Source organism: Argiope bruennichi, chromosome X2, assembly GCF_947563725.1.
Source record: "Argiope bruennichi chromosome X2, qqArgBrue1.1, whole genome shotgun sequence".
Lineage (NCBI taxonomy): Eukaryota > Metazoa > Arthropoda > Arachnida > Araneae > Araneidae > Argiope > Argiope bruennichi.
The window spans coordinates 127,596,747-127,740,925 of NC_079163.1; the positions used below are offsets into that span (position 1 = coordinate 127,596,747).

General features: G+C 28.4%; 1 protein-coding gene across 2 annotated transcripts; it reads right to left on the bottom strand.

Moving 5' to 3' along the window:
• Window positions 1–200: 200 nt before the first annotated feature.
• On the bottom strand, window positions 201–61,411 carry LOC129960551 (uncharacterized). 2 transcript variants are annotated; one of them, XM_056074038.1, is made up of 8 exons: window positions 61,204–61,411; window positions 30,680–30,718; window positions 16,899–16,933; window positions 13,548–13,826; window positions 11,353–11,760; window positions 6,991–7,032; window positions 2,013–2,091; window positions 201–1,164 (listed from the first exon to the last, which is right to left on the bottom strand). In XM_056074038.1, the coding sequence occupies exons 1-8, from the start codon at window positions 61,307–61,309 to the stop codon at window positions 419–421; spliced, it is 1,734 nt and encodes a 577-aa protein (XP_055930013.1). In that variant the 5' UTR covers window positions 61,310–61,411; the 3' UTR covers window positions 201–418. The 2 variants fall into 2 exon arrangements, with proteins under 2 accessions (XP_055930013.1, XP_055930014.1); XM_056074039.1 differs by lacking the exon at window positions 30,680–30,718.
• Window positions 61,412–144,179: the final 82,768 nt, after the last annotated feature.

A 144,179-nucleotide genomic window follows, 5' to 3' on the forward strand; every position in this document is an offset into this window, starting at 1 on the left:
TTAATATAAGATTTGTGTTGGGGAAAGTTCGTAAAATAATACATTACTAAAAGTTTTCTTTGGGAATGTTTAAATCCCGTATGATGTATATTTAAATTTGAGAAAATAGTAGTTTCATATTTCTATAAACGTATTTTGACATTACAGATAAAATATTTTTTTAAACTTTTTATTTTTATTTATTACATGAATGACAGAAATGCTTAATCCTCCATAAATATTCAAAATCTAAAATCAAATTTTGAAAATTAGGATTCACATACACGATAATAATTAAATAGTTCCAAGTATATTGGCATATTTTATGGCACGTACATGTCCGGTAGTTATCATATCTAATATCATTCGTTTTTTATATTCCTTATTCCATAAAATGTTTAAAAAAAATGGAGGATGTGCTCAGTTCCAGTGCATAAAATTATTTTGGTGCTTGAGCTTCATTCTTGCTCTCTTTTTTCGCTTCTTGGACCTTAGGTTCCGTAGCATTTTTTGCCTCGTTCTTTTCAGTATCGGGCCCAAAATTGGAACGCACGACACTATCTGAAAGTAGTATAACTTTCCCATCTCTTAACTGCCTTTTCATCTCGTCACTGAGCTCGCTGCTGATCTTGTGGCTTGCAATTACTTGGGGTTCGAAAGGATTATCCATGGTTTGAGGCTCAGGAGCTGTTAAGTTTTGAGGATTGTAGAAGTAAGGGTATGGCTTATAAATATGCTTCGCATCTGGATGATAAAGACCCAAAGAGAGATTTTGCTCCGGATTTGGTAAATTCTGAGGTGCCTGTTTCTGCATTTGTGAGATCTGATTCTTCATAAGAAAATCCTGATGTTGTTTCTGAAGCTTCTGTATAGTGTTCTTGATGCCATCTTGATAAATTTGTTGGTTAGTGCGGAGAGGGTTATTTGCCATATGAGTTTGGTATTTCCGAGCAAGTACTTGTTGGTTGACTGGACTTCTCTGGAAAGAGTTATTCATGTGGACATGTTTATATGGATTATAAGGAAGATGAACGACTCGTGGTCTCCAAATTCTAGGTTTGATATGCGAAATCATTGCATCATTAGTGCTTACATCTTGGACGTTTTGGAAGTATTTTCCATTATCTGCGTGATCCAAATTTTCAGCGTTTAATTTTTGACCAAACATCATAGGATGCATTGAGCCTGAAATGCCAATAGAAAAAAGAAGCGAATAAATGTAAAACTTTGAAGACTGTACAAAATACATAAATAATTAGTAGTTTTTATTTATATTTTCACTTTTCTCTTAAAAAGAAAAATATATATATAGTTTAATACATTCCATTATTTTGTTTGTGCTTTTTTTAATATTTCGAAGCTAAAAAATTGAAATGCTGTTAGTTATTTTGCTCCGATAAGAAGTTCTGGATTCTTTTCTCGACATACGTACTTATAATTGTTTTTTTTAAATTAATATATCATTTCCCTTTAAAACTTCTAAAAATCTAAAGAATTAATTATAATTTTTACATAATATAACGCCATCCTGTGCTCCGGTACCTATAACACTAAGTTATCTAACCAGATGGATGAGCACAAAATGGAAGGGAAAAAATGTTAAAAGAAAGAAAGAGACGACAAACCATCCAGGGATCTCCAGAGAGAATCCCATCGGTGTCAAATCCTACACGACTGTATTCAATTTTTGGTGAAGTAATAACTAAATGGAGGGGGCAAGAATATTTAAACAAATGGTGAGTACGGGAAATGAGATTACTAACTGAAAAGGAAAAAATTGCTTTTATTTGAAACGCAGATATACCACAATGATAATTATCAGAATTATCTGTATTAATAGACATTATATATTTCTGGATTATAGAAATAATAACTCGGCTATGTTTTGAAAATATTTTTATACGAAAATGTTCCTAAGCTAAAACGATTTCTGGTTCATTTCGAAATATTTTTTATTCAGAAATATTCTCGTTTTGTTTTCACAACCACAAAAAATGCATGGCGATACTTCTTGTATATATATTAACACTTACCATGAAATCGATGATTATTCAAGTGCAATGAACTCAAGATTTCCTCTTCGGGTTCTCCTAAACGCTGTAATTCAGCCACCTACAATTGAAATGATTTTTATATAAAAATAATTTAATATAGATATCAAATGGTATATGTAAAAATCATTTGATATCTCTTTTAAGAAAAAATGATTTTATTAGTTATATAATTGGAAAGTATTCACGAAAAACCTGATGTACATATTTAGAAATCAAATGATGAAAATCAATTTAAATCGTGAGCTACAATTGATTAAGAAGAATCTTTTTCATTCTTATATTTATCACTCATCACTGTCAAATGTGAATTGCGTGTTATCATCTGAGACAGAATTTTTTGTGAGCATCAGAAATTTTGTGTAATAACCAGTAAAAGTGTTTCAAAATATGCTAATTTAGAATGTGAAAGGGCATCCTGCAGGTGGATATAGGATGTGATATAAAGCATAGTAAGTTAAGATACTGTGCATTTGCATGTCAAATGGCATGCTCAATGACGTTTATCATGGTGCTGAAATATCATAGAAGTTTCTTCCAATAAACAATACTTCTATGTAATGCGTGTTTGCTACCAGAGATGTAACTATTTTTCTTTATTTTCCTTTCTTGTTCCATTCTTAACACTTATCACACTTCTGAATAAGTCTTTTAGTAATTGGCAATTGTTAAATTTAAATCTGTAATTATTACTATAAATATAAAAAATATATATAACGAAAGAATTTTGTGAAGTTATATAAAAATTATCCTAAGAACAAACAAGTTTCTTTTTCCTGTTTTCAGTAATAAAATTAATACGAAGTTATACAATATTACCATAAGTAGTAATAAACTGTGTGATACCTCGACCTAGCCAGAGTCCTTAAGGGAAACTTGATGGGGCCGCCGAAGAACAACCCCACCAAGCATGAAGCAACAAATGACACTTCATGACAGTGGACCCTTACAAACAATAAAAACCCTTCTAGATAAAACGCATATTGGTACAGAAAAGAATAGGGGGGAAAAATTCATTTTGACGTTACATATTAAGTCTTTACTGATTCGGTGAAGCGGGGAGTGGGCTCTCAACAAGCCCTCACTTCTGGACTTGAAGCGCCCGCCTTCAGCCTCCGAGTGCGATCCGCTCTGAAGATAGCGTCAGGTTGGAAGTTTGACTGGAGCGGTACATCTGTCAAAAGGTAAAGCCCTGTTCCGACGAACTGTGCCTTGATCTGAATCATTTTGCCCTCTTTCTCCTCTCTTGTGGTTTTCTGGGGTTCTTTGATGTCTGTTCATTTTACCGACGATTTGCGGGAAGCTCCCGATCGCCGTCCACAAGCGGGAATGGTCCAACAATGGATCAGTTAGTAGATTTATGACCAAATCTGTAAGGCTACAGGTCGCCGAAACGGGGCTTAACGCATGTGTCCTAAGGCGAGCTCAGCGAAGACAGATGGCTATTTACAACTCTGTAAATGAGTAGCATGTGTTGTCAATCTTTGTATTATTTGAAAATGTGCGAATTGAACGATTGCTTTTATATAATATATAGAATGTTTGCGTGTTTTTTAACCAAATTATTGATTTCATCAAATTCATAGGAGCATCTATGTCTTTTTATGTATATAAATAAAAACTAGATTGAATTAGATTTAATAAAGTGTTAGTTTTTAACATTCATGTTTGTATAATCATAGTTGAAACAGGATTACCTATTATCTAAAGCAAAAATTTTTAAAATTATCTTTCCTGGAGAAATAGTTTTGAACATGTTTGAAATTTCACTTGAGTTTTTAAAAAGTTATGTGCTGATGTCCATCAAGTTCGTCTTTGTCTAGGTTATTTCAGAAATTAAAAAGATATATCCATTTTTTTATCCATTCCATTTTTTATATAAATATCATTTTTAATTAAAAAAGATTTGCCTTTAATAGAGATATCTATAAAGCAGGGTGCTGAAAAGCCGCAATCTTCTTCTCCTTAAATAATTTGTTCCTATTTTTTGACGCTGTATGATCTTTATTTTTATCTTGTTCATATACAATTATTCTGTTTTCTGTAGCCAAACATTTTTTTTATTTCTTCCATTTTACACATTACCTATCTGCAAAAATTTTTCTTCTTAAGGAGTTAATAGTTGAGGAAGTTAACATTTATTTATTATTGTTATCTACCTTTTTACAGCTGAAAAAATATTCATTGTCAGACTGAGTGATTTTATGCGTAGAAAGTTTTAAATCAAAACCTTTTCGAGGAATATCGTGCTGCCATCTAACGTTGAATTCTGCTACAATGAATGTCGCCAATATTATCGTGTAGTCAATCAAGTATTTTCTATAAAAGTAAAACTGACTTCCAGCTGAAGGAATAAAAAATCACATCGTCCATTTTGAACTTTCAACAACGAAAATTATCTCTAGGCTTTGTTGAAAAAGTATCTCTTGAAGATTTATGAAGATGTGAAGGGCACAAATTTTATAGTTAAAATTATTGAAAAAGGGAAGGGGGCAATGGATCGAAATATTGTAGCGTCGCTTCAGACAGAAAAAGAACAATTTCTATTTTCTCTCATAATTGCAACTCATTTTATCAAACGAGTATTACTAATAAATATTTTAATAAAATTTTTTTTTGTAGCGCATTCAAAAGCAGATTTAATTTTTTTAAAAACTAATTCCTACCTTTTAGTTTTTAATTTATAATTCATTATTAAAAATATTATAGTGTCTTGAAATCAATTTTCAAAGCCACCTGGTGCCACTTTTGGTAAATTTTATTAAAATTAAATGGCTAACTATTTATTAAGTTCCGAAGATAACAAAGCAGTGTGGTGCCATCGAGAAAGCATATGTGAACAAAATTTCCATACTCGTGCCGCTGGAGAAGTGAATGAAAAATGGGTTACGTAATTTGATTGTTATAAGCACGAAATAAGTCAAGTTAAATAAAAATGGGCAAAAAAGGGGGAGAGATCTGATGACTTCACTTAACACTGAAGCATGTCTTCAAGATTTTTTAGCGTTACATGTCTACATTCTTAGAAGAATCATTCAATTAAAAAAATGTTTGAACTATTTTCATTGAGTTGAGATCGAACTATTTACTTGTGATTAACACCATTCACGATTCTTAACGAGCCACATTCATCCTAAGATTTTTGATCAAGTTCAGACTTATTGATTGCAATTAGCATGCAATAACTTTAGCCCTTAAACTGCTAACTGCTCTTAAGCGCTTCACGTGAGCGTGCGGCCGATAGTAGCGGTCGCTTGATAGTTCATGTCGGACGTGTATGCACTTATATTAAGCAAAGGGTTATTTAATATTTGTCCTCCTTCGATTAACATGAAGAATTTTGGTGCTTCATTGTAGCTGAAAATGAAGATTTGAAATATCATTTCCAAAAGTGCCATTACCAGAATGAAGTATGAAAGATCTTGACAAGATGCTGCCTGAATTTCCGTTTCTTGAAATATTTATTTCCTTCTAAAATCTGAAATCATTTAAAATTTACACAAGGCATAGTTTGTAAGGGGGGATTGTTTGGAAGAGCAGATTGAAATCATAATAGAAAATACCGAAAATGAAGTAATTTTGTACAGAATTTTTTTACTATGCCAACATTAAAGCTTATTTTTAAAATTTCTTCGTTTTTAATTGTTATTATAACATTTATTTTCACATTTCTAAAATTATTTTTGACGATTCTTCAAACATCATTTTTTTAATTGAAAATTGAGAGAAAAAATTTCCTGTCGTCCACCTGAAAGGTAATGGTAGATTCTGTTTGTCCAGAAAATATAAAGAATCCCTTCTCCCCATTCCTTCTCTGATTTCTCTAGCTGCCATTTCCATTTTTAGAAAATCACTTTTTCTCTTCTAAAGACAACCATTTCCTTCTCTAATTTCACTAAAAAGCAGTTGAAACAAGAGGATGGATGAAAATTACTTTGCAATCCCTACGCCGCTGCAATTATCGGAAAACTTTCAATACAAAAGCTGTTCGCGTCATATGAATCATCTTTCACCTGCAACCGTAAGAGAATTGTGAGGAAATTGAAAGTTCCTCCCCCACAATCCCCTCCCTTTGATCTGTATGGCTATTTGTGATTTTCACACTCGTTTAAATAAATTTATTTCCTTTTCAAATACATTCAAACACATTTGAATTATCTTATTTACAAGTTAATATGGACGAAGCATTATATATATATATATATTGCTTCAGTCATTTTAGTATTAACTTAAGTAACTACATTTTTTATATTTTGAAATAGTAGCAAACTCACTTCATACAAAATTTTGGAGGAAGAAAATTAAATAATTATTTATGAAATGTAAAAGGAAAGATGCCTTACCGGAGGCCTGCCTGGGATAATCAATAGAAATACCACTCTTCAATAAGCGCCAGCTGGAACATGAAAGGCTGGCTGCCGTGCAAAACAAATAAGGCTGTGGGACTCTTACAAAATTATAGCATTACTACCTCATAACAGCCAGATTGCCCATCAATGATTATAGATTGGTAGGCTGTCCAACTTCATCGTCAGGCAATTGAGAACATAGGCTCATCTAGAATTTTATCTGTTTTCTTTTCATATTCGTACTATCGGCACCCTTTTCATGAGATTACTAGCAACCGCCACAATTCACTAGGATTTCCTTGGTTTTGACGCTGCCTTATTCAAAAGATGCCAAATTAGATAAGAAGGAAGCCTGAAGATTCATCGTATATGTGGGCCTCGTGCATGTAAAATCTGAAGTCGTGGGCCAGACGCCCTTCCATTTGAGTGATATGGAAATATGGATGGAGGAGCGTGTCATTTCAAGTATCGTCTTCGTCATCTGACAAGGGATCAAAATTACAAGGTCCATTTCCAAATAGTCTTAGTATTGCTTCCAAATGGGACTTTAATACAACTAAACTGAATTAAAACTTAAACAAAAAGTTGTAAATAAATAAAATAAAACTTACCTCTTCGGCAAGGTTTTGTTTAATCCGGGACTTCTCACGCTCCTGTAACAAATGTACATTATTATTGCAAAGCAGTTTCATAATTCTTTAAGAGCAAAAATAAGTCGATCAACAGTTCAATTAATATTTATTAGAAACATGAATTTAAAAGTTTAAATAAAGAAATTAAGACTCCTCGTGTAAGATTCATGTTGCTATGAAAGAGGCGTTTATATATATAAAAAATAAAGTTAAGATAAAAGTGGCAATCGTTTCCCTATGTGCTGTAATGCATACCTGCAATTTTGATGTCCTTATAGTCAGAATTTTTTCTTTTTTAAATTGGTCTAAATTAGCATAATTTATCTCTAATTACCTCACGCCTATCCCCAACCAAACTATACCCTTTTTCAAATTGAAATGCCGTATTTATACATTTCAATAATTTCTAAATATTTACCAGGAGAGAAGTTAAGAGATTTAATTATCAGATAATATCCATTGCAACTAGGAAGAAAAGGCGAAACAATTGATTGCTTCAGAGATGAAATAAAAATAATTTCCGCTCTTATTAAAAAGTAGCAATCAATTAAAAACTTTATTAGAGAGCTTCTCTAGAATTGTTTGTAATATTTGAATGAACTTGCATGTAAATAAATAAGAAAATACAAAGAATGCATTAGCTAAACACTACCGAACTAACTATGTTCACTTTTGAAAGCCTCAGTGTAATGCAGACTGAACTAAATATTTTGGAAGAAATAGAATAAAGGTTAGGAAGAGATGTTTTCTAAGAATGATATGAAAAAAAAGTTTGACATAAAAAGTTATGCTGTTAAGGGTAAAATAATACGAAGGAAATTGTGAAAAAATGTTTTTGTCATTTTTAACTCGCAGTACTTAGAAGTCACTTTAATCATTTTTTTTATATTCATAATACGGTCGTTTTTACCTGATGGTATTCACTAGTACGAGAAAAATATAATTTCGAAAGCAAGTTGACAGTTGAAGGTAGAAATAAAGTGATTTAATTAATATTTTAATAAATTGTTATTTTTTAAAGTTTCAATACTTGATTCCCTACTGCATTTCAAATAGCAAATAATTTGAAATGCGCATATGGTGTGAATAAAATATTTTTAGCACGACTTTTCCTCGAAATGCCAACATTTGAAATATTCTGTTTCCAAAATTTCTTCCTTGAAATTGCCCAGAAAGTATAATGAGAAAACCAAAATACTTTGTATATTAAAATTATTTAGCTTTCATTAACTTGAGGCAAATGGAGCATTTTGAAATAATTGTGATGTATAGTCAACTTGGTTCTTACACCATAAAATCGAAAAACAAACTACCTTAAATCAAAATGTGTCTAAATTTTTATATTTTTTATGGCATATACTGATCGCAACAATTTGTATTAAAGATTAAATTTGTCATTAAATTTATCGAAGATGCTTTCCTACTTTCTTTTAAGATACTCATTGCACCCACCATTCTATCTACAAATAATATACCATGTTTTCTGTCACATAATCATGAGAAATATCATTCTTATTGACAAAAAATATATTAACTAGTTTTGGGACAATAATATTAAAAATTTAAAGAAAGGAAATTACATTAAAGATATACAACGACGATTGATAAAAATGTTTCGCAAATAATTTTTTCAAAAAATTATTCCTTTTGAAGCTGGAATATTCATCAACGCAAATTGTTTTTCCTGTTATTTTATGCCACTAAAACTGTATATCCTTAGACAATAGGTTTTTCCCCTTGTAAGACCACTATTCAATCAATACCAAACTTTACAAGAACGTGAATAAATTACCATAAATACTCAAACTCCAAACAATTCTTGGCCTCTAATGAAGTATGGAGAGCTTAACGCTCTGCAGCAATTAACTTTCTATTTGAGAATCGAGATTTAGAAATGGTAGATTTTAATTTCCTCGCTTTAAATGCATTTCCGCCGGATTCTACAAATGCCAGATCCATCGCGTCCTTATTGGAATCCTTCTCAAGTGGAGAATCCGTATAAATTCTTGACTCCCGTTAGTTACGTGTTTCTGTCTTTCATTTATTTCTGTCTCTGAAGTAATTGAAACAGCATTCATCAGAACTTTTAAGTATTCTTCTCCGAATGAATGGGGAAATATGTTTGGGGAAAATCGAATTGTGTAATAGGAGAAATTCCCTATACTCGATATGTTTTTTGAAAAGGAAAACGAATTGGGTATTATAATAAGATTCATTTCGAGGTAAAAGTGTCTCCAGAGGAAAGTATGTTTTGATTTTTCATTGTGTTTATATTATTTATGACAAATAATACAAACAAGACACAACAATAATAATAATTTCGGAATTAATAAGTTAGACATTGTTTCAGCTTCCAGAATTAATTAAAAATTAAAATTTTAACTTTCTTTGCTAGAATTTTGAAATAATCAAAAGGATTTTTTTGAGGACCTTGTAGGAAACACTAGCATTTCATTCAACGAATCTATAATTCACAAATTATCAAAATATTATTCCTTTGTGAAGCCCTTTCAATGAGATTAACTATGGAAACAATGAACTTTGCCAGTTTGGAAGATTGTTGTATTTACAATGGTTGATGTTAAATGAAATTCTAAAAGGTAGGAGATAATTAAAAAAATTTTTAAAAATATTAATATGAATGCCTTTTTAAAACTTTTTATTACATTTATTTATAAATAAAAATAAGACAATAAAGTAAGTTAATTACCAAAATCACTTAAAGTTTCTACGGATGGTCAAGTGATCGGTTGCATTTTTTTTTCTGGGACTCCGGATAAAAAGATATAAAAAGTAAACTTAAATCAGGACGTGAAATGAACGAATGGTGTGCAATGTGATCGGCTTACAAGGATTGGGTGGAGTAGATCGAAAGGAAAAACAAACGCAGTAAATGAGTATTTGAAAAGAAAATTTTCGAAAGAAGGAAAGAGCACCCATTGGTCTGCCCCAAAGAGTGAAAGGCAATAAATTTCTTCTTTTCTAGCTCCTCTTGTCCTATTTTGGTTTGTTTACAATTGCGTTTCAGACTATTTGGATTTATTCAAAAATGGCACTTAAACATCAAATATCAACCCCTGTTTAGCCTCAGAAATTCGACAAAAAATAAGAAATGTAAAATGAAAATTTGACAACTTAATATATATTTATATATTTAGTTAAAAAATGACAGAAATCTACTACCAAGTTTTGATATGCTGTAAACAGCTCCCTTGTCTATATTTTCCATTTTCATAGGATAAATTTATGCAAATGGAAATAAAAAAAAATAAACATTTTTTTTTTTTATTGAAGTTGAATGCTTAACTTCGTAAAATGAGTCCAAAAATTTCAGAAAGTTAAAAATTACTTGGTCTATAATTTCCATTTTTACATGATATATAATGAAATAAATATTTGTTTTTATTGTGAACGAGTATATAACTTCCTAAAATGAGTCCCAACAATTTATGAATGAAAAAAATTGCTTGTGACAAATTCATACCATTAGTTTTGATTTTTTTTTTGTGTCTAGATACATGAAATTGAAATGCACTTCTATAGTTTCTCAAAGAAATTCTGGAATGATTTCAACCATTTAAGGGCATAAAAAAATCCTTGACACATTTTAAAATTAAGTATAACAATAATTAATTGGTGTAAAAGAGTTTTGCATTAAGATTCTTCGTTTTGTGTGCGCTTGTGTGTATACGTGTGTAAAGACTACAAATTACTATTTGTATGTAGTTGGGCTGCAAATGCATACATTCGGAATTACCGTTTCTTTTTATAATGAAAACACTTACGCAGAGACAACATTTTAATCAAAACTGCATTTTCCATTGTCAAATAATTAATTTCTTATTTAATTTAAAAATGTGTTCAAGGACTTTTGGTATATCTTATATTTTTAGTTTTTTAAAGAACTTTTATTTTAATTTTTCCGTAAGAAATTCGAAATATTATCTTCTCGGGCTTTTAGTTCATAACTTGATACCACTTTCATACCATAAATACTCTATCGGACTCGAACTAAATGATTATGATGCTGATTTAAGTAATTGTGATCTTAATAATATTTGAAAATATTTATTGCAAATACTTGAAATTCGTAACGTATATTTAATGTGATTGTTAAATTGAAAGATAAAAGAAGAGTTTTCGAAGAGAATTTGTGCGTACTACAATAAACATTTGTTGTTTAATACCCTAGTATGTACGTTTGCCCATACTATCAATAATGAATTTTTTGTTACTTTAAGCTGGGAAGTTTTTCTACTTAATTCTTATCACAAAAATCAAAACCTGTTTCTAATGTTAAGATTTAAGAAATTTTAAATTTTAAGATAAATTTGTACTTACCAGGGCCAGTTTATTTGATGCCATTATGCTCATTCTCTTAGGAGGAGCTTCTGAAGTAACTTCCTCTGATGTTGTCGACGGTTCAACTGATGCTAGCTCAGCTTCCTGAGGTGTTATATTTTTTTGCAAGATGTCCGAAGCAATAATTTTATGTAAATTTCTCAATTCTTTTACCAATTCGTCTTCTTCATATTCCTCTGATTTCTTATCAAGCATTGGCTGCATTTCTAGCTTGGTAACAGAAGTTTCCGAGGCAGGATAATCTGTATTTGGCAAGAATTTAGATGTCTTGGACGTCATTTTATCACCCTGTTGCTTTTGGTCGGTTTCGCGGACGGCCGATTCTTGCAATTCTGAAGGCGTAGGTGAAACAACAGCATTATCAAGCGGGGTTGTGCTGACTGGTTCCTGGAGACAGAAAACCCCCCGCTTTATTATAATAAATGAATAAAGAATTTGTTCAGCTGAGTAAATATTTGTAAAGTTATTTTAAGGTTTTGAAGGAAATAAAAGTTCTATGATTATATTTAAAATTCATGCCTTTCAATGCTTGAACCATCTGCATTAATTATAAAAAAAAAAAAAGAGTCAAAAATTCGACATGTTCTCTTATTTCCTGATCCAATTCCACCTTTTTTATTTAATTAATGCAACAAAAGCTCTGTAAAATTGCTGACATTGACAAGTTCCCACATTCCAAGTGAAGGGATAAAAACTTGCCGATCTAACACATTCTTTTAAAAAAATCTTTGTAATTCCCTTACCTAAATCGACACGTGTAATGAAATCCCTAAAATCTCACAGTATATAATCATGGGGATAAATATTTCATTAGCTTTTCCTCTGTTCGCTCTTGTGTCGTTCTGTGTTGCTGTGTTGATGTGCCTCTTCGCTTCTGCTTATACATAAATTATGCCTCCCGTGATGGAAGAAAAGCGAAGTTTAAAATTCGAAAATGTTTTCTCCCTCTTCGGCCTCTGCTTAAAAAATTATGTTTACACGCACGCATGCACACACAAACACACACACACACACACACACACACACACACACACACACACACACACACACACACACACACACACACACACACACACACACACACACACACACACACACACACACACACACACACACACACACACACACACACACACACACACACACACACACACACACAATATAATATAATATGTATGTGTGTCATTTTCAATGCATTTTCCTTGGATATACCGTAATATTTCATCATACATTTGCTAATAAGGTAAAATAATAAAAATCTGGATATTTTTCTAGATTCAATAAATAAATAATAATGTTCAGGTAGAATTAAAATATTGAAAAGCCCAGACGGTATTTTTTAACATTAAACGGCGACTTTGATTTACACTTGATCAACATACACTGAAAATCTTTATCATCCTGTTCTAGAATTGTCACCTCTGCAACTGCAAATCCAAGACTTTGCCACCTTGCTTTTGCAGCTTTTTAATTCGCAAATATATAGCATTCGTTATGAAAATATAATTGCAAAGTTCGAAAGAATTGTTGATGAAATTGGCAGCATTTTGGTAATATTTTGTTAGGCTGGAAAGTTTTCAGGCATCACTCATATGATTAAAATTTTAACACATCAGTTGAATTGAATTTAAGGCTTATCAGTTGTTTGAGTGAGATTCATTTTGAATTTGGTTGATCAAAACTTCATTTCTTAATAAAGTTAGCAAATATTCACAAGAAAAAAGATACAGAATTTTGTTTATTAATATAATATCTACAAAACATTTTTATTTGTCTAATTTTAGTTTGATTTTAGCTTATCATGAACTTTTTTTTTAATTCTGGTTATTGTTTTTGCAAAATGCACAGCAGCAAAGTAATTCCTCATTTTCTTCAGAAAATATGTAATATGAACTATATACAGAGATTTATGTTTAAATTTATTTGACAGTTAGAGACATAAGTAGTACCTCTATAAGATAGAAAATGCATTGAAATGAATATTTTTTTGCACCTTTCCGACCTAAGGCTTTCGTTGACTAAAGGCTTTAAAAAGCTAAATAATGAATCGAAGCATATTGCTTTTCCTCCTCGGTGCCCAGAGCTTTCACAACCCCTTGTTTTCATTTCGCCATATAATTGTTGATAATTTAAATATTACTTAAAAAATACTTAACAATTCATCGTCAACTTACCAAAATTCGTTCAAATGTGGAATTCTGTTCCAGGATTTCAGGGTTATTATCAGAAACGCTCTGATCCAAGATATTCGCCAAAAACTTTATGCGTTGAATAAATGCTCCTACAAAACGGCGTTCCTTCAGGTTTTTAACACTTTGCAACATTTTTTCTGCTTCAGCCAAAAGATGAGAGGTTTTATACGTTAGCAAAGCTGGGTATCCTTCGAGTGCATCATTAGGGAAATTAAGGTCTTTCTTCACAAACTCCTCATGAGCGAAGAGGTTATCCATCTCCTAAGAAATGAATAAAAAATGTTAATAAAAAGTAATCAGGTGCCTTATGTTTCATCCTTATACAGCATGATTCTTTATCTTGCATTATATGTAGTCTAAATCTATATAAAAGCCATTTTGTACGCCTTTAATTGTCCCATTGTCTTATCCTGTGCATTCACATCTTTTCTTCTCCTCCAAGATGTACCATTGTCTCAAAAATTAGACTGGCATCATGCAAATGATGTATATTGCATCGTGAATTGATAACATGTTTCATTTCATTTTTTCTATTAAATAATGCTCTTAATTCAAGTCAATAATATTATCCTTTTTAATAATTTAATTAATAAATTATTAAAAATGTTTTTAAAAAAGCAATATTGCACAATGTAGGGTTAGATGATCAAGTACACATACCTAATTCCGTACAAGATTGAATTCCTAATTCCAAATAAAAATTGTTTAGTATCAATTGTCTTAAAAATATCAACTTCTATTTTAGGTAGAAAGTCTTCCAATGTGTTATTTTTCATTTGCTGAGACGATTTTATTGTTGGGTTTTTAAACGTTTGATGAGGCCTTTCTTTCATTTCACGATATCAATACTAATTAATTCTGAAGAAATAAAAGAAGCAAAGAGGGTCATCCCTGTTCCCTGGGTAAACGGGTCATCATTTGACTTATTTTTGTTAAATACGAGAGAATAAGAGCAATAAGGTATTTTATTACTAGTCAATGAGTCATTTGTAGTTTCATTGCGGCAGGTTGATGCCAAATTTACGCATAGACTCTCTAAGAAATAATTTTATATAAGATATATGGTTTAATCTTAAAATCTTTGAATTACTTCGATAGAATTATTAAATGTAAAGCTTTTTTGCTAAAATAGTTTCAAAAATTAAATTGGCATCGAGAAAAGTTTCCATTACCACAATGGCGTAACTTTATTGTATGGACTCGTCAGCAAATGTTTAAGGTGGGATCCTTAGAAAATAAAATTCACTGCTAATACTAATTATAAGAGTATTTGATTGTTTGAGATGATAATCATTCTTTATTAAACTACTGGTTAATTTTAAAGGATCTTATATTTTTGTAGGAGTGAGGAAATAATTCCCTATTTATTTACATTTTTATTTGTCTTAATTTTTTTTTGTAAATTAATAATATTTTGCATTTTAAGATCTTTTATTTTGAGCAATAGCACTATTTGCAGTGACAGGAATGGTCAAAATAGTATCATTAAAGTACATTGGTAAAAAAAAAACTCGGAAAGAAATTTTCGTGTTAGTATAAGTAAGATATCTGCAAGTTACCAAGTAGAAGAATAGTTTCTATTCTGTGTCTAAAATTAAGAATCTGTTTTCTTAAATTGAAAATTGAGAAAAAATTGGAAAGTTAGGGATCTCTTATAATGCGAGACGTTGGAAATTTTCCAGCTCTACAATTCTATATGTATCTTGCTATTTTAACATTATATTTGACTCTCGAATATTTCACTTTCAATTCAAATATCATCACGTATCGAATTAAAAAATTAACAAAAAAATTATAATTCCTATAAAAAAAGATTGTATACAATGCATCTAGAAGACACGCAAAGGATTTGAAGTATTAGAACACAATTTTGTCGATTAGTCAACCTCAATCTGTGACAATTCAAGATGTACATCTTTATGCCTAATTAAATAATTCTGAATGTGATTCTAATGCACATGTTTGAACAGAATTTAATTATAGCCCCATTAATCAACATTCTTTTAATTTCATTTTATAACGCACATCAACCCAGTCTCTCTACATAAGGCTATAAGGCCTAGTTAATCAATGTCCTGTGAAATGAAACTTAACACCGAAAGTGAAAATTATTTAAATTCATAGAATTCTTAGGCTGGAGACACGGAGAAACGTTTATTATGCCATTTAACGGTGAAACAACGACACGCAGCTTTCTACATGCTATCAGTTCTTGTAATTGAATAAAATAATTAAAAGAATTCATGCCTATGGGAGATTTATTTACCAAAGAAATGTCAAATGAAAATGCGACTGAAATAACCAAATAAAGAGAAGTCATATTGCATGGGTTTTCAGAATAAATGATAATTAACATTAGAAAAATTCCACCGTTTTTTACTTTATGATTAAAAATAAAAAGGGACAACGACTACATTATTGATTTGAATGAAAACTGACGAGGTAAAGAAAGATTTTTGATAGCATGTATATTCTATTAATATTGCTTCTTTTCATATTTTAGCAAGACTAAATTGTTGCTTAAAATAAAAATAATTCAAGTTGCTTGTAGGTTAATTCATTCTGTAAGATTCAAATTTGTCAATGATATGCCAAACATATGAGGAAAAGGAAAGAAAATATCTACTTAAAGTTTGATTTCTTATGTTAGTAATTTCGTAAATTTCTGTGTTTTACTTTTTTTTATTTACTTTATCTTTCACCTAATTATTTACTCTTCCCAAGAAATAGCATTTCGCAATAATGTATCAATATACTGTATTAAGAATAAAACACAAAACACTAGTTTTCAACATTAGAAAAGTATTTTATGCTTTTATTCATTCTAGACTATCAAGAAATTTTTATTTTAAAAACACACTTTTAATAACCACAACATAAAGTATAAATTTATTTTGCAAATATATTAACACAATTTTTAAAAAACAATTTTTACTGAAAATAACAATTTTTACGTGAAAAATTCCTGGGCCAATAAAGAAAATTGAATTTTGAGGCAATTAAATAAAGAGTGTGAATTCGATTATTTTCAGATAGCGATGGTAATAATGATGATATATTTTTTTCTAACTTGTTCTAATATAAATCTTCCGATACTTTGTACGAATATCTAAACAAAGATTAATAAGGACAGTATTAACTATAATTTATAAGATAATTATTTACACCTTTAATGTAAAAGATTATTATCAGCGTGAATTAAAAGCCTCTAATTTATGCAATATTTTAACTGAGAAAGTTCAGTTAACGCTCGCACTCGCTCGCACACGTGCACGTACTAAATAACAAAAGCCACTCTCAAAAATGAAATTAACAACATAAAAACCAACTTACCTGCATAGCTTCAGGCTGACCCCTAGGAAACCCACCTAGAAGAAAGTATGCAGATATAATAATATGAATAGTTATTAAACTTTTATCGAAATTTTAATTAAATATGTATTAATACACAATTTTATTTTTATTATCTGTTAATGCACAAACATTTAAGATTAAAAAATTGTTTAACAGTTCATTCATTATTCATTAAATTAAGGATATTTTAAAACAGGGTTTTGGACTTTATCGAAAAGGCACTAAGCCTTGAAGAAGTTTTGTCGATATATCATTTAGGCATTTTGTACGGCAATAAATATGTAATATCTGCAAATTTTGTTTGAATTATAATTGATTCTGTATAATTTTTAACAATTTAATTAATTTGAGTTTGATGAATTTAAAGTATAATAATTCATATTTAATAATCAATATATTGAATGCCTTGGCAAATATTTATGAAATTGAAACCTAGATTTCACTAAATTTCATTTATAAATCGAAATCTCATTCGATTTTCTCTATTAGCATATGATTATATACAGATATAAATGTCGGTCCGAAAGACAACGATTAAAAAAAAAAAAAAAAAAAAAAAAAAAGGCAAGCAACTATTGTATAGTTTAGAAGCGGAATATTCGTTTAACATTCCGCTTCTTAGATCTTTTCACTTGCAAATGTAATAAAAAAAAATCGGGACTCAGTCTCTACTAGAAAATTTTTTACTTACTCCGAAATTGAGAAGAAATTAAGAAAATAAAGTATTCATTATTAAGTAAAGAAAAATTTCAATTAAAATGGCCAGTTAAAAATATTTCCATAAAATTTTTGTTTTTGCCAACATAAGTTAACAAAATTCAGAAGGAAGAAGGTCTTATGAGACTTTTCGCTCACCCAATAATTTTTTTCGAACAGCTCTCTTTGGGTTCACAGCGGCCAAATTAAAAAAAAGTCTTGATTTAACAAATCAAATCAAATTTGGAATCTCACACTACTTAAAAATGCAAGTTTGTTATTTTATATTCACTATCAGAAGATGTTGAGAATAATACACAATCTTTAATAGACCCCTTTAAAAGAACAAATAATTATTAAATTATCCAACAAAAATTTGAGCAAGTATTAAGTGTAGGGAATTAAAGAATATTTAATTAGTTTTCGCTTGAGAAACTTTTTTTTAGTTTCAAAGTTTTTTGCATTACTTTCCGCGTGACATGATATTCAATTATTTTGTAGAATCATTTTTGAGAAAGTACTTTTAATTAAAAGGAAAATTGGTTACAAAGTAGTGAGGAATTAAAAGTTTTAGATTATATTGAAGTATTGATTAAAATAATCTAACTTATCTGATAATAGTTATATTAAAATTATGGCTATAATTTCTGTCTTATAGAACTAAAATGTAATCGAGTGGAATGATTTTTTGTTTGATTTGAATGATTTTTGTATCTCCGTTGATTTACTTAAAACATGTGTTGATTTTTTAAAAGAAAACTTGACGTCAAGAACATACTTTAGGTGTCAAGAACATATTTTCTCGGACAATATATTTTAAATACGATTTAAAAATATTTCATTTTGAATATTTGTAGCACAGAAACTTCAGAGACACGCAATACCGACTTTATTATAAGAAATCGGAGGACAATCTAGATGGAATGGATTATTTATAAGGGAGGATTTTGTTTGCAATTGAGGCTCACTATTCATTACAGTTTCATTCCGAGTTCACGTCCAGTGAGCCATTTCTTTTCAAATTTCGTATGCCTAGAGCATTTTGTAGAGGATCTGACGTAACAGTACGTAAGAAAATGTGGAGTTAAGATGTTCGATGACATGCGCAGTTCATGTTATTGCGATATCGTATGAATTGACACTATATGAATAACGTGATCGTTTTACAATTTAGGAAACATATCATTTGATATGAACTAAGCTTTATTCCTAAGATTAGAGTAATATTATACGAATAATGAAAAGAAAAGCAATACATTTCCATCTGTTTTCATTTCAAAAGATTGTAACACATATTTTATAATGCGATTGGTTTACTGTGTTTATTTATTACCGTTTAAGAAACGGTATTAATTGACTGCGCTTTTTTATTGCATAAATTACTAAATTTTAAATGTATAAAGTGAATAAATTTTTATCATTTCAATTAATTTTAAGAGAATAATATTGGTAATTTCATCAGCCATTTATTTAAGTTAATGCCAGCTATTAGTATTTAACAAAATATAAAATAATTAATAGATTCAAGAAGCACCATAAGATAAAATTTTGTTCTATAGAACTGAATAAATTTAGATATTATTAAAAAAGTTATATTTAAAGAATACGGCCGTTATGAAGAATCGATCTTCATATTAAAAACATAACTCTTGCTATTTATTATAACAAATCTAAAAATTATATTTAAATTCAATTCATTGGTGGGAAATTCTGACTGATTTAGTGGAATAACGTAGACCGTTACTATACTTTAATAACATTCGATTTAAAAAAGTCATTGAATAATTCTGAAGACCTCAGTTTCTACTTAAAAATCTTAATATATAACTCGACGAAAAACGATGCAAAGAATACCATTAATAATGCATAAAATACAAAAACGAAAAGCTGCAACAAACAACGATTTCTTTAGCAAATTACATTCAAAAAGCGACAGGGATGTTATGTCATTGAAATTTTGCCAAGTAATATTTTCGAAAGGTAAACAAAAGTTACGACTTTATCCGTCTGCGGAAATTCAACAAAGACTTAGAGGCCCAAAGTTCCGGAAGCGGTGCTTGAGTCCAGTCCAGCAAATGGGAAAGTTGGAGTTTTGCCAAAGTCTTCTTAGACGAGAAAATCATTCTAGTAGAGCTGTGTTGAAAAGGAAGATATAAGTTGGTCAAAAGCTTCGAGCTATCCGATTTTATCGATCAGAAAACTGACGATTTTAATGTGTTTCGTAATAAGAACGTGAATTGCACGAACTGATAAAATAATGGCTAGGATTAAAGTATCTATTTTTCGTGTATTAAAAAGTACTTTTATCCGTAAGGATACCAAATATCGGCGTTGTGTATTTCAGATCGCAGAGAAATGAATGACACGACAAAAATTGAAAGATTGAACGTTAGGAGAAGATAACTAAACGACACTTAATTTTTTTTCTGCTATAGTGTTTTGAACAAGATGCTTTAATGCCACCTACCAAGAATATGCATTGCATTAGGGTATAAATTTCTCAAAAAATTTCACCATTTTACTATATATATTTTTCGATCAAAAATAGAAATGCGTGGTCCATCTTTATATGCAAATATGCATAAAATGATATCTACGAAGAAATCAAAGAATTAAAAAAAACCTAGTAAGGAGCAAAGGTCGATTGAAATGATTTTCACATAGATTTGATGTAATTATTAGAAAGACGATTCAGAGATCGAGTATTATTTATGCAATAAAACCATTTTTTAAGTCACGAAGAAAGAGTGCTTTGAGATTTTTTTGAAGTAAAATAAGCAAAAGCTCCACAAAGTGTATTTTGAATCAAGAACATATCAGGCATTAAAAGAATCATCCAAATTTTTACCTAGCTTGTGCATTGCGTTTTGTTGAAGTGACGAATATGCCTTTAGTGAAGATTTGGCTTAGGAATGTTACATTTCCGAGAAGTGTGACTGCAGATAGGGGAAAATGTCAAACAAATCTTTCATTGAGGAATTGTTCGAATTATTAGAGAGATGATCCAGAGGTAGAGTGCAAAGTTTTATTGCAATCGAAGCGTCTTAGTCTCAATGAGACATAAAATGGAATCTTCATGTAACATATTCTGAGAGAAAGAATATTTTGAATCCTCCATGAATCGTACTGTGAACCAAGAACAGAACTGGTATTAAAAAAAGAAACTATTTAATTTTTTTTATTGGCATCTAGCTAAAGTGATGAACAGACGTGTTTTTTTTTTTTTTAATTTGGAATTGCATTCACACAGTTTTGTGAAGTTTGATTGTAGATAGAGAAAGCTGTTTGACAAAACTTTCATTCAGAAATTATTTCCAAATTGGAATTTTCACTGTGAAATTACAACGTTTGACACGAATAATATGGATGAGAGTGCAATGTGTAACATTAATCATTAATGATATATAACATCAAGAGAGGGTAGACTGCGATGTCACATGACAAAGGTAACCTTTGGTGTTAATAGTTGATTTTATTTGCTTTTTACGTATATACTATAGAGCATAATTCTTTTTCTGATTAAACATTGTGCAGAGGATTCTAAAATTAAAATGAAGCGGTATAACCTATTGTGTGATGTAAATATGAATTGACTATATTACATATATATATATAATGCTTCAGTATCAAGCCTTTTAAAAGTTAAGATCAATTCTAACATTTTTTACATGGGAATATTTTCGAGCGTTGTTTATGAATTGTGGGTAGCAACACTGTAAACGGCTAAAAAAATTTCGTCAACTGCGATATCCTTTATTATTTATTTGTAAGTATAAATGACTAAGAAAACCGCTTGAAATTGAAGTCTTTCATTGCAATTTAAAAAATAACTCCATTAAATTATTGTGTAATAAATTAACCTTCTATTAGATTTTTTTTCCTAGTATGTATACTTGGATATACTGTACGAAAATGGAATCTTTAAAAAGCAGTCATGAAAAGAGTAAGAGTAAGGTATCCAGATTGTAAATCAATCCGTTTAAAAGAAGAAGAATAAATTACCTCAACCTTGAGATTGATTGAATTTTCAAAATAGGTTTTAAATGAAACTTGCTTTTTCGCCAGATCTATCGAATTTATTTTTAAATCCAAACTGGATTGGGAAAATGATGTTAGCAGAGCGCTAAAATCTTACTTTGTTGACGAACAAAATTGTTTTTATTTAAATCGGATCGGTTTTTTGAAGCTCTAAAGTCACAATTGCTTTTCAACTAACGTATTCATTTCAAATTTCATTCTATTTGAAATTTAATTCGGCAGGCTTGATTTCAATCATGCCTGTTAAACATGAATTATATATGTATATCATGGTTACATTAACATGACATCAAATATTTAACTATACATTGTCGTGCGTTGAACTATAATGTTTTTTCGTACTTTCTGATGCGAGATTAGAAATAGATATTAGAGTGAAGTCCATATGGTTCACCTTCCCCGTATTACGTAAACATGAGTCGATTCCCTTATAAATATTTTAGTAAAACTCAACAAGTCAATTAAAAAAAATTCTTTTTAAAACATATGAAATATTTCTTTTAACTTTATAAATTAACAATATTGATACTAAAAGTATAATCACTAATGATTTTTTAATCAAAAATATGGAAATCAAAACAAAATCTTAAAAGCTGTAGCACTGTTTTCGATAAAAGTATGTATGAGCTTTCTCGCGCTCTCACTACACTTTATCTTCTGTCATTCCTGAAATCCCTTCGTAATCGTTAAAAATAAGACCATTTACTCTAAGCTAATTATAATTTTAATCACATTAATGACATATTAATGTGATATATTTTAAGCTTTCTCATGATATTCATTGTGGTCTTTAGTTTTCTAACAGTATTGTTTAAAAGTTTTCCACTTTTACGAATTCGTTTTGATTTCTATAGTTTTGATTCAAAATTGTTAAAAAGGGATTATATTTTTGGATACAATACCAGATTAGAATTGATTTATAAAAATATTTTTCTAAATTTTCATTTATCTTTTATTTATTTCTTGCTAATCAATAATTCAATTCATAATTCGTTATCATAAATAATATGAAATACAATTAATTAGTTAATTCTGAACAATAGTAATAATGTGTAAAAATTAAATAGTAATTTATCCTTAATTCACACAATAAATTTAATAATATTTCTAAAACTCTTAAGGATATAATTATGTCGGAGAGAGCACGTCTCTACACAAACCTCAGAACATTAGAAAAAATTGATTACATAACTCCTTCTTCACAAATATGAAATTTATGAAATGTAAGTAGTGTAGTTAAATAAAAAAACGTAAAAAATATATTTAAATTCATAATTTTATTTGTTTAAAGAGATATTTTAAATTGAAAAATTTTAATTAAGAATCATGTGAAACATAGACTAAATCCATCGGGAATTACTTGTGAGTAATTATTTTCGGATGTGATGGACACCAATCGCCTCATAAAACAGCATTATTCAGATTGAAGGGTTTTGTATGTTTTCTGATACTATACATTACAGAAAATGACGGCTTTATGGAGAGTAACTGTGTAAATTTCGACGTTCGAAAGATAAAACAGTTTTACTTTCCTCATCTTGTGGCTATCACTCTAAGTAATGAGAAAGTCACGATAAAATTCCTTTATTTTTTCATGTTTCTTTCTTTTCCGTTTATTTTAGTAAGACTGAGTTACTTGGAATGGATCCATCTTATAGAACAAAAATAATAATGTTTGGCATGTGAAATTGAGAAAGGGATTCTTACTGCCCACGAAGCTTCTGAAAATTGCGAAAATGTTCCTATTATTTAAATTCAGGCAATCTAAAGCACCAAGATTTTCCAAGGTAATGGTTAGCCAGATGAATATAAAGTGCCAGAGGAAATTTCCCCAACACGGATAACACGCTCTGCTACAGAAATTCTTTTCAATTTATCTTAACAATATACTTTTATTTTAGGTTGGGTTACTTGAAATAGCGTTAATAGTTTTCTGGAACGATCATAAGGACTTAATAGGTACATTTGTTTCTCGAATTTTAAATTTCTGGCCTTGAAAACTATTTATTGATGAAAATGAAAGATGAGGCAATGGGCTGGATATATATGAATGGAAAAAGTATTTGATGACATAAAATAGCAGAGTTGAAAAAAAAAGCAAATTTATATTTAGAAAAAGCAGAAAGTAAGAAATTTATCCTGTTGGAGCTATGATTACCTTCAGAATCCTTGATTTCTCAGTATTTTACTGTACACACTATCCTCATATTTTGGATTATTATGTGACTTTCTATTGAACTGAAACATTAGGCCACTTCAGATTTACTTTCTTATATAGGAAGAGAAAGCGTTGCAATCATCAAAAAATTCGGCATTGAGATTTTGAATCCTTAGTCCTGAATTTCTCTCTTTAAAATTATGCCAATGATAACTTATGCGAAGAAATAAAAGGATCGAATTTGGAAGGGTATTCACAAGAAAATTCAGATTTTCATCAAATTTTGAAGGAAATTGGTCAGCTTGAAAGTAGGAAAGAATAACTCAAAAACTTAACCATCTAGATGGAGAAAATTCGGTGCATGATTTTAGCATCATAGATGCAGATTAGTATTAGATTTTTAATGAAATCCTTCCTTTGACTAACTATTTATTCTTTTGTGTATTCATATGAATGGGAAAGTGGTAGTTCAAATGAGTGGGAGTGGCCATCCAAAACTTTCTCTCATACTTTTCAATTCCGATCTTATCTCTCTCTCCTCGAATAAAATTATGGGTCTTGAGTAAGCAAAAGCTTTACATTTATAATGAACAATAGTTACGAAATATAGTTCCTTAACATTCTTACTGAATCTATTGACAAAATAAGCTTGAAAGCCCTTTTGTCGACCGGATTGAACCAAAATTTGACATGGAATTACAGTTGTAATCTTGTGATAACGTATCGAACTTCATTGTTTAAGTTTCCGTTTGTGAATTATTGCGTTTGCAGGCATTCGAAAATAGAATGACAGACGATTAATCCTTTGATAGATTTGGTTCAAATTTTGATAAGAACTTATATTTTAGATACTAAATCTGCGCACTAAATTTTATTAACCAAGCTCTTTGCATTTTGGAGTTACTGAGCTCATTTGTATTTCCTATGAATGGATTTTGCTCAAAATTTGATAGAAATCTGCAAATGTAGTCATGATTCCATATACCATTCTGTCTAGTTTAAAGCGTTATTGAGTTATTATGTTCACAGACAGACACAATGCCAAAAATGGGTTTATCGAACTCAGGGTGGTCTGAAACGTGAGGATTCGTCGAGAACTTGAGTTTGAATTTTTTGACGATTACAATACTTTCTCTATACTTCGTATACGAGAAAATAAAAACGCAATAAGCTGAATCAGCTGAAATGACCTCTCAAAAATTTTCTCGTATTCCCCTTATTAAAAAATGATACTTCTCGTTCTTCATAAAAATGGAGTACTTGAGCAAGGCTATGAACACCAAAAAGATTTCAAATTTATATTTTCAGAGTCCAGCACTGGAACATTTTGTGTTTCATAGCAAAGAAAAGAAAATTGAGTATTCATTTGGACGTCTTTGAAACCTATTGAAACTAAAATGTGTCATGATTTTAGAAATAAGATTATAAACTTTAAATTATAAAGATTATGTTCGTTTCTCTAAATCGCTTTATTTTCGAGTTATTGCGCTCATATGCATACGATTTGCAGTTTGATATGGATCTTCTGTTTAAATGCTAACAGCATATCCACTTTTATCTATCTAGTTCTTAATATTTTGTGATAATCGTGTACACTTGTACTAAGATAGATAGACAGACGGAATTTTTCTACATGGATTTCTTTCAAAATTTGATAAAAATCTTGAAAAAATTTGGTGTAAAGACCATATAACACATTTCCTCCGTTCAGCTCAATGAGTTCTTCAATTATTGAAATCACAGTTAGAGATAACTCCACAAAAATATTTTTCGTATACAGGTCAATTTGGAGCATCGAGTTCAGATTTTTGGACAACTACAATATTGTCTATTTTCATACGAGAAAGCAAAAGTGAAATTTGATATGGAATTTTAGAATTTTTTTTAGATATATTTGTATTCAATTTTGGGTTCGACGAACACCGCATGCCGAAAATAATCTTTATTTATCGTGTGCTCAGGAATTCTACCTAAGTAAACTGATTAACTAGCGTATATAAAACGATGTTACATTTTTTGTATAGTTAATTACTGAATATTGATTCACTGCAAGACAGAGACTCGCGTGTCCTGGTGTTCGATAGTTTCTGCTGTGTGTTCGAAGGGCTGTTTTAGACCCGAATCTATCGAAGCCGTGTCGTGTAAATGAGCCTGATGCACGTGAATCAAACTTCCTTACATTGATATGGCATGACGTTTTCAGAATAAAGCCCTGTTTCAGGTGCCCTTTCTTGCATCTGGTCATAGACTAAAATAATCAGAAATTCCCGAAAGAAACCTCACTTTACCAATCCACTTTAAAACGAGTCAATGATCCAACAAATCAATCAAGCAGCTGCATAGCATTTGGTTGTTGTGATAGGTACAACTTCGTAGTATAATGAAACTATTAATCCTCTGACCATTAAAGCCACTAAAAGATAGATTAATTAAAGAAGTGCTCCAAATATGTTTTGTGGAGATCTAACTGCTCTGATTCAAAAGCAATAAGAAGATCTTTGGCAATGGAGAATAAACACAATTCATTAAAACCATACTTTTAATTAATAACACTTAAAGCACTTTGACTACTTGGTAAAGTAATTTGCGATACACATCAACCAAATCCAAAGCTTCAACCGTAGAAAAATCAAATAGAAATGACATCCGACATTTATTTTTAAATAATAATAATGTATTTTAAGCTGCTGTTGCCGACGTCACAGGTAGAGTATATTTGAGCTCCTGTTGCCAACGCCACATATCTATATTTGAAAAGCTATTTTTAACATTGGATAACAATGTAATACTTTGAGAAGTCCTTCTGAAATTTCATAATAGCAACTTTTAGTATTTATGATTTAGAGGTCAGATATATTCATAAGGAGAATTATATATATTATTAAATTTTAATTTAATTTCCAAAGCTTCAGCTGAAATGGATATAAAATGACATCTGAAGTAATAAAAAGTTGAGCTTCCAGAAATGCCCAGAAAATAAGAAGCTTATATTTTCGGAAGCACACTAAAGATGGAAAGCACACTATGGAAAGCTGTCATAAAGCTCCATAATCTATCATTTCTTCCCCTTTCACCTTTCAGTGCGTAGGAATTGCATAATGGAAAAGCTCGCGAAGGAATATCAGCTACTAGGTATGCACAATGCATTAAGGGTATAAAGGAATTCAACAACTTAAAAGTTTTGTTGTTTTAAAGAAAACTAAAAGTTTTTTTGTAGAAAATAAAGATTACATCTTTATTGAAGTTGCTTTTTCCGATGCCTTAGATATCGTTATGTTTTCAAGTATATCAAAAATTATTAACATTATTAATATTTTGAGATGATTGCGCAATTCAATATCACGACTTATGATTATTCATTTAATTTTTTTTGCTTTAATTTTAATAAAATTTAATACTAAGTGAATCTTTGATATATAAAACTTAAAATTTAAATAAATTAAAAATTAAAAATTATTTCCTTTTATTATTTTCTGAATACGAGTGTGAGATGGGTTTATTGAAATCCACAAAATTCAACCTTTTATTTTTTTAATACCTAAAATATGTTTAATTTTGACAAATTTTTTAGTATTTTGTATTTCAACAGCAACAAGGAAACTAGTTATGAAGAATCTAACCGAAGTTTTCTAACGTGGTTCAGATTACGCATATGACTCTAAATGTCAATTCGAAGATTCATAATTGCATATATAAATTATAATAGATAATCAAAGAAGACAATTTGAATCACAAAGAAAGTTATAAAAATGTTCCATTTATATGAAAATTATGATGAAGTGGAGTAGAATATAAGAAACCGATTGATGTAATATAAATAAAGATAACGAACTTTAGATTTATTTAAGCTATATTGCATTTTATTAATTTTCAACAAAAAACATTTAAGTAGTTATTCACCAAATGGGACACATAATAAGTTTACTAAAACGAATTCTTTATGAAATTTTTTTTCGCTAGGTCAAAGAGAAAATATTCTTTGTTGAATGGATTAGTATGGATTAGATTTTTTTCACTTATTTGATTTTTCAATTGAAATAATCAAATTAAATGAGCATATAAAAGATGGATCTTTCTCCAGAAATGGAAATGATAATTTATTAATCTCCAAAATCGTTTGAAAACTAAACTAAGAAATAGGTAATAAAGATACTTGAAAATAAAAGGTTTTATTTATTAAAAGCCGTATTTATTTTTAACTTTTAATCTCATCAAAATTTTGCGTTATAGGATTTTATTAGTGAAAATATCAATCCTTAAAATGCTATCAAATCTCATTAGCTTTCATTCTCTAAGAGAAAAAGACAATCGTATCGCCAATTTTTGAATTAATTTAAATATAATTATTCCCCTTTTCTTTCTATTAATTATTATATTATTTCTTTCTATTTCTATTATTCTAAAAATGATTACTATATTTAAATTTTATTTATTTCGTTATTAGATTACCTCATTAAATTTATATCTATACTATTTAATGAATGAAGCTTAACTTTAGTTCTGCTATTTCTGAGCTTTTTTATGTTTATAAAATTTATTGCCTTGAGTATTTGAAAAAGAGTCCATTTTATGAAGAATTATAAATGTGCCGGAAACGCAAAATTAAGGTAATATTAATCATTCATATCATGAAATTCTGTTGAAAATATTGAAACTTAATATGAATTAGCATTACTTTTTGTCTCATAAACCTTTCTTTCCCTTCTTGTTTTTCTTTATGTTTTAGTAACACAAGGACATTTTTTGAATAATTTCTGGCTCATTATTGTTGACACATGAATTAATTAAAATACCTACGAATTTTATCATCGATTTGAAATTCCAAATTTTCTTTTAAAATTATGTTATTATTTAAACTTCTCATTCTGAAGAAGAAATATATAAATATATATTGTTAATCAGCTCTATGTACATTAACAATACATATTTGAATTCATATAAGTATTTATCTAACGTTTCTTCCATATTTTAGGGTTTTTTAGTACATTTAGGAGCTTTCGCAACTTCTTAGATCTGAGAAATTTTGATCTTTCTTCTAAAATTGTCCTTTTTTTCGTTACCTATTTCATCTAATTTTATGGTTCTTATCAAATGCATGCCAAAATAACATGCTCCATGTTCATTAAAAATTTTTCCATTAATCGGATTCCTTTCCATATAAATATTTTGATAATCTCTATATACGTTGCATTTTTTTACAGTATTTCATTGGATGAATTGTGTCATACTCTTTAAAATAAAAGGCTTAGAATTACTATTACGATTGCTAAGAAATTTTTGAATGAAATTAAGAATTTCGGAACAACATATCTTATTTTAAAATCAAGCGATGTTTCATAAAAGTAACTCATTTTTTTTATCTATTTAAATTAGAAGAATTGTACCTGGAAGTAGTTTTAAGGCATAAGATTAATAAATACTCTTTAATTTATATGGTGAACATACCAATATTTTCCGGAAGAACATTTTACAATTTTTTTTTAAATCATGAATTGTTATTACCAACTTTTAAGGTATATTATGGAAAGAAAAATTATGCCGTAACTCTAATTACTAATTTTGCATGCTGAAAAAGAGTTACAAACTATGAAATTTTTATCCAGGATTTAGAAGTAACTGAAATAAGTTATCGCAGAACGCAAACAAAAAAAATCTTACACCCAGTTTTAGATATTTTATTAATTTCTTTTTATAATTTAATGCTATGCATTTGAACACTCACTATTTCTGAAAGCAATGTTGAGTTTAGAAATAACTCAATTTTATTCAGTTCTTCGGATCAATTTAATTTTCCTGAGAGGGTTAAAAGCTGGAATCTTTCGTGGGTTTTCATCTATTATTTTACAGTGAAAGCAGCAAGCCTAAAGGGTAAAATGTTTCTCTGTTAGCGAAAAGAGATTACAGGTTTTGCATGCGACTTTCAATTTATCGTTTCACCTCGTCGGATGATCGATCTTCTATTAAGCTTCCCCTACAAGGCTTCTTAAAATCAAAGTCAGAATCAAAGCTTTCCCTTTCACTCAAGGTCTACCCTTTTCTTCTTTTTTATTTCACGAAAGAAATTATTCAGAGATAAGTAGACTACATAATGTAATAAATGAAATCATTAACAACAAACAAATAAATTAACATTAAATAAATAAATGAAATGAACACACTTCCATTTTTTTATTAAGGTGCTGATATCATTTCTTAATGTAAGAGTTTTATATGTGGTAATTGATAATTACCATTTTTAGATTCTTTCAAAAATGGTAATTGTCATGTTCGTTCTGGATAAATTTTGGTATATATTATGAATTATATATATATGGAATATGGTATATATTATGAAAACCAAATTCCCTTTCCTACTTACTCAAGACAAGGGTCATTGGAAACGGACTGATTATTTAGATGCTGAATCTAGTCGAATTCTACTTTGAAACGGAAAAAATACAATATCGATTTCATTTATATGAGCTGTTGAATTTAAACTCCGTAATAGGTCTCTAAGTTTGCACCTGGATACGTAATAAGATAATGGTGGGAAGGGGAAGAAAGAAACTCGAACACCAGTTTTTCATATTCAGTTATTAAAAAAAGCATGAAATGAGTAGTCATGTTATCTTTTCCCCTGGAACAACGAATTCAGGTACAAAATTAGTTTTGAAGATTGAATGTTCAAGAATTATTTTTTTCAAAGCTTACTCACCTGTTTTCAAGGATTATTAAATTTGACACCAAATTTCATTGAAAAAAGAAGGAACAAATGTTTGTGATTTTTAAAGAAAACCTTTTTTCCTGAATTATTTTAGAAGGGTACAAAAATTTGTGCAGCATTTTTTAAAATAAAACTTTTTTACACAATTATCTAAAGTTTTCTTACCTACAGTTTCCATGCTACCTTTTGGAAGAGACCTTTGTCCTAAAAGCAATTAAAAAAAGCTTTAATATTGCAAATAAAAGCATGGGCAAAAAAGATGGCATTTAAAAAAGAATATACTTCTATGAATTCAAAAATATTAAAAATGATAGCATGCAAATAAGATGAAAAATAGGATTTTACTAAACTTTGTGGGTACTATACTAGAAAAATGCTTAAAAATAATATAAAAAATGGGCGATTACAGAATGAGCATTCATTCTTTCAGCATTTACTGAGGAAATTGTGCGAAGCAATTTCACTAAAACTATGTTATTCTTTCTAAGATACGTTATCCTTAAATAATTCTCAACATTGGTCTAAAGAAGAAGCTTGCAAGAGATATTAAATTTCTTCTGATGCTTACTTCTAAATCTTATTCCTTGAATCAAGAAAATATTATTTAATCATTACATTTTAATAGGCAGCATTGATACTTTCTAGAATTTTCTACTTCTTTTCTTTTATAATCAATGATATAAATTTATGGCTACGTGCCGCTTATCAGTTGCTCTGCTCGATTTATACAATCAGGCTTTTCACTCCAATACAAGTGTTTTCCTTTCGATTTTCAGGCAGTTCAGCAATATGGTGCATTTTATGTATAGTTTCAGGGTAAAATAAAAAGAATCAAATATGCATTTTGGAATAGTGCCACTTCGCATTCAGCTATATGTGATGAAATTTGACACTGATTTCTAATTTTGGTACAAAAATCGCATATTAAATATAATCACTCTTGTTGCGACCATACCGGCATATAATCAACTCAATGATAGATTTGATGCAAAATTTGATGCTACACTTTTGGTATTAGAAATATATGTCATATTTCATTTGTCTGAGTCTTTGCGTTTTTGAAAGCTCCTGTAAACATAAGCTTGGATGGGCGGAAAAACTGACAGACTTTGTTTAGATAATTTTTTTCAGAGACATGATTTCCTTACATAAAGTCCAACTATCAAATTTCCATAATTTCTCATGCAGGGTTTTCGAGTCATTGTTTTCACAGATAGAGCATCCTTTCAGAATTAATTCCTTTTTTCGGACTCGGAAAGGTTTAACGATACTACAAAATAATATATATATATATATATATATATATATATATATATATATATATATATATATATATATATATATATATATATATATATATATATATATATATATTGTAGTTACATCATAAAGCAACATGTGTAATATTTTATATGGTATTATTATGCGATTGCGATGTCGCTTCAAATGACTCCATTTTGAAATCTATATTAATTTTTAACACTTTCATTGGACGTATAAAATGATACTCAAAATATAGTTTTTGTTAGATTACGTTGAGTATACAAATTAGTAAAAATCGATATTTACGAAGTTTAGTTTCAAAAATTATGCTCTATAGATTATTCTTCATAATAAGGGTTTTTAATTCCTTTGAACGTTAATGTATATTTAAAGATATATTTTTTGTTTAATTAATAGTTCGCGAAATTACCTCTGAATTTAATCATGATATAGCGCTTACATACACTTTTTTATCAATGTTTATCATCATTGTCTTCCCGTAAGCTTTTATAAGGTTATTTTTTTTAATGGTTAAAAATTAATGATCATAAAAAATGGTAATTACGTAGAGATTTAAAATATGTTTAAAAGCACTTACTTCCCCGAAAGGTAATTCATCACTTCTCTTTTTTAATTCAATACAGTTCTTACAAAATTTCATGGCAATTTTTAGTGCATAAACCAGACTAAAAGAAATTTAATATTCTCTTGCAGAAAGCAGATAATGAATTTCATGTCAAATCTAAAGAAAGTAGCAAGAATTTAGCAGAAAATGTTTTATTGATTGCTGCAAATGATTAAGATTAAAATCAAAAGTGACTAAAACAGAGCAAAAATGTAAGAAAACAGTAAAAATTTATTTTGATTTTTTTCTCTACTTGGCACAATTTCAACTGAAAAAAGACGATGTGTTTTTAATTTTTCTCCTTAATGTGAGAAGTTGCGGAACTGGAGATTGATAGATTAATTTATCTCCCCGAAGAGATAATGCGAGTTTATATTTGCGATGCTTGAATATACATGATCACACGGTTTTGAGACAAAGGCTAAATTTTTACTCATTAAGTTTGTAAGCGGACAATTCTGGGTAGCCGCGAATAAATTTTTGTTTTTTACTCCACATGAAAGGTGAATGCCCTAATACAACCGATGTTCCACCTTGCTTCTGTTACGATTAAATTAATTACTATTTTATTATTCATATTGTGCTTTTCTGAAGTGCAATAATTTATATTTTTCGATAATTTATTCTAAATGTAGAATATGAAAACTTTGACTTGAATGAAATTCGCCTCATTAAGGAAGAATAGATGTATGTGAGGAGGAGAATGAAAACAGAAGAATGACGCATAAGTAAATGAGTAAATACATTCACAAGGAAATACATTTACAACAACTTACATTTTCACAGAGTTAAAGCATATATTCTATGTCACTACCCATTTTTTACTTTCTTGTTTACGAAATATACAGAGAATATAGAGATTATTGTAATTATCAAAAAAATTCGAATTCGAGAGTTTGACGACCCTCCATATTTCAGACCTCACTGAGTCTGAAAAATACAATTTTATAACTATCTCTAACTGTTTGTGAACACAATATGTCTGTCTGTGAACTCAAAAAAGCTTTGAGCAAAATGGATGAAATTTGGTAAATGGGCTTAACACTAAATCTGTAGATTTCTAACAAATTTTCAATAGAATCTGTTCACAAGAAATGATCTGTCTTGCAGTCTACATGCAAGTGAACACGATAAATATAAAATGTCAAGAGCTAGTGCACAGAACTAACATCTAAAATATATATTGATATTAAATTTTGAACAAAATCTGTCTGTTGACTGTCTGTCAGTCTGCACTTTCGCATGCAAGTAAACACAATAACTCATAAACACAGAAACTTGAATAAATGAAAGTTATGTGACTACAACTGTAAATTTATATCAAATTTTGGTTTCAATCGGTAGAAGAAAAGGGTACTTTGAATTGTTTAATGTCATAAAGAAAAACCTTTTTTTTTACTCTAAGAAAGTATTGAAACGAGGAAATTCTGCTTTTCAAGTATAAGATAACATGTTATATTTCGTTCAAATTGAAAATTATATTTTTATTTAGAGATTTTTCATATAAATATGCACGTGTAAAAACTATAATTTTCAGCTTGAGTTCACTTTCATTTTTAATAAATAATATATCGATATAAATTTCAATGGAATTTTGAGATAATCAGACTTATGTAAACTGGGCACATATTTATTTAATTTAGAGAATAAATAAATTGTACTTTAACTTTATTTGTCTTTTCTTGTTTATAATAGGACGAGTATTCATTTATTTTTCATCAAGCATTAGAACAGAAAAATTGTATTTTAATTCATTTATAAAATTACTGAATTGAAAATCAAGAACTAATGAATGCACATTTATAAATTCTTTCTATTTAATTTTTGTGTTCTTCGACTTTATTTTTTACATTAAATAAATGCCTTAAAATTATGATGCAATATTTCATTACTTATTTAAATAATATTTTGTGTTATTTAGAATAAACCGTTTAAATGAACAATAATATCTTTATTCTTTTTGATTTCTATTAAAGGTTTTCAAAAAGTCAGCATGCAGATTTAGATGAAAATTGTAGTATTGGTTTCAAACATGATTTCATTTTATTTCTTAACGAATTATTAGCACCAATATTTCGAGTTTTAATTATTAAGATGAAACCATGCTACTTATTTTCTAGAGACATCTAGAATTTAAGGAAACTACAGAAAAAAAAATGTTTAAATTCCAGATAAATTATTGTTTTAAGCTTTAACCATTTGGGCAAGTTCCTTACCTCTATCAATATCTAAATCAGTATTTATTTATTAAATTATTATTTTCTTGCCATAATTATTTCGGATTTTTAAAATTTAAAAGTGAAACTTCTACAATTGTCTAAAAATTATGGGAAACATTGGGAAGAAAAAACGATTAACTGCTAAATGAAACAATGTGAAAGCGAGCACTTGAAATTCTTGACATATTTCCAGGATCAAGTGTTAAATATTATTCTCACTGCAGTATTTTATCTTTTCATTAGCAGCTGTTTTTGCGATTTTTTGATGAAAGGAAGAACACATAGAATTTTCCACAAATTATAGATATAAAACGAGCCCTCGTGTAAACGCGCACGTGAAATACTTGACAAGTTTTAAGTTTAAAAACTAATTAGTCACTATAACTGAATTTGAAGTACAGATATCATCCATATTTTTTCTTTTTAATAAATCAATGATTTGAAATATTCGATTTAATGATGAAACTTCTAGAAATATATGGAAATAACAACTGAAAGAAAATACGAGTTGTTGTTGGATAAATTAAGCTTTAAGAGCATACTTTAATTTCTCGACACAGTTCTACCTTCAAACGTGAATGATAACCCTTATTAAAACAAATTACCTCCAGACAAAAGAGTTGATTTCATTCCCTAGATGAAATCAGCTCTATCTCTAGCATCAGTGGCGTTGCAAATTGTGTTATTAATTTCTTTCATTTTGTGTCGATGAGATTTAATGCCGTCAGGTAATTTGCTTCTTGTTGCACAAGAAGCTTAATTCTTTCTGATCGATGAACAGGAGAGAATTTTTCTGTGGAAGTATGTGGAAAAAATCTTTCGACGCATAGGAAATTAACAGTTTTGTTATTTCAAAGCTTTAGTGCTGAAACGATTTGGGGGGATATCATTTAATTTTACACTTCAGGAGTTTGTTGGAAACTTGCCGTCATGCTGGGTTATCTGTTTGAAAAATGAAACATGTCTTGTTAAAAATTAGTGCTGTATTTAAAATGTCTTATGAAGGGCCAGAAATTGACTACTTTGACACTTAGAGGGCACAGTGCTAGTGTAATTCGGGGAAAAGTACTTAAGTACTTAATGTTTTATATTTCAACGGTTTATCAAAACTCATTGTCATATTATTTATTTTTTTTGAGAATTAAATATATCAAGTGTAATATTATTAATGTTATATACATATTTTTCACTCTTGAAGCTCTTAAGGAAATTTAAGATACCTAATTTTGATTGCCAATAACAAATCTTAAAAGTGTCTCAAAAGCATCGCTTAAAAAGAAAAGAATGTTAGCAGTTCAATTTATGCTTTACTTTCAACTACAATGAAAGAAATATAAAAGTTTTCGAGAGAAACAGAATGAAAACTTGCATTGTTAGTAGGGATTGCAATACCGGTATACCGGGATACCGAATACCGGTATTTTGAGCCATTTGTACAATTTTGTAATACCGGTATTCACAAGTTTAAATACCGGTTTTTCGGTATTTACTAGAAATATTTTAAATTGTCTCCACTATATGTTCAGGGATAGCCAACATAGCAAAAAAGTATACGTTTTTGTTTTTATGTCTTCCTAACGGGCGAAATTAATTAGCTAATTAATGGCTTAATTAATTGCTTAAATCTAAATTAGCGAAACATGGATTATCCCTGAAAGAAGATATTGTATCTATAACGACTGATGGAGCAACAGTTATGAAAAAAGTTGGAAAGTATATTGGTGCAAATCAGCAATTGTGCTATGCTCATGGAATTCAATTAGGAGTATTAGATATATTATACCAAAAAAATAAACAACAGAAGAATCCAAATACTGTAGATATAGAAACTTTGAAATCCAACTTTGAAGAGAGTAAGAGTGAGAGTGATATTGACAATGAAGATAATGACGATGTAATTGTTGAAGAAGATATTGCTAATGAGGATGAAATATTAACCCATCAAGAATGGCTTCCTATAATGTATAAAGTTCGAAAAATTGTTAAGACATTTAAACGCTTCCCTATAAAAAATGACATATTACTAAAATATATACTAACTGAAAATAAAACAGAATATATGTTAATATTAGATTCTAAAACACACTGGAACAGTTTACTCCTAATAATGGAACTATTTTTGAAACTGAGAAATCCAATCCAAAAAACAATAATCGACTTAAACCTGTAAATTAATTTTTCAGATAGTGAATTCGACTAGAATATCCAGAACTGTATCAGCTCTACTTCCAATAAAACTGGTTAGTGAGGCATTATGTCGGAGAGATTCTAATTTATTAACAGCTAATGCAACAATAAATTTCATGTTGCAGTCACTGAAAGAACAGCACACATCACTATCTGAAGAATTAATTATATATTACATTGAAAAATTGCATGCCGAAATAGAAAATGTCTTATGGTATTTACATAATTATAAAGATTTTAAAAATGAAAATGAAAAAGTAGAAAAGAAAATTACCAATTCAAATCTGATTAAATTTATAGTAAATTTTCTTTTAAATTTTTTACCTTCAAACATATCCACATTCAGAAGAATTCGGTTCAGTTAACGAAGATTATGATGACACTAATGTCGATAGTGAAAAGGAATTGTCTCTTGAACAAAAATTAGAATTAGCGATAAATAAGAAAATTTCAACGAACCAAAATACAATACAGAAATCAGCTATATCCAAAACTATCCGACGAGAAATCGATTTATTTGAAGATGAGGGATTTAGATGTAAATACTTGGAAAAAGTATATCGCGCATTGCTAACAGTACCACCAACTAGCGTAGATGCCGAAAGAGCGTTTTCGACAAATGCTAATTTTTGCACAAAATTACTTTTCAGGCATAATAAGAGTACAATTGATGCATTATGTTTTTTAAGATCACATTTCAAAAATTTGTAATAGTGAAATTCACACTTTTTTGTGATTTAAATAAATAAGATGTTCCTTTACTTTTTTGTGATTCTTTATATACTGTTATAATTTATAAATTCCAAATTATTTTTCATGATATTTACACTCTCTAATAAAACTTACAAATAAAACAAAGAAACAGCTATGTTTTTTCTTTTTATCTAATATTTCTAATACCGGTATTAAGATCTAAAAAATACCGAATATCGGTATTGAAATTTTGGTCCGAATATTGCAATCCCTAATTGTTAGCATTTGCTTGAACCTCTAAAAGTAATGATTTGATGATGCAGTGATTAGATGCAATTACTGCTTTCGAATGACATAATTTTTTTGGCCATCATCAAAATAATAAATTTTCATAATGCTCGATTTTCAGATTCATAAATCATAATGCTCGATCATATATTTTTTCATTACTATTAGTTAACCTAGTTTTAAGCAGTTCTTTAGCTAATTAATGTTTATATTTGTATATGTATTCTTTTTTATCTGCCCTATTAGTTTAACTTATAAAAATCTTTCATCTCTATGTCAACGAAATAACAAAAAATTCCAAATACAAGTTTTCAGAATTCTTGCAGTTCAAATGATTACTCAAAATGTATTTTTAATATGTGAATTAAATTCTGCGTTGCAAAAAAGTCAACGTATTGGTGAAAATTTAGTATTTGAAGAAATATGAGATGGCACGAAATATTTTCTCAAAAACAGAATCCAAGAGATTCATTTCGAATTGTTTATATTCTTGATTAAATAATTTTTCATGATATATTTCAGAGATATTTTTTTAAATACATAATAATAGGTGTTCAAAGATAACATTGTTTTTGTAGCAATTTGCAGTTTTATTTTTTAGATTTTCAGCAAAAGCGTTTAACATGGGTATAAAAATACTTTGCACAAAATTCTATGTTTTTTGCTTCGATAAAAATCTCTTTAATGCTCAGGAGATGAAAATAAAAGCTTTGTTATGCAACTGGTACTTTTTATCGCTTTATCATATTTTCTTGTTTCGTATTTTTTATTACAAAAATGAAAAGAATAATCGAAATAATGGTAGAAGAAAAATGAGATTCCCCAAAACACTTAAATTATTTCAATTATGTGAGTTAAATTTTGCTTATGCAATTTAATTTCTGGAAATAAGGCGAGCTTTCGGTCTTTTGCAGTCGTTCCCTCTCTAATTTAATGTCTTACTCTCTATCTCTGATATTAGGTAACAAAGAAATAAAACCTTCATTATTGCGCAACTATTTTTCTACATTTCAACGAGGTTTTTAAACTTATCTCATAGAACTAGAAGTTGGATTTATGATATACTTTTTACTACACTCGATTTTTTTCAGATTTATAATGATGGAATTTTGTAATTGGATTTCATAGTTTTCCTGGAGTTCTATTTTATGTAATCCTTATAATAATACAATATTTTAATTTTTTAAAATATCAAATTTTAATTAAAACATTTTAATATTTAATTTCTAATTTAATGAACATTAGTTTTACGAAACTAGTTTTAATTAAGATTTGATTTAATATGTGAGACTTCACCTAGCAGTTAATTTTAGAAAAAATTAGTTATAAGATTCCAAAATGTTTCTAATAATGAATTATGAAATATATTGAAGACTAAAAAGTCGAAAATAATAACACTAATTCTTAAAGCACGCTCTTTATTAGTGTATTAAAATGCAGAAAATAATCTTTATATCGAAAATATTGTAGTCAATACAAAATCATAAAGGCGCTAGATTAGAAACCAGAAACAATGTCATAAAGAAACTAAGCCATAATTGATACCTTAAGGAAGAAGATTCCTAAAGCATTATTAAAAAAATCGAGCATCGTTTATGAATATAAAGCAGTTTCTATTAGCAGTTTCTACTAGAGAATTTCTATTAGCACCTTGCTTTTATAGACATGTTTGATCTTCAGATTTTTCATAAAAAATTATTTACTTCATTTTAGTCACTGTTGCAAATCTATGAACATTTCTTATTTCTATTATTAAATCACCGCATCTAGAAAAAATCCACTAATAAGCTTTTAGAATGAAGAATCCAAATTACCGTTTTGCTTTGATTCATAGATCAGAAATTGGTAATTTTTATAAAGTAGCTATAACTTTATTTGAGGAGCTTCAAGGAAATTTATACCAAATGCAGGTTAAATGAATCAAAATCTCGTGAATGTGAATAGTAGAAGTTCAGTTGAATACTAATTTATGTTCTTTAATCCAAGGCAATAATTGCGTTCTAATCCAATCCAATGTATTAAGATAATTTAATAATAATTTTAACGAATCCAAGTATTGGGATTGAACTGCATATTAATTCATATTTATCGTTTCCACTTTTATGGAGATATAATCACAAGATAATTCTGCAAAAAATTCGTGACTGAGAGTAAACGAGGCAAAATGATTTTTGTTTTATTTTATCTTTACTTTGATAGAGATAAGAAACGAATATATTGTAAAGCCGACTTATTGCATAAACTTACGTGTATTGTAAACTTTCGGTAAAGAAAAGAGAATTTCAATATTGTCCGAGAAAAAAAGTAAAACATCCCCAGAAATTTGCTAAATATGAAAAATTACTACAATGTCTGCTATGCAACATTTTTGCAATTTAAATTAATACCACTGAATAATAAACTAAATTATATTTATAAAAAAAAACTGATATTTTTTGGATTATATAAAAATTATCGAAATTGGTGAATGGCAGGCTTGGAAAAAAACATAAAGTCGTTTTACGGATTCAGAATATACCAACCTGATAAATGAGCCAAATAGTCGCTCAGTTTTTAATTATAAACATTAATCTAATCTGTTCTTATAATTTTCCTGCTAAGCTAGATATCATATTTAGAAGAAATAAAAAATAACTGGCTGTTACAGAATAAAAATTGTTCAGGTTTATTTTAAGGAAGATTAATTTTAATTGCATCCATGTTAAGCTAAAATTACAGATTGATAATGGCTTAGTACAGCAATATAATTGGGTAGTAGGTTTAAGTATTTTCCTTATGGCATAATTTACAGAATAAGTGATAGTAAAAGACAGGTACTACTTGTTTTGAATTTCCTCACAAAATATCTTGACATGCAAAATGGGCGTAGAATTTTGCTTTAACTATTTTTAAATTATCTCGAGCTATTCTTAGATGCTTATGACTGGATCGTTAAATTTTGTTGTTAAGCTTTTTTTTATTCTGTTTTATGTATTAATTTTGTTTATCGGCAGAAGCAAGCAAAAGAGAACTTTGCAATGTGCGAGTAGATTTTTTTTTTGATTTTATGCTTTTGCGATTAAATCAGCACGCGAAAAACACGATCAATTTTCTTTTATGAAAGTGGTTTAAAGTAGTTAATGGAAGAACTTTATTTGAACAAGTGTTCTAAATTGTCATTAATTCGTTATTTTCTTTGAATTTCTCGAATTTTGTACTTATGAAGGACTTTTAAAGACTACATAATGGTATTTTCTAAATTCGTAACACAACATACAATGTTGCTTTCTCTTATCATGACCAAATAGTTAATTTCTAAACTGCTAGAGACAGGCATATAGTTCTAAATGGAAGCATGTTTTAAATGAAATAAAAATTGCATTTTGTGCTGTTTCAATCAAAAAATGTACTATAAAAAATTAAATTTTTAGATATTCTGCTTGTCTTGTCTGTCGCATTTAGAAAAATAGTTTTGACTCACTAATATTTTAACATAAAAAAGAAACACTTTTCTGCTACTAAAATGAGGCAAGTCATGAAACTTTGAATATTATTTTAAAAGATTTTAAGTCATTTCAATGACCCCAGGCAGTATTTGCAAGAATAATCTATTAATAGACTTAAATGATGAAATCTAAAGCCTTATATATCGGTCAGTTATATTCGCAGAACAGGACACCTGATTTCGTTAAAAATTTTAGTATATCAAACATATTTTGCTGAACATGACAAGCAGGACTAGAAGACTGTTAAAAACTTGAGTATCGTAATTTGTTCAGCAGAACATTTCTTGATTGAGACAACACAAAATATGATTTGTTTATGCCTTTAAAAGTATTTTTCATTTGAGAAATTCATGTCTTTCTCTAATATTTTAGAAATTAGTGATTCACGATTAGAATGGATTCACTATATACCAGTCTTAAGATAGATAGTGAAGGTTCTCATTTTCATACATTTGCACACTTCATGTTTTCGGTTCTGTTTTTAACATAAATAAAACCGAAAACGCGAAATATATGCAAAAAAAAGAGAGCTTCTTCAGCCACGTTTTTGCGAAATTTATTATTTTCATTTTTTGCTTTGTTTTTTTATTTAAGAAAACGATAAAGACTTGGGCAGTCATACATATATGAGAACTATAAGAAGTTTCATGATCATTTCTGAGGGCGAGACACAGATTTTAAGAATTTATGTCTTGAAAATATGGAAGAAAATAAATTTATTCTTCGGTATATATTTGCAGAGTGTTGAACCTTTTACAGGATAGGGAAAAATTTTCTTATGAAAACTCTTAGTGTTAAGTAACAGGTTTCTTAACACTCTTATTTCTAAGAAACCTCAAATAAGATCATTTTATTTTTCCGATTTTCGTATCTGAATAACTGAATAAAAATGAAAAGCAACAACAACAATAACCACAGAATGGAACAAACATTACTCGAATATGGATAAAAGACATAAGAAAGGTCTCAAAGAAGTAAAACATGAGAGGAAATGGTTCAAGTAAAGAAAACTGAAATTCAGACTCAATCGATACAGATCAGCCTTACGTTCCCATAGCACATGATCTTTCTTCCGTCCGCAACTGTCGTTTTCAGACCCTCATAGAAACAGAAGAATGGAAAAGCGGTAACGTTTGGATAAGAGAAAATTGATAGCAAAAGAAATCCATCAAAAGAATGACTATAGATGATTTTTGAGTCTGCATTTTTCTGATGCATTTCAATGCAAAGAGGGAAGGAGTTTGGGTGACAGTAAACTTCTGTCTTGTCAGAGACTAAGATTTGTGAAGTTGAAAAGAAATCTTCTTCACTTCTAAACAATTTACTAGATTTGAACACAAGGTTCAGAAATTGTTTCATTTCCATAATAAATGCGATATTTTAGGAGCGATTTGATGTATAGCTTTCTTTCAAATGTTGCTTTGAGAATGCTGCTTTGTACTTTTAAGATTGTATAAATTTTTAGAAAAGAATCTTGGATTAGAAAAAGATAGATATTAAACTGGAATATTTCGGTTTCTGAAATGTGAGAGCATTATATGAAAGATATTTTAGCACAGCTACTAGTGTTTTGAATTTCCTGGGTTTGTAAACTTTTTGTCAGATTTACCCTTCCTACTCTTATGTCTTAAATAGCCATTTAGAATTCACGTTTCAAAGTAGGTCAAATATTTTTTTAATGAAATGATTTGTTTTATATATGCTATTACAGCATAATATAGTTCAATATTTGAATAGATGAGGTAAGCAAGATATCTCAGGAAAACGGCAAAATGAAAAAGAAAATAGGTTAATTTCTCACTAGGCATTTATGCTGCATTTGCAGCTAGAGTTATTAAGCTGTTAACAGATTTTAGGGTGGAAACCTTCGAATAGGCATTTGGAGTTCTTCTACCGAATGACTAGCAAATAATCAAAATTATCGAGAATAATGCTACGAACAAATTCATTATTCTGATTTCAAGTAACTATAAGCCGTTTTAGAAATATTATATTTAGGAACAAAGAGCATAAATATCACGCAAAATGCATATCTTAAGAAAACTGTGGCTTTGTGTTAGGATCTCGGGTTCAGCGCTGGAGGGCTTTAGGTTCGGAACCCGATTCAATAAAAGTTCCATCGTTTATGTGAGTATGGTTGTTCGTAGAGACCGAGTTCGCGGAATTACCCTCTCACTACTGCGGTATGGTGAGGAATAGGCGCCAGTGCAGGAGCCTCCCCCGGCATCTGATCTCGATTTTGTATTGCCTTAAAAAAAGCTAATAAATAAAACTGTCAGAATAATATTTCAATCTGAAGGTTATAACGTTAGCTCAAAAATCTTACTTTTCAGACGTCTCGTATACTACCCTCAAAAGTACTTTTGTTGGGTAAAAATTTAGGCTTAATTTAATAAACAAATCAATTAACAAAATTTATTAAGGTTTTATTATTAAGAATTGAACAACGGGTGCTTGTGCGTAGATTTATTAAAACGCAAATATTTTTTGTTCGTTCCTGGTAGTGACCGGATCTATCAAGTTGAAACTGCTTTGTGTTGGCACCAAAATTGGAAATATGTTTTGGAATTAAACTTTCCAAAACACTATTTAGACAGATATTTTGCAAATACGTTTGAATACTAATGCAACGAAGCCAACAGTTATTTATAAGCAACTTTATGATAAATAAAATGAACTCCGGATACGCAAGTCGATGATTAAAAGTAAGGTTCATGTGACTTTATTGAAAACGATAATTTTCCAGATTACTTGAAAAAAGACATTTTTAAACTTCATACAAGTTAATAATAGTCGGAAAAATATGTAGATAATAGAAACTGTATGAGGTAGAACCTCAAAATGTGGCCCATTAAATAAAGCTCACGTAATACAACGTATCCAGCCAATTTTTGAGGCGCAGAGGGAATATCTAACGACGCCCCAAGGAATTTCTTTTAAAGAAGAGAGATCCTTATATATCTGTATCTACCTCTCTACATCTGTTTTTCTATATATATTTCTCATTCTCACTTTCAGTAATTCTTTTACTCAAAAAGAAACTTCCCATAAAAGCTTTGTCTTCTGTTTCTACATATGCCACGTTCGTCCTTTTTCATTTCTCGCAGAAGGAAAATATAGAAAAAGGCTCTTAAGAGCATTTATCACGAAAGAAACACATCTCCACCAACAACCCGGAGAAGTGCTTAAAATCTTTCCCGTTTTGTCAGAGCAGGAATTCTGGCCTGTTGGGTATATTTTATTCTTTAAACGTAAGAAATTGTCTCGGAATTTCAGGCGTTATATGGATCTGTCGAATAAAAGCCTCCTCCCAGTCTCTCGAGACAGCAAAATGGAAGGCAGCTTTTATTGTTTTTTGACCACATAGTTTATGGCCCGTTTGGAAACTTTGGTACTTAAGATAGAAACCATTAAAGATTGAGGCGCCTTTTCATTCAACTGGTATTATAGAAAAATTATATGCTTTGTCTGTTGATATCGATGTGAGGTTTTGCTTCTTGCAATCGAGAAGTGATCTCTAAATGCACATTATTTCTTGTTTGTAAGGTTGTTTCGCCATTTTGAAGCTACAAAAACAGCAACAACTATGCATCATTTTCAGTTTTTGCTGTATGGTGTGGTTACAGACACTATGTGCTCAAGTTTATAGGTTCGAATCTTTATCATAGTCAGTGGATTTCTTTGATGTTGAGAATAATCGTATAACTACGCAGCATATTATGTGTCTCCTGATTTCCTGGTCTACGAAATTAATATCCGTTTGCGTGAGGCATTCATAACAAGAGAGACGAAAATCAGCTATGGAAATGCTATCAGTTAGGGAGAGCGTCATGCCTTCTGAAGGATCACGATAATAACAGATATGAATATCAATTAAGACATTTCTAGCAGTTATGGTGAGCTTCATGATTTGGGAAATATCTTATAAGGAAATACGGAAAATTTTCTACAGAAAATCACGGCACTATACCAACCTAAAAAAGTGGATTTACAAAAAAAAAAAAAAAAAAAAAAAAAAAAAAAAAAAATCATAAAATATTTGACTACTACATATAAAAAAACTGCTTTATCGTAGTAGTAATTGAATCTTTGTTGATTATGTTATTCTTATATCATGGAGTAAATAAGAAATGTTTAAACATCAAAATCTTAGTAAATGTTTGTTAGAAAGAAAACCAAATTTTAACGCTAATTCTTTCAAATGTTGTGTGATACGAAGAAAATTCGTTGGGATCAAATGTTTCCAATTGCTGCGGAATAATGGTTTGGAGAGAAGGATATCAGTTTGCGTGTCATCCTAGTCATTCGGTAAAAATGTAAAGAGACAAAGTCCATTAGAAATTGCCCTCATGTCTTTTATGTTAATTAAACTGAATTCCCTTAATGAATGATCAAATGATATATAACTTTTTAAAATAAATAATATAAATAAATATCCATTTACCAAGCGAAGTTCACTTTATTTAAAGTTTGTACCTTTTCCCAAGTTCTTTATATTTATAAAACCAATTTTAAAACCACGAAATGGAGATTAGAATTAAAGGGAGTTTCTAGGGGCGAAATTTTGTGAACAGTCCCAGGTCCCTTCCCTCTTCATTGGAGACGCATTAGTCATGAAAATTTCTCTTTCATCTTTAATGGTACTTTGCAATTTCTATTCATTCTGTTCTTCTGAAGATACCGATGTCTCTTTCCATGTTATTTGGTCGTTTCTATTCTTGATATATGGTAATAAGTAATTCTAATCCTTTTGGGATAAGGTAAAGTGCAAAACTTTAAGACCTGAACATAATGATAGAAGACAAAAACTTGCTTTTTAGTGTACCAACAATTGTGAGGGTAAGAAATACACAAATAAATAAGTACATTAAAAATATTTTAAAAGCACACTTTTATTGCTGATTTTATAGGAAGATTTCTTTTCATTTTTTTAACATTTAATTAATGATTTATTTTCATAAATATTATGGGAATAAATTTTAAAATTTATTATCAGATGGCTCCCATTTAGTAAATCAAAATATAATTAAGTTAATCCATTAACTTATAATTAAATTATAAAAAAATAGTTCTTCAGAATATTTTTAAAAATATTTTTTTGATAAATTGGATAACATTGATTTTTATCTGGCAAAAAAAATGGCTTTCTTGTTTTCTACAAGAATTAAAAATTACTTTCACATCTTATTCTGAAAATTTTTGCTAAAAGATTAATTACTTTCAAATGTTTATCAATAATACATTATCTATATTTTTCAGAAATTTATGAAATTATAACTATACTATAAATAATATGCTGTATATACTATAAATAATAATAACTGAATATCATTTAACACAAGTTTCTTGAAGTGAATATTTGTTTAAAAAGTTGGTCTTTAAAAGAAACATTCGAGTGATCATTATAGGAAATAACTCTTAAAAAAAATTAATAGCAATGCATTAAATAATGTTCAATTTTACAGTTTTTTTTCAAAGTTTTGGTGGTTTTTGAAGAATTATCAAAATACAGTGAAGATAGAAAAATATCTAGGTAAGAAGTGATATTTGTTACGCGAATTTTAGTTCTCAAATTTCAGATATCTGTCTAAGGAAATAAAAAATAAGTTTACGTTCTTTGTATATAAATTAGTGTTATCTCAAATTTTTAGAGACGACCTCCATAACAGGTACACAAATTTATTTATTATCAGATTTATTTCATTATTATAAAACGATTAAAAATGATATACTTTTTTAAGGTTTAATTCATTAGTTTTATTAAATATTTATGAAGCCAACATGACTGCCTAAAGTCCGATTGTTTTCTAGCTAGAACCTCGAAGATCGCCGAAAAATGATGCCCCATGTGAACCACTTTTGTCATCTAAGTTAAATCTATTGTTGTCCGAATGGTTTAGCGGCGGCGAAGCTCGAAAGTTTGGAAAGTTGGCTGCTAGCTCATTTGTATTTGTTTTGACTGTACTTCCCGATTATATTTCCTCAATAACTTACGGATAACTTTAGAAGAGAACATTGAGCGAAGAATCAATTAATAAATGTAATAAACTGAAAAAATAATTTATTATTAATAACATTGAAAAATAATAATTCGGTAAGTATGTTTCATAGTCTTTAATCAGTTGATTAAGGAACCCAGATCATTTCGCGAATATGAATTTCAAAGTCTGAAAACTCAGTCACACATTGTTCTGAAAATAAATTTGAGCACGGACTTATTTTGATTTTATGCATCTCATGCAGTTTTAAAAAAATATACACATTAAATATATTTCCTTTTACTTATTGTTAATTAAACTGCGCTTTATTGCTTAAAGAGATTTTTTCCCGACTGAAACCGTTTGCAATATAATTGAAAGTTCTCTTAGAAGTTGAATAATGGTTAAAAATCTTATTACGAGTAAAAGCAAAGAAAAATAACAACCAACAACTTTATGCTCAGTTAATCGAAAAGCATTTGGAAATAGGAAACAGTGTTTCTTTTATCTGCTCTAGATTTTGAAGAGCATCCCCACTGAGATATCTGAAAAATAGTATGGATTCTGGAAAATCCTTTAAAAGATTTTCTACATTTTTAATACAAAAGGAAATTCTGAGGATATCTGTAGTGGACACAAATATGTTAGTGACAAGTCTTCGGCAGGACATAACAGAAAAAACTTCAGAATGTTTGGAATAAGAGCTAAATGTGTTTTATGAAAGGAATTTCATTTCAGATAGCATTCAAGTGAAATAGCTATTTCAATAGAATACCAAAAATGTTGCAGAATATTGGATTTATTTTCCTTTATAAAAATGTAAAAAGAAAAATACTTCTGTGAGGTTAAAACTGTTTAAATTTCAAGAGAATTCTAATCAAGAAAATTGAAGTGTGTTTCCAGAAAATGTTTTCACTTTAAAAGGAAATACATAGTAGAAAAAATGTTGATTCCACTTTTACAAAAAGCAAGAAAAATATTTGCAGAAAAAGTAAAAATCAAAATCACATGAATACACGATATTAAGAAGTGGCTGCTCATCAATCAAAAATCGTAAATATGTTAAAATAATTCCACAAAAATTAGCATTTGAACATTTGATGAAATAAAAAATGGCCTTCTAAAATGAGAATTCTCATAATAAGTTAAAGTTAAGTTTCATGTGTAAACATTCACATTAGTGATTGAAAATTGAGAAATGAAATCTTAACTTTTACATAGAAAATTGTATTGTGTTTAGTTTAAGATAACATGAAATATGTTTTATCAAAAAAAGAAGTGTTTACTTGCTTTGCTATATTTTTATCAATGCATTGTATGAACACTGGGAATTCTCTCCGAATTTCAGATAGTTATTATTATATTATTTAACTACTTGCTATAATTCCGTTTGTATGTATCTAATTTTTAAAATATAATGTATTATCAAACAGAATAAAATGTCATTTACTTTTATTTCAGTGGACAAAAATATGTTTTGAAATCAGTATCAAGGGAAGGAAAGTAGAAAAGGAAGGAGAGGAAGGAGAAGGAAATAAAAAAAAAGGGAATATGTTAATAAAAATGTTTTTTTTTCTGTTCACAACTGATTTTATTTTTAATTGATTGTGTTTTTATTATGATTTATTCATGATTCAGGTCACGAGCCCAAAAATATTGATGACATATTTATAAGATATTATCATTGTAACATGCATTCTTTATATTATTGAAAGTAATATGATACTTGGGAAAGGAAGTAGCAGCAAAAATTACAAATGGTATTCAAAATGAAATGTCCATTGAATGTTATTTAAAGAACTGATTTTAGCAATGAAAAAATTTAATTTAAAGAGTACGGATTAACGATTTTCCTTTCTTGAATAACTCAGGAGATTAACAGAAAATAGAAAACTTCAAATAATACTGCTTTATATCAGGAATGCCCAGTTTCTTGATATCTGGTTTAGTTGGATTTTTTTGGCTATATATTGAAAAAAGGAATTGTCTCATTCTTTTAAATATTATTAATTTCAGAAAACATTTAAAGCAAATGTATTTCCACTTCAAGCATTGAGTGTTTGTCTATCAACTTTTTGCGTTAGCATCAAAATTAAAAAAAAAGGAAAGAAACAGAAAAACTAAGTTTCAATCCGTGATTTCTTTTATGGGAGGTCAAATAAAAGGTCATGTTTTTTACAATGAACTGAATAGAAGCCACAACAACAACAAAGAAAAAAAAATCTAATCTAATTCTGAGTACGGTAAATACAACAAGAATCTCTTCCTCTCACTCACTGTTTGCTCGAGGAGATCGCGTGATTAGATAACCGTTTTCTTTTTCCATATAATTTTGTTCCACAATTTTTTTCCCACAATTTTTTCCATATATTTTTGTTCCACAATTTGCTTCCTATGGTTTATTTTGTACATAAGATTCATCATTTCGTTTTGTCGATATTTATTTTCCGTTGTTTATTTCTTTAGATTTCTTTTCTAAAAGGACTAAACTCATCGATTTAATATCTTCGATTGTTCGCTTCATTTTTTATTGGTCTGTTCTTTCCTTTTTTATATCTAGTCTTTAATTTTTGTACTTTGTTTCCACATGAATAATGTAGCAAAATCATTAAAGATCGAATAATATTAATTTTATATGAGTTTTCAACTGGACTTCCTTAACATATTTTTACATTATAAATTTTTGCCATTGAAAAGGATTCATGGCTTAGATTACGTTTTATACTTTTATGTAATGATCTAATTTTCCTTAGCGGTTTCATTAACGACATAAATTGTAAACAACTGCCACATATTGGCTGATTCCTGAAATTTAGTTATATGTGTGAATAATTGGGATGATTTTTATTTTCTCATATATGAAATAACAAAAATGAAAAATTTGTACTTGTCAAAAAATTCGAACTTGAGAATCTTCATGTTTCAGACCTCTCTGAGTCTAAAAAACACACTTTTGGAATTAAGTCTTTTTGTCAGTGAACAAGATAATTGAAAACAGCTCTGAGTTAGATAGATGAAATTCGGTAAATGGTCTTCACACCAAATTTGCAGATTTCTATTAAATTTTGAACGAAACCATTTACAGAAGTATGTCTGTCCGATCGTCTGAATGTTTGTTAATACGATAACTACATAACGAAGAGAGATAAAATTTAGTATACAGATTTAGCATCTATAATGTAGATTCATATCGAAATTGTATGGGGCCCACAATCTGTCGCTCTATACTTTGTCATGCACGAATTAAACGAAAAGAAGCAACAAATGAAATAAGAAAAATTTGGTATATGTTCTTGTTATTACATTTTAGCTCTATGCCATATTCTGGTTTCAGTTGGTTTTACAAAAAGGCTATCCCGGTTTTCTTCACTTTACTATAAGCACAAAACACGCTTATGGAAGACTGATAATAAAATTCCGAGCATTCATTATGTTTATGAAGGTAAATAACTTTAATGTGGAGGGAGGATATTACCTTTTTTTAAGGGATATTGGAGATAGTTTCGGGAAGACCACTTATGCTGCTTTTTAGAATGTCTTACTATTGTCAAATATTTTTCTTTCGAAAACTCTAAGAAACTCAGAGATTCTAATGATTGCTTCAACGTCTGAGATTTGCATGGCAGTTTCAAGCTAATTACAGCAGTGGAAATTATGGTACTTTCATATCTGGCATGATAATCATGGTACTTTTTCTGAGTACTTTCATATCTGGCATGGTAATCATGGTACTTTCTCTGTGTTTTCATATCTTGCATGATAATTAAATACATGAAAATCAGTGCAGAGCTATTTAATAGTAGCGTATTTTCCCAATAAGATTCGAAAATCAGCATGAGATAAATTCACAGTTTTACGATACCACTGAAAATTTTGAAATCTGGTTTTATAATTAAATCCACGCAAATCAATGCATGGCATATCTGAGAAATTAAGAAAATTCCTGCAGCTGTATAATCACATCAAGACAACTACTTTGATCTGAAATATAGACTTGTTTCAGTCTTTATTTAGGTATTTAAATGAAGAAACCTCGAACTAATTCTTTAGATAATTAAATTATTAAAAACAATCTCTAAAATTATAGCAATCGAACTATAATTGGTTGTCTCATATTGTATAATGGTTGGCTGTATGACAACAATTGGAAATATGAAGTAGATTTATGAAGTGGCAAGGAAAACACTTTACTTTATGGATTTAGAACAAAATAAAAGATGCTCAGAACTGTTTTGTTTATGTTTTCTTTGTTTTTCCTTTATCATTGTTATAGACTCATTGTTTTATAACACATAACGATGCCACAGAAAAGTGAAAAGAGATGTTATTAGGACTTCCCTTCTAATCTACTTTATTGATTTGTAATAATAGGAAACATTATGCACTTTTAGAAGCATTAGACGTTAAAAGTGTGATAATCAAATCTGTGACATATAGTGCTTAGTTAATACAGAAATATGAGGCAATCATTTTCGAAAGGTAACAGTTCAAATAGTACAAATGTTTTGCTATTTGCTTGGAGAACAGAAAAAATAAGAATTTTTCATAGGTAAAAATCTTTGAGCATTATTATTTCATATTTTATATGCATTATATCTAAAAATATATTTTTTATTTCTTTGTGAGACAAAAAAAATATTTTGCTACTTAACATTTTACTCCTTTTTATTGTTATTTATTCAAATTATTAGAAAATGGTAAATAATATAATTAAGAAGGTAACTAATCCACTTTTGAAATACTGCAGCCAAATTGCTCAGAATAATTAATTATCTGAAGTTTATTAATCAGCTCTTAAAAATTTGCAAAGTTCATATACATGATTCAAATTACTTTTCATGTAAAGGAATTTTAATCATGACAGTTTCTCACAACGAAATAAAAAAAACTTCCTAGATTTTGATACTTCATGTAATATTCGTCTATAATGGTAACGCAAATGAATAAATAAAATGTATCTAGGACTTATATGGAAGAGTTAAACTGATATTTACCTAAAACAGATTTTAGCACAGCCTGTCTTGTTATTTTAGAGTATTTAAAGGATATTTTAATTGACTGTTTACAGAGAGAACTTGATTATTAATGAAACAATTTCAATTTTTCACCGCATAAAGGCCCAGATCTTTCAATCGGAAGCAGAAGAAATTCGCTAAACTGGGAATCAATAGCGAGTAATAATAATAATTTCATTCAATTTTGTTTCTTATCTTCTGTTAAATAAATGTGCGAAATAACAACATTCTACTTTTCTTTTTTCAAGTACACACTTTGATTACCGAAACATGATTGAGAAATTGACCTTGTTTTCAAATGAGATTAATTCATGTTTCTATTTTATGCAAGAAAATTTATATGTTGGTAACATATGGCAATAAAAGTTTATAATTATTTGGAATAAAATGGATGAATACAAAATGAATCTGTCATTATCATTTGATAAAAATAGTTGATAACATAGAGTAAAATGAATTTTTACCTGGAACGAATAAAAAGTATGTAGCGAAGCTATATCCTTAGAAGAATACACTTTTATATTGTCAGCATCAAATCAAGATTTCAAAAAAAATCCTGGGGGAATTATTGCATGTATTTTGGTCATACTTTCATATATTGTTAACATGCCTGTGTGAAGTAAGCAATTTCAAAATCAATCCTTGAACATTAAGTTTTATTGTATATATTCTGAGTATTTATTGCGAAAAAAACATTCTGCAATTCATATACATGTAAAAACAGTTTTAAAACATGCATGAGACTTTTATGATTACTAAAGTGAATTATTCAAATTGGAGTCCTGATTAAGCCTTTTTTAAAAATTTAAATAATAGTTGCAGTTTATGTAAATAGGTAGATGGCTACAAAATAAACTGAATGCTTCATTTTACTGAACGTTGAGTTAAAGTATTCTCCAGTTTACCAGCAAGCAAAAATTCATTTGCAGAATTGTCTGAATATTGATATAGATAAAATCTTCTAAAATGTTTAAGGTACAAAATCTTTTTTTTATTCGAAAGATAATCAATTCAATATTAATCACGATTTCCTTTCCATCAGATAAACTTTAACTCGAGCCAAAATTGGGAAATAAATAACCAAAAAGCAACAGACTACGGTTTAATGGCAACCCACAGTCTATATCGTTGCACACAGTCAAAAATTCGTATATTAAAGTTTCATTCAGATACAACCAATCGACAATGTCTTTTTCGCTTCTAGCATTGTTCCACTTGGTATACGTTAATATTGTATACCAAGATACTAAAGTTCAGTTAAAATCCACCAGATACTAACTGGTGGATTTTAACTGAATGAAATTTTTGTTATATGAGCTTTTGCACCTTGAGTGGGGATTACAAGCTAAACAACGACCAATAAATATAACTAAAATACATTATAAAAATATAGATAGATTGAAAACAAAGCTATACTTAAATAGTAAAATGGTTCAAATCTTGTTTTAATTTATGGATGGCTCTCTTCAGTCTTTATCATTTCAAAAAAAATGGCCCCTCTGAAATAAAATTTGCTAACAGTGAGAGGGCGCGAGGTGGAAAATTGAGTTTAGGATGATATTTAGTATAATGGTAGTTTACATTTAGAATGTTTATTCATGAAAATATTAAAGCGCAATAGCCAGCCAGTTTCGAGAAATGGTACCAAAACTTTCAACATAGCGTATATACCAATAATGTGACTCTGTTGACGAGGGCTCGTTTAATATAGTGATTAAGACGCTGGCATAGCGTTCACGAGACCGGAGTTCGGAGCTTGGGCTAGTATTTTCTTCTTTTTTTAAAAAATTATTCTCTTTCTAAATTATTTCAAATTGTTTAACAATTTACAAATAGTTTTAATTAATATGTTTTTCATTTTTATGCAAAATAAATAATTCTTCTCCTAATTTTTGGATTATTATTTAATTTTTAAAAGAAAAATAAATATAAATATGAATGCGTTTTCTTTTTAAATATTCAGAATTACTTAAATTAAATTAAAAACTCAAAAATAGTATGAAATAATATGATACTCATTTTTGTATGGAAAATTATATTTACTTTTAATTAATAAGTTATAAAGTATTTTTTAAAAGAAAAATAATTAAGTTTAATCATATTTATATTTTCATTCATATATCTTGAATTATACTTATAATTTAATTTTTAAGTGTCAAAATAATTATAAATTTAAATTAACTATAATCATTTAAATAACTATTTTTTATCTTAAAATCCTTAAAAGTTTAAAATTTTTATTTTTTAATAATGGTAAATTATTTGTTATAACTCAACAAAGTTGTATTTATATCGGTAATTAAAGAAAGCAGCTGAAATTAATAAAATTATAGCAGCAAATGTTCTCAGTATTAATAATCGAAAAGAAAAAGTCGAAAGCATTCTGGAAAGCATTTGCAGATGATTGAAATTTTTAGTAACATTATACGGTATGCTTTATACGCTGGCCGATTTTAAACAAATAATTTTTGAAGGTAAATAAAATTTATTTCTTAATCGATTCTTTCAAGGATAATCATTATCTATCAATCATGTAAGATGTCAAAATATATCTATTTTATTTCAAATGTTTTTACGATAATTAGCTTCTGGTTTCTGTATATAATAAAAAATTGCTGAAATATTTTTATGATCTCAGTAATTTAGTCAACATTTATCATCATTTATGTGTATTACTGTTTTTAAAAATAAAATTATGATTCAAGTATTAGGTGATGAACATTTATTTTTGGGAGAGATTTATTTTGAGAAAATTTTTGATTGATAAAAAAAAAAGAGTTAAATATTCATTAAAACTGTCTGTAATTTCATTTAAATAATTTTTTTGAAGAAAAACACGTTGATATCTTGAATTTAAAAAAGATTGTAATTCAGGTCATAAGACATAATGCATTTATTTTTCCATTCAAAAATGAGTAGCATATCCGTCTTTGAATTGTTCATTTAATTTAAGCAATTCTGAATATTTAAAGAAATGCATTTATATTTATAATTATTTTTTTCTAAAAATTAAATTATAACCCAAGAATTAGGAAAATAATATTTAGTTTTGCATAAAAAATAAAAAAAACATATGAATTAAAACTATTTGTAAATTGTTCAATTAATTTGAAATAATTTAGAAAGAAAGTAAATAAAAAAGAGCAAGAAAATACCAGTCCAGGACTGAACTCTTAAGCCTATTATCTTGTATGATGTTTCCAAATTGAATCAATTAATCAATGATGCTTTTAGAAAGCCACGTATTTTTTTGATTCTCTACGACAGAATTTAGTAGACCTAAACCATTTAAATATAAAGAGTCTTTAACTGATGTTTACTTATGTTGATTTATATTATTATTTTGAAAAGTCATTTCTACGTGAAATCGACTTAGGTCATTGAAAATAATGCCTTTATGAAAAGAACATACCTATTAGAATACTACAACAAGATAAAGAAGATGTAAACCTTTTATATTTAAACAGTCCCTGACGGAAGTTATTTACAGTAATTTGTAAAAGAAAAGCACCCTAGTCAATATTCTGGCATTGAGCCCTTATCACTGGAATGCTATAAAAATCCATTCATTTCTCCCTTAACTGTAATAGCAGAAATTACTATAGAACACAAAAACCTACTTTCACTTGTTTTTGTTCTATTTGATAACAAAGGCTTATCCAAAAATCAGTGAATTCAGTATAAGTACCAATTCTGTATTTATTATTTTACAATGCATTTTTTGCGATTCACTGCATAACAGTTTCTTTTCACATTTCTAAATATTTTTAAATAAACTACACTTGAACAAAAGAAGTTGGTATTAAACCCGGATCTTGGCATCTAATATTGAAAGACTTATGGAAAAATCATTTTTATATAATTCTTTTTCTCCATGATCATGTATAAAAAAGAAAAAAAAATCTGACATTAGCGTTTCTTTCTTTTTAAAAGCTCGCATGCACATGATGCCTTTTCTTTTTAAGTATTCTGAGTGCTAAATTTTTCTTACCCTGCTTACAGCCATTTATTTAATTGGATATGATTTTTCTCTTGTAAATATTTTTTTAATACGTTAATAGGAATTAGCTCAATAAAACTCGTTCAAGATATTATTCAAATTTCTTGATACTAATTTAATAAAAGCATTTTGGGCGTTACTTTTCAAGTTGCACATAACAATGTTTTTCGAACTGTTTCAGTAAATTTCTCAAGAGAACTGAATGTTTTTAAGTGTAAGTGTTTTAATTTGTAAAAAAAAATTACACATTAAGCGTTCTCTTAATTCCACCGAAGTGAATTTTATCATACCATGAACAATAGAAATCACCCATAAATCAAATTTAATCCAACTTCAGTTATTACGAAAGAAGACAATTTAAACTATAGGTTACATATCGATTTTGGAGATTTAAGAGAAAATGTTTATTTCTTGGCAAAAGGCCATGGTAAATATTGATTTGACTCCATGTAGCTAGTTGGGCGATATCCGAGAAACTTAAAAAATAACAACATAATCTAGAATTTCTTTGTCATTTTAAAATAAAGTTTAGATTTAAAATTCTATCAAGAACCATTGATATTTTCAGTGTATCCAAAAAAGGTTCTTATTTCATAAGATGCCCCTAGTCAACTGAATAGGCAAGAACTAGTGGCGTCTGCTATGCTTCATGACGATAAGAATATAAATATGGTCTTTACAGAAGATCATATGTTGAGCTTAAAGTTTTAACGTTATTTTACAATTTTCTTTCAGTAATTTCTCGCCTCTTGAAAAATTAATAGCACGTAGAAAGCACAAATAAAGGAAATTGGAGAAATAAATTCAATGATTTTTTAATTAATTTCAGTTTTTGAAGTGTGATTTAGGATTGATTTATGGATTAAATGTGATAAGCTTGAAATGTGGCCGAAGGGCACAATTTATTTTATTATTCTAATACATTTTTAAAATCACAATGCATTGGTTTGTCTTCTCAATTTAACAGATGATGCTTCCGTATGCACTTTGTTAGTACCAAGATATGAATCCTCAATATTCCAACTCCATTCACTTTCATGACATTAGAGATAATATCATATATCTATACATCTTCACATATTTAGCTATTTTTTTTTGATTAATGACGTCACAAAACAGTGGAAAATTTACTTTTAATATTTTCTTCTAACTTTTGCTAAAAATAGTCAAAATACTTGCATCTCTCCATTAAATCTTGCATCTCTCCATTAAGAAATTTTCAAGTTTCTCTATCAGATTTTTCTTTTTGCTTGATCTGTTACTATAACGATGACGATGTAAAGAATTTGTAGATATATTTTTTAAAAATTTCAGTTTGTTTCTTATTATTTACGATTCATATATTAATGAAATGAAAAAGGTCCTTCCTGGCAGCCGGCTCTCCCCCATCCTATATTTTTGACATAAATAGAGAGAAAGAAAAAACCCCACTATTTCACTGTACATTCTATATGGGGAGAAACTTTGACAAAGTTCCTCAGCCACAACTATTATACCGATTACAAACATTTTTGGTTTTGCTTCTGATCTTTTAATATGCAATCAGTGGTCGTTTGATCTCTTCCTCTGCCTTTCAAAACATATTACAAAATAAAACATTTCCAGTTCTTTCAACTTCAACAACTGGATTGGTTTCGTCAATTAACTTTGCCACTTTGAAGTATAGCAAACTAATTAAATGTTCTATCGTTATTAAGGAAATATGATTTAGTTGAGTTGAAATTTAATTCATCAATATTGATTGACACAGCTTAATAAATAATATTAAAAATAACCGTTATTACCGGCTACCATATTAATGGTATTAATCATGCTGACTAATTTTGATAAAATACTTCGTATCAAAACAAAAGAAAAGTATATTTGGAACTGTGATTGCATAATGAAGATATAGCATTCTGATATGTTAGCTATTTTTGCAAAATGGTTGGATTAATTGGTGAAGAAAATTGGAGAGGGTAATTGCTCCAATTGTTGAATTTTCTGTTAAAATTTAATTTTACAATATTTCTGGAAAATGATGATGTTGGGGGAAGGCGAACCCTTAAAGAGTATCTATGTTTCATGTGCTTTCATCTGGAATAAAAAATCGCGATGTCCGTGCATAAGACATCTTACATTTGCGATTGTGACTGGGAAATGGCGAAACTAATTCTCCTCGGAGAGTATATAATGAATAATGTTTTTGAAGCGTTTCTAAATGATGGATGTTGATGAGAAGCTCTGTATTCAAACCAGTACAGTGGTTTTGGCTAAGGGACTATTTCATTGATTATGCGAACTATTTTCATTAGAGAAATACATTTACACTTCTGGAAAGTTAAAATAAATCACATAACAGTTACTTATATTTGCTGAAGTACAAAAATGTTATTAAGTTAGTAATTATAACTGCAAGTAAAAAGTAATAGGAAGAAACATAATCATTAAATTCATAAATAATTAATTTATAATTATTAATAAATGATCAACAATTATTTTTACCATCAGTTAAAAATATTATTAAATAGTTATGAAAAACTGTAGAATAATTATGTTATAAAAATGAGTTGATTAATCAATATAAAATAGCTTAATAAATGAACAATAAATAAGCGAATTATGAAAAACAGTATCTGAACCTTAGCTTAGAATTTTTAGGAACATAATTAACTCATATATTAATTAGTATCATTAATTACTACAATTAATACATGCGTTAATTTGTACAAATAATAATAAAATTAACTAATTTTGTTAATAAGCAAAAGTAATTAATAATATTACATCCCATTATTAATGAATAAAATTAACCAACATTAATTAATAATGTTAATAAAATTAATAACAAATGAAGTAATATTATTAACTAAAATAGTTAACATATATGTTAATTCTTAATATTAATAATTAAAATTAATTATGCCAATTAAAGATATTGATTAACATATAATAATTGTTAATTAATAAAATTATAAATTTACATATTAATCAATGTCATTGATTTATATATTGTAATAAATATTATTAATTAACGTTATTAATGAATATGATAAACTTATTTTTTGATTAATATATTTACTTAACGTAGCTAATTAAAACTATTTATTAATAATATTCCTTAATGTAACTGATTAATTTGATTAATTAGCATGCTCAATGCAGTTGATTAATTTGATTAATTAACATGCTCAATGCAGTTGATTAACATGATTAATTAACATGTCCAATGCAGTTGATTAATTTGATTAATTAACATGCTCAATGCAGTTGATTAACATGATTAATTAATGTAATGGCTTAGTATAATAAATTAATATAATTCATTTATATTTTAATTAAGATTATTAATTAATAAAATAATAATTAAAATATTAATTTAATATTATTTTTTATGCAAATCAGTATTTAATGAAGCAATAATTCATTCATAATTTATTCATTAATTCATGTATTATATTAGTCTAAAGAATTAACAACAAACGAACAATAAATAGTAATAGAATTAAAATAATTGTAATAGAATTTAAAAAAAAAAACTCTTCTTACAAGTTTATACTTAAATGTTTTCGAGTTTTTGTTTCTGTTTCTAAATCAACTATATCAAGAATTTTTTGCTTTAGGCTTAACAGTTAAAACTAAAACAATATGATCGTACAATATCATAAAAGTACAACATATTAAATACTAATTATATCATATACAACATAAAAACACACTTTTTATAAGTTTAGGAAATAATTTTTCTGTTTAATAAAAAGATATGATGTATCTGTATGTGGTTCTGCCAACTTTTTTGTTCAGTGTAGTTCATTTAGCAATCAGTTTTGAAAACCTATAATATGTAAAATACATGCGTACATATGTCTTGATTCAATATCTTCTACTTTCTGAGAAATCTTTTTCTGCTTATTATTAATTTATTTTATTAATTTTACTGATATTGATTCATTTTAATTTTGCATTATTATTAACATGTTTATAAAACAACTACAACATGCGACATTTTACATAACATAATATACAAATAAGAATGTTTTTCTGGATGTTGATGAGTAATAACAAGAAAAATAGAAACTTTATGCAAGTACCAAAATTACATTCTAATTTGCTTTAAATTAATTCATTTTTTTATTCAGATACATGGAAAATATAACTACTCTATGACATTTATAAACAATACATTTAACAATATTTCAGAATTCTTGTCAGTTAGTTAAATCAATGAACTACTATAGGATAAGTATATATCTTGAGAAGTAAGCAAATATATATGAAAACCAACATTTACTTTTTTATTTATAATCACTCTTTACTAATTAAATGCACATATATGTAACACATTATTTTTAAATTATGCAAACGAACTTCGGCATTTTTAAATAAAAAGATTTAATGCACAAGCAAAAAAATCGTAAAGTGATCTCCTAAATAATGAAAGAAAAATTTATTTTATTTTACAAATGCACTAAAATCCTTTAAAGGGATTTCTTGCGATACTTTGTAGATTTAGTAAAATGTAAAGTTACTCAAATGTTTCAAAATAGGAATTCAATTGATTCAATTTGAGTTCAATTGAATATATATTGAATTCAATAGGAATTGAAATTCCATTATAGTTAATTATTATAGTTTCAGAATCATTCCAAATCTTTATACCAAATAAATAAATAAAAAGATAACTGCACTGCTATTTTTCTTCCTACGACTCCAACCACTGTAACTCACAAAACGCTAATTATGGGCTATCACGCAACTCTCTTAGTTTCCTAAATAAACACACGTTTCATACTCTACTGATCCTAACTGGCTCTCTCTCTCCTAATCTTGTTATGATCTACCGCAACTTCTCTGCCTAACTTTTTCAAAACTTCGAGGAAAAGACAGAGATTGCGCAATGTTTCCCTTTCTTCAATAGGATAAAAACAGAATTAAAATCAAAAGTATTGCTACTTACTTTCCGGCGGGGCCATAATAGTCGGGGTCAGAGCCAGTACAGAGCAAAGCAGGTAGAAAATAATAAGCAGACGGTGCCTGGCAGGTCTTGTTTGACGGCCAATCATCTCGATATCTTCGGGAAAAAGATTCTTTCGAAAGAAGCAGGACTGTACTTCAGCTGAAGTAAGAGGCCGACGGCTGGCTTAGCTGGAATTTATATACCCTGTGGAAAGATGCCCGGATGGCAGAGGGCATGAGTTTCTCATCAACCTATCGAACGTCGATTTCGGCGCTGCGCAGGCCCAGAAGCGAGAACTGGGCATGACGTCAATGATGGAGCAGAGTTTACCCGGGAAAAATAGGAAAGATTCCTTCTCCTTTTTCTCTCGTTTCCAAGGAGGGAAAGAAACTAGACAGGCAGTTTTTGTTGCAATTAGAAATCACGCTTCATTCTCAGTCCAAGCCAAATAGTCCCCATGCGGAGTCAGCAAGTATATATTTTAAATATTTGATTGATAACTTAATATGCGTGTAGACGTGAAACACGATTTGATTTGAATTAAGATACTTTATGTGAAAAGAAGAGAGGAAGTTTCTCATGATATGGCAAAATTTATACGAGTCATTTCTTCTCTTAGCATATGGTTACGCGTAAGAGACAAAATTTGAGATACGAAAGTGGATGGCAAATAATCATTGGCTGAAATCGTATTTATACTTGACAGGGATGAAAAATTTATGTATTTTATCTTCCATAGGTAAGATAAAAAAAAATAAATCTTACAATGCAAATTTTAAACTGCGTTATCGATGCTTACTTATCTTTAACTCAATGAAGATGCTTTTTATATCCTTTTTTATGACTAAAAATGATCTAATTTCATAATTTCAATGTATTGAAAGCAAAAGACAGTTTTACAGAATGACAGAAATTGAAAGAAAACAAGATAAGAATGAGGTTTTGCTTGATTTTTTGTCGAAGAATGAATATCACGAAAAGATTAAACACCAGTTTATTTCAAATAATTTTGTTTGATAAAATGACACGAATTTAAAAGTTTAAGGAAAAATGTGAGAGTTAAAGGAGAAGAATAAAATTCAGATTCTACCGCCAACCATTTCGATTAAAGCAAGCTAGTTTCCGCCATTAAGTTTAGTCATGGGCCATTCATTTACACAGTTAAGTTTCTTATAAGTCTCTTCCTTTCCTCGTCATCTTGATAGTTTTTAATTTCCTTCATTTGAACTAGTTCCCCGGTATGATCACTTGTGTACAGCCTATCAAAGTATTTATGTAAACGTGAGGCAGTCTTGAGAGGAAAAATATCGATTTTTCGAACTATATAATTAGTGAAGGAAATATTCGCCTGATAGTTAAGCATTTGCTCTAAAACTATTCACTTTCAAGTACAAGGAATGTTTTAAAGCTTTCACATCTCAGCTGAAAAATACAAATGATACTCTGATCGATAAACTATTCATCGGATTTGTGTTTTACAAAGCTCTCTCTTCTCAGTATTTTCTCTAGATCAATCTCATTTAATACTTCTCTAAATTATTCAAACGTGTTTCCTGCACGCAAATTAGTTTTTAATGAAGATTGCATTCTATTTTTCATTTCAAATAACATGTTGATGGTTTTTTAAGAACATAGTTGTGGATATTCATTTTCTTACATATAATTTTGTTGTCTTGTATCAGATGTCTACGAAATTCAAAAATTCGATTTTTTAGGCGCGTTAAAAGGCAGTATTTTTTACAAATAACTTTTAAAGTATTAAATATTATTTTTATGTTTTTGATACCTTACTATTTAACAGATTATAAGGTATAGATTTTTTTCTACATATCATCTCATTGCTTTGGATCAGATGTGTAAGAGAGACAAAAACTCTATTTTTGAAGCGAATTAAAAAGGACTCTTCATTAATAATATTAAAACCTTAAATAGTTTTATGATTTTTATACATTGTACTTTTTTTTCATGATTTGAATGATTATAAGAATGAAATAAGAATGAATTTTTAAAGTGATTATGATTTTTACTACATACCATTTCAGTGTTTTGGATAAAATGTGAAAGAAATTAAAATAATTCCTCTTTTCTAGGTTAGCTAAAAGGTGGTTTTTAAATTTTAAAGTTATTAGTTTTGTTCATTTTAAAGTTATTACTTTATTAGTTTTGTGTTTTGGATACTTCACATTTTCTTGTCATGTTTGAATTTTTTCCCTAAGAATGATTTTTTAATTGATTTTGTGGATTTGCATTTGTACTCAATTCGAATATTTTGAGCAGAAACAGTTTCTAAGAAAATGCATTGTTAAGTTTCAGATAACTGATTTTGATCATTTAATCCGTATTCATTGTGGCTCATTATCAAATCTTTAAGCTGTTAGAGATAGGCATATACTTTTACTTTAAAAACTTGAAACGACGTAAAGAATTTTATTTTATGTTTTGCTGAAAAATTTCAAAATCTAAACTTTTTTACCATCGATCTTATTAAAGAGGATACGATATCGGGGTCTTTTGGCACAGTATCCATAATTGACTATACTTCACCAAACATTTGATAAAACTGATCCTATCGGTTTATTAAAAAAATATTTCTGGAAGCTTTTGCTTTCAAATCTTCTGAGACCCAACATTTATGTGATTCATCAATATTTTAGTACATTTCACTCTATTTCAATGGATTTCTGGAAGAAGATAATCTAATCGACAGGGAGGGAGGCTAAATTAGGACGGCCGTTGATTGGCCTTAAATAACGAAATTCAAAGTTTCATCATTCAGTCTGTTTAGATCACAGAAGAATGGAATTTTTTTTGTTTGAAAATGTTGGTGTTCCAAGAATGTTTGACTTAATTTTTTTACACATTGTATAAAAATTTAGATTCCATCATTCCATTCAGCAGTCGCTTATTGACTGAAACAGCATAAAAAATAGCTTTTTTTAAAGGCATTTAAAGGATTTTCCACTTGAAAGTATATGTCTTTTTCTAATGGTTTAGACATTAGCTATTTATCCCGATTAAAGGGAATACCTGGTAAAGATAATACCTGGATAGTAATAATGTGATAGTAATTAAAAGGTTTTCATAATCGTTATTATTAAATGATAATCTCACTCCTTTTTGAAATCTTTTTTTTTATTCCTGATACTTTAAATTTGATGTGCGTTTTTATTTGATATAAGAAATCTATTATTGTTGAAGTATATTTCTAATATATTTCTAGAAAGTGTTTATAATTGATATTTATTGAAAAATCAATAAGGTTTGCTTGTTTTTTATAGCTTATCAATGGAAAAAAATTGTTATTTTCTTGTTTTCACTAAATTTGTATTTTTTGAAATTTTCCCATATTTTTACCATTTCTGAGTCAAGTTGCTGAATGGCGAGTTCGGTCATTTGATTTACATTAATTTTCCTTTTTTCAACAGTTGCATTTAGAAAAAACCCGCTTTGCTAAATGCAAGCTTTTTGAATCTTAATGTAATTTGTAGAAAAAAAATAAATAACGTCAGGAATATTTTCCATGCAAGCACTGATTTTCTATTTCTCTTTCTTTCTTTTTCCCCCAGCCGAGTTACTTGATAAATGAATACAGCCTTGATAACTTCGTTTTGATTGGCATTGGCATTTTTTAAAATTCTTATTTTTAATAATTTTTTTTGAAATTTAGAATATTTTTTCTGAATACAAATATTGAAAAATTTTATATTGTCCAATGTCGGCATAATGTTTACAATCCTTGCTCTGGAGATGCAGGAAAAGAAGCTCTTTTAACTGTCTTGTATGGTAGTTGATTCTCACTTCCTTGGTGGGTATATTGACGGTGTGGGTCTACTATCTTTGCACTGATGACGAGTCGTATCTCACTGTTAGAGGGGGGCTCATGTGCCACCCCGTAATAGGGGCTATTATGCGCTCACTATAGTGCCCTCTTTAATTTTCGTGGTGACCCCGACATTCAGATTATCTAACACTAAAGGAAGAGAGATAACTGAGGTGATTTCTTATTGTGCATCAAAATTGATCTGTTTGCTGAATTTCAGTTATTATATTACTATATTTTAGAGAATCTTTTTGATACTATTGAGATTTTAAGAAACGATTTTCACTGAAGTTTCTTATTTTATTTTCAAAATTTTCAAGTAGCTGACTTAAGTTTTCAAAATTGATTGATCAATTAATGAAAACATCAAATGGAATAATTTAATCGGTATTTCCGTTTCCTTGCAATCACTTCAATAAGTTTGTGACCCTCCCCATGGGATCTACTCTCCATCATTTTAAAGGAGAATCCCCGTCATCCCTCCGGGAGTGAGAGCTTTTGAAAGGAATCTCAATCATATCGAATGCCCTGGTAATCACGCTTTAGTATTTTCACGATATGTTTTAGTATACAAAAGGTTTCCTATCTAGCTTTTTTAAATTTCATACAAAGCGAAACCTAAAATTAAGGGCAAGTGGAATCCGCCTTTGTAAATGAATCCTACATCTTTCCTACAAAACATTACGGATTTAAAACATGGCTTTATGACAGAAATGTATGTTAAAATATGCCGAACATCCGAATAAACTAACTAATGTAGCAAAAAGATTTAAAAAAGATACTCTTTCGTAAAATTCAGGTTTAGAATAATTGTCCTCCATTTTATCACATATTGGTAAAGTTCTCATCTTTCTTGTAAAATACATCAGTGTAGCAATGCAATGTTGCAGATTTCCTAGATTTTTAATGAAATAGATAATGTAAAACAGGATATAATCTTTCATCCCTATTTATTTGAAAAACGTTACTTGACTTTATATGTGTTTTGAAAGTATTTATGGATATTAAAACACTATTTTGTTGTATTAGGATATGCATTAGACAATATATAATTTGTGTGATACTTTATTTGTTGTTTATACACTGAAATATTATCGCTTTGCATAGCATCCATTTTTTATTTGTACTTTAAAAAAAATAACGAAAATTTTTTTCATAAGAAGCATTAAAAACTCTGACAAAAGGGAAAGAAACGTCAGTATCTTTTGAAATTCTAAGTGTTTCAACTGACAACTTTTCTTGCGCGAGACCATGAAGGCGGCCATTACTTGAAGGAGAGAATTTTCAAGTTGATAGCACGGCGAAAGTGAAGTGTTTGTTGGAGGGGGATTATGGTTTCCAATTTAATAATCCTAAGCATGCCTTTAACCTATTTAAAAGTAATTGAATAAGAATAAATTTCTAAACATCAAGTACCATTATTATAAATAGTAAAACCTTGTTTTAAAATAAAAATGATTTGATATCACAGGATTCTCTTTATAATTCCGAGATAAATCGAAAATCGTCTTTCCTCATTCATCGGTGATTCGATCATTCGTTTCTTTTTATGTATTTTCAAATTCAGATGCCATTGATTGCAGTTCGCAGAAAATAGAGCTTATTTTTTGCAAAACATCTCACTGTTTGAGCTGCACATTCTGATGTAAGTCGAATTCTACATAAACCAAAACTTCAGTTCATCTGTAGAGCAGCATGTTCTTTTCCTATCTATCGAGGGTGCTTACACCTTTTTTGAGCGATTTCGGATCGTTTAATTAATATTTAAAATATAAAGAAAATTTTTTAAATGTTAGACCTAAGAGCCTTTCTTCTGCATCGCGATTTTCATGCAAAAAATGTTTTTCGTAAAATTTCCAACTGTATTGGTTTGCATTCCTTCTATACTAATTTCCTGACTCCATTATCGTGATGGGTTTGCGTTTAGAAAGAGTTTTTCTCAACAAATAACAGTCCACAGAGGAAACATCAGGGAACTTCACTGGAATATGTTGAAATGGTAATGGAATATGTTGCAATACCTGTATCACTTTTCATTTTTTCAAGAAATGCAGGGGCATTTTTCGAAGTGTGATATGTAGCTTGGTCTTCCCGAAGTTTCAGGTTTTGGAAATCATTGGGATAAAGAAGTGGATACTCTTCTGTAAATCTCGCATGTAAAACTTTTACTTGCTATTACGTTGAATTGATTGAAAATTTTTCCCCTCTTCTTATTTTTAATTTCTCATTGTAAGAGAACTCTGCGATGATCATAAATCCCTTATTGAACATTTGTTTGTATTGGAAGAATTAAATTTGTACACTTTATTATTTCCATTTTCTATAGTAAATAGACTTATTTATATTACAGTTAATTAGGAAAACCCACGCTTCATCATAGGTCGCAATGTTTCTCTAATCTCTTGTTAAATAGTTTTCAAAAAGGATTCTACCAACTGTTCTGTGTCAGTCCTCATGCCTCGGAAAAAGATAATAAACACTGGGTAAATAAGCTTTTTTTAAGTAGTAAATCTTCATTTATTATTTTATTTATTGTTGCTACAGATGTAATGAAAGATTTTGAAATTGATTTCAGCATCGGAGGATTTTCTCTTCTTTCCTGAAATTTTACTTTAGAAATATTTGAAACAGTACGCACCTTTCTCGGGCATTCATTTGAAGCTATCTTTCTATTTAGAAATAATGATTGAATATTTTGCCCTTACCTTTTAATAATATTCATGTTTTGCAATTAGAAATTTTAATCCCATGCTCTTAAAAACGTTTTTGAAATATGAAATAGGGACTGTTTCCTTTGGGAAAAACATATTTTTCAATCCGCTGCTTGTTTATATGAGAAATTTTGAAAAGAAAAGATAATTAATTGAAAAGTAACAGACGATATTTCTTATTTCAGATAAATTTTATTACAAGTCATTTTTTTAAATTCTTTATCGAAATCATTCTAAAAATGTGTAAATACTCTCTGTATTTATCCATCTAGTGATTATAGCCATATTTAATGGATTAAACTCTCTAAGCTATATTCCGTGTGATATAGATGTAAAAAACATTTAAATTTCCATTCATAGAAAATTAAAAAAATATTTTCTTCTTACTCCGTTGATCGTTATTTAAATCAGTATCAAAATTTACTTGAAACTCGGCTCAAAGGGAATTTAATTGAAATTCCTAAAAACATTTTCAATCAGTAAATGGGTTTCGAAATCAATTTCTTGTAGGAGGGAGAAAAAATATTTTATGCTGCATTTGAAACTTGACATTCTTACTTGGCCATTATAAAAATGTATACAATTTCATCATGAATCTACGTCTGAAATTTTTATAGAAACTAAACAAGCGTTTCTAATTATAAAATGTTGGATGAGAAACCAATTCAAGTAAAAAGTTTCAGTTAAGATCTTAGCAAAATAATTTCAAAACTAGCACTTATTTTTTGGATTAAAATGAAATGCAATAATGTCTTTTGAAAAGTTATCTAAAGAACTCAAAATCAGCTTAAAAATTAGAAAATGAATAACCTAGCAGATAAAATAAACCAATAAAATATTCACCATAAATTGGAAAGTTAATAACTTTCCTGTAGAAAAGATGGAGACAAAAAAGTTTCATCTGATTGAAAATGATAATTTAAAAAGTTCATTTTGTAAGGATATTTGATATATACGAGAGGAACTCGGATTTTGGGGGGGGGGTAGTCTTTGAATGAATTGCCCCACCAGACAGTGGAGGTGATAGTTAGGTATTTTTCACCTTCGCTTAGATTAACAGGCTCTTCGACCTGTTAAAAGATTAATATGGGATAATTTCATCTTGTTATGTGATATGATTTCAATTGAATCTGTCAATTATCATTTTACTATGAGTGTAAATAAAAAATGTAAATTCAACAAAATAAAAGAAAAATCTTACTTCGCAGTTCTTGGCTGAATAAGGCTGTTTTTTAGATATTAACATTATAAAGGCACGCGACTGAGTGTTTTGAAGTTTGAGTTTGAATTTAGTAACTTTAAAAATATACAGTGCATTAAATTATATTTAAAATATTGTACAGAAATGAAATTACTATTATAAAAAGGTAATTTGCTAAAAAAAAATTTAAATAATAGTTTTGGAAGATATGAATATCAGTTTTCAATGGCAAGTCATAGCTTTTATTTATCTAGCGATGGCTAGGCTTATTTTAATGATCAATTAAATTTTGATACTTATTTCTATAATTTTGATTTCTTTTAGACCTTTTTTTCTGCCTCTGACTGAATAGAACTTTTGGTGACATGGCTGGTCGATAAAACAGAGTACCCCCCCCCCCCCCGGAGAATTTTCGAATGACATTTTGTAATTCTATTAATTTGCTAAGCGACACTTGAATTTAATGCAGCTGTAAAAACATTCAATGAAGAGCTTTAAATGTGCGTGTAATAGTTTGTTTACATTGAAGTGTAGCCATTCAGTAATAAGAAATATGGTGCGAATTCTGCGCCACGTACCTGAGCGTTTAATGTATATAGAATTTATCTATGGTGAGTGCGTTTTCAAAGGTTTCTATTTTCTATCTATCTGTTCTATCTAAAATTATGGATCTTTAGTAAAGCTGGAAGCACAGCAAGTGCTCAGGTTTTTATTTCCAGCCCTGCTCACGAGCTTCGTAGTAAAGTAAACAAAACCGAAAATGCTTTTTGGAAATCCTTTTTCGACCAATCGAAACAAAAAATTGATACAGCTCTATAAGTGTAGTAATATAAAATTATATCAAATTTCCTTTATTTAATTTAATGTGCTGCATTTTTGAGTCGAGCGAATTTTCGACAACTTTTAGGTGATTAATTGCTAGGTTGTGGCTAATACAAAAATACCACTCCCCCAAAAAAATGAATGCGCATTTTGGAATCTCTTTTGAACGACTAAAATCAAAATTAGACTCAGAACTACAGTTGTAATACAGTGATGGCGAATTTTCATATATTTTAGTATCGCAACTTTGGATGCATACTTTAAATATTTGTGAGACAAATATATAATATTAATATTTGTGATTTAAGTACAGATAGACAGTCGGTCAATACCTTGAAGGATTTGGTTTCGAATTCGATACATATATTTTAGATGTTAAATCTGGGTACCAAACTTCATAGTTTCATTTTGTACCTTTTATTATATTCGGATAGTTGGAGAGACATTTTTTCTCTGCATTCATTTCGTTCAAAGTTTGATCGAAATCTACAAATTTGATGTAAAGACTGTCTGCCCTCCGTCTGGCTCAAACTGTTTTTAATTTATCGTGCTCTTGGACAGATTGACAGACAGATATAATTCCTAAAATATATTTTTCGGGTTCGAAGAGATCTGAAACGTGAACATTCGCCAATTTATTTGATGATTGCAATATTTTCTCTTCGCATACTTTTTACATGAGACAACAAAAACGGTAATTTGAAAAAAAATCAGAATTCTTCATACTTTTTCTTCTCTTTTTTTACCTCTTTCCTTTTCTTTCTGTTTGGTCTTTCCTTCATCATCGGCGCACCAAATTGGGAAACTTTAATTCTAATTATTCATTTCATACATGGATTTTTAACAAATCTTTTATAATTAGTTAAATTAACAAATAAAATATAAATACCTTTTTCATCCCTTAAATCTAAATATATTCATATCAGTCCTGAGTCTTTTTTTTTGCTGAGTAGAAAAAAAATATAATTTATTCTTTTTTAAGAAAAAGAGGAAAGCCCTATTTTTTTGAAATTCTAATACAGCAGCAGAAATCATTATTCACCGTTTGTGCAAAATCAAGCCGGCATCTCCCCTAGAAAATTCCCAAGCACATAGTTGCTTCCATGATCTTTCATTATCAGTGCGCCACATATTGCAGACGGGAGTATTTTATTACCTACTCTATCCAAACCGCTTCAACAATCAGGGTTGTCGACATGCCAATCAAATGAATGCAATTTAGACTCGGAATGCTGTGATTGCTAACTTCTTTTTCGAAATCCTTGTGATGTCTCCTACTTTCCTTTAAAGTTTGTCCCAATAATCCTGGGACACTCTGTATGTGTATATATATATATATATATATATATATATATATATATATATATATATATATATATATATATATATATCTGAACTGAACAAAAAGGATTGATTCGTATAGATTTCTTGCTGCTGAAAATGAGAATTATAGACAAAAATTGATAAATTGATCCAGTTCATATTCTATGATATCATTTAGGAGTAAATGTATGCAGTAAATGTATTGAAAGGAAGACAATTATTTGATTCTAAGACAATTTATTACGCATGAAAAGAAAATTTAATATAACTGCTCTTGTTGAACAATTCTTTATGAACTTGAAGCAATTCTTTATGAACAATATTTTATTCTGCCAGTTGACATAAAAAAATTCTCGTATTCTCTCATTTTCTCGTATCAATTATCAATAAACTTACTTATTTAATCGTTTTTCTTTGGATTTCAAATAATTTTCGAGATATCAATTCAGTTACAACTACATCAAAATTAATTGAAATTGCTTGAATTATTTCAGAGCACTCGCTTTTATCAAACGATTTCAACCACTGGAAATTTCATAAATATATTGTAAATTAAGATATAAATTGATAATTTTTTGTTGAAATTGAATCTTGTTTTGAAATAATTGTTTTCGATGTAAAACTATAAGACATTATATTTAAGGACTACAATAAAAAAAGCATTATTTTAAAAGGCTAATATCAGTGCTATAACATCAGTGTCTTTGTTTATATGAGTTGGATACAGTTGGTTGTCTAAAATATATATATATATATATATATAATATTTTTTGACTATTTGTTATTAAAATTCTGATATAAAAATATAGGAGAAAATTAAAGGAAGAACAAGCCAGGTTTTCTTCTTTTGGTATGGAAAAACCGTTATTCAGTGGGTTTTTCATAAATAATTTGTTTAGTGAGTCTATTGCTACAAAAGCGAGCAATTAAACAATAAACTCTTTTCAAGTAAATGCGAGCTATCGAATTGACATTATCGTAAACTCTTCAAAAATAGAGTTGTACCCATCATTAAAAAATACGATAGATCCTATCAAAACAAAAGAACAAGGTGAATCTTATATAAATAACTACAAAAGATTGAATGCTGCGGTGTAGCTCTGATCAAAATATCAATTAATTTAAACAATTACGACTTGCTTCATCTATCCACGTATTTCCCTATATAGTGCAGACAATTTCCCAAAGGAGAGTGATTTGAAATCTGTACTTTAATGATAATATTTAAGACATATCGCAAATTATGTTATCTGTTGAACTTATCCATACATCTCACGTGTACAATCAATTATAAATTTAGCTTAATTTTAATAATAGTGAGAAGAATTGTTGAAAGATTTCTCTGAGAAGTCTATTGCAAGTAATGTCATGGAATAAAGCATTCCATGATAACACTCTGAACGACTTTACTGAGAGTTATTTGCATAATCTAATGCATTAATACCGGAAATATTCTGCATTTACATTGAAGTAAAATTATCTAATTCCGGAATGCACTACTAAATGATGCTCATTATCCAAATTTATTTATTATATGGAAATTTTTTAAATTTCTACTTATTGTAAAGTTTTAAGTTGGGAATATAATGCCTTGCATATTCATGTCATTAGAATGGCATGAATAAATAACAGAAATACGTTATTGCATAAATAAGCAACGGCAAGATATTATAAGAGGGTCTTTCGAGATAGGTTATAAATCTGCTATCTATGGCACAACTTTATTCCAACGCAACATTGTTGCAGATTTGTCGTTTTCGATGAATTTATCTGACAAATAAACCTAGACAACCAAAGAAGTCTATCTTCGCTTATTCTAAGTGAATTCAGGGCCAAAAGCATCCAGAAACACAACAATTTGTACCGTATTTTGTTATAACTGATCTGTAAAAATTGACCTATAAGGCACGTGGGAAGCTGAATTTCCATGAAATAGCAATAAAAAAAAAATCAGTCATTAGATTTCAGTATCTAAGATTTGCTCTTTTTTTAACTTTCGATTATTTTCTTCGTATTTTAATATGCGTAAATATTACATTGATTTCTGATAGTTTTATAAATGGTTTGTATGTGTTAAAATTAATCTGTGAAGTTGATTAAACAGCCTGATGTAATTATCTATACATATTTTGTTTTTAGAAACTTTATTTTTAAATTTTTTCCTTACAAGTTACATTTTTTTAAGAGGGTACTTATGTCATTATTAAAAGAGGAATTAAAGATCTTTCATTTTTTTCATCTACATCAATATGGTATTATTGTATGGTACTTCTTTCCTCCAATAATTCGAGTTTTGTTTATCTGAGCTATTTTTGTTTACTATAGTATTTTTTTCAGAAATCTATCTTAAGACGAGTGCTATTTAGTTATCTATTGTTATCTAGTGCTATCTTAAGACGAGTTTCGTAATCTGGGTCCACGGTCGCATGTTATGGTTGACACAAAACCCCTTTTGAAACTTCTGCATCGTACTAGCCCGAGGACATTTGGGCTGAACGGATTTAGTGTACAGCACTATAGCTCACAAGGTGGATTAGATTTCGAGATTCGAACCCTCAGGCTCGACGTATCAACTCCTTATATTATTCTAATTTTTGGAGTAATTTTATTCTGATTTGTACCGATTTGTGGTTCTGAACTTAAAAATTATCATATCACAACAGATATTCGATTTGTTATTAGAAAACAAATACTTTAAGAAAGACTTATTTTTCTTGTTTATAATGAAAACAGTGCATTTTTTTTCTATATAACTTAAATTTTACATTAGATAGAAAATGTACAGGGAATTTTTTTTTCAACTCAAATTACCACAATTTTTGTTGTCGAGAAAGTTAAGAATTAAATTTTAAAGAACTAAATGTTCAAAGATTAAAAGTAGAAATTAAGGAAAATAAAAGCCATAAAAAACGTTTTAATTGGTGTATCGAAAAGTAGAAAATATTTTTTTGTGAAAGAACTGATGGGCAAAACAAAAGCACAATCAACAAAATAAATCACAAGCAAAAAAAAAAGTTTTTTCAAAAGCAGAATAAAAAATAGAAAAGAAACACAAACAAAGCTTAAGGAAGAAATTCGAGAAAAAAAAAGAGAAATATGGGGCAAATGTCAAATTAAGGATTATCAATATAAAACTCATATATGTAATTATTGCAAAATGACAACCATAAAAAATAAGGTTTAATTAGGACCTTGAAAACATCTTTTATTCATTTTTTGCTAGTTTCTAAAAATACTATTCTACTAATTAATCTTCTAAATTTTTAAAAGCACATAAACGTCTTTTATTTTTTAACTTAATCTTCTTATTTTTTATCATTACTTTCATCGGACTTATTTTACCAATATTTGTCTAGAAATACAAACCACAACAGCTAGGCGCAAGAACTTGCTATTTGCCGTAGAAAAAAATATATTTTCAATCCTTGATTCGTGCTTTCATTTTCAAGCTTTAACTCTTTTTTCTTTCATAATCTGACATTTTGATATTTTATTCTTTGATTTTTTCAATAGTTTTCATTGGCTTGTTTTAACGTCGAGATGTCTAGGAAAGTATCGTTCCTAGGATTTAATGATCTACACTACTTGTAAAGAACTCTTTTTATGCAGTTAGCATTTATTTCATAGTCCTGATGCATTTTAACTTCATATATTTTATAATTTTTTCGTTTCCGTTTGATATATATATATGAATGCACTTGCCGGCTTCCTGACCTGGGCGCGTCTTCCCCGCGGTCTAGGCGTCCCAGGTTCGAGTCCTGGTTTGGGCATGGCTGTTCTTCACCCTGTGTTCTATTTGTGAGGTGTATGAAAGAGCTCCCCCTGTAAAAAAGGGTCATGCAAGTGAGTGTCATCCTCATATGAGCGAGAAGTCAGGCTTCTGCTCTCGGGTGCTCAGGGGGCTTTATCCCCCTTTCCGTAGTAACGCGGAAGCGACATTATCATAATGAATGTACTTAAGTTCTTTGAGATAAGTTGCTTTTATTTTTCAGCTATTAAACACGTACAATGATATTTCAGTTATAAATTTTCTAAAAAGAGGTTTGTTATAATTTTAACTATCATGAAATAAAGTAAAATTAAAATCAGAATTATAATTCTTTAAAAATGAATTTTGGCAAATAAGACAGTTTCTGATTGAAATGAATTGTATAAATCTCTGTGATACTATCAAATTTGTACAGTAACTTTATTTTTAATTGTAATTTAAATGAATGCTTCCAATTTAAACTCGAAAAAAGAATTGATTCTAACTGAGTTAATATTTAGAGTAGAAGAAGAACATTGTTATTTTGCATGAAAATTAGAAATTAACACATTTTTTATTTCCTTAAAGACTGGTTTTTAGTACGCTGTGTCTTAAAAATCTGTTTTTGAACCTGAAGGACTCAAGCATCACACAATCGATCATTTTAATTGTATTTAATTAGTAAATAATGGAAATAATGAGAAAAGAACTTTCAAAGCTTAGGAGAATAGAATTTCAAATTTATTGATTTATTTTGTAATGCAACCAGTTTCCAAAATCCAATTAAGAATCAACGCAACAAATTCCTTGAATCGGGATTTCGTGTTTCTTTTTTGCCTGTTTAATTCACCCTAGAAAATATTTTAAAAGCATTTATTACCACAATGGGAATTTAACATTATATATATATATATATATATATATATATATATATATATATATATATATATATATATATATATATATATATATATATATATATATATATATATATATATATATGTGCACTTGAAAACTAATTTCATTCCTTTCATTGTATTTTTCGATTTATTTTCTTAGGACAATAGTGCTTTCTTTATTCAAATAATGCTTTATTTTTCAGACATATCATAGATTTAATTTCAGTAAGAGTGTTTTCTTTTATCATTTAGAATGAGTAAATCAGTTTTCTATAAAAAAGGACATGGTATATATAAAGATTTTAATTTCCCATTTTCGAAGCTATACGAAGACTCTATTGCTCTCAGTTTTAATGTATAGTTAGATAAGAGAATGACACTTCAGCCCTATCTTCTTCAAACTTTCGATTTACTCCAACGGGAGAAGGCTCCGCTCTCGACTGATTTAACTTGCCCAAATTCGGAAATATATAGATCATTTTTTTATGGAATCGGCCTTGAATATGCAATCTTCTACTCTAATTTAGAATCTCCGAGTTCTGAATATACTACTGTAAAACGAAAAAAAGAGTCTCTAGACTCTATAAAGAGGTCATTTAGATTCAAGGTTGAGAATAATCGAGAGACCAAAGATTCAAACAGGAATAATTTTACTAGATATGTTTATCAAATTTTATTCTGGAAAGATAATTTTGATAAAGAATAAATATAGCTAGAAATAATAAAGTAACAGTTTATCACATAATACTGAATGATCCGTATTTTTACAAAATGTTATGGAAAAGAGGTTTGGCAGAAATGAACTAGTAAATGGAAAGTACTTTTATAATGCACGGCTATATTTTCTTATACAGTTCAGAGGATTAGACATTTTTTTTCACACATTGAGTATTCCTTTTTGATTTTAATAAGACTTCATTATCTGTTACATTTCTTTTTCTATTTAATTTTCTTGCCTATCTTTGAAAAAAATATCTTAAAAATTCTGGTTCTTGTAAAATAATTTTAGTTTTTCAAGCTGAAAGCAAATGATTAAGCCAATAATAACTGCGGGTGTTAAGTTGTGACTGTCTGTTTTGTAGGACTACAAGTTATTCACCATAGAGTTTGCGCTAAATATGCTAAATTTATAATGTTCGTCAAACATTAATATCCCTTAGAATTTTCGAGAGAGGAAAGAACGTATCAGTTAACGTCCTTATCATCTCATTGCATCTCAAGTTAGTTCCAATACATCCCTTGTAATTTTTCACTATTATTGAGAAGTGGATTGATGGCGCAGTCAATCTCATTTTTGGACTACGATGATTCAGATTCCTTTTCAATAAAGATTCATCCTGTATTTGATTTTTGAGCATATTAAATTTGTCTTGTGAGTCAAACATCTTTATAATAATGCAGCATAGAATATTCCTGATAAAATGACTGTCTCGGTTGTAGCCTTTGATTTTAACTCCAATTGACGAAATCAGTTCCCGTATACTCAAATATTGCTTCAAAGTGGAGTATTAATCCAACTAAAATAAAATGAATCAAAGATAAGCTTAGAAATCACACTGGGTAATCACTTACGGTTGGTTGTTATTCATAAAAATAACAACAAAAAAAATTAAATTTGTTTTAGTTCCCTTTACATGTTCATTTAGCTTAGAAAAATGTATGTTGAAAAATACATTCATGGAATCTTAAGCTTTCATCTTTACAAGTAAACATTAGCTTTTGCTAATTTGACTTATTAAAAACGCCATAGAAAGACTTGCAGCCAAGATAAATACAGAATTTTTTTTAAATGGAAAGTGTGTGAAAAAAATTAAAAGTTTCTGAATAAATGTTAATGAAAAATATGAAAAGAATTTGAATAATGCACGTGCTTATGTGGGTGTAGTCTAAAGTTGAAGAGAAAAACATTTCACTCTTATAGGTTGGTAAATACATTTGTTTCTAAGGCTTTTATTTTTATCAAAGCTAAATACATCAGCTGAAAAAGCAAATTAATAAAGAAAATTCATTTTTTCACGTATTTTCAGTTTTTATGTGAATAGCTTATGATATTTCAAAGTAGGAGGTTTACATATTTTAAATGGGAGGACGCAAAAAAAAAAAACATTTAGGCGCAATATTGATTGGTATTTGGAAAATCTATTCGCGTAAAGAATTTTTAACTTAAGACAATGTTACATTTCAATAATTTCTTTAGGGAAAATTTAAATAAATATATTTAAAAGGTAAATTTTATGTGCGTATTTTTATTTTATTTTTTTTAGTTCATATATTTCAGTTGAAGCATATGAAGAATTTAAAAAATTTTCTTCTGAATTTGATCGAAGAGAACAGTAACAATATTGTTAAATATTATTTTTGAATTTGTTAATTGATAAGAACAATGGAGATCATTCTCAATGGACACGTTTAAAAGAAATCAGAAAATGCATTCACCAACTGTGCTGTCTTTTCACATGAAGTTCAACTTCAAAAATTAATGAAAAGATACAGTGAATAAACATTTCAAAAACAATAGTTAACATTACATATATATCGTAATGAATCTTTCCTTAAGGCTGTCACGTCTAATAACAACAACATACATCAAACGTCAATGTAAAACTACATTCTCATGAAGAATACAACCATGTATCATCTCATTTACTACCTGTATAATGTTAATTCTCGCCTCTGAATCGAAAGTCTTTGGCTTCGAAATTCAATTCCGTTAAAGGACCGTTGTGTATGCTGGCTGTATTTATGTTAAATCTGACATCGTGCATCAAATGTCCTACCATTGGTGTGGGGTAGGACATTTGATGCAGGATTTGGAGAAGGATGTGTGTATCAGCTAAGATGCTATTCTCGTCATCTGAATGGGTTTAAATTTTAAGCCCTTTTCAAAATTGCCTTAGTTCTGCTTCCAAATGAGACGTTAATACAACTAGATAAAATTCAAATATCTAACTACACAAAGTCTCCTGTTTGACATAAAGCCATTATCTTTTTACAAGATGAACAAAGCACGTGACGCAAAAGGTTGCCTATTGTATGAGCACTTCTTGTAAAAATTAAGTATTATGGATTATATACATAGAGTTCTTTTAATAGTTCAAGAAAAAGGTGAATACTAGCTTTCAGTGAAAATCGAACTTGACATTCCTGGGCAAGAATTTGAAAAAAAAACGAATTTAAAAAAACCCAACCCCTATATTATATGCAACTTTATTTGAAAGAAATAAAAAAATAGCATGAGATCCTAATTAAAATACTGGGGACACTTCAACATGTTTCCACATCTCGAAGAATTTTGCAATAAGTAATTTGCGTAAAAAGTTTGGTAACTAAGGATTAAAGAACTATATCACAAACGAAAACAGTTGCAACCGAAATGAAGAATTACTCTTCCCAGATAATTAAAGAATAATGAATTATCTCAATGAAATACTTTAAAAGGGATGCTTCAACACGATCAATCCTAACAGGTGGTCATTTTTCTTTGCCTCATCGCAGTTTTGGGTGGTTATTTTTTCACGGAGGCTTTATAATCAATAACAGTCACAGTATCTGTAAACAACGTGAAAACAATGTTTTTACTTTATTTTTTGCAATCTGAAAGTATAGAAACTTGAATTCTTGCATATCATAGAGTGGTAAAAATGGTTCTACTCACGCAAGACCTGCATGTCCAAGAATTGTTTATCTAGACACGCAAACATGTTGAATCATTTCTTTCCATTTACCATGTATTTTGACACTTACTCTTCGGAATAAATTCGTGTAAATGCACGAATTTTTAAGAAAGAGGTGAGAGATGAGAATTCTTTTTTATAACGGCGTCGATTCCTTTTATCTGAGGAAATATAAGGATTTGAATAATGAGCTACACAAGGATCTCATGTCTCTCTTGACGATATTAGATTTATATTTATAATACATCACTTGTTTTTCAAAATCATTATTAAAAATAGTATTTAGATGAACTCTTTTAGAGAGACAGATTTTAGTTCCAAACTTAGTTGAACCTTTAAACTTATGTATCGCACTAGATAAAAATAATCGTCACTTTCATGTTATTCATTTTCTAACCATGTTGAAAAGTTTATCTCAAAAGGTGATGCTGTCTCGAACATGAAACAAAACAATGTGAATTAGGCTTCAAGATGAGTACTACAAGTCAAATCGCCTCGAATGTAACAGCGTTAACTAGGTTTTTAAACTAATAAGTTACAAGTTAACTGTAGATTTTATTAGGTAATTTTTTTTTCAAGAATTAGTTCAGTTTTTAGCCTGAAATATGAAAATTTTATTTCCTTATGAAAGTTATTGTAATATTTTGGAACAAAATACAATCTGGAGATTTTATTTTTACAGTGGACAGAATATGTTTGAACTCTTTAAACAAATTATTAGATTAATTACATTAGCTGTTAACGACTGAGGTACAAAATACAAAATTTTGTTTAGATTTTTTTTCACCACAAGAAATCATATCTGTAATTAGCTACTGAATTTTTTAATTAATTGTAGTAATTTCTTACATATTTTTTTATTTCATACAATACCCAATTTGATTTTAACATGGAGTTTTACAAATAATAATTTCACTCGTAATTGGTAATGCTCTGCGTTAGGTTTCAGCTTCAAAGCAAAAGAAAAAAAAAAAAGAAAAATACTCATTTGATTGGTTTATTCGATAAAAAGCTAATCGAAAGTATAAAATGAGCCTATTAGAAATGGCTTCATTTAATTTTCTATCTATCACGCCCACTTTAGAGTTACATGAGAAAGCATAGCTTTTAATGATCTACTGTGAATAAGCTATGCGAGTGATATTTGAGTTTTCTCCAGATTTCAAAATCATATGAGAGAGATTTCTGATCTTTTCATATTCTACTTGCATTGAATCCACGTGCGCGAGGAATCACTGCTGCAGTGTAACACGTGAGTCCATATTATTGAGAGAAATCAGATCACACAATTATCAGCAATATTGATATATTCTTTTTTTTGACGGAAACCAGCTTTCTATTTCTTCGTATAATCGAACAGCTTCGTTATTGTTTGAGGAGAATCGAATATGCATTTTTAACTGAGTGGATCCAAAATTTTGTATACCTTTAATTTTTGTTGTAGGAAATATACTAAATTTCATTTGTTTCGTTTAGTGTTTTCTTTTGTAACGGCGCTCGCTTTCAATTCAGACAAGCTGCTAAATCATAGTAAGAAATAATCCAACATTTGATACAGGTATACAGTTTAAGTAACAAAGCCATTTACCAGAATATATGTCAAATTTTATTTCATACCATTCCAGTTTTCATACTGATAGAAAAACTATAGACTGATAGTAGATATATATATCTAATACTGATAGAAAAACTATATATATATTCTCCAAAAAGGGTTAGTTATTATTGAGACATGTCCAAAACGTGAGAATTACGAAACATCATGATCAAAAGTTTTTATAATTTCAATAATATCTTTTTATTTTGTATATAAGAAATTTAAGAATTTTTTTTAAAAAATTGCATTTTTATTGTGATCAACTACAGCTCTATAATTATTTTTATAATGATTTCATTAAAACATTAAAAAAAACTATCGTTTGCGAATCCGAGATATAAGTACCGGAGCTGGTAGACATCACTGAAAGCATTCAAACACTTTTATTAAGTAAGTGACGTTTACAGTTCTGATGTTTTGATCTTTTAATTAATCTCTTATGATTTAAAGTTTTTATACTGACTGAAAAATTATTAAAAGCTAAGTAATGAGAAGACGATTTTATCGGGCTTAATAGGCTAGATGCAAAGCACCTATTTTGAATAGAGTGTCATGTTAGTAAAAATATTGGTGTCCTTGATCTAGAAAGCAGACTTAATAATGACGAGCTCTCTCATTATTTGAGCGCAGAATGGTTGTTTCGATTTTTACCGCTGTTTTATTGATTTCGGCATCATTACTGATAAGCTGTTACATATCATTAATCTACGCGTGGGTGACTTTGTAAACATTACGGCTGCCTCAAATATTGATAGTATTTTCAACAGTGATCTACCTTCGTTTGTTTGGAAAATATAAGATTCATCAAAACCTCAAAGTTTTATCGAAAATCAAATAAGTTTTGGAAAATGCACCAGAATTTTATGATTTCTTGTTAAAGATATGTTTATTGCGTTAGAGATTTTCAAGAGCCAGAACAGACATATCAAAACGTGTTGTTCAATTTTATACATGCAACACATTTTTTCTGACTAATTTCTAAATTTTAATAGTTTCGGATTGAGATGATCTGGCAGTAAACGTCCACACCGGAACTATTTATACATATTCCATATGCCAAATCTCTTAAAATTTATTAATGATATCAGCTTCGGTAATTAAACATGGCATGTAAAATTTGCCCGAAGCAAAATATATCTTGTCTTTATAGGGCAAAGAGAAATGAATGCCTTTACGAATAGAATAATCTAACATTTCGGGATATTGTATTTGTTAATTCTTGGCCAAATTTGTCCCTTAAACCGTCACTCGCTCTTAAAAAATTTTTAATTCAATAAAATAAAATGCTATTTTGACGATTATTGCCTTCTAATGAGATAATATGGTAAAATTTGAATCCATTTTTACAGACAATTACACAACTAATTCTGTCCACTTCTTGCACCATACCAAAGCTAAGACATTTGACCCATGATCTTTTTAATTCCTCCCAAATCAAATTATTTGTTTAAAATGTTGTTTTTTAATTAAGTATCGAAACCACGAAAGAGGATGTATGAGCTGGTTATTTGCTAAACTGATTATCTTATGAAAACAAAATCAGTTAACCGGGCAGATATATGACAAATGTCATTGCGTCTGCCGAATTAAGATTTTTCTTATACACTCTAATACTATGCCACGGTTCCAGGTAATTTTAATAATTATGAATTCATGCAACGTTTTATAATTTCATCTCAAATTTAATCTTTGGCTTAACCCTCTAACAGAGGATATTTTCTTTTCTCAGCAATAAAAATCTGCGATTCTTTAAAGATATTTTTTAACGTTATTTACCAGATTTTTTAAAAATATTTTATTGATTATTTTCTATCGTTTTGTCAAAAAAATGAAGGAAATAAATCTTCAGTGGTTTCTAGCTATAAAGTGAAATAAATCGCAGCTATAAATTTAAATTTATTTTTTTAATTAATGGTTTTTTTGACATCCAGATGACAGTTATCATAAAAAATATCGTTATATTATAGTGCAAATCCTTGAAATTTGTGACTGTTTCATTTCGCAGTTGAATTTAGACTCAAATGCATCATATGGTAGGCACAAATGATTTTTCACCGGGAAATGAAATTCTATATTTTTTAGTGACATTTGTCTTAAGTTTTCTTTACCTATCAAGTATAGATTTTGATTTATTGATTGCTGTATCATTTTGTGAGGAAATGAAATGAACAAATTTGCTTACGGTTCTAAAGAAATAGAAAGGAAGCATCTTTAAAATAAATTTTTGAAATTAAAAAACCATTTTTCACATTTCCACAAAAAAATTAAACTGAACCATGCATAGCTTTGATTATACAAAACATCTCATTATTTCACATCCTTACTAATTTTAGGATTATCCTCACCATCTGCTAGGTACTGGATGTTTTTCTTTCTCGCAGCCAGCAAATCTGCGTTTGTTTTGGAGACCATTGGTTTAACTTCCGTCATTCGTCAAGTACAGATTAATCTAGTTGTTTAAACGCTTGGCTTTCTAGAGGATCGAGGTGATGAAAACCCCTCAGACTGGATTGGCTCCGAGTTAACAACTGCTGCCGACGTTGATCCGACTCAGTTTCGACTTGACATATGCGACTCGCCTGAGAAAATGATTATATCTTGCCACGTTCGATTCGCTGATGCTACAAAACAGCAACAAAAAAAATCTGTTTGAGGGAATAGGTTTACACTGATCGCTACCTACGAAGAAAAAACAACCAGTCATTTTCTGTTGGAAATCACTAGAGTGATGATGATTCCATTAGAGATTTCATCTGTTCCATATGGGTTTGGGAGGACACATTTTGCCATTCTTTTAAAAGGAAAAAAAAAATTAATGGTGGCTCTCATTTAACCTTGCATTCAGATTCTATTAAGATTTACTGTATACTTCGCTTTTGATCATGTGGCATTATATCGTTTTTTATGGAAGCAGTTTTATGGTCATGAATGTCAGATTCTGGAATTGGTCTGAAATGAGAATATTTTTTTTTAGATAAATTGATATTGAGAGATGTAGTGAAGAATGTAAAATTCCTCGTTAAGTTTTATTTTCAAGCAATTTTGGCATTGCTATTTAAGATATCTAGGCTTAATTTCATTTAATGAAGGTTTTGTTTTGTTGAACCAACAACATTGCAAGAACTCTTATACTGTAATCGAAAAGTTATTTACGAGATTTATAATACTGCATTGTTGAAAAAAGTAAAATTTTCTTTTAAAATATGCTTACATATAGAAGAACTGGTGAAAAAAGAGTTCTTATTAAGCGTGATATAACTTAGTCATTTTACTCAATTCTCTCAACTATTCAGTCATTTTTTTAAAATTCAATTTATTTAACAACTGAGTCATTTTACTACTTTTAATGTTTTTCTTACATAATGTTTTTGAAATGCAATGCCAACAATAAATGGAAAAGTAAAATTGCTTTTAATAATTTAGAAATACTGTAATCAGCAAAAATAGACAAATGTTTTGTTTTTGATTAAAATTTATTCAAATGTAAACAAAATCATTAAGAACATATTTTTGATGAACAAAGTGAGATACAGCAAAATTTGTTTATATGTACTCGACATGCAAAATATGTTATTAATCCTATAGCGTTTGCGCACATTTAAACAGAATTAATAACTGTGGTTAAACAATAAGCAACACTTAGTAGGGTCTGACAAATACTTTTAAAAATAATCGTAGATGAATATTACGATGATTAGAATGATCGACTCAAACAATTTGACGATAATTTTTAAAATCTACTCAAATGTGATGTACTGTTTAAATCTTTAGTTTAGTCAGATTAATGTCACGTTTTGATTTTACTTGAGGTCACTGTATGTGTGGTGTTATTAATATGTTATTAACTTATAAATGTGTAACATTTTAACAAGGGCGATGCATGATCTGGGATTTCAATCTCCAAACTTCCATGACGCTTTCGAAACGGAAGCTGAGATTTTATAATCAGATCATAGAAATTTGTTTTTGTTTGAAGACTTTTGAAAATTTTTCTAAGTATTTCCATAACTATATATATATATATATATATATATATATATATATATATATATATATATATATATATATATATATACAAATGTATTAAAATCAAGTTAATAGAAAAATCAAATAAACAAAAAAAACAAAAAAAAAATTAAACCAAATAAAAAAGAATCCGGCCGGAATATTTGGTTAAATTTTTTTTGGTCTATTTGATTTTCCTATTAACTTGATTTTAATACTTTTGTATCAATTCATCTGTGTTTTAGAAGTAGCTGCAATTGCGCTCTCTAAATACTATGAAGTTTCTTTCCTCTTCCGGTTTTAGTTTGAATAGGTAATAATTTTTAATTGCGATTTCGAAACTGTATATATATATATATATATATATATATATATATATATATATATATATATATATATATATATATATATATATATATATATATATATATATATATATATATATATATATATATATATATATATATATATATATATATATATATATATATATATATATATATATATATATATATATATTTATATATATATATATATATATATATATATATATATATATATATATATATATATATATATGAATAAGACTGAAAAAATGTGTGGAATTCGAAATACAATGAAATTCTAACTTTTGAATTAGAAATTAAAAACAGGCAGAAGTTAAGTTAAATTACCAGAAAATATTTTTCGTTTCTCAATTCGTCCAAGCTTCCGTAATTTCAAAGAAATCCGATTCCTTTGGGCAATATAAATAAAACAAATTTTACAAGCACGAGAAAAATACAAATTTCATATACATAAAGGGAGTTTATAATATTATTCTCCATACAGAACTACTAGAAGTTTACAAATATTAAAAGTAAATATCCCCCGAAACCTACTACAATCTATTGCTTTTATTCAATTTATTTGTGCTGAATGGAAAATAGTAGCACCATTTCATTCACCATTAATCGGGAAATAGTTTTAGAGATTTAAAAAATATCTTTTGCTTCAAAGTGTTTAGGGAATATGCATTTTTTCACTATTTTTCTTTGTCTTTCTTTCACTCAAAATACATAAACAAGTGTAAGGAAAAATAACTTTATTAACCTAATTTTGAACTTAATATCTTATTTAAACTTACCTAATAAAGGCATTAATGGCTTATTTAATCAGTTAAGTGCGTTCGAAGCATATACTCGTCAATCAAAATTTTCAATGTGGTGCGCCGATGTGCAATTTTTTATCTAATAAAAATGAAGTCTTCTTCGCTTTATTATGATTTTCTCTAGAATTTACTGTGCATTGTTTGTATTATGTTCGACGTGTGTATGCGTCATTATGTAATTTAAAGTAATTTTTATAAAATTTAAAAAATAAATTCCGCTGTTAAATGGGTGAGATTTTCTTGCTTCCTGCTTGAAGCCAGTAAATGTATTCCCTTTTTTAAATTCATTATTAAGGTATTCCAAAGGACTGACAAAAGTTTCTTAAAGCAAAGATCTCTGAAATGACTAACCGGATGATGGCTTCTTCAAACATTGCTTTTTACTATGGAACATTATTTATAAGTTTCGGCGACAACATTTTAAAAATTCCTTTCGAAAAACTGATCATGAAATTTTGCTGCTAGATGGATTTATTTTTATTCTTATTATTAAAAAAGTAACAAAAATAACTAAGATCTTCTAATTAATTTTAAGTCATAATAAGTACTAAACTATAAAAACTTTTGATACATTACATAATTTTTTTAGTATTAACATAATCAATAGTTTTATAGAATTTTATTCAAATGTAAAATTTGGAATGGAAGAAAAGAAATAGATTGCATGGATTAATAAATTTTAGCACGGATTAAATAGATTTAATGAAATTTTAACATTTCATTGAGGAATAATACGAAACAGTCAGAGTCAAGGGAATATTTTTACATTAAAATACGAGAAAATACTTTTTCTCTCTTAGATCCTCGCAGAAAATAAAATTTTGTAATGATTTAAATAGCTCAAAGTTTCTGTAACTTCCATGCTTCCTCAGATAATATAAATAAAAGAATTTCATAACTATGATATATATAAAAAATATGATTCACATGTATAAAGGAAGTTTATTATAATATTTCTCCATATTAGTTTCACTAGAAGTTTCTTTAGATTTTAAAACTTAAATGTCCAAAAAATAAACCCTTCTAAAATATGCTTTCTTTGTACTTTCAAAATAAATAGATTTATTCAGTCTTTCTACATGACTTAATTAAAAATATGAGTTAAAAGGTATGGAAAATATTATTAAATACGTGATTCATTTCTATAATTTTGTTATGAGGATTCTGAGGTTTGTTATGAGGATTAAAATAAAAAGAAATCTTGAACTCTCTCATTCGTTTTTAATTATGAAGTAGTTTTGGGAAATATACATATATATATATATATATATATATATATATATATATATATATATATATATATATATAACTTTAGCCAGAGTTGTATAAATCAACAGAAATAAGAATATAGAAAGATAATTTCAGAAACAATTTTGAGCATAATATCTTAATTAAAATTAGTTAATAGACGCATCAATGGATTATTTAAGATGTATTTACTAAAATAATTTTCTGCTTGAATCCGGAAATATAATAATTTTAATTAATTAATTTATAAGCTATTCAAAATTATTGAAAAAAAATCATTACATTTACATCGCACCACAGCATAGATTGAAATCCTCTGAATCGAATCTATGTATGTTGGCTTTTTTGTCCTTTTACTGTTCACTAAGTGTAATAACATTTACAGGTTCAAGAAAATATTTTAAAATTATTTCAGAAAATAGATTTGTGATCATTTATTTAATCATGGAATTTCTGCTAATAGATGGTTCATTTTAAGTTTGTTACTGGAAGATAGCTGTAAACTCGAAGAATTTTTAATTAATTTTAAGTTTTATTAAACATGAACTTTCAAAAATATCTTTGAATTAATTCCGTAATATTTCCAGTATTAATGTTTGAATCGGAAGACAATACCATACATATTTAAAAAAAATGACTTGTAACAAACCACTTGTGTAACAAACTCGAAACTTTCGTACAATTTTTTAAACAATTAATTCTATTTAACTTATCACCTCTCTAAATTTTATCGAGGCCGAAGTAATCTGGTGGCTACATCAGCTTCAGGATGAGCTTAGTTCAAGTTCATTATGCTGATGTCGTGTTTTCAAGCTATTTGAAGCATGTTTTGAAATGGAATTCGTCATTCTTAACTGTCGTTAGATGAAGTGGACGGCATTTAGGTCGGCGCTTCTTCTAAACTCTTCTTCACCTCATCATTGGAAACTTTCGACCCATTCTGTTAAATTTAACCAACACAGGTCAACATACAGGATGGTTCTATAGTGGAATCGAAGTTTTGAACTTGGAATCCTCCGGTTTCGATTCTAAGATTTAACGCGACCTGAGTGGACCATCCAAAAAATGCTTAAAAGCATTATGAATTGTGACGTTATCTTTGTACATTATTAAGCATCCCCCCCCCCACACACATCCCCACACATTTATGAATTCATCTTATTCATCATCATGAATTTTTGAAAAAAAGCTATGTTTGAATATGTTCAAAACTCCAAGTCCAGATTTGGCGCCGAATAAATCTGAACTGTTCAAGCTCATGAAACAATGGTCTAATGAAACAACCGTTTAATGACATTTGTCCCGTCTAATTGATTGTAATGAAGATGATCTATCCCTAAGGACAAATTTACCCTATATGATGAATTTTTTTGCCTAAGGACAATTTTTTGAAGAAGCAAATTCATACTTTATAAAAACACTATGTCTCAATTTTTATAGCATTTAGGTCGAAAAATGTTGTAGTTTTTTAATATCCATAATAAAAGCTATAAATTCAATAGAACTGTCGTTAATCATCGAGATTATTAACGATTACTAACGACATAATAACGATTATTAACATACGAGAATAATTCTTGCATCTGAATTATCCCCGTATGTTTTAAAAATTGCCACAACAATAAAAGTTCATAATATTTTAAACCCGACAACTTTTTCTGTAAAAATAGTTTCAAGTTTTGTAAAATACTATGAAAAGCGACTCAATTTGAATGATTGTTATGCCAAAAAAAATGTTCTTTTGTAGCATTTTAATATAGATAATATATGCTTTAAATCTACTAAATCAATCGTTGATAATCAAACTAAGCTTACTTCCGAATTATTTTTATATGTTCTGAAAACTGGGCCAAAAATAAAAACCCACAGTATTTTATAAACAGATTTTTTTTCTGTTTCGAAGAAGCCATTTCAATTTGTGATAAAATGTAAAATACAATAACAAGTTCAAGTTAAAAAAAATTTCTTTAGATTTTACGATCTCAGTCTGTGTCAATGAAAATATATGTGTTTGACAAAATTATTTTGACGCTCAAAATTATGCCAAAAATAAGGTTCTTAAGGTTTTTCCTCTTTAATTTCCATTATATATTTGTCAATTCTATCATTGGCAATCAAAATGAAATTATTTTCGTAAATTCTAGGAATGTCCCAAAAATAAAGATCCATCGTATCTTATATCCGAAAGGAATTTGTCAACAATATTGATGTGTTTACGAATGTAGTTCCTGGAAAGGGAGAATCGAATTCCTGGAATCACTCGCTGTAGGGAGCGCGTGATCGAATCTGAGACTGCTGTTGAAGCACATCATTAAAATCTCCTCCTTTCGACGACAGGTATCATCTTTCTTTTATCTGATGAATGTTCCCGGAAATATGCTGGCCCGGGGAATGGAAAATGACGACCCCTTGATCTATCTTACCCTGGTAGAATTACAAAAAAAAAAAAAAAAAAAAAAAGAGAGAGAGAGAGAGAGGGAGAAAATTAATTTGCGTCGTAAATGTGCGCAAAGTGCTTTGCTGCAAACGTCGTAAATGTGCGCAAAGACTGTTTTGTTCAAACGAATTGTGAAATTACCGCAAAAAATTATGATTAAAACTTCGCTTCTTCTTTTATTCTTTTACCACAATAGAATCTTTTTTATTTTTTTGCGGATGCCACTTAAACATTGAATTATTGTTTTAAAAAAAATAAATTTAATGAAAACAGTTTCCAAAACACTCTCTTCTAAGTATACTAGAAAGACGATATTTAGATTTTAATTATTTTCCACCTTTTAATTTTTAATTTAAAATTAATTATTACAAATACCATATTATACTGTCAACAATTTTTTTTCTAAAATTTATTGCCAGATAGTACAGATTCAGAATTTGATTTAGTTAATCAATTAATTAATTAATTGAAAATGAAGTTTTGAAAATGCAAAAATAAAGCCCATATAGAAAATTTGGAAACTCTAGGACATCAAGAAGCTGATGAAAAAATGCGTTAAAAATTTTGCCTTGAACAATAACAGGTCAAGTTAATTAAAAGCTAAAATTAAGCCATGCTTAGTCACACAAAAATTGTCTAAAACACAATTTTTTATTTAGATATATCAAGTAGACTATATGTATATGACATTTAATGAAAAAATGCTTAAGTGCTTATTAGCATTAAAAGAGTCTTTTTTTTTTCTGAAAATCTGTTGTCACGATTTTAAAGATAAAAGATATTGGATTTAAACTTTTTTAAAAATTTAGTTGATACCAGACCATCAGCGTTTTTGGAATAGTTGGTATATTACTGAGCAATGCTTCACATAATCGTATAAATATAGTTTCAATTTAGTAATGTGACCTTATAATTCTTCATCTAGGATTCCTTTGTTATAAGAATCTATTTTCCATATGTTTTTAGAAGCAAGCAACTAAACTAAGACAATAGAAGTTACGGTTGCTGCATCCGAAATTCAGCTAAATGATCTAAAAAATATTTAAAACACAATCATTAATGAAATACCTTAAAAAAAAGCATGCAATCTACCAAGTATAATTGCTTTCCTATGTAAATAATATTTAATTAAAAGAATTATAATAAGTTAAAACAACGTTTAATTTGAAAAATATTCATCGAAAAAGCTTACAAAGTAAGAATTCATTAAAAAATAATCACGAAAGTAGATTGTCAGATTTTTATTAATGTATTATCTGAAATAAAAAAAATGATGATGTATGCTAAAAAAATCTATAAACAGATGAAAATTATTTGAATGAGGCAGCTTCGAATTAGCGAATAATAAACTCCAGCTCCTGATTTGCTTATCAATAGTATCACAAAAAATCCTTTCTGTAAGTGACAGGTAAAAATTTCCACCTTTCTTCGGTAAAGTTATGTAGAAGAAGAAGATAAAAGAGTACACTTAAACTCAAGCGGCTTCTAAAAAAAAAAAAAATCAAATGTCAGCTGGGATAATTTTATTTTCAGCATTCTTTTTAAAATAATTTTAGTTCAAGATTGACTTTTCACCCGTTCTTTTCTAGAATATTGTCAAAATAATGAGTAATACAATTTTAAATCAAAACACAGTCGTTGCAAAATGATCGATTATTGATTTGAGTTGAGGTGTTATGATTGGTAATTAGAATATATTGCGACAAATAAAACTCCTGTCATTAATATGCCTCATTCTGATTTATGAAGAAAATGATTATCATTAACAAAGAAAAAGTGTAAGCAATTTTTTTTGAAGAATTAACGGAAACTCTAATGTATAAACTAGAATTAGAGCGTCAATGAAAGTATAAAGCAAAGAAAAAAAATCAACAGAAAATTATTCTTAGCATTACCAGCAACAACTATAAAATGCATATTAAATTGTAAATTCAAATTTGTGCTGGCCATCTTATATTTATCATTTTACCATGCATCATCCCGTGCCTATATTGAAATGTAGAATTTTAAAAAGTGCAATTCTTTTTAAAATATCATTGGAGATATAAACTATAGAGAGCTTTGATAAGTAGAATAATTTAGACATACTAAACGATAAATTAATCATCCCGGTTCCAGTAGAATAAAATTAAAGTATGATGTTATTTACCTATCAGAACAGGTTTAAATCATTTCAATTACTAAGACATCACTCACTTTCTGTGCATGCGTCCAGATAGTGATTACAGGCATTCAAAACTTCCAACCTCTAGTAAAGCCAAATCATGGGTGTTACATCATGCTAATGCGTTAGGTCACATATTCCTCTTTTTAAAAAAATTACCGGTCTAAAATCCCATTTCATATTTCCATAGAATATCTGTTATCCAGATCCCGCCCCGTGTGGTTTTTCCTCAGATAAAGAATTTCTTAAGGGGGTAACGGTTCTCAAACTCTGAATATGTGTGGCGGCAAATACACTGCAGGACGTGGCGAAAAGAAACTTACAATCCCCATTTCAATCTTTGTACGAATACTTGTAAAAATGGCCAAGAAAGTTTCTTTAAAAGAAACAAGAAATAAACAGGTTTTGTCCACGTTTCTTCCATAAAATATAAATTCTAGAAGTTTTTGAACGTAATAGTATATAAAAATATGTGTATATGTAGAAAGCTTGATTGTATAATTTGGGAGACGTTGAATATCAAAACCTTTCGCGGAGTTTCTCAGTCTTCATGCTTTGTGAGCATGAAGTAAGTGCTTCCTAGCATATTTACTTTAAGTATTATGGAAATAATATCTTGAAAGTAATTACAACTATTTCTGTGTGAGAAACGTAAAGTCTTTTTTTCAGTTATGAAGCAGCTGAGTGTAAAATTGTTTTTCTGTCAACATTTTTCGTATCGCAAATAATTTCTTGTTATTAAATAATTCTGAGGATGACAAGTTTAAATAAGACATTCAATTAAAAAAAACCCTACTAAACTCAGTTTCTTCAAAAAATATTCGCATAAACAGAAGTTTGTTTTTATTTTATTTCAGATGCTGCAGGGAAGATATCGAAGTCTAAAGAAATTATGTTGCACATTCTGAATGATATTTGAATACAATTGATAATAATAAACGGTGCAAAAAATGCTACAGAGAATTTTACGTTAAATCTTTGTTCTAAGCTTAAGTAAATGGATAGAAATTTAATTAAAGATGTAGAAAGAGATGAAAAATATGAAAATATTTTGTTTTTTTAAATCCGATCGGGGAAATATTTAATAGAAAACATTTTTTAATACATGATTATATACTCTGGAACATTGTTAAAGATAACAACAAATATATTTTAATGCTTCTCGAAATAGATATTGAAAACTTTAAATTGTTTTAAAGTAAATTTTCTTTTATGATTAGTTTTATTTTAATCGTTTTGAATGGTAGACAAACATGTGATATTTAGAATGCAGAAATTTATATTCGAATACCAAAATGAATGATGTAATTAAAAATAATACTAAAAAACTGAAAAGGTGAAGTTTCTTAAATATTTAAGAACATTTTCCCATCGAAATTCTCTATTATGAAGTTTAAAAATGCAAGAGAAAAGAATAATCGAATACAGTTTTCTTATTTCCTTGCTCATCAAAATTAATATATCACTATTGTGAGTATTACAGTAAACAAATATTTCATTAAATATGTCGAAAAAGATTTAAGAATTTAACTAGGAAATATTCAGAAATATTTTTGTATTTAATTACTTTCTACTCACTTTATAATTTATTATTAATGTCACTGAATATTGAAATCGATATTTTTCCAACTTCTCTATCTGTTGGAGCAATGTGTATGGAATGAACACTTAATGATCATTTAACTGAACATTAAGTTCTGAAAAAATTAAAGTTCTTTATTGCCATTTAGAACATGCATGTAAAACTTAACAACTCTACCTCTTCAAAAAAAAAAAAAAAAAAAAAAAAAAGAAAGAAAAAAAAAAAAAAGAAAAAAGAACCGGATGAGACATTCATTACAAAATTCTATTTTCCGGAACATGAATCAAGTAAAATTAAATATAAATATAGAGCATGAAGCAGAAATGCTTCATCCTGTTCCAGATAATATTGCTAAAGATACTAAAACAGTTTCCTCGAGTTCTGTTTTAAGATATCAACTTTTAGTATTGAAGACATTCTTATAGCAATCTAATAAAACAGATTCTAATAATTCATAGTCATATTTTTTCCTTCTTCCTATTTTCTTAGCTACATATTGATTCCAGATTTTTATAATGAATTGGTTCATGTTTCTTTTCATCGGAAGCTGATTTTGCAAACTATAATTAAAATGAAAGAGCTTCCATAGAATAATAACTAAATTTCCTAAAATAGGTAATTAATTAATAAGACAATTTTGATTACGAAGACGAAAATAAAGGGAGTAGGATCATGTTAAACTGTTGAAAATCTGTGCACGTGTAAAACGTTTCAATGGAAAATAATTCGTGTATTTTGTTTTCAAAGTATATCTTTTAATTTTAAAAGATTCTTCTTCTCCTTCATATTTGGGGGTGAGAATCTTCTTTTACGGAGATTAGCTTTTAATTTTCTGATGGGTACAAGACTGTGTGGGGTAGAGTTACATTTTCTCCAATTATAGATAGTACCTGCGTGTGAGGGGAAGCACGAGCCATTTCGTATTGGCGGCTTTAAAATATTCGCCGCTGTCCTCATTTTAATTTTCGAGTCAACTGCACCCTTCAGATTTCTCCGAACGGTGCGGCGTCGCTTTACCTGCCGCGGGATGGCAATGGCGATGATTTAGCCGACGGCGTGCGAGAGAGATTTCCGGTGACGGGCGTCAGATGCGTCCTGTGCTGCGACGACTCGCTTTCCCTCATTCCGAAAGTAAGATGCTGCTGAATGTTTGTTATTAATTACTTTTTTTTAATATTATTCATCTGATTTTTTATTCCTAATATTATATCAAGTAATAAGAGTGAATTTATTAAAAAGTATTCTCAGAAGTATTTGAAATTCAAAGATATGTCATTTTTCTATGTTTAGCATCTGATTAAGAAAGAAACATTTTTCTTAAAACTGGTTTTTATTGTTTGACTGTTTTCCTTTAAATGGTCAGGGAAAACAATAATTATGTATCATAATGGTTACAAATTTTATTGTTTCTTAAATAGGCTGTGCACAATATTAAAATTATATTGTGATGAAATATTATATTGTTATATCAATTTAGTTTTCAGTATTGAAATTTCTTATCACTAATATGTTTTCAGTCTTATCTCAACAATTCAATTAGTATTGTTTTATCGTTTGCCTATTAATCTTGGTTTTCCTAAAATGTAATAAAACTGTCATGTGGGACATTAAAATAATAGTATAATAAAGTGTTCTTTTGTTATACTGTTATATAAATTCAGTTTTCAAAATTGAAATATTTATCGTTAATATATTTGAAACTTTTATCTCTTCTAAACTATTCAATTGGATTTAGCTATAGAATGAAATAGTAATTTTAATATTATAAAACAAAAATAAAAAATATAAACTAAAAAAAATCCATTTGGCTGCTCTGACAGAAATAAAACTTTTCTTATAGCGCAGAGTTCTTATTTAATTTTTATCAAATTAATATTACGTTACAATTTTTTTTAAATATTTACTTCTAAATATATTTTATTATATTGTCTAGAATTTCTATATGTATTATTATTATTATTTGATGTTACTTAGCTTTCGCACTGATGCATCATTGCAATAACTCTCGGCCTTTCTTATCGACTTTTATTATATTTACAATCTGACAAAGAAAGAAGAAGTAGTTCATAATCAAAATACTTACATTTTGATTTCCATTTAACTAACAGATTCATCAATGTGTTTGTAATTTTTAGAAATACGAAGGGAAATACATTTTTCTACAAACGTTCATACACACAATTTCTGACTTTAATTAAATTTTTGGACTGTAATGTTTCTTATTTACTTATTAATATTTTATAAGCTGATCATTCTAAAATAGTTTCAAATATCAACAGGTGAATTAGTTTACATTGAACAGTTCTAATCAAAGTTGTGATAATTTTTAAAGGCTTAAATATGAGAAATTAATGTAAACTTAGAAGATGGGCATTTACTTTTGGACATAAAATTTTTCCTTGTTAATTTCTAGTTCTTTGAGGAGAGGGTCACCTATGATAAGTCGAGTTCGAATTCGTTCGATAAGTGAGTCAGCTCTCTCTGCGCGGGAAGGTACAGCAGTTTCTGATGTAGCTATATCCCGACGACAAGTATATTTGTTTCGGGAGTAGATGGGCATAGGCAGGCTATTTTCAAGGCATAGGCTAACTGATTTAAGTACTCATGTTACGATAGCTCACTATTCAGATGCACTAGATGGCGAAGTATAAAGACGGGATGGATATCATTTAATTATTAATTGCTAACTTTTTTGCGCATAAAGAAATGAAAAGTTTTCTAACCGATAAATTAAAAATCATGAAGAACGCTGAATTGTAAATTTAGATAAAAACAAGATAATTTATTTGAAACATTTTAGAAATTTCTTGAAAAACAGAGTTGCTTGAAAAATTATTTTACAACTACTACAAATTAATTAAACTTTTTACAAAGAGTAACGTTATCTTGTGCACACATATATAATATGAAAATGAGTGGAAACAAAATACCATACTTTTACTTTGAGAAATATAGAATTGAAATTTCGTTTTCGAAATTATTGGGGACATTATTTTTATAATGTTTCGAAATATTATGAAGTATATCAATAAAGAAAAAATATTTCAGCACTTCGATGGTTCAAATATTACCTTCCTCCAATAAATAGATTGAAAAATTCAAGCATGACAAACATGTTCCAGCATTAGTAAAAACACAAATTCTACAGTCGTATATGAAATAGCAGAGTCTTCAAGTAACAATTTTTTTGTCATTCTATCTTGGAACTCTATTAAAAGTCCGGATAAGGCAACTAAATAAAATTTCAACTTTGTCAAAATATTCAACTCTATTTTTCGCAGTTTCACTGAAAAAGATGTAGAAATGTTTAAAAGGCTTTTCACTGTAGTCGGTTTCATTTTTATACACATTCATTTTTTTCGAATTGTTTCATATTTGTAAAAAGGGAATTTTAAAGGATTTTTCAGTCTCTTCCTAGTGTGCTACTTTTAAAACTTTTTACACTTATGTTTTCGCAGTGATAATACTATATTTAAATATTTTTAGAATTGAATTTTTATATCATAAATTAATTTAATAAAATTCTAATTCACGTGACCTTGCAATAAATTCATTAAAAATGATTTCAAAATTCAATTATACTGATTATAAGGAATCATAATTCTATCTAATTTCAATTAATTCTATCAATTTATATCTAAATGCAAAAAGTGAATAGAATTAAAAAAAAATAAAGGAATTTTAATTTTTAGAACGTTAATAATGTGATTTTAAAAATTGGTTTTTATTGAGCTTTGAAATCTCTTCTTCAGTGATGAATCAAATTTTTATTCAGAAAAAAAATTGCTTTGTGTTAAAAAGAGCATTTTCTTAAGGGTCGAAATAATTGCGAGAATCAGTGCACACAACAGGTTTTGGAAGGGGTCAGAAATCAAGATTATGATCATTAAAACATTAAGTCAACATTGTAAAGTAAAACTAGTACTATCATTTAATGCTTCTACAATAATTAATGCATTTCACTGCAGGTTTTGCAATGTCATCAGAATATAAAGGAATGAAATCCGGTTTTGTAATTTGATTTGAGATAATAGCGTCGTCAAAAGCGCTGATTCCAGGAACTTTTTTGTAATCATTGTAACGCAAGATATGTTTGAAAAACATCATTAAAATGTAGCGCAAAGCTATCAGCAGATCAGATGCTTGACCAATTTCGATGTGGATGCCATGACACCGCTTCTCTTATATCAGAATCAATTAAAATCTTCAGAACAAAAGATTTTCTTATGTTTTCCAGGAAAAACAAGCAAGATGAGGGTAAAAAATATTTAGTTTTTTAAAAGTTTCATGTCATATAAAACTAAATCATTATTTCCAAGATTTATCCTAATATGTTTTCAGTATTTGAAGCAGTATTAATGGACAATTAACTGCTCTATTATATATTTATTACAATATCACGACCTGACACTTGCGGTTCTGATGATACACAATATTAATTTGAAATTCTCAGAAGTAAAACATTAGAATTTTGTTGATAAAGAATCACGTTTAAATACGAAAAGCAATGAAATGAAAATGACAAAGGAGATATCTATCAATTGAATTCTTTCGAAACTTTAACGAATTTTTTCCTCCAAGCTAGTTTTTTTAGAGTGTTAAGTTTTTCTTGAATATGTTATGAATTTCATCTGAAATGAACTATTGATTTGATCAAATTTATGCTAATCGCTTAGTGCAATTCATTTCACTTCTTTTGGTTCTAAAACTTCTCTTACTTTTAGAAGTATCGGTATGTTCAGTAAACAGCTTTAGAGATATATTTCCTCTAATTTCTATTATATTTACACTCTCATTAGGATATCACTTATTGTTGTTAGGTCAAAATTGATAATATACTTTCGAAATTTTTATGCGAAGAAAATAATTCTCATCTTCATAGTAAATAAATAAAAAAATTCTTTAACATAATTTATTTCAAATCATGATCTTGATATCTTATACAAAAATTAATGTTATATAATATGTAAAGAATACAATTACTAAAAATGTAAATAATGAGTTCACACTTCTTTAATGTTTATATTCAAGTAAATAAACTCAATAATATGAAAGGATTTTATTGTTTTTATTCAATTTCGATCACAACAAACATTCAAGAAAAATTTGCAGTTGCACTTCTTTTTTTTAATAATTTGAAAGTATCGAAGAAAATCGGATATATAGTTACAACTACTTTCCGTTGCCAAATTTTGCACAAAAAAAAATGACTTGAATTTTGAATTTAAAAGTCAGGACAATGTTATGGAAGACATCCATGTTGTGTTTCCACTTATGAATTTTTTTCCATTATTGTGTCTTTTCTCTTAATATATGAGAAAGTTAAAGGAATGAAAATTCATTTCAAAAATATTTCAAGGTTCACTGGTTATTGTAATTCATTTATTCAAATCTAGTTACGTTACAGATAGAAATTTTTCTAGGATGTTACATGAATTTTCTCTGAAATGAGCGGTTGATTCTATTACGTTCATGCTCATCTCTTCATAAGATTTTAATAATTTTGGTTCTAAACTTTCCGTTCTATCTAGAAGGTTAGTTAACATGCATGACTTAATAATATATTTATTTTCACATAAGGATATGACTTATAGCAAGCGATCAAAAATGATGGTATTTCTCTACTATTAATCAAACTTAAACAGAATCAACACATGTCGGAAGTTTGATGATCATACAAACTTTTAAATTTTTCAGATTCAAAACATAATTTCAAATTTTTCACATAATTTACTTTAATCATGGTCACGATATCCTAAATAAAAATTATTATTATATAATATGTAAATAAATACGATGATTAAAAATGTTTTTTTAAGTAAAATTTTAAGTTACTTTTTTAATAGCTTATACAAATGAGTGCAACAAAGATTTTTCTTGTTTTCATTTATCGGGTATGGAAGCAAACTCTTTTATGTGCCGAATTTTGTTAAAAAATTTGAAATAATTTTTTTTATCCAAGAGTCTGGGCAACATGATTTATTTCATCATGTTACCCACTGAATCTTTGACTTTTCTTCAACAGTCACAGTATTTTCTCCAAATATATGTGAAAGGGGAAAAATGAAAAGGCATGCATTATAGAAGTCATAAAACATGCAATGGATATTGTAATTCAATTAATTTTTTAATAATTTTCTTTTTGATTCGAAACTGTCATTATAATTTGATTACAACTTTCTTCTAATATGATAAAAAAACCCAAATATATTAATAATACTAGGGTTTATTCATGAAAAGCTTTCAAAATTTAATACAAAATTATACGAATTAAAAATTCTTATAATATTGTAATGTGAATTTCACTTTTCGTGTTTTATGCCTTTTGTATTTAAACAATAAATTAACTTTTCTACGAAGAAAAATTACCAATTCTTGCTATAAATGTAAATCCGATGCAAAAAAATTGTTTTTAACTGATTACCATATATTACTGTAAATACTATTTGTATTATCAATTGTAAAATATGGTTTAAATAATTATATTTGTTATGAGAAATATATATATATATATATATTTATTTATTTATTTATTTATAAGAAATTTCGCGTTTTACACTTATAAATTTCAACTTAATTATTTATAGACGGTACTTTTTAACAAGGTTCAGTAACTTTTTCAAACGTAAGATTCTGGCAATATGATTTTTAGGGAACTTAGTTTTTTAAACTTTCAACTCTCTTCTTTAAAATTTTGAGGAACGGCAATTTCCGTCAAAGGAACTCTTCTTATTTGGATTTCTTTTACCCGTGAAGAAATTCCTCGAAAAGATCTCTGCAAATAACTTATTTTTAAATGCAAAAAATTAATAAAATAAAAAGAGAATTTATGCAACTCACAATGAGTCTAAATCTTTTATTATTATTTAAGCAAAATCGTAACTACTTCTCGTAACATTTATTATTTATATCCAAAACAATATGCAATTCACGTAAAGATAAAATTTTTACCAATTTAAGGATATTTTTAAATAAGGAAATAAAAAAGGATTTCTCCTGCTTTATTTCTAGCATCCGATTAATATTTTCAACACCCATTAGACGAAATGTAACACTTATTAATTTTTTGAGATAAATCTGAAAGAAAAAATTCTTCAATAAAAAGGCCGTGCATATTTTTAAAAATATGTATTAAATTTTTTTATTATAACTTTCAGATAAAATGAACCTCTATGCATGCTTCGGAATACCCGATAATCATTCTGAGCAGTTGTTTATGTAATATCATAACAAATGTAAGTGTCTCCGTTCCTTACTATTTATTTATTTGCACAAAATGTAACATCCGATTCTTTTCTTTTATATTTTTCTCAAAAACTGTGCATTGTAGAGATTGGATTCTTCAAACACCTTTTATTTTCTCAGAGCGAGGATTTTCGTTCTACACAGTTTGTCCTGTGGTATTTAAATACTCTATACATGCATACTTGGGGATAACACGAAATATTTTATTCGAAAATGAATCAGTGATAAAAAAATGGAAAGTCCCGTATAAATGAATAATTTAAACCGAATCATTCATCACCCATTGTAAGGATTCATTAGAAACAAAAATTCAGCATTTGAAAACTGATATTCTCCTTCTTTAACAATAAATAATCTGTCTAGGTATAAATAATCATACATTTGAATTCAGTTTCTAAATAAATATTAGAGAATAATAATTTCTTCAGTTTTAGCAATCAATTAAATAAATTTTAGTCACTTTTTTAAGTTATTAAAATATATTTAATGGCTATTAAAAGTAGTAGCTGCAAAAATGTATTCAATTCCTTTGAATGCAAGAGTAAATTGATGAAACTCTTCGGATAAAATCATGTTTCAAACGCTAAAGTCTCTTATACAAAAAACAAAACAAAAAAATCTTCTGAACATTACCCATTTTCACTTAAAGAGTCAGCCTATTAACCGTATGTATAAAAGAAACTTGATTTCTTCTTTGTTGAGTGTTTCTGAATGTAATAAAGAAGCACTAACGGAATTTTATTAAATGTATATGGAAAAAATTTATGCTTCTTAAACGCATTCGGTTTTCAAGGTAAAATTTCTGTTTCACTGATTACAGATGCAATATATAACGAAATATCAGCCAAAACAGAGATATTTTAAGAATTTGAGAGCAAGCAAATACCATAAAAAAGTTTCTCTCTATCTAATTTTTAAATAAAAAAAAAACATATTTTACCACTTTCCTAATACGATGCCGCCGCTGTTCATTTATCTTTCGGCAGCCATTTGTTGCACCGACCGAAAATTTGTATTACTTTTTCTTTGTTGTAAGCGAGTGCTTTTAATTTCTCCAAACTGCTGCATTTCAAGAGCTGTCAGCAACTACTACTTCTCTATTCTTATTATTTTGATTTTGTTGGTTTATTTGCCTTTCGAAAACCATATTTTTTTAAATAGTAAAAAAAAAAAAAAAAAAAAAAAAAGAGTAAGTTATAAGCTCTTTCCAAGAACTAACTTGTTTCTCGCTTCTTTTCATGAAATTTTATTAATATTTCTTGTCATTTAATCGAAATATGTAAAATAAATTATCAAACTTATGCAGTTGTTATGTATGCACAATTTGAGTTTAATTTTTTTGTCCATTGCCTTACATAGAGTGTCTCTGTATATATCATTAAAAAGCAGTTTTAAAAAACAATGTTAATTACATTATTAAAACACTCTTTGTATATTTTTTTGCTTCATCATTATAATATTAATGCTTTATTAGCTTTATTATATATATATATATATATATATATATATATATATATATATATATATATATATATATATATATATATATATATATATATATATATATATATATATATATATATATATATATATATATGTAAAATTTCGTGTTAACCCCAAGTATGCATGTATAGAGTATTTATATACCAAAGGACAAACTGCGTAGTAGGAAAACCCTCGCTCTGAGCCCATAAAAGGTGTTTGAAGAGTCCAATCGCTATAATGCACAGTTTTTTAATACAAATATAATAAAAATTCAAAAGAAAAGAATCAGATGTTAAAACTTGTGTAAAAAAATAAGGAACTGAGACACTTACATATGTTATGGTATTTACATAAACAACTGCTCCGAATGAATATCGGGCTTTACGAAGCATGCATAGAGGTTCATTTTATCTGAAAGTTATAATAAAGAATTTATTATTTATTTTTAAAAACATGTATTGCCTTTTTATTGAAGAATTTTTTTCTTTCTGATTGCGTCTCAAAAAATTAATGAGTGTTATATTTCGTCTAATGAGTATTGAAAGTATTGACCGGATACTGAAAAAAAGCAGGAGATATCCTTTTTTATTTCATTATCCAAAAATATCGTTAAATTGGTAAAAATTTTATCTTTACATGAGTTGCATATTGTTTTGGATATAAATAATAAATATTACGAGAAGTAGTTCTGATTTTGCTTAAATAATTATAAAATATTTAAACTCAGGGTGAATTGCATAAGTTCTGTTTTTATTTTATTAATTTTTTTGCATTTAAAAATAAGTTATTTGTTGAAATCTTTTCGACGAGTTGCTTCACGGGTAAAAGAAATCCAAATAAGAAGAGTTCCTTTGACGAAAATTGTCGTTTCTCTAAATTATAAAGAAGAGAGTTGAAAGTTAAAAAAAGTTAGTTCCCTAAAAATCATATTGCCAAGTGTTTATTTTTGAAAAAGTTACAAAACTTTGTTAAAAAGTACTGTCTATAAATAATTAAGTTGCAATTTTTTAGTGTAAAAAGTGAAATTTCTTATATAAAGACATCATCATCCGGATAGTTTCTGCTAGTATTAGAATGGGAAGTAGCCGGTCAGGTTTGCAAGTTTTTAATTCACTGGCAGAACAATAACGATAGATTTGACTAGTTAACTGAAGATCTACCGATGATGTGGCGAAATTCCTTGTTAGTGCACCGTGGTTGTGATTCATTTATGGGTCTATTAAGTCGGACTCACAGTATCCGTATTATCATTTGAAGTGGTCTTGTCATTAAACTTTACCATATGTTCTGGTGTTTGAAAGGAATAATACTTTCGATAATGTTAAAACATTTAATAAAAAAACCATTTCTCACACGTGTCAAGCACATGATGCATATAATATCACCTATCATCAAGCATGTATCTGTTCACGTCACTTTCTACTGCAAAAACAAATGGGAATTCAAAAATAAAATGATTGATTCTTTTGCGTAGTAGTAGGTGGGGATGAACGGAATCCAATAAGTTAAAAGTACTTTTGCTTTTAGTTAATGTTCCTCAAATTCGCAAGCCATTATTATTTTTCCTATTATCTTGTTAACATAATGTTGATAGTAACTCAAATGGAATGTGGTTTGATAAGAAGAGAAGATATTTCGATACTCTTTAAATAGTAAATAATATGAAGTTATTAAACAGAATAATGAAATATTTTAAGAACATGATCAAAGAAGACGAAGCATTTTCTACATACATTTAAGATAAAAGGGAATGTAGCATATAAGATAAAAAAGCTAAGTAGTAGCAGTAAGTAATAGCATATTATTTTTTAATTTTGTGACAGAGATTAAAAATATTTTGCACAAATATATATAAAATTATTCTTTTCAATGAAGAGCATTCATCAAATAAGTTGTATATTGTATGATGTGCTTAAAACTGTTATTCTAATACTTAAGTAAACAAAATCGCAAAATAGCTCAGAAATGCAACATTAAACTGCAGAAATCAATTTTATGCATTAGGAGGAATTATAATTTAACTTCAAAAGCAATTATTCTACTCTGTTTGAAAGCGGAAATCTCTTTTAACATACTTCATCAGCATTTTAAGCTTCAAAGAATGAATTTTTACAATCAAAAATCATTAACATTTTAAAAAAGAATTTTAAACCACAAACACTGAATTTATCCGCAGATAGATTTAAAATTCAATTTGTAATTTCAGAGGTTTATCAACTCAAAGAAATCAAATTCTCGCAAAGGAAAACGTAAACATTTTAATGGGATTTATATATTTAAATTTTTATTTGCCATTAGCATGTTTACGAAACTTCCAGAGAAAATGTCAGCATCGGTTTGAAAATGTTCTTGCGGCCTGCGTTTGCACCTGGGTATTGATTTTGGCCTATTTTTATCCTTGTTTTCATCATTGTCAGAGAAACTATTTTTATTGATAGTTTTAGATAAATGATATCCCTTTTATGTTGAAACATTTTTCATTATATAAAACTTCGTGTGCATTTTCCATTACAGAAGTTCTTTTTTTAGGACAACTTTGTAAAATGAATTATACTAACCAAATTTCAAAATAGTTTATTTTTTTGAGAATAAAAATTGTATCGTGTGAAAAAAAAAGTATTATCGCAAATCACAAAAATAATGGTTTAAAAAGTTATCTAAAATATCATAAAAAGATTTTTTTTTTGAATTTGAAAAAAAAAAAAAAAACACTTTTGCAAGATAATATTTCTAGAAAATATCGCAGAAAAACTTCAATTTCTCATTTAATTTTTGATTTATTAAAATTTCAAATAAATTGTGAGCTTCGAAGAGATGACGATGATTGTTCTCTCGTTTTAAAAAGCAAATGTGCCAAATTTTATTCAGATGTGATTGAAAATGTAGATTTATAAAAGAAACATATGCACACTGTGACCCTTGCCTCGACTTTTACTTTCTTATATGCGAAATAGAGAGGAAGTGCAGTACTCGTCAAAAACTTCGAACTCAAGTTTTTGTCGAATCATCACTTTTCAGACCTCCCTGAGCTTGAAAAACTCTTTTTTGGTATTATATCTGTCTGTCTGCATGGGAACACGATAATTAGAAAACCTAGACAGATGAAACTTAGTATATGGATTTATGATAAAATTTGTAGATTTCTATCAAATCCATTAACAGCAAGTTCGTCTGACTAGCTGTTTTATTACAAGTGGACTCGATAACTCCTAAATTCAAAGAAATAGATAAATAAAAACGATAAACAGGTTTAATATCTAAAATATAGAGCAGTATCAAATTTTAACCTAAATTCTTCAAAGAGGTGGGCGTCTATCTGTCTGTACTTTCGCATGAATGTTAACGTAATGTTCTTAATTAATGAAATTCTACATATTATCTTGTAACTATAACTTTAGTTTCGTGTCAAATTTTGTTTACATTCGGATTGCAGAAAGGAATTCAAAGTACATATTTGCACAATAAATTCAATAAGAATGTTAGATACAAGCCAAAGATAGACATTTCGTAATTATTGTTCACCAATGTCATGTAACACCTTTGAGACCTTACCCAAGGTTCGTAATTTTACCCTCGGGTGGGGCGAGAAGGATAAAGTAGAGTTGGAGAGTATGCGAGAAAGTTTCGGGGAGACCATTATATGATATATTTACTCCATACTACTGCTGTGCGGAAAAAACATTTGATATTTGAAAATATCAACTGGAACTGAAATCTGCATTATTATTATTCATATCGTGCTTGAGAACAAATATTATTCGGAATTATTCAAATGCAGTCATATTTTATGATAACATTAAAATCATAATAAAATGTATGTTTTTAAACAAATTAAATAGTTTCATTTTTTGAATTAAAGTTTTATTTTAAATCCTCAGATGAAAAATAGAGGATCAAATGTGCTTCGAATTCTTAATAGAGTCGAAAGAGGAACTTTTATATAAAATCTCCAGATTTTCAAAACGCATAACAAAGGCAAAGTTCGAGGACATAAAGTTTTACTATGTAACCTCGATTACGAGATGGATATGTAGAGACTCAGCTGTTATTCAAATAGGAGAGAGAAATTTATGACCAGGAAAAAGAGCCACATTGTCAAAATTTTTCTGAATATCTTTTTAGAAACGTCACTTAGGAAAGCTGTCATCTTTTCGTGATAAATTCTTTTTAAATACGGTTGGTTAAAATTGTTTTTCGGTCATTTTTTTAAAATTTATGAGCAATGTTATTGCAACGAGTAAGAGCCCTGGCAACCTGGTAGCAATATTTCGATTTTGTTTCTGGAGGGTTTCAGGTTCGAAATCCGTTTCCACACGAAGACAACCTTTCATGCTTGTCTGGAGCACACTTTTCTAATTAGGGGTCAAATGCTCTTCCATAGCATGGTGTGAAGGTTTGTAGGGGAAAGTGACAGCTCAGTTTTCGTCATCATTTCCTAATTACCAGTAAAAATTACGAGGCCCAAAATATCTCACTTGTGGTTTCTAAACTCGACGCATGTATAACTAAACTAAACTTATATCGAATTTAAAAATTTCCACAAATTATTCTTAAAGAGTGAAATATTTTTTGGTATCATCAATGCTTTGAATTTTAAAGAAAATTGTTTGAAAATCCTATCTGGGTATAAACTTCTGTAACTTTGCTTTTGACCTTTTCTTTCGTTTTTATTTCAAAGGAAAGTTGTACATGTATACATATTCCTAAAAAAATAGTTTTTTTAAAGAATGAAATTATTGGCTGGAAAATTTGTTATGCATTTTTAAATTTCTTCTGTAAATTTCTACAAAACTAAGGTAAGAGATTTTAATTTTTCTGGTTTTAGATACAAAATGAAATTCTGCTTGTTTGTTTTATTAAATTTGTAACTTTCATATTCAGTGAAAGTTAAAAAATGAATGTTAAAAGCCAACAGAAACTAAACAACAGGAGCTAAAAATAAGTAAAATAACTTTTAAGGCACAAAATCTCAAGAGATTTGATCCTATTTCCGAAAATACGTACAAAAAAAAAAAAAAAAAAAAAACCTCCGAATATCCAGCTAGATTACTCACTCAGGAATTTTTTATGAGGAAGGCGTTAGATCTTTCGGTTTCATTAATGACAATTAGTGGCTGATTAAGTGCATATGAAGTCTCGAGGTAACCAGACTCACTCTTCCTGGTTCTGATTCACAAAAACCTAGGTTTGACCGCCTATTAAATCTTTATGTTAATTTGTTATGTAAAATATTCAGAGCTTTTTTACTTTTAATGAAATTTATAGATGTATTATTGACATAATCTTTTTTTAGAAGATATTGAACGTATAATTACTGAATTGATCACAAATCATCCGTCTGGAGAATAAGTCATCAGAATGCAGGTTACTAAAACAGATTATGGGTTCATTTAAAATTTTTCCAGACAATATTCAGTAGTTGTATTCTACTTTCTGATCAATCTATATATTTTGGCCATAATGACCTAATTCTAAGGACTTGGATCCAGGAAAAACAGTAACGAGATCGGAACACAAATTTGCGAAAGATCTGGGGGAGTGGAAGCTTGGATAGGCAGTGATAGCTCAAGTATAATCCTTCTTAAATGACTGGAATTTAAAATTGTGAGGTTCATGTCAAAATATCCCTAGCTTTGCTCCAAACTGTTTTGTTAATATAACAAAGTATATCGTTAATGTAGGAGAGTTCAAAACCATCCGCATTTTGTGTTTTTATACATTTTCATATAACTTCACTTGTTATATACTTTTAAATACACGTGCTTATCCTTATTCAAAATATATATTATTTATTTTCAAGCTTTTCGAAATTTTAATTAACGGTATTATACTTACTCGTATTTTGCGAATTCATTTCATAAAATACCAACTCAATACACTAAATTAGTGCATAAAAGAAAGAAATGTCGGTGAAGGCATGGCTTTAAGTTAATCAGAGGTATTATATACGATCATAGAGCTTTCTAGCCAAAAAAATAAATAAATAAAATAAAATAAAATAAATAAATAAACCAAGCTTCTAAGAACTCGACTGAAAATCTTTGAAGCGATTCAAAAGCTTTCAAAGAATATTGAAAGAAGCCAATCAAGGACTAATGGTTTAATTTTAAGTTAATAAAAGCTTTTCAGGGATCTCGCCATTTTATTGATTCTTTTAAGAATCTGGACAAATACACACGCTAAAAGATATTCGAATCATGTTTTATTGCTAAATGATGTGTTCCAAACCTTCCTTATTTTTTTAAGCCCGGATTTCGCAACTTGCTTTTCTCGTATCTCCTAATGCGCTAGGATTTCAAAATTTTCTGGACTTGTTTTTTGACAATGAGATTTAATATTTTCAGAAATTTATTTACAGTTTATCAATATATTTAAGTATATGTTGGCTACATATGAGTAGTAATTCTTGTTATTAAATACACATAAAATTCATTTCATTCATACCAACCATGTAATATTGGTTTTTGTAAATAAAGTTTTTTTTTTTTTTTTTTTTTTTTTTGGAATTTGCTCCAGGGAGCGAAATATCGCAATTTTTATTACTGATATCAAACATATAGCCTCTTTTTTGCTCTTTACCTTTTGTTTAATAAATAGGCATTACAAATAAGTCACATTTGTTTTGCTTCTGACTCTTTCTTTTCCTGAACTTGCATTATCCTTAATTTATGGACCTGAGTGCAAAATCCATTTCTATTTCACTTGAAATCTGGAGCTTTATTATTGAAAGAGGACTGATCTAGTGTATCTATGGATTTTAGAAATCAGAACTTTTGCGAAACACAAAGCCCACGAGATTATTGGTACAAATTGTTGTTCTCAATAAATTTTTGAAAAAATCTGAAGAATATTTGGGCTCGTGTCACAGCTACTTCTTAGAAGCGAAGCGCCGAGCTCTATATGTACATGCGTCCAATGCAACAACTAGCACAAGATTTATGATAGCAGTGATTTGAATAATGAAAACTTTTTTATACGAGTATATTTTTTATTTAGAAATAAAATAAAAAGAATGAGGAAAATTTTAAGGAAATATTTTATTTAAACCTCAAATTCAATTTAATTACATAAACCATAAACGCCTCCTTTGGAAGAAAGAACGGGGTTGATTTGGAACAGACCTCATAATTTTGAACTACGGTCACTTGCCGGGGGTGATACCTGAGCTGTTTCCCTGACTTTCATCCACTCAAAATGGGAGGGTCGTCACATACCAGGATGATACTCAGCTCCCTGGCTTTTACCCACTCAAAATGGGAGGGTGGTCACATGCCGGGATGATATCTGAGCTGGCACTCTGGCTACCGCTCTCTCAAAATAGGAGGGTGGTAGCAATTTCCTATTTTTGTGGGTTTAAATTGGAATTTTCCTGTCCCGCAGCCGAAAACTTACAACCAGGACACCACTGCCTTTTTAATCACGTGTAAGAAAATCAGGATTATATGTACAATCCATAGTGTTCAAAGCAAAAAGATAAAAGTACAGGTGACGTTAATAGTTATTTACAGGGACAGATTAATGCAATTTCTAAACTCTGAAAATGATTTACAATTTCATTCCAAGATCCGGGATAACTTAAAATCCAATCAAAGGGATTAAAAGACGTAAATATATTAAGATATATTTTTTTAACATAAAGGATATTATGTTAGATTATTATTTATGGCACGAATGATAAAGAATAATTTACAATGGTATGAATCGGTATCTCTGAGGTTTAGCTTATGGCATCTTTGATTGATTTGCTTTGTAAGGCAGAACTCCTGCCGAAAAACTACATAATGACTACCTTGGGACAAATTTGGAAAGTTTCTTAGTGGTCATGGGACGAGGGAATTATTTGAGCCAGCAATATATTAAATTAATTTCCATTCCACTATGTGAGTACATCTAACTTAGAGCAACACTGAAATGATACTATACTCACATATATGAACACAGCATATCATATGTGTAATCGCAATTATAACTACGATATAGAAGTCAACACTATACCAGCAAGTAATATTTTGCTTTTGTTTGGAAAAACTTCATTTATAGCATTGGATATGGTCACGGTGTTATGGACTTGGTGTTAAGTTCTTAGCTTTGGGACTGGAATGTTCCCATTTCGAAAATCAATTCCACAGAAGATACATCATGTATTTGGGCTTAGAGCAAGTTGAATCTGACTTCGAAAGTTTCCGATGGCATAGTGTGAAAGCTAGAAGAGGGGATGGACATCTTAGGTGTTGTCATTATCACCTGACAAAAATTACGATGTTCATTTCAAAAAACATGCACTAAACAAAGCAATGTTTAAAATCATTCATGTTTCGCTTTCCATGGAAAAATGCAATTGTATTCTATTTTGTTATGTAAAGTGCTTGCATCAGGATTTCTTGAATGATTTAAAAATATATATATATTAAACGGAGTGGCTTCGTGATAAAGTCTCGGGTTCGTTATTCGAGATGTTCATGTTTTATATTTGGTTTTACACAAAATACTATGTGTATATGGCGCTCGTGTATTTCAAATTAAACGACTTTCCTTTCATGTCATTGCTAAATTTGGAGAAGGGACGACTGTTCAGGTATCGTCCCTGCGATTCGAGCATGGTTTGAAAATTGTAATGCCATTTTCAAAATAATCTTCGTGCAGTTTCAAAATGTGACGTTAATTCCTTCGCTGTTATATCAACTTGTAATAGATTAAAAATAGCAAAACAATAAATATTGCTGTGGAATCATTTGTGATACATGTCATTTTTTGACAGCATATAAAAATAAAATATCACGAACAATATTTGAGAGTAAACTATATCAACCTACGCTGCTGTTACTAGTTAACCTACGAGAGTGTTTTGTATCAATAAAATATTTTCGCAAATTTTACATACGTCTTTTTGATATAGTATATATCTAACTTAACTTAAATAACCATAACCATATAACTAACCATATAACTAACTTAAAATACATCAATGCACAGTTTAATGAAGGGAGGAATATTTTAACAAAGAAATTTTCTTTATAAATGAGAAATTCAAATGGTTAAAAACATTATATGGAAGCCAAAATGTAATTTACAACATCTCGGACATATGATTATTCATAGAAATACTGTACCTTAATGTAGAAAAAGGAATGATTTTTTTAAATAACTATTTTGGGCAATAGATGATGTATAGAAGATTGTTGGTATAGTGTTTATATGATTTATAGTTGAATAAATTAAATTTGACTGCAAACCTAATAGGGTCCAAACTTTTTTTAACATCGTCGTTAAAATAAATGCGTTTAAAATTTTTCATTTCGAGGAGCGGCTATTAAAAAAAACTTCTATCATTGCGAATGGCACATATATAGATTCAGAGCACGATGAATAGAATAAATACTGCTATTATTTGCTTTAGTTCTGTTGAATCTATTCAAATAATTCGAGGAGTGCATGCTCAAATGATTACTTACTCTTAATCTTTAATTAACAAAAATTCGAATTCTCAGTTTAGACATTTTTTTATTCAGTATCTATCAACTCTAGGTAATTTAATAGTTAATCAAAAATTATTTACTTATTGCAAATCTAATATGAAGATAAAATGTTTTTATGTCATGAAATCTCCTTCGAACAATTAATGTCCCTTTAATTATTGACTTCATTTAAAAGAGTGTTTAAATTATTTTTTGCATTTAGTTGACCATTTAAAGATTTTTTGTTCAATTTCTGTTGAAGAATGACGCAAATTAGGCTTTTAGAATCCTTAACTGAAATGTGAACAAAACGTAATTAAGTATTAAATAAAAGCAAACATTATATTCCTTGTGTTAAGTAAATATGAGTTACATGTATAAAAAAATTCCATGTATCAATTATACTTAGTATGATTTATTATTTACATGTGGAATTTTTCAAAGTAATAAAAACCTCATCTTAAGCCATCAAACATTTACATAATAGTTTTATTACACCTGAGAATCTTAAAATAAAGTCAAGATCATAAATCAGTTTCACTATTAAAATTGTTTGTATATAAATCTAAAGCTCTTCATGCTAAAAAGAAAGAATTTTGATAAGTAATTATTAGAATAAAATTGAAGAAATTTCTTAATAACATAAAATTTAAATTTCAGAAAATTTAATCAGTGAGAATTTTTATAGTTTTTTTTATTGGATACATTGTACAAAAAATAAATTTTCGAATGAATTAAGGTCGTTAAAAAATTCAAATATACTCAAAATACAAAAGTATGGACACATTTAATTGATGATGATGCCGTGTCCGCATTACCAGGTAAAGGGGAGGGATGCAGTAGATTTTGAGGGTGCCCCTGAGCACCCGAGGACAGGAATCTGACTTCTAGCTCATATGAAGATGACACTCGCTTGCACAACACCTTTTAACAAGGGGGTTCTTTCACACACCTCACAGGTAAAACACAAGGTGTGGAACAACCATGCCCAAATAGGACTCGAACCCACAACAACTAGACCCCGGGGAACACCCCTAGGCCGGGACGTCGGCGATGCATTTAATTTCAAGAAAATAATACAAATAAAATATTTTAACGAATCCTTATTTTCGCACAAAGCAAAATAAATTCGAATTGCATATTAAAGTTTAGCATTATGCATTACAAGAAATTCAATGCACCAAAGAAAAATTTGAATAACTGGTGAATTTGATGAATGGATATGAATTTTCCTTTACACAAGAACCTTTCCTAAGATAATATGTCCGAATTGATAAATTACAATTACAGAGCTCTATCCAGACAAGTCCACTGTAATAGAAATGATTTATCTAACCTCTTTATATCAAAGAATATTCAACACAGAATTCGCTATGAAAATAGCAATATTCTTTTTCAGCTTTACACCTTTTTAGGATTGAAAAAATAACACCTACTTTTTTCCTTTTCAAATACTCAAATATTTTTTCCAAACTGTTGTAAAATAAGGCCATAAATCAATTAATATCAGGTTACTTCCAATTCATTCTTCGCCACATATTGTAGCTCAATGAATTGTTAAATTTCTCGATTCCCACTGATAAATGTTTTCATAGTTGGGAAATAAAGGATTTTATTCATTTGCTCCAGTTCCTTATTCTCAATGCTTCTGAATATATTTATCAAGATCATACGAAAGAAATGCAGAAATTTTACAAAAGATAAAGAGCGTCCCTGAAATCCAGAGGGATTTATATTTCCCCTGTTAGAAGTATGTGAATACGGTCCGATTGAATTGTTTGAAAAATGTTACAAAATACTTTGACTTTTCAAATTTTGCTTAAAATATATTGAAAAAATACCTATGAAACAAAATACATAAGTTTAAAGTTAAAAGGGAAATACGTAGAAAGAAAAATAAGAAGGAATAAGATATGTTATTTTTGGTTGGTGTGGGTAGAAAAAGATGAAAGGCAAACATTTTTGTATAGAAGTTTATCAAATGATTTGTTCAAAATCCTATCGATAACATAGGGAATATAATATGAACTAAGAAATAAGTTGCATTTCCACACAATCGTTTTCATCCAATAGATATTGAGAAATTCCTATACAAAAATGGAGCAAAAAGTATGAAATATATTCTATATCTCGTGGGAAGATTTTACCTATATTTAGAATTAAGAAATACTATTCAAAAATGTAAATAACATTAAAGCCTAAATTATATAAATATAAAATCAACGATTTTACAGAAGAATGAATAGATAAACAAAGCTCAAAGGAATTTATAAAAAAACTTTCCATAAATTAAGCTTATTAAATAAAAAAGTATTAGATATTTTCATCAAAAATTAACTTTTCAATTCTCCAGGACAGAATAAAAAAAGAAAAAAATATTTCAAAAAAGTGAAAGAAAGTATGTAGTTATTTTAAAAATGTAACAGTTTTCATTTACAAGTACTTTTTATTTAAAAAATGTAACAATTTTCATTTACAAGTATTTTTTACTTTTTCATATGCGAAGTATATAAAGTACTGAAATTGTCAAAAAGTTCGGACTCTAGATTTTCTCGAATTCCCACGCTTTAGATCTCTTTGAGTTCGAAAAATACATTTTTGGAATATGTCTGCCTGTCTGTAACAAAGATAACTAAGAAACCGCTTTGAGCTAGACGGGAGAAATGTGGTGTTTACTCCAAACTATATATTTCTATCAAATTTAAAGCTAAATCCTTCAGAGGAAGTCTGTCTATCAGGATGTTTGAATAACTACAAACCGAGTTAGATAGATAAAATTTGGTAAACAGATTTAACATCTATATTGTAGAGCACCAATCATATTTTGATCCAAATCGAACTAGGGCTTCATTGCCTGTCTGTTTATACTGTCAGAAAAATGTCAACGCAATAACTCAAGAACGCAAAAACTTAAATACATCAAATTTTGCATGTGCAGTTCTGTATCAAATTTTGGTTTCAATCGAAGGTTGATGTGGGAAACACATAGACAAGGATCACACGATAGAGTCAGGAAAAATGTTCAATTCAGGCTAAGAGTTAATATTTTGTAATTATTTTACACCAATGCAAAGCACGGCATTCTTTGTCTTACTGAAAATCCATGAGCTGGGGTGGGGGATAACACTTTTATTAGAGAGAATTGGAGAAATTTTGAGGTGCCCACACCAATTGATTTTACAAATATTTCATCTGAATACCTAATATTTGAAACCCATTTCTTTAATAGCAAAAGAAGTTCTTATACTTTTATTTAAGGAATATATTGTTGTTCATGCCATCGGCATAAGATTATGACAGTTTTTGAAATTCTTGAGCCATTTTAATATTTGAATAATATAATTACTAACATAAAACAAGTATACATGTTTTAAGAGTCAGATATTTCAGAATCTCAGGATGAAGATGTTTAAGTGTTCCTGCTTGTCATGTTTAATTAACTTGTAATCACGTTTTTTTGATCAAGTCAAATCAAAATCACCGAAAAAACTTTTATAGCAAAGGTAGAGAGGGAAAAAATGAAATCATTCAAATAAATTCAACAGACAAAATGTTGAAATATGTTTAAACGCCAGTCAATGGATAGTAATAAATGTAAATAGCAACTGTATAATTAAAACATATGTACATTTGTAGTCATTTTAAAGATACTCCTCGAAATTGAGTTAAAATTTGTTGCATAATGAATAGTGACGTATGGTTTGAAAGTCAAATGAATAAGATTTTCATAAAAAAAAATGATTTTTTCCAAGATATATACTATGATGGAAATAAAAAATCGAACTGAATTTTATTAAAATGTTTTCAGGTTTCTGTATAAATGCATATATTAATGAATTTTATTCTGGAGAATTTAAATAATTATGTTTTCATTTTTTGGTTATGAAAATTCGTAAATTTTTTTTAGATTAAAATATATAAAGAGAACATACAAATTATGCTGATGTTTCAAAGATTAAAACTGCCAATTTTCTTTTTGCTTTGTTACATCTATTTATTCTTCCGTTAAATTAATGAGCATTTTTCAATTCCTGAGATGTGAAGAAAATATGATATCAACGCTTTCACTTTAAATTACTCAAAAATAATAATAACTTATGGAAGTGGTGTATGATTGTTTCTTTAACTAAAAACGAAGCTATATTTACACTTTATAGTTCAAAGGATGATTTTATTCAAAAACTCATTAAAAAATTTGGAAATATCTTGCATTATTCGATTGCTGTAAAGGTTTAGTAAATTTTTTTATTGACGATCAGGACACAAAATCTCAACCAAACAGATCCCCCCCCCCTTGAAATTGGACTGGTGGGCGAGTATCAATGCCAAAACTTTTTGTCCGCATATAAAAGCTATAAATTTTATTAGTATTTTTTAGATTTGGTTTTATTTTATTACACCAGGAAAATCTGATAACTACATGCGAAATTAAATGCTTGAAAAAATTTCTGAAATTAAACCGCTATTAAATTTAAAATTGAATAAGGTCAAGTATAATAGGATGCCCCACATGAGCGGGAGAAATTGGTTCTATCGACTAAAGATCTATCAACTGCTTACTATTTTGAGATCTTGATATTCAGTATTAAACAATACTACTTTCTACATTTGTTTGGCTTCTTAAACTATGATAATGTATTCACTTGAATTTATAAGGTTCTTGCAACATAATAACTTACCTAGTTTTTAGAAATTTTCATTGTTTTCTTACATGTACAAATAAATTCTTTCCTTAACTAGTTGGTTAGCAAGCAATATTTTTGTAATAACAAAGCATGTAAAAATATTGTGTGATTATGTTTTTCAAAGGCCCAAATATGTCTCATATTCCTTGAAAATAACACCCAAAGCGATTGATTGTAAATTAAATAACCCATCAATTTGATTAACGAAATAAAAAAATTTGAACAATTTTTCGGAGAATTTACATGTAAATGTGAAACAATTCACATTTCTAAAAATATAATAAATTCATATTTGAAAATTTTCTGCATGAAATAAGAAAAATGCCAAAATAATTAGGATTATTGCTAAAGAAGGAGGATTGAATCTAAAAGGCTGAAAATGATTCTTTTAAATCTTTGCGACGAAAATAGCAATGCTGCTATAAACAACAGAAAAAAAACTTTCAAAAGAATGTGGGAATAATTAAAAGAAAGTTTCTACAAAAATTCCACATTCCATTCCATTTAGATGCCTGGTAACAGAAAGTATTTAAATTAAACCTTAATTGTTTGGATTCTTAAGTTTCATCAATCTATAACCGAAGAACTTTAGATGAAAAGAAGTTGTTTACAATCAAGAAAAGCCAGTCTTGTTAGAGGAATTAATGGATCTTTTAATAGTTTTATTTTATTGTAAATTCCATTATTAATGGAATTTATCATAAACTAATCTAATTTCTCATTATTAATTATCATCTAATATCTTGTTATTAATTATCAACCAATATCTTATTATTAATTATCATCTAATATCTTATTATTAATTATCATCTAATATCTCATCATAAGCTATAAGAGGTGAATTAAAACAATAGACGACCGCCTATGGTTCTAAAAATTCTAATATATCATCCGAATACATTAAATTAGTATATTAAATATATATAGGGGGTTTCAAAATTTTTGAAAAAATGTTAGGGCAGAAAGAGGTGACCGCAATAATTGAATGTTGTAATGGAATTTTTTCGTTTATGCATTGAGATGGTAGAATGCAAGGAAAAAGTAATTATTGTGTTATATTGAAAACATAATTTTACTTAATCGTAGAAACTATGCTTAGAGAAATAGATATACCATCATTATTTTCATGTTTATAGTAAATAATGAAGATAGTGAAAATAAAATTCAAGCAGACTTTAACAAATGAAAGTATGTCTTTTCTAGTCAAGGATAAGACAAATCCTTGTTGATTTTTCTCATGACAATATTTCTCCAACCCTATTCATTGGAATCATTGATATAGATTGAGAATAAAATGTCCACAACACCTCATTTTGTTTTCTCGAGTTGCGACTTAAAAAATTATCTTTTTAGGCATTTATATTCAGTCATTTCAACACATTTGTATCTATATTTTTACTCGATTTGCTGTTTATTTTTATGACTTAAAAATATATTAGTTAGCCATTTCTTCACGAAGCCTTTAGATCATACACTTCTTTTATCTATTGAAAGTGATATCCTTGAAACATTCTTGCATACTCTCTAATAAAAGTATTCTCCCCCTCCTCACTGCACCATCCAATGGTGGAACTTGGGCAAGACATGAATGGCATGAGTGCTCAAACTTTTATTTTCAGAATGAGAGTAATGTGCTTAGAAGTATTATTATAAAGAAAACTTGTGAATTATTATCCGCATGCCTTTGCCAAACAATTGTTAGGTAAAGCCCATTCACATGGGACAATTTCCTTTAATCCGTGGAAGGCGGTTTATATGCAAGTATCAAAAAATCGAATATGCATTATGGATGTCTTTTTTTACGACCGAGGGAAAAAAATTCATCACAGAACTTCCATTGTATTCTGAAGATCACCTGCTAAATTTCATTTATTTGTCATTGCATTTTTGTGTAATAGAGTTTACATTCGAGGAAATATACAGGCCGACAAACGGTCAATCCATCGACAGATTCAGTTCCAAATTTATTATAGATCTATGATTTAGATGCTATATCCGTGCACCAAATTTTATCCTAGTTCTTTTTGTTTCATATTTATTGTTTTCAGTTGTATTGGGATGGCGGGACAGACAAATTTTCTCTGAATAGATTTCGTTAAAAATTTGGTGGACATCTACAAATTTGGTTTGAAAACCAAATTTCTTTCTTATTTCAAAGTGTTATCGAGCTCATCGATTGACAGACAGAGTGACAAATATAATTCCAAAAATGTGTTTTTCGGATTCAAGGAAGTCCGAAAGGGGGAGAGATCTCGTATTCAAATATTTTGGCGATTACAATACTTTCTTTCTGGTTGCTTCATATACGAGAAAGTCAAAATGGCACAACAATCATCTTCATTTTTTACATTCTAGTTTAAAAAAACATTACGTTTTATATGGTATCAAGAACTATGGTATCGTCTCTAAATTTTTAAAATTTCAAATGATTCTTTAATTATAATTTATAATGTTCATTTCTTTTGTTGCAATAGAATGAACTTTATTTTCATTCCATCGTCAGTTTTTCAGTCAATGTTTTCAATATTTGAAATGAAATAAAAGATGTGAAACTTCTGCTGATTCGATTTTCTTTCTCACTGAATGAAAAACAATTTTAAAAAACTGTTTTCGTTCTGATGGATGGATGTACCTGTTAGTCAAGTTCTTTAAACCACCTTTAAAACTATTTTATGAACATTTTTGTTTTAGGAATGAAAGGTGTGATTTATTAAATCAGAATTAATATTAAAAATAGGATGTGTAAGCCAGCTTCTTACTGAAAGCTATTAGGTAATAAAAATTTATCCCATATTGACAGTAAAATGTGTGTTAAATTTAACTAGAAATTTCAGATTCGTTTTGTTAGTTTAAATATCCAACATTTCTCTGACAATCGATCAGGTTACTCGCAAGAAAGTTTTCAGCTTCCCTAGCTTTCCTGTGATGAAGAAATGATATCTTTTGATTTTATTTCATAGGAATATTCATTTCAAAAGGAAATTAATGTAGATTTGAATCGGTGAACAGATTATTGATTGGGGAATAGGATATTTCCTAGCATATTTTAAATTAAAAGAAATATTCGTTATCTCATTTTATTTTGATATATAAGGAAATTCTATGCCTTCATCACCAACATTTTTTTAAGCAATCAAAAGTTGCAAACGCAATAAAGAGAGTTGAGAAACAATAGAATGCATCAAGAAAAATAGATTTGAAGGTATACGCATTGAAAGTTTCTAACATAAAATATAGAGAAGTGAACAATCTGTTTAGCAGTAAATAATGATTGCCGTCCAACAAATATTCTTCATAATACGATATTTCAAAATTCTGAAACAGCGCAGTTTTGAAAGGTTTCATACGAAAGACTCTTTATTTTTGGAATATAATAGAGATTCAACGCATATAAGGTTTCTTATAAGGAATAGCTTTAGAATTTCAGTTTGCTGAAAAAATAGAAAAGCTTCGCTTGTTGAGTGATATTTTCGGGAAAATAATTTTTTAAGGATTCTTCGAAAATGAATAAGTTGCTAAGAAAACTGTTATTCGATTTTGAGTCAAGGAATAAAAATCAATGATAAACTGGATGAAGCAAACGAATGAAAATAAACAAAACATGAATATTTTATAAGATAGCAAGGGATATTTTATAAGATAAGCAAAAGCAAATAGTTCTGGGCCCAAATGGCAAATTCTTTGTAAAAAAAGATAAACATGATGTATATGTTTCTGCATTCCTTCCTAAATTTGTAGATAGGAAGCAAAATTTTCATTCTCTAAAACACATTTTATGTTGGAGTTGCTATTTTGAGGGTTGAAATCTTATGGCACGCGAAATCCAACTTGTTAATATCTCGATGGCATATTAACGAGTTGGCCTCCGTGTGAATTGCTTGCGATACGCCGTAACTTTCTAATGTGGTGATCCTTTCTCTACTGTTTTTAACAGAGGGTAGAAAAGGGGGGATAATCTAATTTAATACATGGTTCTGAAGCAAATTTCTGTCGTGGAAGCAAATGCATTAAATGGCTAAACTTTCATTCTTCTTTTGCTTGGTAAAAGAAAATATATTTACTTTTTGAGATCTTGACTAAAAACACGAGATGAAATGTGATAATTATAGTCCGTATGATTAGAGTTAATTTTAAATATATTATACTAAAGTTTCCTTCTTTAAGCAATAAAAAGTCTTTGTTAGGGCAAACGTGGGAATTTTGACCCTGCTTGGATGTCGAGAGATAGATGACACTTCTCTTTACAAATTTTGCAGCTTGAATAATAGAATCCGTCTAAAGTCCGTTTTTACCTTTTCTTCAATGAAGTGTATAAGGATAAAATATTGTAATCTGCAAAATTTTTGCCTTCAGATTTTGGCGTTTCAAAATCCTGCGTCAGAAAAAACCTTTCTGAAATGATGTCTTTCCCCCGCATTATCTTTTTTTCTATTAATATAATGTCTCCAAAACGCTTTGAGCTGGACGGATGAAATTTGGTATGTGGCTTTTATACTGAATTGTAGATTTCTTTAAATTTTAAACATAATCCATGCAAGGTTATTTCCTATAACAATAAAATATTAATATACAATAATTACTAGATTTTTAGAGCTTTAAGAATATAATTTGCTATATAGTTTATCAAATTTTAAACTCAATTTCTCGAAAGGTTTATTGTCTGTTGGTCTGTACATTCGCATAGATATAAATGTTAATGTTCAAAAAGGCAAGGACTTAAATAAATGAAATTTTATATGCCATCTTGCTGCTCAAAGTACACTTCTCTTTCACAATTCATACATCGTCGGAAATATACTCCATTTTCTTTTCTATACTACGAATCATAAAACGTTCACATGCGAGACAATGAAAATAAAAATCTGAGCGATCTCATTTTTCAGCCTTTCCCAAGGTTACCAGTTGTTATGCTGGGAAAATGTGGGCGAACATCCTTATCGGGTAATATGTGAGAAAGTTTCTGGGAGACCACTTCTGCTGATTTTAATGGTCATAGATGTGAAAATGACAGTTTTCCCTCAAGAAAAGCAAAGACACTGCTACAGTAGAATTTTTACTTTATATACGGTTTGGTACTGTTGTCGTATTAATAAATTATTAGAATTCTATTCATTAGTTCATAAATTATTTGGGGGATTATTAATTACTTTTTTAGATTATTTAATTCTGTGCCTCGTACTGCCACTTTTACCGTGAGTATATTTACTGCTATCGAAGAAATGCAAGATCAAATGCTTTAAAAGCAGATCAAATAGTTTATCTTCATATGATCAGAAAAGCAGAAAAGGTTTTTATTCTCTTTTAAAATATCAGCTCGGAAAAGGTTTTTCAGTTTCATCTAATGTCATTAGATTTTAATTAAAAATTTTCATCGGAATTCCTGGAACTCCCCAAACCCCAAGTATTAAGTGTTGGATATATGAGAAGAAACAGCAAGCCCGTATTTAATTTGTGCAGCAACGGAAAATAACATTCTTCCTCAGAGGAAAAGATATGCGAAGGAGTTCATCAAAGACTCAAAGGCGGGACCAAGGATTCTACGCCAGGGTCAAGAATTAACAAGATTTCTAAGGTTGACAAATAAGCGGGAATGGCAAATTACTCTGACAACCATCTTTCTTACAAATCTTTATCACGCAGAATGATTAGAACTGTTCAGAGCGTTGCAGAAAAAGCTGGTAATCAGATTTTGATGGTATGTCTTTAAAACCAATGGGTGATTCTCCCTTCGACTTTCTTGTATATAGACTTATTGTTTGCTCATTCTTTTAAGCCCAGAAGCATAAAGAAATAGTATATTATCAAAATTATGAAGCATTTTGATTTCTGCCTTTTAAAGTAATTGGTTCCAAAATTTGATAGAGATTTATAGTTTTGATGGAAAGAAGATATAGAAATGTCATCATTTAGCTAGCTTAAATGCTCACAGATACTAAATTGATTGACAGTCACCTATTTTACAGATTAAATAAAAAAAATTGATAAACTTGCATAATTAAATTTCTAAAAATATATATGACATTCCACACAACTAATTTGTTACGTTTTTGAGTTATCGTATTTATTTTTTAAGAATCTCGAAATTTAAAACATGGATAGTCGTCAAATTCTCGAGGTTGAACTTTTGAAAATTTCTGTGTTTCTATTTTTATATTTAGAGCAAGAGAAAATAAACTTGAGAAAACGATTGGTGTAAAGAGTTTGGAAATTAAACATTAGGGCAAGATAGGACTCTCTTACCACTTATATTCTTAGTGAATTTTGAGCAGGATTCTGAGTGAATTTTTATACAACAGCTAGATACTTTGATATTATTAGAGACCATTTAACGATTTACTCCTAAAGTTAATTTCTAGAATATTTTTGTAAAATTCATATCTCTTCACAGTGAAACTTCAGCGTTGTTGAGTTCTAAAATTCTCTTCTTTAAAATTCTTTGAAGAAAGATTAAATCATCTAAACAATGTTGTATAAATTAAGTCATTGAAGTTTTGAACACAAATCCATTTTTTACAATATTCTTAAAAAGATACCTTGATTTTAAGCATATTGTATAAATTCACTTTATCACAACTATTCAATAATTCTAATTATATAGTATAAATTCATTCAACGATGGCTCAAATTACATTTCCTTAATAGGATGCATTTGTAAAACAATTTATCGTCGTAATTTCTTCCCCATATACTAAACCGTGTACCACCAACTTTCTGGGTTGTTATGTCCTTAATTTTCTTTAAAATGCTTTGAAAAACACAATAATTCTAACTATTCAGAATAATATCTTTCAATGATGCTGTTACACTGGAAAATTCTTTTTTTATAATACTCTGAAAAAAAGAAACAATAATTCTGTCAGACATTCAATAGTGATATAGAGTATATTATTTCAATGGATTGGGTCTGAGAAATAGTTTCTCATTTTTTATTCAAAGGCCGTTACATACTGTACATTTTATTTGCATAGCAATAAACCAAAATTGAAAATAACGACTGCTTTCATGTTTTAGCTCAAAATCTGTTTTTCTGTAAGATAAATTGAAAAATAATGAGTGTTTTAACAATCCCGTTTCTCATATGACTCATTAAGAGCTGTGGTTGAGGAACGATTTTTCTGGAAAAACATTTGAAGGATGGTCCATCCTTATTTGTATGATTCGTAAGAAGGAATTGCAGCATTCAATTAAATTTCGACTTTGAATTTTATGCGCTGTTTTTTGGAATGATGTTTCTTCCAAGTTTTGAGTTATCAGCTAACCGCTTAGAGTCGATCAGAATTGCTTTACATCAAGGCTTCAATCGATTGATACAGAATTTCGGGTGCAGTAATTCACCCCAGTGAATCCCACACTTCTTAATAAGCTATTTATTAGTGTTTGTCACAAACACAAACTTTAAATATTAATACCTTTCTATTTCTTTATATTTACTATTAAAGATGCTGAAATGTCTGAAAATAAAACAGTTAATATTTTCAAGAAACGGATTGAAAGAATAATGAAACTACTTCATTTTTTAATTTATTAATTCTATTGAGTTAATCTAATAAATTTAATTAAATCAGTTTTTAAAGCACACTTTTATTACTATGCTAAAAGAAATTGTTTTATTTTGTTTTAATTATTTTTTATTTTTTAGTCTTTAATTAAGTCTTAATTTCCTTATTATAAATATTATTGAAGCCTAGAATGAATAATTTCTCAAACTCACTATCAAATGAAATCACTAATAAAAAATCAAATTCAATGAATTGATTTAACAGGATTTAATTAAATTGACAAAAAATTAAGTTAAATTAAACAATTTAATTTAATAAAATTCTCTAAGCTATAAAAGGATAATGACATTGTGAACATTAAAGCCTACAAAATTTCAAGAGCTTCAACAAATTGTTAAGTGCGTGAAAACTCGATTACGAAATTCAGTTTTTATAGTTCCTAATGCAATTGAAACTAAATAAAACTTCGTAAAAATGATAATTTTCGAATATCCGTTTCGAGTTTGAAAGAATTTTGTATCAATGTAACTGAGTTAGGTTGTTGCTTTGGATTTTCTGATTCTTGAATTATTACATTTCTAAAATATATTATTTTTTTACTTTCTCGTATACGAAGTATAGTAATCGTTTAAAATTCCAAATTTGTGATTTTGACGAATCTCCACGCTTTAGATATCCCTGAGTTTAAAAACACATTTTATTCATCCTGTCTGTCTGTTTGTCTGACAATCTCTAAATACAATAGCTCAAAATCCTTTGATATAAACGCATGAAATTTGCTATACGGAATTACAACCAAATTCGTAAATTTGTGAAACGTTGAGCAAAATGCATTCGCAAGAAGTCTGCCTGTGTAGCTGTTCAAATACAAGTTAACTTGATTGCTATTAAACTCAAAGAGCCAGCAAAATGAAAATTGATACACATCTAAAGTATCAATTTTTATCAAATTTTAAACCAAATCTGGATAAAGATAAACCATCTGTCTGTCTGTACTTTTGCATGCAAGTAAACACAATAATTAATAAATCCAATGATGTAAATCAATGAAATCTGGTATGTTATCTTGTGATTACAACTGCGGTTGTGTATCAAATTTTAGTGTCAATCGGCCGGCTAAGAAATGTCAAAAATAGATATTCTTGCTACAAATTCGGTAAAAACACTAGATTCATGCCAAAGATCTATATTTTATAATTGTTCTTCACCAATGCTATGCAAGAAATTTACCGCTTCATCCAAGGTCCATAAGAAATTGGATACAACTTTTATTCTAAATCATGCGAGATGGCGCATTTAACATCTCATCCTTTTTCTCGATGGATTTTGTGGGCAAGTTTAAGAAAATGTTTATTCACCTATATGTACACAAATGCATCTGCTGAACCTCTGGATTCTTTACTTGTTAATGTATTATTTATAATTTTTCTTTTATGCGATTGAATAGCTTCAATAGTTAAACTTGCTTAATACTATTTAATGTATTCCTTTCCCGTTTCTATGAATACTATCACTGTGATCATCATGAAGAAAAATGCATAAATTAGCATGTATAACTATGGAAGCTCTATATGTCTGCAGCTTTAACTTGGTATCTTCATTTTTTCCCTTATCTCATTCTATTGAGGGATCCTCTTTCATATTTTCCTGAATAAAATATTATCAGCTGAGTATATCAGAAAGCAATGTATGAAAATGAATATTTAAATAATACTATTAAGTAATTGACGGTTAGATATATTAAATCTTCAAATTTTTTAATTGTGTTAAAAAATTTAGTGCGCCTTTGCAGCATATGTCGGTAGAACATTGGTTTAGTAAGAGACGAGCTGTACAGAGAGAGTTTATTCTTAAATTTTTAAAGGTATGTAATTTTTTTCATATAAATGAGCATATTCTGAATGTCATCACTTGAAATACTTACTGAACAGTTAAAAAAAATTTACCTTATGCCAGTCATTTACAACCACTCCAAGTAAAAACTGAATGTCAATGGAAAAATAACGTCTTCCTCTATTGAAACAAATGTTTGGTAAAATGAGTTATTTATCTGGTAATTTGTTCATTTTGACTTCTGTCAACATATTAAAAGGTGGAATCCAAATAGAATTAAAAATGAATGTTAAAGTAATTATCGAATCTGCCTAAAAACGATATAGTTACATTAACGAATACGTTAAGTTTAATTTGCATTATTTATAAATGTGTAGTCATTGAATATTTGAATATAATTGCAAACTTAAATAAAAAAATATGAATGCTCATGAAAAATCCTTAATAACTGCATAATGGTATGAAAAGTTTTAGAAATTAACTTTTGAAAAGATTACCTTTTTTAACAATATAACTCATAGTGCAATGAAATCTATGAAATAACTTCCTGAAAATCACAGTTATAATTTGTCACCAATTTTATATTCCCTTTATAGTGCGTGTATGTGGAGGGGGGGGATATCTCTTGTGACACTTTTGTCATCTGATGAAGCCATTTTGGCCTTGTTTGAAATTACAATATCCATTCAAAAAGAACCCTGTCGTAAATTCTAAATTGGACTTAAGTCTAATAAATTAAGCAAATAAAATCTAGATCTTGTGTATGATAACATAGACTGTTTTTAATGTCATTTCATACAACTCGTTTTTTTAGAACTTTTTCTTAAAATTTTTTTGAATCTGATATTGTTTTGTTATTTCATCCTTTCGATTGGATTGCATTCATTTGCAGGATTGAAATCTTTCATTAAAATCTTCATAATTAGCATCAAGTTACTAATAGTATTCAATATTCATGCTAAATGCATTGGGAAATATGTTTATTAATTTAATTTAAAGGGGGAAAATTTGTTATTAGATTCTTAATATCAATGCAGCCCTTAATTAATATTTTTAAATTTTTATATAACTATTTAAACTTTATAGGTATTTCATAAAATCAGCAGCTGTACACGCACAAAAAATACTCTATTGTCTTTCAAATTCTTTGTTGGTTTAAAAACAAAAAATTAATTTAATATCAATAAAATCTTCAACCATATCAAATCATACAATGAATATCAAATTCGTTCTGATTTATACCATTTTCTTCTCATTTCAAGGTAACAGATGAATTTAAGACCACCAAATATTCTGTAAATGTTAGTTCACCTTTGAATTATTTGTTATGTAAGAAAACTTAACTCAGGAGTGGTAATCGTTCAATCATCCATTTGAAAGAGGAAATGTGATTATATGTGAAGCAAAACTAGAATCTGTAAATGCTGTTACGCCTTGTGAGTAGTGGATGCAGGAATAAGTCTACACATATTTCATTGATTGGTAAAATTTATTACGGCTCATTATGGTCCAGTCAAATTGTATGCATTTTGTACTGGAAAAAATACGTGACAGCAACTTTAATGGTTTAAGTTATTGAGTTAGGTATTCGAAACTTTGCAACCGGTTATATCACCAAAGAGGGAGAGAGGGTAGAAACTGAAATACCGGTTTTCATGTTTAAATAATAAGTTACTGATTATGGGAAGAAAAGTTTAAACTAAAAGGTATTAGAAAGACCTATAAACTGAAATGTAGAAAGACAGTTTAATTAGATCAAGAAATGTTTTTTTTTAAATGTGCACCTTGGTAAAATAAGTTTCATTTCTGTTTTTAATTTTGGGCAGAATTTTTGGAATACCACTGATCTATTTGTTACATTGAGGAAATAGCCGATAAAAATTTTATATTCTTAATTTGCAATATTTTTAAAAAAAATTCGACCTCGTTGAAAAAAGAGAAAAATGTTGGGAGAAAAAAGAGTCTATCAAAATTCGTGGACAGAAATGTAATTCCTATTTTAAAAAAAGTGGTTCTTCGGTTTTAGATGGTATTGTGATGATCGATTCTGTAAAAAATGAATTCGAAGCTAACATTTTACTTTAATTATTAATCCTGACGCATTTGAAAATAGACCATTATGATACCATTTGAAACAGAAGAAGTACCTATTTTGAATAAGATTTTAACTTTGTCCACGAATTTTGATTGTTAGAATTATACGCATTTTTCGACGACACTATTTTTTCCCCAACAAAGAAGAGTTGTTCAAACAATAATGCAGATATCGATCTAAAATTTCTAGACGCCATTCCTTTTTATGTAACATGTATTGAAGTAGAATTTAAAAAATTTTACCTGAATTAAAAAAAAGTTTTTCCAAATTTGCATTTTTTCAAAACTCTTCTGTTTGTTAATTTAAGCTATCGTAAGATTCGAATGCTCATTTTATAGGAATTTTCAATTTAATTTTCCCCCTCAGATTAATAACTTTTTAATTATATGCGAAAAATCGGTATTTTAACGTCCACCCCTTTTCCACTTTTCTCTGATGACATATTCCGGTGAAAATTTAAAACGTTGTTTCGACGAGTCCATTGAATCACTTAAACCAATAAAATGGATGGAATGCGTTTTCACCCATTTTCATATTTTTCATGATAATTCGACCAGATTAAAACTTGCGATGCTATGCCACCATTAATCAATAAAATGAAACTAAAATTACGCAACAATTTCTTGAATAAAGCTTCACATTTTCTGAAATAAATTGCTGTGGAATGGATAGTTTTTTAATTGTTTAAAATCACAAATGGACCCGAAAAAACTATCAGCTAACAGAAATCTGCAAATACTGAATCGTTTTATAAGATGTTAAAAAATCGACATGCAGGTTTTTAAATGGAGGGATTTATAATAATTCAAAATGGCTATGCTATGCAAAAAACAAGAATAAGAAATAATAAAGAAAGGAAATTATTCCAAATATATGGAATAACTTGATATAAACGTCTAAATTTTCTGAGATTAATCATTGATTGCGATCTGAAGGGTTTTTTTTTTCTTTAGTTTCTTAGCAAGCTTGTCCCGTGATCTGCACATCCTCTAATTTTGGGAGCAATAAAAAAAAGAAAGAGAAAGTGACTTTGCAAATGATTGGATGGTGATATTTGTGCCTCCGCGATTCTGATGCTGTAATTGGCCAAGGAAGGCGCAGCGCAATAATGAAAAGCTTTTGCGTCTATGAGTGAACAGAAATCATTGAATTCCAGATTTCTAGTCAACAACAACAGAATGGAGGTTCTATGAAAGATGATCCAAATAACAAGCTATGAAACTATATATATCTCATTAACTTTGTTGACTGGAAAGCTTCCTCGAATAGCGTCGACAATTCTCCTGAAAGCAAATGAAAGAAATCGTTTATTGCTAACGGTAGGACAGAAAATAGTTTTCTTCAAATCTTCTCATTTCTTTTAATAACAAGTGTTTTCGTCAAAGCAATCTTGAGCAAGGCAACTTAAAATAGTAAAATAACATTCTTAGATGAACGTCTTAAATTTCTTGTTTTAATCATCGAGCAGTAAAATATCAATAACATAGGGGCAAGCATTATTTTGATAAAATTATAACAGATGAATATTTAATGAGCCTTTTCACTGTTTCAAAGAAAGAAAATTCTATAAAAAATTGAGATTATTTTTAAAGATAAAATTCAACTTTAAAGCTTTTACAACTATACTTTATTAAGCATGTTATTTCTTCTGAATAGTCTTCTTCAACATTAAGAATTTTGAACTCTTATTTTTTTAAATATTACAGAATATTTTTTTTCTTCATTTGTTTCTGGGATAAAGATGAATTAGTTCTATAAATATTATTGAAGTGAGAATAAAAGAATATGCATAAATTATGCATTTTTAGTAAAAATATAGAGTCACTACTATATTAAATATTTGAATGTTTATTTTACAGATATTCTCTTTGTTTACCTTTATTTCAGTATTAACATATTGCAACCAAATATAAAGTCATCTTTCAAAATTTTTTGTGGTAAATCTATTACCTTGGATTTTTTTATAAGAAATTTGGTTTGTTAGTAATATTATAAGCAGTTTCCTCTACATGGATCTTCATCTTCTGGAATTTTTTAAATTTTGTTTTAAGAAATACGGAAGTTCTGGGAACACTGATTGAGATTAACAACTATTTACGAAAATATATTCAAAATGTAAAACATATATATATATATATATATATATATATATATATATATATATATATATATATATATATATATATATATATATATTAGCTTTTATTATTGTATTGTCATATAAATTAGCTTTTATTATGGAATTTTGCATGCGATTTTCAAAAATTGAATAAAAAACAAAAAGATAAGTAACTTACAATTTTTCCACAATTTTTTTTATATGTCCAGCATCCGAAAACAAAAATATAATTGTAATTTAAGTGAAACCATAGGATGAACATAATATCTCAATTTGCTTAAAGGCAAAATAATTTATAAAATTAGATTAATTTAAGATTAGATCATACATAGATGCAGCATAATAAACTTGAAAAAGAAAATCAACACCTCAGAAAGAGTTATTTTCTGTCTATATTAGAAGAAATCCCCTTAAAGAAAGTAATTATGGAACATAAAAGTAACCTAATAATCGAATTAATTATTGGATTGAGTGACTGGTAAAGCTTTTAATGAGAGGAGAACTTTAAAAACGCCCAATTCCATTTAGAGACCCATTCTTGTAATACTTTTTGTCTCTGAAAATTTAGGGGTTTGTTTAAGAGTTTGAATTATATCTATTTTTCCAATAAATAAATAAATTAAAAAAATTGGAGTAAGGATTTGTACTTATTGAGCCTGAATATAGATGTATTTTTTTTTTCATGATTTCAGTTTTATCACTGAAAATGAATTATTCATTATCAAATTATCTTTCGCTTTATTAAAATTCAGTGAACTTGAATAATTTAAATATCTTAAAAGTGGATATGAGATAGCTTATAAAAATGTATTAAAAACATAACAGTTGTTGAAATGATGTTTTAGAAATGGAGGGAAAATTCAGTTCCGGGTAGATTTGACATATCTGTTGCATACCGTTAGGTTATTCATTCATTAAAATATTTAAGTGCAACAGCTATCCAATTTTGAGAAAATCAACGGCTGTAATGGCCTGGTTATGACTCTTCTTCGGAGCTGGAGGTTTCGAAACTCCATTTCATTAAATATCTTTTGCGTATGAGGTCCTAACGTACATCAGTAAACACTAATAAGAAAATCAACACTTACCCATTGGGACAGTGAGAATAGGGAGCACCAGATAAGATATCATCCTCATCCTCTCACCAAAATTAGGACGCAAGTACTAAAATATCTCTTGCGTTTCTACAAAACGAATGTTAATATAATTTGATAAAATAATCACCCGTATTTCGAAATAGACTTTATAACATAACAAAAATTGTGGCTGTTGACGTATACGTAGCGAAACAGTACGTTTTGTAAAAGTCTCTCAATGACCGAGAGTTCAGGATTTATTCTTGGATGTGATTTAGATTTTCCAAAATTATTTCAAATCAAGTAAAGAACTTAATATTTTTAATAAATATATTATTGTATTTTTGTACAAAAGTGCTCATTCACATAATACTTGAACTGTAATTAAAACTTTAATTTTCGAAAAGTAAAATAGTTATAATTGCCACTTTAATGATCATGATAATATCTTAAATTACTTTTATCATGGTAAAATCATTTAAGGCTTTAAATTATTGGATTTTAATAGTTAGAAATTTTTTGTTCTAACTTTTCAAAGCCGCAATTGTTCCTCAAATTGTAGGGAGTAGTTGATGATTTATTAAATTCATAAGCAGATGGTGCCGACTTTAAATCGAAAAGGAATAGTACCAAATTTCTAATAAAGAAAAATCTAATAAGAATGAGCTTGTTTTGAAAATATTTGGGAGAATTTTGAATGGATTTAAAAAGAGATTTAGAAATATATGTTGTTGGAGGCTCATAGAGTAGTAAAACATCATTCTATTACAAACATAGAATATATAGGTAGATTTCTTATACTTTTAAAAAATGATGTCCTTATCTGGAAAATAATTTACTACACTAGTAGTATATGCATTACTAGTGGCAGAAGTTTGCACAGCATCTTTTGGAATTCACAGTATAATAAGATAGTTTTATGACATTATTCAGAATTCGTAACATTGAAAAATATTTTTTTTATTATATTGTTCAGTATTGCACAATACGTAAATATATTTTAGCATCATTGCAAAGAAATTTGTACTACTAAAGAATTAGCAATTAAATTTAAAAAACAACAAGCAAATTTTTAAAAAAATGAAAAATATTGCAATTACTTTGGCAAGTGTTGTATTTAATTATTTGAATTTTTTACTTTAGTGCTGAAAAATATGTCTGTAACACATCTTTTAAAGTCAAAGCTTAAAGACGCGCCTATTTTCGATGAGGATTCCAAATTTAGATTCCAAATTAAAATGTTTTTCTGCGGATGAAAGAATAAAGTGTGTTGCCATCTGGTGTTGAAATGGGCAAATCACCTCTCAATCAATAACTCCATTCGGATATCTTATGAATATTAAGATATGTATTGTCATGTTTGAGTTTACGTCTTATAACTGATTAAAAGAGCATATAAAGTCAAACAATGGTTCGAAATAGCTTAAAGGCAGAAAAAGTAAAGTAAATTTATAATGGGAGGCGCATACTAAATTTATATTTCACTTAGACGTATAGTTCCAAAATAAGCATCATTCTTCTATTGCATTTTATAATACTGACTTTCAAGAATTTTTTGGACTGTATATTTGCTTTATTTCTGCTCCTGAAATGCATTTACAATGAAAGTAGAAAGCTGTTTAGGGTCACTTCATGTATGAGAATTGGTCATATAATATTGATGTACCATGGAGATACGTTGCTGGTGCAATTTACCGAATAAAGTACATTTCATTACTAAGAAATTACGAAAGAGCTAGAAAATTCAAATACGCTTTGTTAAACTAAATGTTTAGTATTTTTATTCCCTAATGAAATCTAATTTTTAAAAAAATATATGAATTCCTTTTTAAATGCAAAAATTGATAAAATGCTGCAAATAAAACAATGTAACTTTTATATATGTGCGAATGTTTTTAAACGATATTATTTTAAATTTCTTAAAACTAAGGTGTAAATTAATTTCATTACTTCCTTTAAGGCGAATCAGTCTGTTTCCTCTTTTAGAAAAATATCTTTTTTTTTAAATTGAATATATTTATTGATATTGGTGATATATAGGTTAAATTTAATGACATTAAAACAGAATTTCGATATTGTAACTACTATTTAGAAAAAATGTTTGAAATATGTACTTCAAATAAATTTTTCATTTATTATTAAGAACATCAGAATTATTACGTTTTTATTTTTGTGCAAACGAAGCATACAAAGACAAAATATAGTAATCGTGAAAAAATTCGAGCTAGAGATTTCGCCGAATCTACAGGTTTCATATCTGCTCGAGTTTGTAAAATATATTTTTAAAATTACGTCTACCTGTACATACAATAACAAAGAAGCGCTTTGAGTTAGGTTAACGAAATTTTGTATATGTATTTTGCACACAATTTTTAGATTTTCTTGAAATTTTGATCAAAATCTATTAAGAGAAACTACGTCTATTTGTCTGCGAGTAATTGAAACCGACAACTGCAATACAAGGAGCAAGATGGATACAACTCGAATCACAGTTTTAGATTTAAAGTGTAAATCCGTAATAAATTTTGAACCGAATTCGTCAACGGATTAAAATCCTGTCGGCTTATACAGTTGCAAGCCGACGTAGACGTGATAACTCCATAATACAGCGACTTAAATAAATTTGATATGTGATCTTATTATTAAAATTGTAGTATTCTCTCAAATTTTAATTTCCAACGTTAGACAGAAAAGCATCTAAAATGCATTTTCGGTTTTCTTCATTATACTATGTAGTCATCAATGTTACTAATTGCTATTTAATTTTTAAAAGGGAAGAAAATATTAAATGAAGTTTAAACTAATTTAATTTACATAAGAGAATAACACAATTAAAAAGGAAGATTTTATAGCAATGATTGTAAATTTGGAACACAATTTTTTTATTCTTTTTCTCAATAGTATATTTTTAAGGATACAAGTGTTATCGAGTTTGGATCTTAGCTATTCAGTTATTATATTATGACTATAAATCAATATCTTAAATGAACTATTCCTATTTTTTGTTCTTTTATTACCAAACCCAAACAATTTTCACTTAATATTTTATAAGTTGACATTTTGTGCGTGTTTCTATCAAAATTTTGAAAGCGGTTGACATATATTTTGGCTTACTTTCGAGTTTCAATAGCAGTAAAAGATTCATCTGTAAAATGCATTTGAGTGAAAAGAAGTTGAATAAAAATGAAAGATTTTATTAAAAATCCATACTTCACACATTTTATATAAAAAAATAAAGAAAAAAAATGTTAAATGAAAAATTAAATGTTAGATAATAAAAGATTTCAGCATTGCATTTTGAATGATTCACTATCAAAACATGGAATTAAAATTTCTGAAAAATCTTTTTATTCATCAGTCATTTCAATGTTTAAACTAAAAGGACTTAGAAGAAGAACTAAGAAACAAACTTTCATTATTATTCAAAGCACAATAAGTTTTCTGAAATTTTGCCAAAAGTAACTATTGGCACTTTGCCAAATGTCAGAAATACTATATAAAATAGAAATATCTTTTAAATGCCGCAGGAATAATGCTTTTGTGCATTTTTTAAGAATTTCAGATGATTATCAAAAAACATTGAAATGTGAAAACATTCATGTTTTTAGTATCCTTTACCTTGATATACTTTTTATTTTAAGGAGGATTTTCATACAATTTATCAGGGTCGTGCATTTTCATACTCTCTTATTTCACTTATTTTATGTTTGAAAAGATGTTATATTCAAATCGAATTTTTAATTCCCTCCCTTTGTGTTAAGTAACTTATTCATTTTCATAAATTATTTATCAGATAATGGATTCATTTTAAATAACTTTGAAGCTATGCTAGAATTACCATCTGTAGTGACTTTGTGATTTTTTTTTTGAAAATTCCATTATAATTTACAGGAGTTGTCAGCCGAAACTGTTTCGTCTATTGCGTCATGACGATGCTATTGCTCTCCCTGCCCCCGCATAGAAATTGAGAACCTTCAGTAAGAACCATGAATGCCAGGAGTTTTTCTTTTCAGAGTCCCAATGATGGGCATTTTGTACTTCGTAATGCAGTGACGAATTCCAAACATGCATTTTAATATCGATTGAAACCAAGACTTGATGTAAAATGTTAGTGTTAAAATCACATACTAAATTTCATTTATCCAAATCAATATGCGTTTCAATTATAGTATTTGATTCAATTATAATGGATATAAACCTACATTTTAAATGCTAAAACTGTACATTAAATTTTATTCCTACAGTTATTTACCTTTCGTAGTTTTGGTGCCCATTCATGCTTAGACAGATTTCCTCTAAAAGATCGCACAACAAATTCAAAACTATTTTGAATTATCAGAAAGATATAGAAAACATCATTACATAAATGTGTTTTTTGGACTCGGGGCTGTCTAAAATTTCGAGATTCGCGGCCATTTCGGGGCTGAATGTTTTGACAGTGACAATACTTTCAGTTTGTATTCTTCATATGCGAGAAAGCAAAAAGGAGTGAAACATAAAAAACAATAAAAACAGAAAAAAATAATTAAAATTTAAAAACAAACAAACTTTGTTTTAGGGCCCTCATAAAAATGAGATTTTACTACATTTAAAGAGACTGTCATCGTTTGAATTCAATTTTTTTTTCTTACATTATGTTGCACGCTATCAATCACATGATGTCAAAGTTATATGAACGCAAACATGCATACGCAAGTCATTTTAATGCTAATTGTGAAAAGATCTTAATATATAAACACGTCAACATATAGAAAATAGTTTTAAGAACCCTAATGGAATTTCAAAAGCTTCTTAGAACAATCATGTTATAATATGATGTCACGTATTTATGGTAAATGAAGTACACCAATCATCAAAATATTTAACTTTCATATTTTGACGACACTCCTTGTTACAGAAATCCCGAGACTTGAAAAACTTATTTTTGGTATATTAACTCTGTCTGTCTGTGAACATTATAACTCAAAAGAGCTTTTAGTTAGACTAATGAAATTGGGTATAGGAATTTTACACCAAAATGAAAGATTTTTATCAAATTTTGAACGAAATCCAACCCAGAATTAATATTTTGATTCGATTGAAAAAAATTCATCCAAATGGCATACTTGATTTTCTTCACACTATTTTGATACACAAAAAGCTCATGTGGGAGATGCTGAAAATAAAAATCTGAGTACTCGATGCTTTTACTGCTTTGCACAAGTTTTCCAACGTTTATGCGGAAGGGGGATAATACGATGATCAGAAATTGTATGAGAAAATACCATTGAGATGACTACCTTGGTTTCTTCAGCAAGACACTCAATGGATTCTAAAATTAAAGCGGCGATGAGCATTTGGGCAAAAAGGTGTTTTCTTTCTAAAGAGCGTTAAATAAATTTAATGCTTATACTATATTTATCCTGTGTCCCCTTAAATGTATTAATTATAACTTTTAAATTGAGCCTACTCATGTTCATGTTGTAAATGTCAAATATTTCAAGCCAATTTAAATTTAGAAGCGAAAATCCAGTTTTCTTGTCAGAAGATAATTACCACAGGAGAAGCTAAATTTTTCATAAGCTGGGGATGTAGCAATATATCAGTGGTTCCCAAATATTTGAACACTGCGACTCCCTTTTTAGAAACAGGATCTATAGCGACGAATTTCATTTTCGGTCAAATGATTTTTTTCAAAAAGGAGGAGCACACTTTCCTTCTGAAAGAGATTTTACTGACCAAAAATAACTGTTGTTGAAGAAAAAACATTTGTCAACATGTTAATCGCCATAATGAAGCAAACATATGTCAAAGAAAATGCAATAGTTCTCGCCGAATGAATAACACATGCTTTACGTGTATAATGAGTCAGTTGTTTCGTTCCTTCGTCCCAGCAAGTCCAACGAAGGACAACGAAGATTTGATTTCTCCAGATCCAGGATAGATAGGATAATTTGTTTCAGACAATTACCTTAATCAAACCCTTCTCCAATCAATTTTAACTTTTTATCAAAATCCATGAACTCATTTTCGAGAACAAACACTCCCTTTTCTCAAAGTTGTATTGTGTTTTGTATAGTTTTTGTAGTTATATTTACTGTATTGTGTGTAAACTAAAATATTTTTCCCACACTAAATCTTTCCACGTATACCCATTCAACTGATATGGAATCCTAGATATTCCCACTTCTGAGGTGAAAAAAAAAGGGAGAGAAGGTGTAACTATTTTATTTCGATATTAGTATTTTCATTAAAAATATTGATGTCGAAATAAAATTATTAAAATTTGAGGAGCTCACATATGAATCTGAATACATCTCGCATCTGAAATTAAATTAGAATTTAAGTCGCATTTATAATACATTGCTTATAATTTTAGTATAATGCAATTATTTTTGAAAACATAATTAAATGACTATTCAGACATTTTATTTCTTATAATATTTGCAGTTTTAATTTCGTAATTGTATAGTTTTCAGTACTGTATCACTTTCGATATCAATATTTTTAATAAAAAATACTTCTTGCTTTGTAATGGGCTTATTTTTTATTTTCTACTATTTATTATTTAACATATTTCTTAATTAATTGTAAATATTTAAGAATCTTCAATTCAATTTTAACTCAAACTTCTTAAACAATGACGCATATTATGGGAAAACGAAATTTAATTAAAATTAATTTATCATCGGACAGTGAAGTTATAAAATGAGCTGTTACTTTTCATATCCTTTAGGAACCCATACCTGTGCAAAATGTTAGAACTCCAGTAAATGAAAAATGAATTAAAAAAATTCCATCTTTTCCTAATCAGAACAATCAAGTTAAATAAAAGGACATAAAAAAGAAATATTTGAACAATGTGCCTGAAGGAAATATTTTAATAATGTTTTTCAAATAACTTGAAAATAGTTTTTAGAGCTAGTGGGGCTTCTTAAGGATAATTGAGCTGAAGCCTTAAATGTCAGCTCCAAATTACGCATTAATGCACTGAAGCCGGTTAAAAAAAATTTTGAAATAAAGATCAAAGCATTTCTTGGAAAGTTTCAAATTGTTTCTAGCCGCCCACTGAGGATTAAATTTTGTTTAAAAGTCTTCTCTTTTTACCAGCTCCACGTGACATTAAATGTTCTATTTTTTTACATGCTTCATCATGTTTTTTTATTTATCATTTAATAAAGTGTTAATTAAAGATAAAAATTCAATAATCGATGTCATTATTAATTAAAAATATTTATTGACAGAGGAAAGCAATTTATTTATGTTATTGAAATATTTAATTATCAACGAGTGTATTTTAACGTCAATAAATTTTAAGTGACTATTCAGATAGGTTTTATGGGCTAAAGAGAGACTGGAACAATGAAAAAATAACCTTGGACGAGAAATAGCATTTATAGAGAAAGAGAGCACTAAAACAAACCAGTATAGCAGAGATGCGTGCATGTATTGAATTAAAGATTAAGATTTCTTTTAGAAATACTTGAGTAGATACTGTAAATATTAAGAATGTACAAGATGTATTTATTGAAGATTGACTATGACGCTGTACTTGTTTGACTGAAAGACAAACACTTCAAGTTATCAAAAATCACCGGTGTCAACGCAACTCATCTAAGTAAATAAATATTTTTCGATCAGGTTTAAATAAATATTTAAGTGAAGAGTTATTTAAATCACTATCATTTATTTAAAATTGAGGTTTTACCGGTCCTATTTAAGCATTTAGATCAATGGAATCTGTAATTATTCTTTTAGAAATCGTTTTATTTTTGGCAGTTTTTTGCCTTTTTTATCACGGTATAGGAAACATTCCATCAAAATTATATTTATCAGAAACCCAAGCTTTGATGATTGTGAAAGATAGATGTGAGAGAGGTACTATCTAATGGTTCTATCCACATCATATGACTACGACTCAAACTCACAAAATTATTTCATAATTATTTTTTGTGTTCTTAGAAAAAGGAAAATTGATCTAACAAGGGCAGAGGGACAGGTTAAAAAATTCAGATCGCTAAGAAATTCAATGTAAATACTTTGAAATATTAAAGCACGATACCCATCTAATTCCTAGATAATAGTCTTTAAACTTACGGTGTAATTTATATACATCGAAGTAGTCACTGTTTTTCTAATTACGAGACTGCCTGAATGAGAAAGTATTTCTCTTATTAAAGACCTGTGGGTAAAGTATTAATCTTGAATGAAATTTTTAAAAAATCGAACCTATTTAAATGAGAATTTTTATAGATATTTTTAATTAATGTATTTTCTCTTTTTATGCAAAAAGGTTCATTCAGTCTATACTTGAATTATAATTAAGATTCAATTTTAAAGACGTAAAATAATTACAAATATATATTAAATGGTAAAAAAATATTAATTACAATGACTCATATCATATACATTTTTAATTAACTCTAGATATATATTCTACAAGCATTCATTTTCTGTTTGCATTCAAGATTCAGAAAGATAATTATCATAAAAATAATGGGAACTAAATATAGCTATACTGACACCTTGCACAATTATTCATATGAGCAACATTTATTTAGTAGAACTATTGGAATATAAACTTCCTTTTCATACAGAATTTTAATACTTGTATTTTTTCCTTTAGATTATTAAATTCAGAACAATCTGCTGTTTTATTTAATAAATTATTATCTACTCTCTGTAATTTGGGGGGTAAATATTATATAGTTAAAAGGGATAATTTTTAACTATTAAAATCCAATCATTTAAAATATTTAATGATTTTCAGAGGGTAGCAGTAATTAAAGTTATTATTTTTCACTTTTAAACTTATATTTATAATTATTTTACTATTCAAAAATAAAATTTTAATTATAGCTCAGGAACAATGTGAATGAATATTTATTTTTGAATAAAAATGACTAATATAATAATTGAAAATATTTATATGTTCTTAATTTAATTTGAAACAATTAAAAAAGGAAAACAGGATCTAATCCTGACTTCTTGTTCTTTAAGAAATACTTTACTAACCCGCTGCTTCACTATCGAATACCTACAACAATATATAACTATGTCGAAAATTTGAAGGTTATTTTCTCAGAAATGCACTTGAATAATTTATCGAGTGTATACATGGAACATAATTATTAAAATACAAATCTCACGCCGAAATAGTTTCCAACGTATGCCTTATTTTTATAAAAGTTATTTCACTAACTCTTAAATTTTTAAACATTCACTAAAAGCTATCTTCTTTCCAATTCTAAATTAATACATTCTCAGTCAATTTTCATAAAACAAAAGGTGATGTGACATTGAATAATTTATTCATTGTCATTGAATAGTTCTCTGATAACTTCATGAAAGAGGATACACCCACATTTAAACTCTAAAAAGCAAAAACTTATTTGAAAGTGTCTATTGAAATAGAAAAAAAAGGGGATTTAAATACTTCTATAAACCCTCAAATTGCCTGCGGTCGAAAATTATACGAATGGATTTTGAAACGAAATTGTGCATTTTAATATTTTGATCTCATTACAAGTTTTACGAAGCACAAAATCCTATAATGAGCTCAATCGTCAGGTTCTCCGAAATTTCTCACTTTAAAAGAAATCGCTGGATACAGGTAATAGCAGCTAATAGAGATATCTACGGTATTCATTTTCTTTTTCAAAATGGTCATAAATTTCTGCAAGAAAGTTTTCTTTTGATACTTTTATTGATGAAATATTCTGATATTAATGTAATTATAATAGTTCCATAGCAGTCTCTTATAACTGGATTATAATGGGAAGATAAAAACGCATTTACCGTCAGAAATCATTAGATGCAACGGAGAACAGATAAATTTCTAAATTGGCATAAGAAGATAAATAATTAATGGAAGGAAAAATCAGTGTTATACTTATTATACTCAGGAAATCGCAGGACTTAAAATCAATAAAAGCTGTCATAAGATTTTCAGTCGAATTGTTTTTGCTTTCTTAGTTTATTAGAGTAAAATTTAAGCCAATTACTTTGTTTTATATCTGATATAAAATATAGATACTTTTTTTAGTTATTGAATAATATAATTGTTTATAGTTGTTGAAATAATTAAATAATTTACTATTTTGAATTATTTTGAATAAATACTTTTCAATCAAATATAATTTATCAGTTCTAATTTAGCTTTCATCGTTAGCTGATAGTAAATTTCAGCTGATTTTTAGTTTGAAACGTGAAAGTTTCAAATTTTTAAAAGCTTTTGAATGGAAATTTAAGTTTTCTGGCCTGTGATATTCCTCAACTATACGAATTCAGCCAGCAGAGAGTGTAAAATTTATTAAGAATATTGCAATATTTTTGAAATAAGTTGATAGATTTTGCTATTTTCGATTGCGTTGAATTTTTTAAAACGTTTCTATATTTGTGACTAGAGTTTTTAAGTATATTTTTTTGTTAATAACAACAACTTCAGATTTACTTTAAAATATTTCTTTTTTCTCTTCTTTCAGAATGTATTAGGCTGAAGTCAGATATCTGATCCTTGACCTGTCTCTGAAAAATCTATCAAAAGTAAGTGTTTTAGAAATTATTTCACGAATGTTGCATTTACGAATTTATGTTTAACTTCTGGAATCAATGGTGGCAAAGTAAATTAAATTAAATCATTATTTTTTGTTACCTTAAATCCTCTTATATTAAAATTTATTCATGTTTCATAGTGAATTTCTTCTTATCTTTATTCTTAAAAAATATCTATTGTCTCTTCTTTATTTCTGGCACTACACTCGATTGATATGGCTATATTAAGGAACTCTTTTTTTCTTACAATTTCCTGCAAAAAATTAACCAAAAGAAAATAATAAATATTTTGAATTCTTATTAGTTTATTATAGTGGAGTACATCTCATTTGATTGGTTCTACATTTGTTATGAAGTACAGATATTTGTGTTTTATAATTGTGAGAAATAATTTAATCATTCATTTGTTTTAATTACTTTGAATGATTCATTTTGAATGAAATATAATTTGTGAGCTCCAATTTAGCTCCCTTTGTTATCGAAATATAAATTTTGCAAAAGCTTTTGAATGCAAATTTGAAATTTTCGTTCTTTGATGATCCACAATTATACGAATTTTAAGATCAGCTTTGGTGCTTTTAAAATAATATTTTAAGATGGTTAAAATCCCTCTGTGTATATTGCCCCTCACCTGATTTTAAAAAGAAAGAAAGAAGTCTTGTAGTGTTTAAATTAAAATTAGATATACTAATCTTAATTTAATCCTTTTATGCAATATTTTTAATTAAAAAATTATTTGCAAGCGCGAATGCAAGTTTTAATATACAGGCATTGAGAAAACGAAGCTACTTCTTATGTACGATTTAATTTTGCTTTTTATTTTTTCATGAATTTTTCTTTCAAAAATGATCTATAGTGTAGCACACCAGTTGAAACTGTTGCTGCCGAACACGAACTTCTTTTAGTTGCTCGGATTAGTTCCCAGCTACATAGTGAATAAAACATTGAATATAATTTGAGTGTTATATACTTGTCATCTTAATCTGAATTGAGACGTTACGTCATTTGTCCTGTGGAATTTGGACACCAAATATGATGCGAATGTTTTAGATATATGCGTCATATTTACATTCATTAACCTTATTGAGTTTTTCCATTAATTTATTTAAAATACAATAAGTGAATAAGGGTTATTTTTGATGAGTTGTAAATATTCAATTATAATTTTACGGAAGCACCCTAACATGTGATACTATTCACTATGTACAACTGTTTTATAAGATTAGATATGTTATTATTATTATTTCTGTTTAAAAATAATAATAATATATATAATAATTACTTTAAAGTCTTATAGTTTTTGCTGAATTTAAGCTAAAACTTTGTATATCACAAATTATCAATATTATTTATAAAAGAAATTTCCGTGGTGTTCGGGCATTCTTTGTGAAGCAAGTTTAAAGGTGAAACGACGAAATAAATAATAACTATAATTAAGGAAGTATTTAGAAATCCACTGTTATGCATATTTATTCATTTTAATGATGATTTCCTATTCGACTTAATGTAATCAATACCAAAATATTGAAATTTGATCATGTTACAGAACCAGTAGAGTAACGAAATAGAGAAATAATAACAATAAAAGAAAAACCGAATTCCTTTTTGACTTCAGCTTTAATGTTTATAGGAATAAGTTGCCATTATCTTCTTCCAGTTTCACTTACATTACCCTGTTTATCACTTCTCAGCTAATGAATCTTGTAGTTGTGATCAATTAAGTCAATACATGTTCATAGAAAACGCGTGCTCACACACAATTTGAAGGGCTTTAATATAGCAAGTCAAGACTCCCTTATTGCAATTATGATCAGTACCTTGTGATGATTTGCTTTTACGAGATTATCTATCTCTTTAACGTACTGAAAACACATAAAAAGATTGCAAGAAAATTGAGTAATGAATTTCTAAATGAGTGAACTTAAAAGGAAAGATGATAGATAGCAATTTCGCATTATATAAATTCTAATATTAACTTACTCGAACTTATTTGCGTATGCACTGTCCTGTGACGACATGTCTTTTTTCTACTTGATATATCTCATTCAAATATTTAATTATGCTGAGCATTTGAAGTGCAAGTGAGCATGAATTGCTTCACATAAACGGAGGAAAATTTTTGTTTTAGAATTTTGAAATAATTTTCAGAGTGGCATTTTTTTAAAACGAAGTGGCAGTATAAAAACCATTTTATATTTAACTATTTACATCTTTAATATCGTGTAGTAAATTTAATTATAAATTTCATATGTAAAATCCGCATAATGACTGGTTTATTTTTAGAGTTCTCAAACTAGATTTTTGTTTTGTTTTTATTACATAGCTATCCAAACAGAAAACGGCAAACTTCCGGAGTCTTTGTTTTGCAAAAATGGAAGGGAAAATAACCCAGCGATTGTTATCAGAAAACTAAATTAAGCTGCTTTTAAAATTTCGCAAACACTACAAATCCAAGGAGACGCCAGAAAAATAAATCCAAGTCTTAATCAACAGACAAATGGTATTGATTTTGTATTTAAATCTAATAATCCTGTCTCACATCGGTCTGAAACTTCGTCCATTGCGTCATC

Coding starts and splice junctions, on each gene's coding strand:
- LOC129960551 (XM_056074038.1), bottom strand. CDS start 61,309: ATGATTGGCCGTCAAACAAGACCTGCCAGGCACCGTCTGCTTATTATT. Junction 30,719..61,203: donor TATTATGGCCCCGCCGGAAA/GTAAGTAGCAAT, acceptor AATTGCTTTTAG/GACAAAGGTCTCTTCCAAAA. Junction 13,827..16,898: donor GTCAGCCTGAAGCTATGCAG/GTAAGTTGGTTT, acceptor TTCATTTCTTAG/GAGATGGATAACCTCTTCGC.